Genomic DNA, 121896 nt, shown 5'->3' on the forward strand with positions numbered 1-121896 from the left:
AAATATGTTTGCACTTTAAAGACGGAGAGTGACTGTGTTTTTTAATGTGCATTGTTTTCTTATGTTGGCTTTTGGAGTCACAGGTTATTTTGTAGCATTATTACTGTAACAAATCGGTGTTGAAACAAGATTTGTTACAAGTGATGTAAGCTTTTTTTATGCACACATAAGCTCTGGTAAGATCAGCTATCTCTGTTGATAAAATATTCTACACGGTCTGTACCTCCAACCATTTACATTGTTGCACATGTAAAGTTTTGCACAGTTTTGTCAAGTAAATATTTTGCCCAAAGAGTCTTATTTATTTTAATTTTGTTGGCACTTTATAAAGTGACTGTTTTAGAATAAGGATTTTCTTTTGTATGTAACCTACTTTGGGAATTTACAAATTATTTTGGCATTATTTAACAGTTCACTTTACAATGTTAAAACAGGATTTGCTGGTATGTGAGGAGGGATGTGACTTTTGTTTATACCTGGGAGTTCAGGTTTCTCTGTTGCTGAGAATACTACAGTAACTTACTACACTGTGGCACATGTGACAAGTTTTGTCAAGTAAATGATTTGCCCAAACAGGCTTATTTATTGTAATTTTGTTGGCACTTTAGACAGTGCACTTTATACAGAAAGTGCATTGTCTTTTTTTTATGTACTGTATATCATACCTTGGAAGGTTGTTTTGAGGTTAGAATAAAGTATGGTAGTTTTCAATCACATTTGTATGTTGCCTTTTCCTGAATGTTGTGACTAGTAGGTCTGTTCTTGCTTGCAGTGTTAGTAAGTGAAGTAGATATGGGTTGTGGAGACAAAAATGGTAAATTAATGCTATGCCGACACCTGGGTGTGGGTGTGTATTTTCTTGTGTGTGTGTGTGTGTGCGTGCGTGCATACGTGAGTGTATATGTCTGTGCGCAGGCGCTCCTGCTCACACTTCATGCCACCCCTGCATAAGTCAGTGCCCCACTGGTGCCACCCCTATCAAAAATGTCTGGACACGCCCCTGTTCCGCAGGTAACCACGGGTTCAGCATCTTCTTTTGGAAACGAGACTCAGTGTCTTGAGTCAGTATATTTTTGGCATCATTGGGCAAAAATTCCATAATAACCTTTCAGCATATTGTAATTCAAGTGTTCTGAGAGAAAACTAGACTTCTTCACCTCCTCATGGTTCTGTTTTCAGGCTTTAAAATATCTAGCCCGTGACGGGAGACTTTGACCAATCACAGGTCATTTCATTGAGAGAGCGTTCCTATTGGCCGTGCTACGGTCATGTGACCGGAACTTATCGTTCCTTCACCAGATTTCACAATGGTGGCGGCGGCTCACAAACTTTCTCATTTTACAGCTAAACCGTGCACTACAAGATGATTCTGAGAACATCTGAGGAGAGAAATAGGCATTAACGTAACAGAATATTGATTCATATTTGATCAGCGCTGCCTAGTTTGACCGTTTGGTCGGAGTTCGCGAGTGATTGACAGCCGGCTCTCATAGACGGCAGCTGGACAGCAGACCTCAGATCAGCTCTTACTGCTTGTTTTCCTCTGGTCTGTGAAATCTTGCAGATGCCGTTAGGAGCACCGGAGGACACAGAGGAACATGATTTTTTTCAGGTTACCTGTCTCATGCACTACTGTCACGATATAGCGACCGTTTTATAAAAATAACTTTTTTAATCATATTTGCTCCAATCTGCCTACTTCAGCTTTAAAAGTAGTGTGTAGGATTTGGCGGCATCTAGTGGTGAGTACCCCTCCTCTCACTCCTCCCTTTCCAAGACTGCGGTAACGTGAGCCTCCAAGTGCAAAACCGTGGTATCGCTGTTCGTCTCGCTCAGAGGTCATCCATACCATAATGAAAAACTTTAGGAGCAACGGAAGCCAGACGGCGGCTGGCAGTACCACGGTTTAGCACTCTGCGGCTCACGTTACTGCAGTTTCACAAGCATGTCGGAGAACTACGGTGGCCCTCAGGTAACGAAAAACGCAAAAGGCTCTCACAAGAGCCAGAGTTTGGTTTGTTCGTTCTGGGCTACTGTAGAAACCTGGCGGAGCAACATGGCGGACTCTGTGAAGAGGACCCGCTCCCTGTGTAGATATAAAGGGCTCATTCTAAGCTGACGAAAACACAACAGTTCTTACTTTCAGGTGATTATACACTAAAGAAAACATAGTTCTGAATATTATATTCCATTTCTGCTAATAGATCCCCCAAAAGTTCTACTGATATATGATACACGGTCTAGAGTGCAGATGGCTAATCTGTAATAAATTGCTTTCTATTTCTGTATTTAACACAATTTGAAACAATCTAGTGAGTTTGATTTTTCAGTTGTTTCCCGTTTCCAGCCTTTATGCTAAGCTAAGCTAACTGGCTGCTGGCTATCGCTTCATATTGAACGGACAGACGAGAGTAGCATCGACCTTCTCATCTAACTCTTGGTAAAAAAAGTAAATAGGTGTATTTCCCAAAATGTTGAATATATTAATATACTGGAAAAACAAAGTTCGGAAACTTGTGTTTGGTGGATTATTTCTCTGTTGTTACAATGCTAATGGTCATTGTATTTTACATCGCTGGAAAGCCTGTTTATTTACCTTCGCAATGATGTCCAACTTGTAAGGATCAGGCATTTGTGGGATGAGTAGCACAGCTGATCATGTGGGTAGCGCCCAAGAAAAATTCGCCAAAATGCTCTGCCAATGGTAAACAGTGTATTCTCATAAGGCTACCAGGAAGCCTGCAATGACTGCCCTTCACCGTCAGGCCCGTTTGCGCTGGTGTCGACAACACAGACAATGGAACCTGAACATGTGGGGGAATGTCATGTTCAGTGATGAGTCCAGGTTCTGCCTGCCAAAGTTGGATGGCAGGGTCAAAGTATGGAGACGACACGGAGAACGCTATGCTGATTGTTGCACCGATGGAGTAACAGCTTTTGGTGGGGGCAGTGTCATGGTGTGGGGCGGCATCTCCCTCACTGGCAAAACAAGGCTTGTCATCATTGAAGGTCATCTCAATGCAGGGAAATATCGGGATGAGATTCTGCAGCCAGTGGCGATCCCATATCTCCACAATCTGGCACCTAACTTCATCCTCCAAGATGACAACGTTCACCACCACAGAGCCAGGGTTATCACAGACTACCTACACAATGTGGGAGTAGAGAGAATGGAACGGCCTGCCAAGAGTCCAGACCTCAAACCAATTCAACACTTGTAGGATCAGCTTGGGTGTGCTGTACGTGTTAGAGTGACCAACACAACCACGTTGGCTGACCTGCAACGAATCCTGGTTGAGGAATGGAACGCCATCCCACAGCAATGTGTGACCAGGTTGGTGACCAGCATGAGGAGGAGGTGCCAGGCTGTTGTGGCTGTGTATGGATCTTCCACCGCTACTGAGGCTCATGACGGTGTATTAAATTAATAAAGTGTAAAATAGCCAACATGTCTTGTTTGTTCCTTGTTACGGATAGAGAGTTCAATCATCCAATCCACCAAACAACTCAAAACAAGAGTCAATACCAACAGGAGAATACACTGTTTACCATTGATGGAGCATTTTGGCAAATCTTTCTTGGGCGCTCCCCACATAATCAGCTGTGCTGCTCATCCCACAAATGCATGATCCTTACAAGTTGGACATCATTGCGAAGGTCAATAAACAGGTTTTACAACCATGTAAAATACAATGACCATTAGCATTGTAACAACAGAGAAATAATCCACCAAACACAAGTTTCCAAACTTTGTTTTTCCAGTTTATATAATAATATCAGATATAATAGTTCATTGTGTACATATGTAGTGAAGTCCAAATTGCTGCTATGTTATACACATGAATGAAAGTGAATGAAAAAACAAATCTTTAGACGTGTACATTGAGTTTATTGTGTGCATAGAAAGTATGGCAGACTACTTGCAGATGGAGTTTTATGTAATATAACAGTAATGTATTGGAGAACATGTCATTATTAAAGTTTTGTTAATTTGAGTCTGGTGCCTTGTAAAGGATGCAAACAAACACTTCATATTATTAAAATATAATTTATTCAAGACATAATTTAGTCATTAATAAAATAGTAAACAAGAACGCGAGTTCTCATTCAAATATTGAGGTTCTCTGACGTAAACAAGGATTTCACAAAAAGTACAAAGCCATTTTTCAGACATTCATATTAACGTGTCCGTCACAAAGCCATGGGTTAGAACTAGGGCTGGTAAAGGTAACGCCATAACAAGTTAACAGAAATTCATTTTTTAATGCCACTCATTTCTTTAAACGCACTAACGATCGCACTAACGCAACTCGATCTTTCGGAGGTTGAGTTAAGATGCTGGTATCCATTGGAACCAACTTTGTCATACAAGCTTACCGTGAAGGAGGCTAAATAACGCTCCGAACTGGCATGGCCATTTTCAAAGAGGTCCTTTGACCTCTGACCTCCAGATATGAGAATGTAAATGGGTTCTATGGGTACCCACGAGTCTCCCCTTTACAGACATGCCCACTTTATGATAATCACATGCAGTTTGGGGCAAGTCATAGTCAAGTCAGCACACTGACAGCTGTTGTTGCCTGTTGGGCTGCAGTTTGCCATGTTATGATTTGAGTATATTTTTTATGCTAAATGCAGTACCTGTGAGGGTTTCTGGACAATATCTGTCATTGTTTTGTGTTGTTAATTGATTTACAATAATAAATATATACATACATTTACATAAAGCAGCATATTTGTCCACTCCCTTGTTGATAAGATGATTAAATACTTGATAAATCTCCCTTTAAGGTACATTTTGGACTGATGAAAAATGTGCGATTAACTATTATAATGGATTGGCAGCCCTAGTTAAAACCAGCCATGATCTAATGATTCAAAGAAGAGCTGTCAAAAGAAGAAGGCACCTCCCAGTCTCGGGGGGGCGTGGCGCTACGTCGTCAACCGCTCCCTCCTCGATGGTCGCTCCAAACATTTCAGCGTGTCCGATGTTCCCGGCCGCATCCAGGGATCCGTGGAGACGGTTTCTGCAGAGCTTCCGTGGTTGAGATTGTGAAGAGAAAACCGGGGAGGGGAGTAGTTGTCATCGGACAGATCCACTGGTTCTAAAGAACAGGAGCAGGGAGACGGAGAGTGAGAAGCGGAGATAACCTGCCTCGTCTTAAAACCAGCCGTTTGCATGAAAGAATCGCCCCTGCATGGACTGCTACACAACTCACTGTGTTTAATGTCTAAACACAACCATTCTTTATCCCACTACTCAATCAGTATAATGCAGTTCCCACATTATTTGAATACTGGCTGAATTTAATGACCCCTGGGCTTTAGAAACCCATTAAGGCCCTAATGTAGAATTTTAATTCAGACATTATGAAGAGCTCTCTACTGGTGGGGCAGTTAAGCATAACAATTGTGCATTTTGTGTTGAAAGCAACACATTTGGCACGGACGTAGGGTTATATGTAAGAAAAGATAGATATCGGGGCGCTGCAAATTTGGCCCCTGAGGGCCGTGGCAGGTTTGTCTCAAAATTGCCGCCAAATAGGCGCTTAATATTCCTAAATGTTGCAAAAAAAAATTATTTTATGAGTCTTGATGATTTCCAAAGTGTGTTCAAGCTGATCAGATCAGATGTCAGAAGATCACAGACATGGTTTTTCCCTCTCTATTTTTTAAGGGTGCTTTTAAAAGCTTTTAACCTGAGAAACACATGAAAACCAAATAAAAGGAGCGCGGTCAAACTTCACCCCCTTGCCTTCATGGTAGAATGACAACAAATAGTCATAGTTAAAGGCAGGGTTGGGGATGTCCTCCAGTCTCCACTATCTGTTATATTGGTTGAAATGGTCTTTACACCCCGACAGCGTTCCATTACTGATGAGCTCTGAAAAAGGACCGGAAGAGAGCCGTCATCTGTAGCTGCTGTAATCCTGTAAAAACGTCTACCAATCACTGCCTCGCGGTCCGCTTGGAAAGATACGGAGCTCCTGAGGCCATGCTACTTTCAGATTATGCTAGATTTCCAACATCGTCGACCCAATCTATAAAGTATTTAAAAATAAATAAAAAAGAGACTGATGTTAGTTTCCTTATAGGTTCAACCAGTCAGCTTGGTCACAGGTTAGAGAGCAGACAGATATCAGCTCCTTTGCTCAGATTTGAAGGCCATCACAAAAATAAAACATTGTCGTATGAACCTGAAGTGCCGACTCAAACTAAAAAGTTCTCATGCGACCTGTGACTAGAGGTTACCAGCAATCCTTCATCCAGCGATATCTCTGTTACTTTTATTGCTAATGAAAAGAGAAATGCAGCGATGGAAAGCTGAAGATCTTGCCGTTCTATAAGTTTGTTGGTTGTCATTCTATCATGAAGGCAAGGGGGTGAAGTTTGACCCTGATGTGACCATGCTCCTTTTAATTGGTTTTCATGCGTTTCTCAGGTGAAAAGCTTTTAAAAAGCACCCTTCAAAAATAAAGAGGGAAATAAACCTGTCTGTGATCTTCTGACATCTGATCTAATCAGCTTGAACACACCTTGGAAAATCATCAAAACTCCCAAAAAAAGTTTTCTGCAACATATAAAGTGCCTATTTGGCGGCCATTTTTAGAAATGGCTGCCATGGCCCCCAGGGCATTTGCAGCGCCCCATATCTATATCTTTTCATAACATATAAACCCACGTTTGTGCCAAATGTGTTGCTTTTATCGCAAAATGCACATTTGTTGTGAATATTTCAGCTTAGCCGCCCCACTAAACCTGCTCTGCTGATATTTGCATCAAATACGAGAACCAGCAGAACTGAATCTTTCAAGTCGTACCGGCTGTGTTGCCACGACGACCGAGAGACATCAGACGACCTGTCCTGTGCCGGCTCCCCCCCTCATCCCTGGGCTCTGCTTCCTGCTGCAGTCTGTTACCCGAGTGGGCAGAGTAGTCCTCCTGTTGTCTGGAAGCAGCTCCATCCTGAAACGAGCAGAGGAGGTGAACACAAGAGAGAAACAATTCAAGTTGTAGCTTACTTCATTCATTGTAGTGTTTGAGCTCACGGGCCACATGGTTGTTGTTTAAGCTACACCACACATCAGAAACCTGTGCAATGTGTGTGTGTGTGTGTGTGTGTGTGTGTGTGTGTGTGTGTGTGTGTGTGTGTGTAAAGCAGAGTACCTGGGGGCGCTGTGGCTGTTTGGCCAGCCTCCTCCTCTCCCTGGCTGACAGCAGAGGAGCTTTTTCAAGCTCTGGGGTGCGAGGGACTGGAAAAGCATCACCTAGGGGGTCTCAACACACAGCCAAAAGCTAAATTAGCCCCAGGAATCTCAACTACACAACCTTTGAGAGGATACACTGTGCTACTGTTTTTTGTCCCCACATCTTCCCACTTGGTTCCACTCCTCTATATTTGCACTAACCAGTTTAATTATCTCTCCTCTACTAAGCAAGATGTACTCAATAGATGCAGATTCCAGTTAACCTTAAATTATTTCAAGCTGTGAAGATTCATTATTAAGTATCCAGCTTTAGCTCTTAAAAGGAGCAGTGTGTAGGATTTAGTGTCATCTAGTGGTGAGGTTGCAGATTGCAACCAACTGAATTAGGGATGATCATTTTGAAACATTTTCTTAACCGATAACCGACAAGATTTGTGCCTCTCATGCAGCGGTGTACCAGCTGCAGGAGCACAACAGATATTCGTTGACAGGAGTCTCCAGTTCACCGTCCGGGAGCGTTAAATTAGCAGCTACGATGCTGCGTTCACTGTCTCAAGCTCACCGTCCGGGAGCGTTAAATTAGCAGCTACGATGCTGCGTTCACTGTCTCAAGCTCACCGTCCGGGAGCGTTAAATTAGCAGCTACGATGCTGCGTTCACTGTCTCAAGCTCACCGTCCGGGAGCGTTAAATTAGCAGCTACGATGCTGCGTTCACTGTCTCAAGCTCACCGTCCGGGAGCGTTAAATTAGCAGCTACGATGCTGCGTTCACTGTCTCCAGCTCATCGTCCGGGAGCGTTAACTTAGCAGCTACGATGCTGCGTTCACTGTCTCCAGCTCACCGTCCGGGAGCGTTAACTTAGCAGCTACGATGCTGCGTGTAGTGTCGCGGACATGCAGCCACTTTCCCAGTAAAAGTCTCCACCGCACATTTAGTTTAGTTTAGCAGGTTGTCAGCTGTGTGTCTGCCCGGCATAACTTTAGCGAGTGGCCAATTAACAGTGTGTATTTGCCACACACGTAGTCTGGGTAACTTTAGCGAGTTTTCTGACAGACGTGTGTGTGTGTGTGTGTTGGTGGTGAGTGTGAGGTTGTTGGTGGCGTTATAGATGTGAACGTAGGTGTAGCAGTGTGTGTACAGTTTATTTGTCGGTGAATAAATGATACGAAACTACAGCTGAAGAGACCGGAGCCAACTTCCTGTATACTGCAAGTCCAGCTCCGCCTCTTAAGGTGGGCTGTTAAGGTGGACAAGCTTTCTTCCTTAAAGGGACAAGTCGCTCCTCTGAGCCGCTCAGCTTTTGAATTAATTAATAACATTTATTTTAACCGTTTTAACCGATAGCGCTAATCGGTGGTTAACGGTTAATTATTGACATCCCTAGACTGAATACCCCTCCGCTCACCCCTCCCTTTCCAAGCATGTAGGACAACTACGGTGGCCTTCAGGCAAGGTAAAAACGTGAAAGCCCCTCTCTAGAGCCAGTGTTTGGTTTGAGTGTTCTGGGCTACTATAGAAACATGGCGGATTCTGTGATGGACCCGCTCCCTATGTAGATAAGGGCTCATTCAAAAACACAACGATTCTTAGTTTCAGGTGATTATACACCAATGGAAACAGTTATGAATATCATATTCCATTTTTGCTAATAAATCCCTTAAAAATAAATACGACCCCACGTTGTGTAAATCGTGTTAACACACAGACTCCAAAACTGTTGTCTGTCATTAAAGTTTTCGTAACATGTTTGATTTTCTGCATTTTTCCGTCTCCGTCAAAAAGCACCAGAAAACGCAAAGTTCTATCTAGTGAAGCCCGTCTGTTAAACAGTGTTGGCCACGGTCGGAGGACGCGGGGGAGACCGTAGCTTTGGTCTCCAGAGCCGGAGTCTCCAGGTGCAGGTGTCTCCCCTGTTCCCTCCGGTCGGGAGGCTGAGGCAGGAAAAGCCAACACTAGGATCAGCATTGATTCATGGAGAGACCTTCGTCTGGTCAGCTAACATTACTGCCAAGCAGCTGAAATATAGAGTGATATTGTGCTTTTAGCTGACGTGTGTCGCCTCACTGTTTTGAGCGATGCTCGTTCATGTCTATGTAGAGCGAGCACAAGCGCGAGCAACAGGACGCTGACTTTCGTTGACTTAACGGCCACAGGTGTCGCTGTTAACAAGACATTTCTGATTCTTACAAACAGTCCCTTTAAGTTGTAGAAACATTGCACTCATTTCAAATGAAACCCAAGCAGTTGAACTCATTGTGTTTAAAGGATCAGAATATTTACTTTCTGTCTCTAGTCTAGACCACAAGCCATATTTTTTATGTTTGATATGTCAAAACTTGGTCACAAAGGTCCTTCAGTAACACAAGTTGGTCAATCACTCATATCTGAAACAAGATGGTGACAGTAAAGTGATAATAATAAATAATTCATCAGTACTGTAGTAGCTCCAAGAGATTTCTCTTAACAATGTTTTGAAACCGAGAGAACCCCAACTCCAAACATTTGTCAAATGTCTGCACCTATATGAAGATACATGTTGCATGTCTTGATTCAAATAATGACAGTAAAAAATGCCTTTATGACATGATCTGCATCGTGGTGGTCTTACCAATGAAAGCACTCTCAGACTCCAGCAGAGAACCCCTTGCAGACCCCCCCATCACACTCCTCTGTAACAGAAACACAACTCTTTTCACAGTTCCACCCTGATAGAATGGTTGTTACGGTACATATAAAGCAGATGGAATAAGGTTGCTGAAGCTCGGGTGTTTGATTAAAACACGGCAATTATTTCTTTTCAACTCACCAGATAATCATTTTGCTGTGGTGGCGACAGGTCAAAATAATCTGCAATGCAAGGACAGAACATTTACTTTATTTTTTTTTACTACTGCTGACATATCAAAAGCCATAGACCCCATTTACAACTGGCATAATTAACATGTGATCTGCATCTGGATATCCATCCGTCAATATCAGGTTTAACTGGGGCAATATAGAAGCTATAGTCATCCGCATTAGAAACTCAGATTTATTGTACAATATTTCTATTAACGGTGGACCTAGCATAATATACAGTAAGTGAACGGAACTTAACTGTTCTACCACAGATAAATCTCTATTTGAAACTACTGCAAAGGGATGAATAGGTCTTGAAAAAACAGCATTGAGCTCTGACCGTCCTGAACTGTAGACATCTGCCTGCTGAACTGGTGATATGGATCCCTGTAGTCCTGCCTCCTCCTGCTGAACACACCCACTTCCTGCACCTTAGGAACATCACTGAAGCCCAGTCTGGACTCACCGTCTGACTCACAAACACACATACAAACCATTCACAGCTAATCATGTTGTTTGCAGTAGAGTACAATTAAAGTTGAAGTAGATGAGATTGGAGCAAATATGATTAAAACAAGTTATTTTTATAAAACGGTCGCTATAGCATGCCAGTAGAACATGAAACAGGTAATCTGAAAAAAATCATGTTCCTCTGTGTCCTCCGGTGCTCTTAACGGCATCTGCAAGATTTCACAGAACTGAGGAAAACAAGCAGTAAGAGCTGATCTGAGGTCTGCTGTCCAGCTGCCGTCTATGAGAGCCGACTGTCAATCACTCGTGAACTCCGACCAAACGGTCAAACTAGGCAGCGCAGATCAAATATGAATCAATATTCCGTTACGTTAATGCCTATTTCTCTCCTCAGATGTTTTCAGAATCATCTTGTAGTGCACGGTTTAGCTGTAAAATGAGAGTTTGTGACGCTGCCGCCATTGTGAAATCTGGTGAAGGAATGCCAAGTTCCGGTCACATGACCGGAGCACAGCCAATAGGAAGGCTCTCTTAATGAAATGACCTGTGATTGGTCAAAGTCTCCTGTCGCGGGTTCGATTTTTTAAAGCCTGAAAACAGAGCCATGATGAGGAGCAGAAGTCTAGTTTTCTCTCAGAACTTTTAAATAACAATATGCTGAAAGGTTAATATGGAATTTTAGCCCAATGAAGCAAAAAATATACTGCCTACTGCTACTTTAAGACTAGTGTATCACCTGTGTATTTGAGCTGAAGGGAGTCATGGATCCGCTGCAGGTTTCTGGGCTCCGTGTTTCTGGAGTTGGGCCTTCGGACCGGAGCCTGGAGCCGCAGCCTGGCCATATCAAACACGTCCACCAGGGGACGCTCCTGATGTCTGCACGAAAATAAAGACAAGAACACTCACATGGCTCAGCAGAATCCTTCCTCTCATTATTAACCATTAAGTCTGACAATTATTGCCTCCCGGTTTTACGCCTCCGCCAACCAGTCAAGTTGCAGATTACATCCATGTCTGTCCAAAATGTCCTCACTTCATCATTTTGTCCTATTAGCACATTTCTGTGAAATTGTCATAATTAGCGTAGGAATTATTAAATTATGGCCAAAAACTTAAACCTTTCACCATCACATTCTAATCTGTTCATCCTTGAGTCCAAGAGGACGTTTGTGCCAAATCTGAAGAAATTCCCTGGTGTGGTATTGAACAGTACGGACAACCCGAAAACATAATGCCTCCGGCCACAGCTATCGCCGAGTCCACATGTATAACGGGATAAAACGGTGGTTCCCAAACTTTTTGGCAGTTGCACCCCCACAGCCCGGTCAGATTACCTCAAGTACCCCTTAAATGACACTATCACTTATTTCTACCATTTATCAATCACCCTTAGCTCACTGTTTTAACTGTTTTCCACTACAGCTTTTATGCAGAGTTACCAGGTTGGTGTGTTTTCTGCAAAAAGTGTGCTACCTAATGATCAACCCGCTGTACTACGCGTTTTCGGCCAGCTGCAGTATTGACAGCAGAGTCTGCAAACTGACTGAAACGTTTTAACCCAGATAAGAGCTGAAAGTTAACCACCGTTCAAACATTGCAGAATTAAAAACATCTTCACGGGACAAAACTAACATCATTCAGCTGGCATTATATTTACATTTTAGGCATAACGTGTTACACATGTATACATAAATCCACCAAATGCTGCACTGAGTGATAAATATTATAATCTAACAGTAAGAGTGAAGCATGTGCCTGGGTCTGACCTGTCACTCAGAGGAGAGTCTAACTCGTCCCAGTCCACCTGCTGCAGACGACCCTCCAGACGCTTTTCTTCGCTGCGAAGATGTCGACGCAACGCCGACAGCTCGCTAAACACTTCGCGCTGGTCACCTAAAAACACACACACAGTCTACATCTGAAACAGTGATTTAACTACCAATACCAAATGTCAGTACTAAACTTCAACTACTGGATGATACTATAATCACAGATGTGAAACATTTAGTAAATGGTTCAGGAACATAGAGAAGAATCATTTTAACACTGTCCATGGGACGGACTGACTAATCTGCAGTGTCTTCGGGTCAAACTACTTCTTGGCTCAGATGACATGTTTAAGGGGAGATACATAGGGTAAAACATTTAATGAACAGATATCACCATGAAACTTCCCCAGCTGATTACTTAAATTAAAGGGATAGTTGGGTGTTTTTGAAGTGGGGTTGTATGAGGTACTTATCCAAAGTCAGTGTATCACCCACAGTATATGGCGGATGGCACGCCCCCGGCTTGGAGAAACAGACAGGAGTACCAACACAGGAGCAAAGCAATACAGTGCTGTGGACGGGGACGGCACCTAAAAGAAAGGTTTACCTAACTAAATAAATATCCGTTTAGTGTACGCTATATTTAGAATATTTTCACCGCTTTATCTTGCCGTCAGACAGCCCTTTCCTTCTCCTTTCCGACGAGGAACTGAACTGAAAGTGAAACTTATCTATGCTCTCTCCAAAGCCAGCAGGCTCAGATGACAAAATCATTATAGATACATTTCACTTTCAGTTCAGTTCAGTGTCGGGAAATATTCTAAATATAGCGTACACTATATAGCAATTTTTTTAGGTTAGTCTTTATTTTAGGTGGCTAAAATATGTTTTTCTGTCATCTACAGCACTTTATTGCTTTGCTCCGGTGCTCCTGTCTGTTTCTACCTCATACAACCCCACATCAAAACACACAAACTATCCCTTTATGACAATTTTCTGAATTTTTTGTTTAAATATGAGGTATTATCTTATCCTAACTTTTGGTGAATTTAGTAGAAATGTACAGGCGTAAATAGACAAAGCAGTAAAATAAACAGCTAAATGTGTATTTTGGATGTTTTCGTTCCACAAGTCCGAGAGAAGACATGTCTATGGAAGCAAAAAAAAAGCCCAGAATTGACCAGTGCATGAAAAACATTTTTTGCCTGGGGTGTTTCCCCTTAACAGGCAAGCTGATCCAGTACCTGCAGCCCGGAGCTGATTCCTCCGAGCGGGGACAGGAGGGGACTGGAGACCAGACAAAGAGCGCTCCTGAAAGATACAAAGATATGAAAGCATCCAACGGGGGAGAGAACACATCCAGGGTAGAAGTTGCTGAGAACACATCCTCTTTTATACAGAGTCAAAAAGTTTGGGCAAAGTGTGTGTGTGTGTGTGTGTGTGTGTGTGTGTGTGTGTGCGTGCATGTGTGACTCACAGACAGGGGGGCAGTTGAATGCCGGCTGTCAACAGTGGGGGGCCTGGGGGTGTACTGGTGTAGCCCATGTTTCCTCTGCAGAGCGGGGATGGGAGGTGAGGGCTCCCTGCAGACCTGACAACACACAGATGCCCCACAAAAAATGTCAAAAACTATGGTTACATTAAATGTAACTTGATGGTTGTCTCCCACGGTCTGTTGGTGTAATTCAAGACTGACAAACAGAAAATACTCTTTACTTTAACCCCACTTATTTAGCATTTATAATCAGTATAAAAACATGTAATACATTGTTGATAACACACTTTAATGTCGTTGTAAGCAGATATGACATTTCAAGTGTTTATTAATGAATAGTTTTGAACAAATAAGAACTTCTATATATATTTTTCGTTATCAAAACTGTTACTATATTGTCATTATCTGTTTAGCAGCCTCCAATTATAGGCAGTTATAAGTCGTGTTTCCATTCAACTTGACAGAGAGTTTTAAGCGAACTTTTGTTGCGCAAATGGCGCAAAAAAAAGAAATGCAAATTGACTGACCAGGTTTGTTTTCTCACTCATATGCAGAACATACATGGCAGTTGGTAGTCAGTTGACCTTCAGCTTTAGTCTTTGTCTTAATAAAACTGACTATTAAATAACTTATATTTTCTCCAAAACGGCGCAAAGTTACAGGGCCTTCTTGTTGGCGACGTAAAACCATCATGCCTCACGTGTGTAAATTAGACCGGCAAAATATCGGATATGAGACCGATCGTAGCGGCCCATCAGACGGTTTCGACCGGCGGCCGATCAATCGGTGCGTCTCTACATCGTAGTGTGTACTAACCTCCTCCAGCCGAGCCTGCCTCTCCATCTCATACTGCCTCCTCAGTGTTGCACTCTCCTTCTCTTCTGCCTCATTCTTCTTCCTCTCCACTTCCTTCTTCCTCTGTTCAGCCAGCTCAACCAGCTCTTCATTCTTGGCCTTTTGCTGAGAGACAGAGAGGAAAGAGAGCAAGGCAGCGACAGATGAGAGAGGTAAAAGAGGGGAGAATGGGAGAGTCAATTTTAACTTCTTGCTATATTTAATGAAATGCAAATGTTATCACATTTCCCTGTAGCCTAGTATTTTCACATAATGAAAGGATAAAGTGCAGTTATTTTATGGTTTTTTTTAGCTCCTCACCTCCATTTCCTTCCGTTTCTTCCTCTCTTGCTCTTCATCGAACTCCCTCTGGATGCGAGCCCTCTGCTCCGCCAGCCTCTTCTCCTCTTTCTCCTCCTCCAGCCTCGTCTGTTCCCTCTCCTCTGCCTTTTTTAGCATTTTCTCGTCAATCTGTGAACAAACCCAGATTAATGACAACATAAATCCATTAACACAACCACAAAAAACAACTTTCACTTAATTTACACATTATTTTATCTAGCGAGGCACAAAACAGAACGTCCAAAAGATGGTCGGCTGGCAGCAGAAGTGATGCTCTCGACGTGCGTACCATAAGACACAGCCAGTCGAAGTTGCACCAGTAGTTTAACCCTCTTAGACCCACAATAGACCCGTTTTAGTTTTTTTTAGGGGGGTCTTTAGGGGGAGATAGCAGATCAACAGTAGATGTCACATAGAAGTGGTGTACATCATCTGAAAGCTGGGAACCTGAAGATTAATTTGAGATGCTGCTCGGCACAAATGTGTGTGTCCAATTGTTCTAGTTATGAATCAGACATAAAAAATAATTCATTAATTAATTAAAATTAATTGTGAAAGTGTGAAAGGGCTTAGAACATTATGATAGAAGTATATGATGGTCATCCTCATGCTCTATTATGTCTCATAAGTTGTTGCTACGGATTGTTCTACAGATTTGGTACTAAATTTAACAATTCTTTTACCTCTCGAGAATTGATGAAAATGATCAATAATCCCTCCAAAATACCACATTAAGACACCAAGACCTTGAGGAACACCATAGAAAAAGCCATGCTGTGATTTGGGATCAAAAACTTTTGACATTTGGAGATTTCTGGAAGAGTTTCATTTTTTTGGCAATTGGATGGCGAGCACTTGTTGTCTGGAAACTGCTCAGAAACCCCCTTACTGTCAATCTAGCTAGGAAAACAATCCATCCTCTGAATGCTCTAGGTCTCTAGTTTGATCCATCCATCCTCTGAATGCTCTAGGTCTCTAGTCTGATCCATCCATCCTCTGAATGCTCTACGTCTCCAGTTTGTGGTTGTACATTTTCATGAGGCTGTGATTATCCTAGAGGTCACCACAGGTAATTTTATACAGTGAGATCAAGTTTCAAAAAATGGTCTCACCATATGAAATGCCTCCTATGGGGACTAACATTATCACACATGAATACAGTTGGGCTCATTGGATCCACAAGAGTCTCAGCTTTACAGTAATACCCAATTTATGTAATTCATAGACTGTTTAGGGACCCCAGTATGCAGACATATTCAAATACACCATTTTAGAAAAGGCAAAAATAACACATTTATACTGCATTCAAAAAACTGCATGTGATTATCATAAAGTGGGCATGTCTGTTAAGGGGAGACTCGTGGGTAACCATAGAACCCATTTTCATTCACATATTTTGAGGTCAGATTTCAAGGGAAATTGGCCATTTTTCCTCGTCAAAATTTAACCCAACTTTGGAGCGTCAATGGATTCTTTAGGTTTTTCTAGATATGATATCTGTACATTCACTCTAGCTCTAAAACTGAACCTGCTTTAGCCTCTCAAAGACATCCTGCGTGTCTCAGGGGGTTAAAGCCGTACCTGCTGTTTGAGGTAAGCTTTGTACTTGTCCTGCTCATGGAGCTGTTGTTGGGTGGGCTGGTTGGAAAACACATTGCCTCTGGCAAACTGGGAGGTTGGGACATGGGTGAAACCTACAAAAGATGGAAATATGAAGAAATACTACGTGAGTAGGACCAAAGAACCTTCTTATCTAAATAAAACCTTGCTTGAGGACATCAGTATATTACAAGACGGAGCACAAATCTTCACTGCCATGCTGAAGTGTTAGTGTTCATTTCTCAGTTGAAAATGTGACGTTATTGTATAAAAACCTGAATGAGCTCTAGGCGTTTATGAAGTCAGCAGTGTAGTTAGTGCCCACTCTGTTTTTACAGTGCTTTATGAATGTGTGGAAAGTATGATTAAATTATCCCTGTTACTTTCAAATGTGTCATGTTCTAGTGCAGGCTGTGATGCTAAAAATGTTCCAACGTTCACGGCTATAATACAATGAGAAGAAAAGATGGTTACGGTACCGGAGAGCCTGTCACTAGTGTCATGGCTACTGCACTCTGCTACAGTACCAGAGACCCTGTTGTTGGGGTCGGGGAGCTCTGCCCGGCGGGCCGTCATGGTGGCTGTGGCTCTTCTCTGCCACTGCTCCGGGTTGCTGTAGGCCTCCTCGTTCAGCTTGTGCATCTGGTTGAGGTCAGCTGGCCACAAAGGATAGAAGGTAAGAAGTTATCATTCGTGGACTAAAGAGTGTGATCAATTACCATCCAGAAAAGAAAAAAAAAAAAGCTATGAAAACAAGAAAATACCAACAAAACATCACAGTATCGTATAAAACGGTCAAAGTTAACGTAATAATGCAAATTTGTTTTAACGCCAGTAATTTCTTTAACGCATTAACGCAACTTGTAATTTTTAGGTTGTAGCGGGTCAGTTTTAACGCTAGAGAGAAGATACTGATATATGAAACTAGAAAACCCAATCCATGGGTACCATTTATGGCATACTAGCTTGTCGGAAAGGAGCCTGAATGATGCTCCAAACTTGCGCTACATTTTGGCGAGGAAAAACTGTCATGGCCATTTTCAAAGGGGTCCGTTGACCTCTGACCTCCAGATATGTGAATGTAAACGGGTTCTATGGGTACCCACGAGTCTCCCCTTTACAGACATGCCCACTTCATGATTATCACATGCAGTTTTTGGCAAGTCATAGTCAAGTCAGCTCACTGACACACTGACAGCTGTTGTTGCCTGTTGGGCTGCAGTTTGCCATGTTATGATTTGAGCATATTTTTTATGTTAAATGCAGTACCTGTGAGGGTTTCTGGACAATATCTCTCATTGTTTTGTGTTGATAATTGATTTCCAATAATAAATATATACATACATTTGCAGAAGGAACATATTTGCCCACTCATGTTGATAAGAGTATTAAATACTTCTCCCTTTAAGGTACATTTTGAACAGATAAAAAATAACTATGAATGATCATGCGATTAATCGCGATTAATTATTTCAATCGATTGACAGCCCTATATAAGACAGACACTATACTCATACACATACCGATGAGGTTTCCAGTGCTGTCTCTGAGCGGGGCTCCTCCTCCACCTCGACCCCAGGGCTGGTGGTTCTTCATGTCGGCCTCCAGCCGGGCCTCGTAGCGCTCCTTGTCCTCCCTCTCCAGACGCCTCTGTTCCTGTTGCTCCTGGATCTACAGTACAGCATTCTCTAAGTAACATCCAAATCCTCAAATGACAATCGTTATTCTTCTAGTGTATAGTGTTTCCCTTTTTCTAGGGAACGTTCCGGACCATTTTTTACTACCATTTCCACATCACTTCATTATCTTGAATAGGTGAACCAGCCATTTGGAAAACATATCAGTTTCATAAATCACAACTTTATTCCATGCATGTGTTATTGAAAACATATACACAAGTTAAATACTTTATAAATGAAGCCAAATAAATGCATTTAGGTGGGGTTAACAGGCTCTCGTGTTTTTCCTCTCATCAGTAAAACAAACAGAATGTACGCTAGCCTTTCATATTAGATTCAACGTTATAAGTAAGCAACAAGTATCAGAACAATACGAACATTCAGGCTCCCTCATGTGGCTAAAAGCTGTACTGCAGACATAAATGTTAAATAAAAGAATATTGAAGAATTTCTGCAAATTTAATTGATGACCCTAATAAAATCTCCTGCGACCCCCCTGTGGGTCCCGACCCAGTCTTTGGGAGTGACTGCTCTAAAGAACAAAAAAATATTCCTTACCAGCAGCTAATCTTCTTCACAACAGCATCTTTAACTGCTTTGTATAAGTATAATTATCTCCAACTGAACCAGTGATGCATTGGTGATCAAAATAATTACATTGCTTTTTAGTGAACCATATTACTCTCAGATTAATTTATCAAGACGCTTATTGTATAAAAAAAATATATATATATAAAAAAAAAAAAACTCCGGCCAACACTCAGAACATTTCTATAACAGTATAATCTTGATACCAAAACTACTGGTAATTGGTGAATTTTGAGATTTAATGAGTAGCAAGTTCATTTAGTTCAACTTGTCACATGTTGTCAAATGTAGGTTCCAGGTGCAACTGGTGAGCTAACAGTACTAAAACACATGCATGTATCCCACAAGGCACAGAGCATCAGACACCACAATCCCTAAATATGGAGCTCCATTGGTACCTTAGACTCTATAATAGAGGGGCCATGCAAAAGTAAGTGGCACATGTGTTGGTATATAGTAACCGGGTTTTTCCTGCATAGAGAATTACGAGGCGGCCGCCTCAGTTAAATTTCATCCCACCTCCAGCTCTCAACAGAACGGTGATGGGTGTCTTCATGGAAAACAATATTTTCTATTTCTAACATGCGTTGGCCGCCATGCCACGGCAACGCCGTTCAACAAAAACTCACAGTCTTCACAATAATGCATCATCAAGGTCTTAAGGCTTTTCTGACCACATTTGAGGTGGATCTGGTCAACCAGCTAGGAGGAGTACATTAAAATAGAAAACATGTCATTTCCTGTTGCCAGTAGGGGGCACTATGAGTGTGACTCAATATGGACATGTAAATGTCCTCAGGACTGGACCCTTATCATGCCTGAGAAATTTGGGGCAGATCGGACTATGTACAGTGGAGTTACAACAACTTCCTGTTTCATGGCGAATGGCTAAAAATGGCCGCCACGCCACGGTCAGGCCGTTCAGTGAAAACTCACCATTTGAAAAAAATTTCATCCTGAAGGTCTTAAGATGTTCCTGACCAAATTTAAAGTCGATCTGATTAAATATTATATATAATATATTAAGTATTATCAAACTTTGTGGCCATGTTCTCAGTCTCAAACAGCTTAACCATGTCATGTGAGATGCTTCTCCAGTACACATTAGGAACAAATATTACTGGGACCACTACAGAAACTTGCAGAGGAACATTTAATATCCAGGGATTCGCATTATAGACTATCACCTGTAACACTTTGGCCACAATCTAGCACATTGATCATACACGGTCCAGGACAGTTCATGTGCACGTGTGTACATGATCATGGTGGCCACCTCCACCTCATTTTGAGCCAGGACAAACCCTGAGTAAGCATGATATTACACTCTGAGATTTCCCAATATAGAAAAATTGGTACTTCGACCACAGTGACTTATTGTAGAACCGTAATGTTAAAAACATTAAGTTCCAACATCAGCCCGACAAACAACCCGAGTAGCGAGTAAAGCTCTGTGTGAGCCTGCAGTGATCACGTGGCACAAAAATGCAAGCTAAGGGGGTAGTAGAAGGGATTTTTGTAGCTTCAGTAACGTAGAGCAACTAGAGGAGATGGATGAAGGACTGGGATGGGATTGAGGTGGGATATGAAGTAACAGCTGAACACGGGGAGATCTCACAACACTTCTACAGCCGACTATCAACACATTAATGAGGATCTATGGGCGTCGCTTAACTTACACTATAGCTTTTAGTCTTTACCTTGCTGTAAAGCTCGCTGTTCCCTCTCCCGGAAGCTTCCTGCCAACATATCACAGACTAGACTGAAGTCAAAGTTCAAAGTTAGCTGCAACCACAGTATTTACTCCCTAAAATGCGGTTTCCAATCCAATAGAACCTGAGCCAAGGGGATGCTGGTCATACGCAGCCATTATTGTGGGTTTACCCCATTATAAACATAAATGTGCATATCCTTTACCATCTTCAATTACCGACATTCAAAAGCTTAATCTTTAAATGTATATTGTCTACATTTAAATTAACTATTAACAGTATCCTCTGAAAATATTTAAAGGTACAGTGTGTAGGATTTGGGGGGCATCTAGCAGTGTGGTTGCAGATTGCAACCAACCGAGCACCCCTCCGCTCACTCCTCCCTTTCCAAGACTGCCGTAACGTGAGCCGTTGAGTTAAAAACCGTGGTAACGCCGTTCGCCTCGCTCAGAGGCCATCCATACCATAAGAACACTACTTTAGTCTCACGTTACCGCAGTTTCACAAGTGTGTCGGAGAACTACGGCGGCCTTCAGGTAATGTAAAAACATGAAAGACCTTCTCTAGAGTGTTTAGAGTGCTTGTCTAGAGTAGTGTTTGGTTTGTCTGTTCTGGGCTACTGTAGAAACATGGAGGTGCAATATGGCGGACTCTGAAGAGGACCCGCTCCCATGCATCGTTGAGGTTCATTACTTGTTTTACGTGTTTTATGTGTATTAAGTGTTTTTATAATGCAGAAAAGTTGTGGACAGTATTCACTGCGTTCACAGGACTCATTTGCGTTCTCTGTCCCAAAAGCTCGGGCAAAAATTGGGGAAAGGGCTTTTGCATATTCTGCACCCCTCAGCCTGGAATTTGCTCCAAAATAAGTTGAATATCAAGGAGCTGGTATCATTAAACATGTTTAAATCTAAAATGAAGGCTTTAGAAGCAGGCTCTATGGCATGCCACTGTTTTTAGCTTCCCTTGTTGTACAGCTGACTCCCAGAAAAGTTCCTTTTTGTCCCCCCATTTGTCTTTAGATACTGCTGACTGTCTTGGCCAGGTCTCCCATGGAAAAGAGGTTCTTAATCTCTTTGGGACTAACCTGGTTAAATAAAGCTTTTAATTAATTAATTAATTAATGTACTGTAGATATAAAGGGCTCATTCTAAGCTAAAGAAAACACAACGATTCTTAGTTTCAGGTCATTATACACTAATGAAAACATAGTTATGAATATTATATTTCATTCATGCTAATAGATCCCCCGAAATGTTACACACTGTTCCTTTAAATGTCTATTGTCTAGATTGAAATAAACGTCATTAACAGAATCCTCTGAAAATGTTAATACATGACAGAAGGGTTAGTGTTATAAAAAGGTGCTAACTCAGCTTTCATGCAGTAATCAATTCAGATTCAATCCACAGACATCAACGCCTTGCTGTGCTTCTAACAAAGTCTCTAACTCTCACCCTGCCAATCATTGTTTGGATTTATTATAAGAAAAGAATTAATTGGAAATGTCATCCACAGACTTATTGGATATGTTCTTATAATACAGACATTATAGATCTACACATCAGGACTAGAGTTCCTTGTGTTTTAGAGGATAATTATGATTCTAATGGATGATGGCAGAAGGGAGGTTTAACCTACCTGCCGGTTCAAAGCCTCCCTGTAGCTCAGAACCCTCTCCCTGGTTGATCTGGATCGGTCTGAAGGGAAAACCCCGACTTGCGAGTCCACAGTAGCAGCCTCATTGCACGGACTGTCAGGAGGAAGCAGAATCACGCCATGATTTTGTTCTTTCATCCTGTTACAGCTCACTAAAATGTTTTACTAGACATGAGCAATTCCATTCCCCAATATCATGGGACATAAAAAGTTTACACAAGCAGGTGTTAATACCACGTCCGTTCTGTTATATGGCAGATTACAAGAGTTTGCGCAATTGTCTTTGTACACAAACAGTAAGTTTCATTGAAATTAGCGCAATCAAAGTTAACGCGATACTAACGTGTTAGCGCAAATTCGTTTTAACGCCATTCATTTCTTTAACGCATTAACGCAACTTGTGATTTTTAGGGTGTATCGGGCTCTGTTTTAACGCTAGAGTGAAGATACTGGCATCGTATGCAACTAGAACACCTAAAGAATCCATTGGTACCAACCATGTCACGCTAGCAAAACTTCGGCATGGCCATTTTCAAAGGGGTCCCTTGACCTCTGATCTCCAGATATGTGAACGTAAATGGGTTCTATGGGTACCCAGGAGTCTCCCCTTTACAGACATGCCCACTTTATGATAATCACATGCAGTTTGGGGCAAGTCATAGTCAAGTCAGCACACTGACACACTGACAGCTGTTGTTGCCTGTTGGGCTGCAGTTTGCCATGTTATGATTTGAGCATATTGTTTTATGCTAAATGCAGTACCTGTGAGGGTTTCTGGACAATATCTGTCATTGATTTGTGTTGCCAATTGATTTCCAATAATAAATATATACATACATTTACATAAAGCAGCATATTTGTCCACTCATGTTGATAAGAGTATTAAATACTTGACAAATCTCCCTTTAAGGTACATTTTGAACAGAAAAAAAATGTGTTAATTGCGATTAAATATTTCAATCGAATGACAGCCCTAATTGAAATGAGTTGAGTTGACAGGACCATCAAATGATGATTAATAAGATGCCTGTGTGTTGGTAAAGCAGATACATTTACTGACACTTTGATAATTACTTAAATTATTAAAGTTTCTGCCCCTGCTTTCTAAAACGTGAAGGGGAGATATTTACTGTCTTGGAGGCTCAGGGAAGCTGCTTCCACTGTGCTGGCTGTGAGGGCTGTGGTGGCCAAACTGGCTGGGCAGAGCTCCCCCCGGTGGAACGTTCCAGTAGGACACGGGCGGGCCGGCACCAGGAACAGGCAAGTGACCATCTGGACAGAAAACAAAATATTAAAAACACATTCAAATCATGATGATAATGCTGGATATAGCTTGTATAGCTTATCACCAATATGTTGACCGAGTGTGACATATACCATATACAAAAAAACTTGTATTTAACAGGAGACTGGTGCTTACAGTAGGCCATGTTTGGATCCAGCAGGTTTCTGGTGCCATAGTAGTGATGGGGCTCTCCGTACGGGCTCCTGTAGGCTTCACTGAGAGCTGATGGAGGATGAGGAGGAAACGAGGGGATTCTGGAGATACACAGTAGGAAAACAAATAATCAATGATGTTATATAACACAGGAACGCATTTGTAAATCTAAAACCTTCTGCAGGTCTTACTTTTCTGGCTGTATCTGAAGATCTAAGCGTTGTACATTATGTATTACAATAACAAACACAAATACTAAATAATAAAAGGACATGTCAAATGTTCCCAGCAACTTGGCAAAAACAATCATCTGTCAAAACTGCCTAAAGACCACAGAATTTAAAGCTCCCGTCAGTAATTTAGAGCAAATGTGATAAAAAAAAAGTTATTTTTATAAACCTGTCACTATATCCTGACGGTAGTGCATGAGACAGGTAACCTGTGAAAGAATCCTGTTCCTCTGTTTCCTCCTAGTGCTCAGCCTCCTAATGGCATCTGCAAGTTTCTACCGCGCCAAAACAAAAAACAACCAATCAGAGCTGAGCTGTCTCTGGGCAGCTGTCGATCACTGCTGGCAAAACTCGCCAACTCCGATCAAACTGTCAACAAGGCAGCGCTGATTAACTATGAGTCAAGATTCTGTGACTGTAATGCCTATTTCTCTCCAACTTCAGCTTTAAAAGTTCTAATCTTTAAAATGTTCATGAAACACTGTTTTTAGAATTTGCCATCGTTAGTGGCAGAGTCCACCATTCACGCGCTGGATTCAAATTGCCTCCACATGCACGGGAGATGAACAGGAAATGATGCATGCCTGCAATCCATGTCTACTTTTATGTTCTTGATATCACCCTCATTGTTCAGTATTCACTCTCCCACAGCAAAATGTTAAATTAGCAAAACACAGGGTGGCTAATATCGTGAAACAGTCCCAGCAAACGCACTGAAATAAAATCTCAGTCAACTAACACGATTTTGGGAACTTAATCAATTAGTTGATTTAATCAACAGATCTGTAAAACTGAATTTCTCCACAAAGAATCCCACAAAAGCACCACTTTAAACCTTCGTATGTTTCTTGGAAATTAGTCATTTTTTAATGCTTTTTCATGTTGAATGACTTATCGACTAAAGAAATCTTAGTCGACCGAGACTAAAACGACCATTAGTCGACTAAAGGCCCCGACACACTGAGCCGATGGTCAACTGTCGCACAGTTTGGGACAGTCGGTGAGCGTCTGTCGTCCTAGTTTTTGCGGTGTGTCCTGTACCGTTGACTCTAGTCTGCCCGTGTCGGAGTTTTTTTGGCCGATTCAGCATGTTGAATTGGCGGCGGAGCCCATCAGGGAGAGAAATCATTCTGATTGGCTGTTGAGCTCCAACGAATCAGTACACGAGAAGAGAAACGGAAGTGAGGACAGCAAGACAACGAGTAAAATCAAGAGTAAAAACACAGAAGGCTCTTCTCATTATTCATCTTCATCTCATCTGATCATTCCAACACACGGATATTTTAACAGCGACATGAACATCTGGAATGAAACTAAGTGGTGAGGGAGAGTGGAGTGAAAATGGTCGCCAAACGCCGCTTTGTTTCATATACGTATCATAACAACGGCTTGTATATCTGCTGTCCTCGGTCTTCCGTTTTCGCTTTTTTGAATGATAAATACAGACTACTGCCGCCTGCTGGTGTGGAGAGTTATTTCATCTCACGCAGGCGCAGAGCGTACGTGCTAACTGGCCGTCGGCTGTAGTGTTTGCGGTGTGTTCAAATGCAACTTTTCGGCCAAGACAAAGGCGACGTGAGGCGACGCAACTGGTGGCCTTCATCGCCGCTTGTTCTTTGATGTTGGCTAGGTGTGTAGTTGCTTTATTATTGACTTCTTTATCAAAACAACGTGAGTTTGTTTAGCTCTTCTACTGTATTTCTGACCAAGTAGCTGCTAAATGAGGGTTTATGTAGTATTAAACTGCACTTTCTGTTACCACAGTGACCAGAGGGGGTCGTGTCGCCAAATCAACCAAGACTGAAATATTAAGAATTACAGCTTAACGTGAAGTTTAAGTTGAGGGCTACCTGGGAGTGTCCATGGCTCTGGGGAAGGCAGGGGCAGCAGGCTGGCTGTTGGGAGACAGGCTCAGGGCAGAGCTGAACTGCAGCAGAGGGGACTGGAAGGCAACGTGAGGCTGCTCAGGAGGAGGCGTCTCTCTGTCTCCAACAACTATCCTCACATTGTTAGGGAGGGCTCGGGATGACGTTTCACTCTCTGCCGTCGCTGAAGGCTCCGAAACCTGATGAGTTTCTCTTCTGCACAGTCCAAACTGTCTGATTCGGTCTGGCTGGTTTGTGGATTGAGACAAAATTGAGAGATCAATGTATGTGGAATATACTGAAAACCCCTTTGATCTTTTATTCTCTGCGTGATCCTTTTTTTTTGTCCGCTTTTGGTGATCAAAGTTAAATGAATAAAAAGATTATACTACACTTGCAATCACAGAATTTGCTATCTGAGACACAACCATCATTCTTAGATTATTACTAATTTGTCTAATCTTCACAGGTCTTTAGACCGCGGTGGAAACACAGACAACAGTGGGCTGAAGGAATCTTTTTAGTTCCTTGAAAAGTAGTTCCGGGGACTAAAATTACCAGGAACTTCTTGGTAGAAACACAGCTTTAGTCAGCGAATTTGCATCCACCCACTGTGACCTCAAAAATAATCAACGATCTTCTTCCCCCAAACTAAATGAGAGTTGGTTGTCGGGTGCTTGCTGACCTGTTTCTCAGGATCATTTGCTCCCGTTGCAGCAACTCTCAGCTCCAAATCTTTCTCCCTGCAACAAGGACACACGTAAACATTTATTTTACAGATTTACACACTAAAGAAGCATTTAATGACACATTAGGGCTGTTTCTCATTTCTCGATTTTGTGCCTCCTCGTCTCCTTGCTCCTCTGGCTTGTGACCCAGAAATGGATCTCAGCGCTCCATCTTGAAGGACATCCCAGTTCCTTAAATGCATCTCGAGGATCGGGGATGCTTGCCGGAGGAGCCATATCAAGGGCACACAGGTGTATCCTTTGAGGAAGTGTTTTTGGCACCCGTGACACACAGCTGGAATAATCTCAAACCGTGGCAGGACTCTACTGTAACTGTTCTTTTGTTTTCACCAGTTGTAGTTATTTACGATGATCAAACTTTCTGCCCTTCAGCCGTTTGTGTAGCGCCTCGTAAGGCGCTATTCTGCCCACATTCCTTAATGATATTTCACCTTCATGTTACTGATGTTTTTCAATGTTTGAATTTGTACTACTGCCACCTGGAATGGCAGAAGCTGGATGTTTCAACTGTTTATCCATTCATTTTATCTAACTATTTATCCATTAGGGCTGTAAGAAAATATCGAAAAAAAATAAATATTGCGATATTATGTTTTGTGATATTGTATTGATTCTCTTTATTTCATTTGCAAAGAGATGTGCTCTCTGAAAGTAGTGCTATGATGTTGGATGGGACAAGGACTGTAATAAATACAAATGCAGATCCCACTGTTCTGATTGCATAAAAAGAGTAAACTTTTTAACTCAGATTTTATGCATATGGTGATGTGTTCTTTATACTATGACAGTTTTCCTAGAATTAGATAAAAAAACAAAGCAATTTATCGCCTTACTTACAGTATCGCAATATATTGAATCATAACCTCTGTATCGTGATACGTATCCTATTGCCAGATAGACAGCCCTATTATCCATCCTTTCTACTTCCAACTACTTAATTCATTTAAGCATTTATTAATCTATTCCAGCCATTTATGCATTACTTTTAGCCAACTGCTTTGCTCGCTTCATAACAAATTTTTATTATGTGACACATTAGTCACATAGTGCTCAGGTGTTATAGAATGTGAATAATATTCTTTTAATCAAATCATAATATCTTTTTTTGTCAAGTGAGTTACGCTACTCCACCATCTTTCCATGTACCCACTGGAAACTGCAGATGTTCCCCCTGGTGTACAAGTACCACTGGTTGGGTACGGTCACTGCTCTATTTACCTTAACTGTGTTTCGTATATGTTTTGGGAGACAAAGCACCCCCCGAATCATCTATTTAATCTTTATCCATACAGAATGAGTGAGAAAGTTAGCGTTTGGTTTCTGTATCACTTATTCCTGTGACGTTAGTCTGCTCTTCCATCACAGAGTTTCACAGATAAGTTCTGTTATTTTCTTTCATTAAAAAGGTGGCTAGTAAAAACAGTCAAAGTTCCTACTTAAATTTGTGATATGCCAGCAACTGAGTCAGATTTTTGTAAAAACATAATTACCCTGTCCAGTCAGACATGATTTTCAAATCAATTCACATGATTGAGTCATTAAAGAGACATTTACCTTGATAAATCTTGTTATTGAGGTGAATTAATGGTCCTTGTGAGGCGCTGTTCTAACCGCATTCCTTAATGACATTTCACCGTGATATTATTTATGTTTTATCTTGATATATAAAATAAGTCACTCTTTACTTATAGTATAGTACTTTGCAAACAAACATCTATAGTGCTTCACACAATAAAACATATAAAGGCTGTAATGTCTGTGTGTTAAGATCCGACTGTTCATTCTTGTCACAATATGACACGTTGTGAATTGAATTAGTAGCCTAAGAGTAAATATAGCCTATAAGTTGTCATGAGCACTGTTCTGCTCATCTGACAGATCAGATGGTAAAATACAGCGATATAACAGAACAATGGACAGCTGATGCAGCTGTGCCACGTGTCATATTTATTTGACATCTCTTTAAAATGACGACTGAGGCCAGGATGTCTCATTTTGTTAAATGCCTGTTGCCTCGACTCCTTTCTCTCCTCGCATCTCTTCCTCGCCTCCTCCGCTCGCATCTCCCACGGACGGGACTAAGACGCGAGGAGAGGAGTTGAGGAAAGGAACCAAGGATGTACAAACTGGAAAATGGGAACGGCCTCATGTGTTGCCAGGATGGCAGCTAAGTTCCCCATATGTTATAACGGACACTCAGCCTTTCAGAGGCTTATCTATCATACATGATGAGTCAAACACAAGATAACTGCTTGTAGTACTAGAACGTTGTTGCAGCAATTTGCACATCTGTGTATTTGTGTCATCAACCTGTCTAAAATGTTCTTATTCAGGTGTTACATTCAGCCCCCCGACATTCAGGTGTGTCATTGAAAAGACAAGGGATCGCACCTCTTCTTGTTCCTGTGCTGCTCAGCGATTTGCTCCTGCAGCTCTTGTCTGTAGCGCTCCTTCCTCCTCTGTAAGGCATCTTTTGTATCGGCAGCTCCTGGAAACACGGAAAACCAATTAAAAAAATGTCATTTGCATTTCTTTATAGTAGTTTAGTGTCAGTCTGTTTGGTAATCCATCACTACGGAAATGTGTACATGTTCAAATGTGTTTTGTGCATTTTGAGTATTTTTTTTCTTTTAGGTAATTGGGCTGCACAATACGAGGAAAATATGCAACAAGCTATACCGTTGTTGAATATCGCAATAACAATATTACTTAAAATAAACAGGTATGAAAGTGCACTCAGTTCTGCTTTTCTGCTGCAAAATTAAAAGGAAATTATTTCCAACATTTTATTGAACACTAAAAAATAAAAAGAAGAGTGACAAAGTGCAGTTTTGTACGAATACTCTCTTTCAACTAACTCAAAAAATCCCTGAGAGCAAGATCGCAGTCTTTTGCGATGTGTTTGTCACGCAAGTTGACATTGCAATGACAATAGAAAAGCGATATATTGTGCAGCCCTTACAAGTAAATGTTCATCAAAAGCTGGTTCTAAAAACAAACTGTTGCAAAATACAAAAAGTCTTTTAACCTATATTAAGGCCAGTGGTAAACTCAGTGTCCTTATTTTGGGTCAATGCTCTTGATCCTCTGCCTCCTAGATTCTCCTTCTTCTCCCTGGGAAAAGACAAACAACAGATTGACAGGAAATAATAAATAAGGACAAACAAGTCAGCTATTTTATAACATGATTTTAACATGCATGCATACATAAACGTACCTGCCATCAGTCTTATTGGATTGTCTCTTCTCATAGCTGGCCTCAACCCCTACATGTCTGCGCCTTCTTCCTTCCATCAGCTCCAGCTCCTTCAAGTATTCCTCTGAGTCCTCCGAGCCCTCCTCCTCCGAGTCATGGTCCACTGGCTTCCCCAGCCTGTCATAATCCCTGGGAAGTACTGATGACTGCTCCTCATCCTCCTCAGGGCGGAGGGTCTTAACCTCAGTGAGCCGCAAAGCCCTGTGCAACCCCCGACTGTCCTCTGTTAGAGTGGCTGCATCCCTCCGTGAGGGGGGGCGCTGTTTGGGAAAAACAACTGCCTGGTTTTCAAGCAGGTGTTGCTAAAGGAAACATGATTGTTAGAGCAAAGTTATCAGCTGTCATCAGATCCTCATTGACCATTTCAAGTAAAGTTGGGTGCAATCGAGGGCAAAAAAATTACATTTGAATATTCGTCCTAAAAAAACAATTTCACTTCGAACCAGTGGACAACCTCTGGGTCTGAAAAGTAAAGCCAATGAGGAAGTGCCTTAAACTTCTAACAGCCAGCAGGGGGCGACTCCTCTGGTTGCAAAAAGAAGTCTGATTGTATAGAAGTCTATGAGAAAATGACTCTACTTCTCACTTGATTTACTACCTCAGTAAACATTGTAAACACGAGTTTATGGTCTCAATCTCTAGTTTCAAGTCTTCTTCAATACAGCATGATGTTCATTTAGTAGATTATGGTTCCATTTAGAGTCAAATAGACCATAAAGCAGGGGATGCTTTAGGGCGTGGCTACCTTGTGATTGACAGATCGCTACCACGGCGTTGTCCGGTCTGAGAGTTGTCTGTATTTTCGTCTTACAACTTTAACCCTTTCAGTGTGTTTTTTCTCCACATAAAACTTCATTTTCACATTTTGGTCACCTAAAAATGTCTTATTCAGCGTTCGGTTGTACTTAGCTCCACCCTCTCGTGTCACTTCTGGTTGCCAAGATGGCTATGCCCAAAATGCCAAACTCGAGGTTTCAAAATGGCAGTTCACAAGTCATAGTGACTACGTCCTCTTCTTACAGTCTATGATTCAAACTATCCAAATATCTATTTCTACACATTATGACCATGACACCATGTCCTAACTGGCCACGAGCGAAGCATCACTATGCAGCCCTACGCAGCTCTACGCAGCCATTTTAGCTGAACTTTTGTCAGACGCCCTGTTCCTATTTATTCCAGAGCGTGTGAGGCAGACAGCTGTGGTAGTGCTGCTTTTTTTTTTCACTATAGGCTATTCATTTTCATATTCGAATATCTGTTTGTTTTTACTAATTAAATACACACACACACACACATATATATATATATATACAATTTTTTTTTATAGAATTCTAATATCCATTGACAGCCATAGTGCAATCCAAACTACAATTTATTTTGTTTGATCTAAATCAGTGGTTCCCAACCTTCATCGACACTACCTGTGATGTTGACTGATTTGAAATTGGATTTTATTTAAAAGATGTGGTTGTACAGTAACAGTGGTTACAATGTTACATTATTCTTCTCATACAATTGGACTATCAATGTTTGACACTGTATTACTGCCACTTGGAATGGCAGAAGCTGATGTTTAAACCGTTTATTCATTCATTTTGAGCTTATTATTTATCCACTACTTTTGACTACTTAATTAATTTAATCATTTATTAATCTATTTCAGCCATTTATGCATTACTTTTAGCTAAATGTTCCATCTTCTCTGCTCGCTTCATAACTAGTTTTCATTATGTGACAGTTTTAGTCGGTGTTCAGGTGTTCTAGCTGTGCATATATTCTTTTAATCAACTCGTAATTTCTATTTTGTCAAGTGAGTTACGCTACTCCACTATCTTTCCATGTACCAATTGGAAACTGCAGAAGTACCCCCTGTACCGCTGGTCTCCTAGTTAAATTTGTGATACGCCAGCAACTGAGTCAGATATTTGTAAAAACATGATTATTCTGTCCAGTCAAAGACCTGATTTTGAAAACATCAATAAATCATTAAAGAGAAACATTTACCTTGATAGATCTCCTGTTATCAAGGTGAATTAATGGTCCCGGCTCTGCATGGCCAAAGTGTTTTTTCTGGAACATAAAATGTTACTATCATGATTCCAACATTATGACTTTTACTTTTCCTACAACACACATTCAACAATAAAACCGTGTTGACCTAAGGACCGAGCTAAAGCTGAAATCTAAAGCTGAAAGGAGCCAATCACTGGGCCCCAACCCAAATAGTGGATCCTCATGTACCCACCTGTGTAATATAAGTGGAAATGATGCCTAAGTTTACAGTGCAATTTGTGATATTGAGCACCTGGTTAATGGTAAATATAGTTTATTTATATACTGTACACTTTGTGATTAATAACATGTCCAGAACAAAGAGTGGAGTTTATGTCAGGCTGTAGATACTACAGGTGGAGGGGAGAGTCGATACAGCTGTATCGCGATATTTTTACATCATTGTATCAATACACGGATGTCAAGTATCGATCTTTTATTATATAAACTATTAAGCTCTTATCAATCCGACAACCCAGCTGCTAGTCTGTCTTTCAGATGTTGTAGAGGGCTCAGTTTTAAAGCTAGAGTGAAGATACTGGTATCCTATGAAATTAGAAAAACCTAAGGAATCCATTGGTACCAACCATGTCATACTAGCTTGTCTGGAAGAACGCTAAATAGCAAAGTTACACAATATTTGGGCAAATCGATAATTATGGTTTTAAAACCCTCTGAGACCCACGATCCCGACCAACCTGTCTTTAAAACAGGCTGTAGTGGGCTCCGTCTGAAGATATTAGTATTATATGAAACTAGAAAAACCAAAAGAATCAATTGGTATACTGTATGTCGTGTTAGCTTGTCAGGAAGACGTGAGAGGTGGAGCGACTGAGAACGAGCGCGGTGTGTGAGTGAAGGCAAGCAGGCAGACAGAGGAGCAGAGCAGCATCGGCTCTGGCCCTGGAGCCCAAAGCTACGGTCTCCCCTGTGCTGCGGTCGGGGGGCTGGAGCAGGATTAGTTGACACTGTTTTGCAAGACGGGCTTCACTAGATAGAACTTTGCGATTTTGGTGCTTCTGTGTAGTTTGTGTTGGAACAGCGTAGCCACACGCGAGCATGCATGGGACACCGACCCGATTTATAAGTGTAAGAAGTTACAAACAGTACCTTTAAGTATTATTAGAATATTGTATCATGGGGCCTCTGATGAGTCCCACACCTAATAGATACCCGCATATTCAAATGCCTGGCAAACACAACTTGTGATCACGTGATATTTCCAGACTGTAAACATTGCTGAGGATACCTGAACACTATATGGATCATGGGATACTGGGAGCTGCAAAGGAAACACCCATTGTGTCCTACAATATTGACACAATGCTTCAGCATTTCATGACCTCACCTGGATGGGTCTTTGAAATGGGACTAGATACAACACATTAAGTCTAGAAATGCTGACTTCAGTGGCTCCAGCCCTGGATTACAGCTTTTGTCTGGGTTTCAGCTCTCTTAACACTTGTGTTTTCAGTGGACCTCTGGAGAGTGATATCTACATTATAGTACAATTAAGCGCAATGTAAAACTATAACTAAATATTGACAGATCTATGTCTGCTACAGCAAAACACAGGAGTAAACAGGTAAGTCTGCGACAGTCACCTGAGCCATGTAGCGTCTGTAGTCCATACGGAGCTCATGCTGCAGCCTCTGCTTCTTCCTCTCGTACTCCACACCGAGGGGCAGACCCACAGTGACACTCTCCTCTGACAAAACACACCCATCAATTATTAATAGAGACACAAGGTGAAGAATTCTGTGCCAAAATATGACAGCTGACACTTGAAAGAAATAAGAAACATTGCTCACATAAGACACAACATGGGGCAACATTTGCTCCTTTTTCTATGAGAATAATCATTAAGAGTTTAAAGGAGTGAAATGTGGTCATGAACTGTACCTTTCTCCTGGGCTATAGACTTGGGTGGGATGTTCTCCTTAACCGTGGACTCATAGGCTCTGTGGGGTCTTGCCTGTCAGTCACAAATCATAGAGTATCGTACATAAAAAGATATCCACAATATGATCACTGTAAAAGGGTCATTCCTATGCTCTGCTCATAATTTTACATTTAAAAAAAAAAAAAAAATACTAAAGAAAAGAAAAATAAAAAGGGGCCAAATACTCAATACTTTCTATCAGTTACAATAAAAACATTTTGTATGCCATCCGTTTCTACTTGTGTCTCCATAAAATTAAGTGATTGAACCTATATATATTTTTTGTTTACCTTCATCATATTTTATTCATCACTGGATGCACCTTGTTAAACAAAAGGTCCCATGCATCACAATTTAACAAAATGAATGTATATATTAGGGCTGTCAAAGTTAACACGATAATGCGTTAACGCAAATTCATTTTAACGCCACTGATTTCTTAAACGCAATCGATCTTTTGAAGGTTGTTGCTCAGTTTTAAAGCTAGAAGGAAGATACTGGTATCATATGAAACTAGAAAACCTAACCTAAATCCATCTGTACCAACCATGTCATACTAGCTTGTCGAGGAAAAAGGGTAAGGCTATATAACGCTCCAAACTTGGCGAGTAAAACTGCCAAGGCCATTTTCAAAAGGGTCCCTTGACCTCTGACCTCCAGATATGTGAACGTAAATGGGTTCTATGGGTACTCACGAGTCTCCCCTTTACAGACATGCCCACTTTATGATAATCACATGCAGTTTGGGGCAAGTCATAGTCAAGTCAGCTCACTGACACACTGACAGCTGTTGTTGCCTGTTGGGCTGCAGTTTGCCATGTTATGATTTGAGCATATTTTTTATGCTAAATGCAGTACCTGTGAGGGTTTCTGGACAATATCTCTCATTGTTTTGTGTTGCTAATTGATTTCCATAAATAAATATATACATATATTTGCATGAAGCAGCATATTTGTCCACTCCCATGTTGATAGAGGATTAAATACTTGACAAATCTGCTTTGAAAGTACATTTTGAACAGATAAAAAATGTGCGATTAATCACGATTAAATAATTTTATCAATTGACAACCACTTATTTTATATATCTATATAGATAGATATAGATATATAAAATAAGTGGTTATTTATCCAGAACCCTGACCTAGTTCTGATCCAGTTTCTATCTTATAATAACCTAACAGCCATCAGTCCAACACACCTTTATCTCCATGTAAGGAGGGTCTTGTTGTTCCAGACTGGCTTTATCCTCAGCCATTCTCGCCCTCCGCTCCCTGATGAAGTTCTCCAGCTCGTCATCCATCTCCCAACTGAGACCAGGCTGCAAAATTGACACTTTTAATTAGCTAGTGAAGATAAGAACTAATATTTATTTTACGATTTGAAAAAGGGGGTTCAACTGTGTGCCGTGGAGGGTCAAATGTATACAGGTTTTATCACAACCAAAGACCTCAGCAGGTGATTTCTCTAATGAGTTCCTCCTTTCACTAATCAATTCAATCAACTGCCAGCTGGCATGGAAACTCGTGTGTGCAGTTCACTTCACTGCTGCATTATCTGTGGAGCTGATGAATCCAAGTCTGTACTGGGCCTTTCAACGCTGTCTTTGGTGCCTTTAAATTCTTTAAAGTAGTCTGCAAAACAGTGATCACATGCACCAGAATAGCTAAAATGAGCTTACAGTGGACAGTTACCACAGCAACTCGTCCTGACACACATTCATTAACGGCTCAGTCAGTACCGTTACTGTCGCTTTAACGTTCCGTTGCCAGGCAACCATCATGAACACGATAGCGTCAAACTCCCTACAGCTAGCTTAACGTTGTTAGCTTAACGGCTAGCATTAGATTAGAACAACACAAGTATTACTAGCATGAAACATAATAACACACTGTATAGAATAATGACTGGTTGATTAGTTGAAGGTAACCTGTAGCTGACGTTAGCTAGCTTGTTAGCTTTAACTGAAATAAAGGTAAGCACATAATGAACGACACTAATAAGAGCAAAGCTAACCTTAGCTAATAACTAGCATCTCGTCCAGCTAGATTCAGCTTTCTGAGCTAACGTTAACTATTAGTATTATTCTCGTTCTCACTAAACACAACCTACCATTGAGCGCTGTTTGAATGTGACGGTACCGGATAAGGTAATGATGGCTAGCTTGCAAATGTTGGCGGCAAGGCCTATAGAAGGAGGCTAGGACACGGGTCTTTGGGTGAGGGGTATAACGCATGCGCAGTATAACTCACGCTGCGTTGCGATTGGCTCAATTTCAGCGAGTGCAGGCCAGATTTTACTGCGCATGTGCAATACCCCCGGAGATTTGCCGTGTTGATGACGCGTGATCTAACCTCCTTTCCATAGGCCTTGATCGGCGGCGACTTGATTGTCCACTTGTTTGAGCGCAACATCACTAGCATGTCTGCACTACTTCCGGTTTGAAGTGTCAGAATAAAACCCAAACCGGAAAACCCGGCCCATCGGTGTTCCGTTGTTATATACAGTATATCTCAGCTGGTTCTACAATAAAGCAACGCTGAACAGTTTTCACCTAGGTACATCGTTTCAGGTATTTCCAGTGCATTATTCCCTTTATATTTCCCTCTTAATCTAAGCATATATTGTGATCCATCATTTTAGATGACTGTGAGATATGTGGCTTATTGCGTTACACCTTCATTGTGACATGCACATGGGCTACACTGTGCTATGATAAAATCATATGGCAATTTACCCAATGATTTCATTTCCTGCCCTGCTACTGTGCTGGACGTTTATGTGGTCCCATTGCTGAGTTAATGACTTTGTGGCAAATTAAGTACACATCTATGTAGGCAAGGATATAATTTCCACTGGTCCATGATATGGCCCCCTGATATTAGAACAACTCAATATCAACATGAACACATCTATCACTCAATATGCCCTTTCAGGATAAGGATTAGAGTATTCTCAGCACTGCATGTCAGATATTCTTTTTTTTACATTGATATGGTCCCATTTTGAAGTATTTTACACACTTGGCTCATGCAATTTCCATTTCCTACCTGCTGGAATAGACAAGAATAGGTCTCAAGAACAAGATGTGAGAGCAGCTCAGTTGTATTTGAAAATTACATTATAATTTGAAAGTTATAAATAATCTGGCGCATCTACACTTCCTGTCTTTTAGACTCTACCTTGACATGTGGTAGCTCAGCTGTGTTGCATTGCTCATTACTGACATGGTTACTGAGCGGTACCATACCTACCATTGCTCCCGCCCACTACCCCTTTAAGAGAAACACATGTAGCATTCAAGTCCCTGGGAAAAAACAGTTAAAGCCTAAATCCTTTTGCAATCACACTATTCTGTTGTTTTAATATACAAAAAATAAAATGGTGCCTCAAACACTTTCAGATGAAGTTTTAAAAAATCTTATCCACAAGTAGTTGAAGACTTTGAGCAAGCACTACTTGTCTTAAGCTATTTAAATTTGAAGACTAAGTTCATCCCATGTTATATGAATGAAGCAGAATACTACTGAAAATACTTACTTCTTTTTGCTCATTGTTTTGGAAGAGAATTCATGATTTGGTCCATAGACTGTATATAAAGATGGACGACGCGTCTCCACTTCCTCCCACTATACAGAAGTGAAGCTAAAATATCCTGGATACGGTAGATGCCATCTTGAGAATTTGACGTCATTTGGAGCCAGAGTCTTGCACAGTAGTGATCAGGGGGCTGGAGCCACTTTATCGAGGTCACCCGCCTGAACCAATTGTGAGCCGAGCACGGCCGCAGCTTGTCAGCAAGGGAGACTCACAGCTGTCAATCATGACGTCTCAAACCCTTTATAGCATCAAATAACTAATTAAAACCAAACTTATCAGAAAAAAATAACACTTGAACATACATCAGCGTGATAAGAACTACCTGAAATGACAGAAACCATCTTTGGGAAAATGTATTTGACGTGTACTTTGACTTTTTAGTTTGGCCCATGTCCCATCCACTAACATGGAGGAGGCGGGACTTATGACCTATACTGCAGCCAGCCACCAGGGGGCCATCCAGATGTTTTGGCTTCAGTTTTGGGGAGCGGTCATGTCGTCCATCTTTATATACAGTCTATGTTCCGGACGCTGGGTCATTGGACAATCTGTGTCAATACTATTATATAATAGTTATGGATAATATTTAATTTGGGCAAATCTTGTAGTTTCAAAGACCATTTAAAAAAAATCAAAAATACCACATCCACATCTTGTTTGCAATTTATTGCTTATATAAACGCTCTCTAAACAATTTTTGGTAAAAATAAAATCTATCAATAATAATCATAAATAAAATCATCACAATGACTTTTACATGACATTATATTGCACAATTATAAGCCTTAACAAGAATCACAGAACACAAGTGTTGTTGCTCAGGTTGTGTGTAGAAGGAATGTTCAGAGGTCCGTGGGCAATGACGCATTGGTTGCCTTTAGAGGGCGACAGAGAATCTGAACTTCAACTGTCTTTGCTGCATTTAATCAGGGTCTTTAGATTATCAGCTCTACAAACTGATGACCAAACGATCACGTTGTTTACTTTCACACATTGTTACTGTCTGTATTCTATAGACCGCCACAATTTACACAGGAACAAAAGATTTGCTGTGGTACAGATCTAATGGTTTGGTGCTGTTGAAATAATAAAAAAAAAAAACTGCAGACGTGGCTCACATGATGTCAAAAATACTATTTGTTCTTGTGTGAATGTGGACTTTCAGGTACAAATGTGATCCGTCTAGTGTAGACAGCTGTCTAAATAGGAGACTCCATGTGGTTTCTCCCCATTCACACAGACGAGGTTAGATCTGTACCACAACAAAGTGAAACATCAGCCCCGGTCAGTCTGATGTCAGCTCAGCTTTTCATCATTTCACAGCAACAGAATCACACGTGTCTCGGTTAGGACCGACGCAGCTGCTTTCTGTCTGAGGTTGAACCCGAAGGCCGTCTCCCTGTCTAGCTTGGCAGTTTATGATTGGTCAGCTACAGAAAGGCCTAAAAGATCCAAAGACTCCATTTGTATTAAGTGTATGTGTGTGTTAAAGTTCAGATGTTGTCCACTTCCGCGCTGAGTTCAGGGCACACTTCCTTCAGTAACATTTCCATCAACACCTAACGGAGACAGTGAGACAAAGTGATTAGCTTTGCGGCAGTTTGTCCATATTATATATTCAATTGTATGAAATCTGCTTTTATGGCAGACATTGGTAACACTTTATAATAACCATCATTTATAAATGGTAAATTGATAGTCAAGTAAGGGATAATGTACAGCAAGGCAGTCATTGTTGTGAAATAAACCCACGACACGATGCCTTCCATCGCCCTGAAGGGGTTTACTTCACATCAGCGACCCGCTAGCTGTACATTATCCTGGTTATTACACGGCTACTTACTTAAGAAATCAATAATTTGACACAAAAATGGTCCGCCAGAGTCCGACATCAGAACTGCTCCCATAGCAACGGTCTGTTATACATAGTAACGGTCTGCTATAAAGAAACGCTGTGATTGACCAATCAAAATCGAGTATTCAACAAAGCCGTGTAATAATTAAACTTAGTTAAGTTATTTTACTGTTAACAAACAACAAAATTAATGATATTTCCTAATTATTAGTGAGGATATAATTTATATATTAATTTTATTCCAACAATTTATTGTTGCACACAATATAACATTTTACATACTATATATATATATATATATAAGTATTTGTTAACTAGAATGGCACTCGGAGAGCACAGACCTCCACCAAGTTGCCCGAGTATGACAAACCAACAAACAAACCAACAAACCAATGCCAGTGAAAACATAACCTCCCTGCTAGGCCTTCGGCCTTGGTGGAGGTAATGATTAAGATATTATTTGTAAACCTTAAAGGAATTGTTTGTAAACCATCTCTAAACATTATTTGAATGCTATTATAAAGTTGCAACCGGTGATTATAATATCTTGTTAAATGGTTAATAAATACTTTGTAAACCATCTATAAACAATATTTAGATCGATAGTTAATACTTTGTCAATGGTTCATATTTGGTTTCTGGTCCATCTATCTATGTAATGTTTATAGATGTTTTTACATGATTTCTAAAAGGTTTACAAATCATTTCGTAATCACTAACAAATACTTAATATAGTATATAACATGTTATAATATGTGCAACAATAAACTGATAATAAATACCTTACTAATGTAATCAGAATGATACAATATAGAATTTATAAACTAATTATTTCATATTATACAAACTAATTATAAAAAAACATTAAATATAGCATTACTAATAATTAGTAAACATTATTAATTATCATTTAATTGTTTAACAGTAAAATAACTAGTTTAATTAACTATCAATTTACCATTTCTAAATGATGGTTATTATAAAGTGTTACCCAGACATTGTTTGACATAATATTCTTACATAGAGGAGATGTTTGTTGGCACTAGCCTCCTGCAGGGCATTGAAGATCTTGATGATTCCATAGCGGGCATTCTGCTGGCCAACTAGATTTGCTAGTGCATCTGACAGAAAAGATCATATGGAAACAAGGTAAAGAGGTCAGGCGTGTTCATACGTTTAACATCTATAGGTCATGTTTCCATGTGTTTCAGTTGCTACCTGGGATATTGTCAAGTAGTTTCTGTTGAGCCCGGTCCTTAGTTTCACTGCGCTCAGTGTCAGTTCGGACGTTGAGGTGTGGCGCCAGCTTCCCATTGGGCCAGAAGTTGTCCCTGAACACACTGATGTAACACACCATCATCTGTTCACAGAAAATCCAGTTCACTGTGTCCCGGATCTGTCTGGAATACAGCAGAGAAGATGTTAGCCTCACAGCTGTTCTCAGAGAGCATAGAAAAAATACCGGCCTCATGCAGGAAACAATATATTAAACAAATTTCCTCTTATTTTTGTTCGTATCCACAATTTGTTCTGATTTTGTTATTGCCCATTGATTTCTGGGATTCGCCGATGTTTTCTTATTTTTGCTTTTCTCTTAAGTAAGAGAACATTTTACGAGTGGTTGAGAGCACTCTTGCCAAGAAAAGAAAAAAGCATCTTGTTTCCACAGTCCACAAATTGTTTGATCAACGCAAGGAAACAGAAGTTTTACATTTGAGGAACATTAAAAAAAACATGAATATCATAAAATCAAATTTGGATTATTATTTGTTTGTGAGTAATTTAAAATGATTGGATTATTACATTTGTGAGTAATTATAATGATTGGATTATTAAATTTGTGAGTAATTATAATGATTGGATTATTAAATTTGTGAGTAATTATAATGATTGGATTATTAAATTTGTGAGTAATTATAATGATTGGATTATTAAATTTGTGGGCTAAAGAAATACTTTTGATCCCATTGATCCCAATTAAGACTATAAAACCCTTGGATGATATTGCGTGGCTTATATACTGCTCTTTGACTTTCCTGTAACACCAGTACTGACGTTCTGGAAAATCACATGTTTACTTTGTTTAAATTTATTTAACAGTACCTCAATTTCACTACGGTTGAAGTTCTTCTTCTTACAGCCTTTTTTGGTGGATACTCTGTAATTCTTGGGCATGTGCCAGAGTATTTGCACACGGCACAACACCTACCCTAATATAGTGGTTAGGGGGCGTTGCCTACACTAATACCTGCCTTTATGTTGTGTTTGGGGGACGTTACCTATGCTAATAATAAAAAAATCTTCCAGACGCCTTCAATTTATTATCAAGTTAACCAATTTATGATTCATCATTCAGCACAACCTGGGTAAGAGCAGATTTGGATGGTTACGAGTGTTTGGTGCATCTGGAGTTGACTTCTCTTGTTTTTTCTCTGAACAGAAAATTAAGAGAAAATATAAGAGAAATTTAAAGGACCAGTGTGTAGGATATGGTGCTATCTAGCATGGAGGTTAAAGACTACAACTTCTCCTGCGTGCCAAGCGTGTACAATTGCTACGGTGGCCGATGCAAAAACGCGAATGGACCTCTAGGGCCAGTTGTTGTAAGAGTAGAGTGGTTAGAGAGTGTGTGTGTGTGTGTGTGTGTGTGTGTGTGTGTGTGTGTGTGTGTGTGTGTGTGTGTGTGTGTGTGTGTGTGTGTGCGTGTGCGTAAGTGGGAAGTGAGTGGTGAAGCGAGAGCGAGAGCGCGAGAGCGCGAGAGCGCGAGAGCGCGAGAGCGCGAGAGCGAGAGAGCGAGAGAGCGAGAGAGAGAGAGAGAGAGAGCGAGAGAGAGGCGGTGACAGGAGCGAGTAACGTTATCAACTCCGGCCCAAGCAGGAAAAGTAACTACTACTGTAGAAACATGGCGGTGCAACGTGGCGGAGACCCGCTCACTATGTAGATATAAACGTCTCATTCTGAGGTAACTAAAACACAATGATTCTTATTATGAGGTAATTAGACACTAAAGAAAACATACTGATTCATATTATATTCCATTTCTGCTAATAGATCCCTCATATTGTTACACACTGGTCCTTTAAGAGAATGTTGCTGCAAGAGGCCCAATATTTGTTACACAAATAAGGTACTTGAACAGAGACACTGTGATTGAATGGAACAAAGTCAGTTCTGCAACGTATTTTATGATTAAACTTCATGAGTTACATTCAAATTAATTGGAAACTAATTATGTGTTATTTATTATTTATTAGGACTTTTTTTTGTTTAAATGTGACAGCCCAGGAATAGTTAATCAACAGGCCAACTTGCTAGAACTTACTTGTTAATAGTTCGTCCAAATGTCACCTGGACTAGTGCAATTAGAGTCTTCCTCACCCACTTAAACACTGAGGAGACAGACAGACAACGAGAGAAGGAAACAGTTTGGATATATTCACTCATATGCAGTCAGAATTCATCATTTGATCCATAGACTGTAGATAAAGATGGACGACGCGTCTCCACCTCCTCCCACTGTACAGAAGAAGTGAAGCAAAAATATTCCAGGAGCTGCCATCTTGAGAATTTGACGTCACTTGGAGCCAGAGTCTGCGCGGTAGTGATCGGGCGGTGGAGTCTCGGTCTCTTTCACGTCAGACTTTTTTGTTTGCATATTGATATTAAAATGCAAAATGCAACAGTGATTAAAAAGACAACTGTACTCTACTCACTTCCTCTGAGTTCAAAGATCTCTCCTATGAGCATGAAGCAGGGTTCAGCCAGGGCGTCTCTCCTCCCGTCGGCCTCATCACCGTAGTCTGACAAGTCGCTGTCATCGTCAGCCTCCTCCTACAAACAGCACACACACTCCAAATGAGGATGCAGGACAGTCCACGAGTTTCCTGTTGCTTTAACAGTGGTGAATGAATGAGTACCTCAGTATGGGAGAAGAAGTCTCCAGGTAGCCTCTCCAGGAAGGAGGCCAGAGAGAAAGAGGATTTCTTCTGGATTGACATCACCTTCAAGCATTGAACAAGATATCATCACATGTACTGTATGGAATCATACCAATGCTCTAATAGGCCGGAGAGCAATGGATGACCTCATCTGGACAAATCCTTTTGTATTTTTCCAGATGAGGCCTGTTAACATATTTCCCAATTTCCCTTGGCTGCTGCTTTACATACAGATATCTTTCAATCACTCTGGAACACATTGGAAGGAATAAAGGTCCCATATTGTAAAAGTGAGATTTTCATGTCTTTTATATTATAAATCAAGTTTAAGTGCTATATAAATACTGGTAAACTATCAAAACGCTCAATATACGGACAAATACACACGGCCCGTATTCAGAAATTGTGCGTTTGAAGCAAGCTGTTAAGATTTCTGTCCATTTGTGATGTCACAAATATACAATATTTAGACCATTACAGGGTTTTAAACATAAACATTCTAAATGTGTCCCAGTTTGTTTCCTGTTGCAGTGTATGTGAATGACATCAGCTGACAGGAAGTAAACATGGACCCAAGCTGTTGCATAGCAACGCAATTCCGTTGCAATGCACTAAAACGGAGCATTTCAGACAGAGGGTAAATACAGGTATATTCAGACAGACAATATGAGGAAAATAAAGTTGTTTTTTTTAACATAACAGCATGTAAACATGTTCTAGTAGAAACACAAAATACAAGTAAGAACCTGAAAATGAGCACGATAAGGGACCTTTAAAGCCTCAACTACTAAAACCTGAATGAACAAACAAAGCTTGTTATTGCAGTAGTTCATTGTAATGAATGTACTGTAATATATTATACATGTTTGTAAGGCATATTTTCAGGACACACAATCATGTGCTTCTAATGGGGATCCTAAAATAAACAATAAACATGATGTTTCTAATAATGTATTAGTAGCCCCGATGTATTTGAAATGTAAGTATGATAAATTGGTTACCTTGAGGTGCTCTGGGGATGGGCTGAGGAACGCGTAAAGAGCCTCTGACTGGCACAGTCGCTCATCTGTCAGCAGACGCTACAAACACACACACACACACACACACACACACACACACACACACACAGAGCTGAAGTCATCATCAACATTATTTTAGCTGGTATTATAAACTAGAAAGAAGCCCAGAGCTGGGTGTTGTTCTCCGGTGCAGTGGTTCCAAACCTTTTTGTCAGACTTATTTCAACCATTTTTCCATTTCTTTTAGCTATTTCAACTTCTCTGCTCAGTTAGTTTTCATGCACTCTCAGGCTGCATTCACACCAAATCAGGCATTGCGGCGATTAGCGCAGGGCTGCCCAGCAGTGTAGGAGTGTCACTTAACGGCCCGATAACGCCAAGCGACCGCACAGCGATCAACGTCGTTTGTTCCCTCATTGCTGAGTTGCACATCTGTGGATCGCCAGTTACGTGACTGGCCACCGCAGCGTGACGTCAGGTTGCGTTACTCCAAAAGTAGATTTTTGTTTAAACTTTTCACCGCAGGGCGCTGCATTATTTTCCTGGCACCCCCCACGATCCCTGCCGTCACAGCTTAAACGCACTACCCCCATTCAAATGAATACCTGCTTTGGTGTGAATGCAGCCTTAATCGCAACACATGGTGTTCACCTGACTCAATATGTATTATATTAATCAAACTGTCATTTCTACTTTCCCAAACCAGTTGAACTACTTCACAACCTTTCCATGTACCCCCTAGCAACTACAGAAATACCCCCTGGAGTACAGGTAGCCTTGAATATCTGCTGTAGTGTATCGTTGAAGTTTACTTGTAACTATAAAGAGAGCACTTTTATGGTTTAACTATTACAGCAGATATAATACTAAGCACCAAATTATCCTCTTGTTGAGTTAGTAGTAGTAACATAGCTTAGCAGTACTGTTTCCATGTTTACCTGGAGAAAGGCATTGAGCTGAGTTTTGCTCTTGTCTAAGAATTTCTGGTCGATGGATTTGAAGGGAAGTTTACTGAGTGATGGTAACTGAAGTTTCTTCAACGATGGAAAACACTGAGGAAGAAGACACACAGACATTCAGGGGGGCAACAGTTAAGACATTCTCAAACAGTGGTAATGCAGTATAAACATAAAGCAGAGTGATAACTGCTCACTGACGCACAGAAAGGTCTGGTGGTGTTGTGTTACCTCGGTGAGTTTGCGGTGCAACATCTGGAATTCAGTGAGTTTCCTCTGGACGCTCCAGCGACTGTTGGCTGTTTCCTCTCCTTCTACCAGGCTAACACACACACTGTAACAAGCTGCTGTCTCACCCCCCTCTTCTGTAGCCTGGAACACACACACACACACACACACATGTCTAAATGACTACGCAATTAACATTAGCTTGGCATAAAAATTTGATCCATATACAAGAACATATTTCTATTTCTATAGTTGTTCCAGTGGACTGGAGACGCACTATGCATTAAAGGGTAACTTAGGTAGTTTTCAACATGGACACTATTTTCCCACACTGTTTGAAATTGGTCCAGTATTGAGGGAGAACGCTGTAACCGGCAGCCGCTATACAAGCTTTTAGGGTGAGCAGCGTTCATGTAACATTACGTCCACTAAAGTGCTTGTTTTTGCCACTGACAGGCTCAGATTGTTATAATAAGTGTCTGACAACATTATGGAAAGGACCCTACAGAGATATAAAACATTTTTCTTACCTTTGCTATTGTGTCCAAGTCCCGCTCAAGGAGAAGTCTCGTTGTGAAATGTGAATATCCGTATACTCAGGCTCAAATAAGTACCGTCGGCCATCGAATTCAAATACCTCATCCACATTGTGGAAATCATCTAAATATTCAGCCATGGCATTAAAAATCTTTAAGATAACACTAAGCTACGCTTTCTGTACTCCAACACAACAAACTCTGCCTGCCGTTGTCTTCCGGGCAACACGTCACCTCGCCAGATTTCAGAGCGAGACTTCTTCTTGAGCGAGACTCTTTCCATAATGTCAGACACTTATAATAACAATCAGAGCCTGTCATGGCGAAAACAAACACTATTAGTGGACGTTAATGACGCTGCCAGCTTGCCCCTATACCAACATATTGCAGCCCGTGAGCAGCTGCTGTCTACAGCGTTCTCCCTCAATACTGGACCAATTTAAAGAAATTGTTTTCCTTTTTAGTCAGTGAGACACATTAACATGGGGAAAGAGGGTCCAGGTTGAATTGATTTGGGTGACTGCATCTTAAATGTTTGAAGGCTTCAACACTGGAAATCAGCCTGTTAGTTATGGCTAGCTTGTATTTTCAGCAGCCATTTGTTGTTTGTGATAAAAGAAAAACACGGTTAAAAAAACAAGAAATAGCCCTACCTCAGCTGTAGTGATAGTAGCTCTCCAGTGGCCCAGGTTTTCACACCACCAGTCAGTCCTGGTGATATGCTGCTGAAGTTCACCGTGTTCTTTCTCCATGGCTCCGATCTCTTCCTTTAGTTTGCTCACAATCTACACAACACAACAATACAGATACATAAGAAGACTTTTTCACCTTTTTCACACTACATACAAGTTCATAGCATCATGCTGGAGGGGCCTCTATGTGCACATTCACCAACTTGAATCCTGTGTGTATTTGATGCTACCCTGCTGTGAACTTTTAAACTGAACACTGTCTTTTTTTGTCACAGTGGCTCATATTTTATTACCTTTTTGTCTGGTTTGGGTGCATTCTGGATGGAGCCCAGGGCCTGTCGCTTATACTCCAGTTTGTCGTAGAGTAGGCGGAGTTTTGTAGCAGCATAGCTGGCCTGCTCATTGATTCTTTTACTGCCTTCATCACCTACCTCCTCTACTGCGTCTAGACCCTGGCACTACAGAACAAATATATACATTTATTAAAATGTGTAATAACAGAGGTATACACATTTAAAAATTATCAATTTGAGTATTTTAACAGATTAAAGGGATGGTTCAGGTGTTTTGAAGTGGGGTTGTATGAGGTACGTATCCATAGTCAGTGTATTACCTATGGTAGATGACGGTCACCACGTCCCCAGTTAGGAGAAGCAGAAAGGAGTTACAGCACGGAAGCAAAGCAATGTACTGCTGTGGACGGGGCAGCAGCAAAACATATTTAGACACCTAAATAAATCAATATCAGTGTAAGTTTATGCTATATTTAAAATATTTTTGCCGGTTTACCTTGCCGTGAGACAGCTATACTGACTATATTTCGGATGGTACTGTGAACTGAAGCCGTTATCTATGCTCTCGCCAAAGCAACCAGACTCCTGTGAAAAAAACTGTAATTTGACCTCACAACACGGGAGTTGCTGATCTACCGCTGCCTCGATCGGTTAGTTGGTTTGTGCTGTTATGTGATTCTTTGGTTAGTTCTGATTCCCCAAAGTCACACTTTAGCACAAACCAACTAACCGATCGAGGCAGTGGAAGACCAGCAACCTCCATGTTCTCTGAGGTAAAATTATAGATATTTTCAATGGAGTCTGGTGGCTTTGGTGAGAGCACAGATGGATACAACGGCTTCAAGTTTCCCGTCGGTAAGGGCTGTCTGACGGCAAGGTTACCTGGCAAAAATATTTTAAATATAGCATACACTTAAACTGATATTGAGTTGTATTAGGTGGGTCTTTCTTTTAGGTGGTTAAAATATGTTTTGCTGCCGGCTCCGTCCACAGCTGTACATTGCTTTGCTTCGGTGCGGTAACTCCTGTCTGGGAGCGTCCCGACCATCATCTACTGTAGGTAATACACTGACTATGGATAAGTACCTCATACAACCCCACTTCAAAAACACCCAAACTATCCCTTCAACATTTCTGACAACATTATGCATGTCTGACCCCTTCTTCCTCCTTTTCCTCAGTGCTACACTGTGATTGGCTGTGCTGCTCGTCTCGTCTGATCAGCCTATCGTAGTGGTCAGAAACCAGGAACGAGGGGTAGTATCGCTCTCTCATCGTCTCAGCCACCTGGAGGATGAATGAGAGCAGCATTATTGTCGTTTTAGAACATTTTGACACCGTGGAACGGAAGCACACCATTGTTACTTGTACCTCTGAGGACCTCTAATAAGGAAAGTTATGGCAATTAGTTACAGTTAGTTAGTTAGTAGCAAAAGCAGCAGCAGTAGTACCTGTTCTTGTAGTCTAACAAAGACTTGTGTTCCTCTGTTCCCCACCAGACTCTGTTGGATCTCCTTAAGGAGAAACTTCTCCACGGGGATCTCCCTGCTCTCCACAAAGAACTTTTGGTAGATTTCCCCTACGATTTGGGGCACTTCATTCTGTCACACACACACACATAAAAGAACAAATAAGCAGTTACTCACGTACATTTTCCGCCACATTAATGTGGTTTACTATACCACTGATGTCCCACTACAGAAATATCCACTTTGCATTTCACTGGCAATACTGCAATTGCAAATGACAACTGCTGACACAATGTGTATTGTGATGTAGAGGAACAACAGGAGCAATATTTTGCAATATTGTGTGAAAGCAACACCCAGGCCCAGCACTGGTACAGCACACAGCAGAAAAACGTTACTATATCACTGTACTATTAGCAGCGTTGGGCTGAACCCTCTGGAATCACCTTGTTGGCAGTTTTCAGTGTTTCCACCAGTTCCCAGAAGCTAATCAGAGCTCTCTTATCAACTCTCTCCATATAAACTCTGAAATGCTCCCTGTAACCTGGATTACACAGGATGTCATCAAACTGGAGAATCTGAATGTGGGGAGGAGAGAGAAAATGACAAAACTTCAGCCATGTGGAGCATGCTTTCATCCAAAGCACAAAAAGAGACAGTTCACCCCAAAATTAAAAATACACATTTCAGGTGTAAAAAGGTATTTCTTGGCGCTTTGAGCACCACAAGCAGAGTGCCATCTAGTTCCATTATATTGGAGAGAAGGCAGACATACCTACGGCCGATATCTCCAACAGTCGGCAACTCACACCAAAACAATCTAGACTGATAAATAGCGCTACAGGTAAGAGGGAAAATGTGTTTTTGATTTTGGAGTAAACTGTCCCTTTAATGCCATGCTCCTCACAAGAAATATATCATTCATCACTTACTTAATATCTGAGATAATGTTCTAAAACTAAAATATTCAGATCAACCAAGACCACACCAGCTGTATCACAGACAATCCACCTTGTCTGAGTCTTACCTTCTGACTTTGAGGCTCATCGCTGTCATCAGTCCCTCCTTCCTCATTGTTCTCATAGTTTGGTCCACCGAGGAGGCGGATCCGTTTCTCACATTGTTTCTTAGCAACAGTCAGCTGATTGATATATCGTTTCATATCTCTGGCCCTCAGCAGGTCTGCCTTCATGGCTGCTGACTCTTTACCTTTTCGCTCTAACAGAGAGGGACGGCAGGGGTTGGAAGACAAGTGTGAAGCAGCTTTGGTCACACAATAACACACGATAGCACAGTTCCCTGGTGTGGAGCCACTGAACAATCAACAATCACAGTTGCTAGACATTGCTAACCTTGTGTTACAAATCGGTTCTCTCAGGCAAGCAAAGTTGCTAGTGAAAGCAAAGTTCCATACAGAACATGTAGTTGGTTTTTATCAGGGCTGTCAAAGTTAACGACATAATAAGGCTTTTACGCAAATTCGTTTTAACGCCACTAATTTCTTTAACGCATTAATGAAACTTGCAATTTTAAGGGTGTAGCGGGCTCAGTTAGCTAAAGTGAAGATACTGGCATCATATGAAACTAGAAACCTAATGAATCCATCGGTACCAACCATGTCATACTAGCTTGTCGCGAAGGAGGCTAAATAACACTCCAAAATTGCACTAAATTTTGGCAAGGAAAAACTGTCATGGTCATTTGAAAGGGGTCCCTTGACCTCTGACCTCCAGATATGTGAATGTAAATGGGTTCTATGGGTACCCACGAGTCTCCCCTTTACAGACATGCCCACTTTATGATAATCACATGCAGTTTGGGGCAAGTCATAGTCAAGTCAGCACACTGACACACTGACAGCTGTTGTTGCCTGTTCGGCTGCAGTTTGACATGTTATGATTTGAGCATATTGTTTTATGCTATATGCAGTACCTGTGAGGGTTTCTGGACAATATCTGTCATTGTTTTGTGTTGTTAATTGATTTCCAATAATAAATATATACATACATTTGCACAAAGCAGCATATTTGTCCACTCCCATGTTGATAAGATGATTAGATACTTGACAAATCTCCCATTAAGGTACATATTGAACAAATAAAAAATGTTAACTATGGACAATCATGCAATTAATTGCGATTCAATATTTGAATGGTTTGACAGTCTTAGTGCTAATATAAGATGGATAACATTGTAAACATTATACCTGCTAAACGTCAGCATGTTAACATTGTCATTGTATTGGCATTAGCATTTAGCTCAAAGCACCGCTGTGCCTAAGTACAGCCTCACAGAGCCGCCAGCATGGCTGTAGACTTAGTCTGGTTACATGTCACTTGAACCCTAACTCTCAGGTTCAGTTTTCATTGTCCGGTCTTGGTCTTTAACCCACTTTGACATGAGGGTGAACTCAGTGTTTACAGGCCAACTAGGAAGTGACTGACACAGCTCAAAGGTCACGTCTGACCTGACCATCTAGCTCTCTACATGGGACCTTCAGAGTTGTTGCAGCAACAAGAGAAGTGGAGCGTTGTACAACTGTGGTTACACCTACATGGTGTATTAATAGCAGATCAGCTGACTGTTGAGCATAAATAGATTTGAAATTGTTTTTGGATAACTCCACAGTGCTTAAAGCTGGAGGGAGGGAGTCTTTTTCGGGTCATTGGGCAAAAAATTCAGCACATTGTAATTCAAGTGTTCTGAGAGATAACTAGACTCTAGACTAGCTCTGTTTACAGACTTTAGAAAATCTAGTCTGTGACGGGAGACTTTGGCCAATCACAGGTCATTTCAGAGGGAGAGCGTTCCTATTGGCTGTTCTGAAAATGCGGATGCGAACGTATGTCCCTTCAAATAGTGAAAGCCTGATTCAATGGCAGAAAATCCTGCAGAAAAAGTTGCCTATAGCATTGTCATCTCAAAGGACTTTACAGGCCAACAAGTTTGCAAAGAAAACAGGACGGTAGTTCTCATAGAAATTGACGATATATAACTGCATCGGGTTCACAATCACGATTGGGATGATGTTTGAAATGAATGACTAGTACTCCTACAGGTTACTATAGACCCCTTTAACAGCCGACGTCATGATTACGTCACGGTGTTAGCTGGAGGCAAAACAAAGGAAAGACTGGAGGCAAACACGAAGCACCTCAGAGTAGAGGGCCAAAGTTACACATCTAAAATGTCATCTTGCTGTGTGGTTAGGTGCCAGAATCAATACCGCATACATCTGAGATCTAGCGAGCTAGTTTGCTAATGGTTTAGCCTTTATTGTACGACTTTCTTTTTGGCTGACTTTTACGGAAAGATAGTTAACTATAGTCATCCAAAGATTTATACGCCCTGACTTTGTCTTCACAGTGCTACTTAGCTAGCTTGTTAATTCCGGCATGCTTTCATGCAACACTGGTTACAGAAAAGGAGCCCAGCAGCAGCGCTGGGTCTCTCTGTCGCACTCCTCACCGCTCGTCATGTTTAAAGGGGTCTATAAAAAGTGTCTGCATATACTGGGAGGAGGTGGGAGGGGCTTAGGACAAAGAGGGGAGACAGGTGCGAGATGAGGGTTGTATTTTTTAAATTCTGCCGTTTCCAGAAAACTGCCTACCATAGCTTTAAATTCACCCATTTTTTGTTTTGTATAATCATTTTTCAAACATATTTTCTGTCATGTGGTGAAGTGTAGTGTTTCTGTACCTTTCTGCTTCTTGAGCTGAGGGAGGCTGCTGATGGTGGTGGCATGAATAATCTCCACCACTATCTGATACCTACAAAAACACAGAGATGTCAAATTTCAATCAATTGTTAAACTCAATCGATAAAAATCTAAATGGGTTGTCTTTGGATAAATAAACTGAAAACTAGTGAAATAAACAAGAGGTATAAATACGGTATGACGTGGCACAATGGTCAAATCTTACATGGATGGTAATTTTAAAACACGCACAACATATATAGTACAGTATGTTAACAGATTCGATCAAATCTACCAGTAACAATTCAGTATTGAGTCATTATTTCTCAAGCTAACAAGACAGTATAACAGTATCATGTCCAGCCTGCTTTTAGATCTAATATAGAGAGACACTGTCTGTTCCCATGGTAACCCCACAGCAGCAAATGGACTGGTGGTTAACACCGTCTGCTTAACATGTTTGTGTTATATATACACAGTATGGTTGATTTAAGGAAGGCTACTCCAGACTCAGTTTAATAAGGCAGTGCAGGTGTTTATGTATGACAGTGTGTGCTGTTTGTGTCGTGCCTGAGTTGTTTGAGGAAATTGACATCGGCAGAAGTTGATATCAGTTTGACGAAGTCTTCATAGGAGGCAGCGTAGGTGTAGGCTTTCTTCTGCTGCTCAGCCTGCTGCTCCCTCTGCTCCAGCTGAGACAACAGCATCCTGTTTATGGAGTCTGGATCGCTGAGCACTTCTACTAAAGGCTTCAACACTGGGGCACACACGCACACACGCACACACGCACACACGCACACACGCACACACGCACAGATATAAATGTATATGTAAATCCAGAAATCAAATGAATACTGTTAATTGAGTCTGAATCACTGACCATGCTGTTACAAAATGAAAAAAACATACATGGACATAGAATATACAGTACGGTCTTTTTTTACCTGCCGAAACAGAAAGCAGTAACGGTGACTTCAATCACCCCAAGTCTCCCTAATAAAGTGACTGTCAATGTGATTCACAAATTCAAAAAAGTGTGAAGTTACTCTTCAGGCTTTCAGAGGGCCAAATGTGTGGGAATGCAGTTCTAGAGACAGGACAGCAGCTAGAAATCAAAATAATACATTTCCACTCTCATATAATGTAATACATAATACTGCTGAGAAGTCCTTTTATTCCATCTATTACTATTAATAACAGAAAAATGCTTTCCAAATCAAAACCAAAAAAAAACAGATGAACAGACGCACAGACAGCATTAGTGATTGATAAAGTCTGATAAAAGTATGCCGTATCATACATATTCTGATGCATTCATTCAATACACTTATTCTCATCTAGAAAACAGAGATGTTTCTTTTGTAGAATGTGAGATCATTAGCAATGGCCTCAGTTGTTACAATAGACATTTACCTTCATCACAAAATACCTGAAGAAACCACAAGCTTTATGATGTTATCTACCGTAATGTCCAGTTTTACATCTGTCATGGACCTTTTTTCACGGCAGACATCTTCACTTGTCGTAGCAGGTGCAATTAATAACATTAACAATGGCTCCATTCCATTTAGGTATCCACAAAAGCCACACTAGAAAGCAAGCATGCACAGCATCTGGACCTTGTAACTGGAACACCTAAATGGAATGCAGCCATCATTATTGCTATTAAAGGTCCCATATTGTAAAAAGTGCGATTTTCATGTCTTTTATATTATTAAGCAGGTTTAAGTGCTGTATAAATACTGTTAAATCAAAAATCAAAACACTCAATATATGGAGAAATACACACAGACCGTATTCAGAAATTGTACGTTTGAAACAAGCCGTTAGGATTTCTGTCCATTTGTGATGTCACAAATATACAATATTTAGACCATTACACGGTTTTAAACATAAACATTCTAAATGTGTCCCGGTTTATTTCCTGTTGCAGTGAAAGGTCTATGGAAAGGAGGCTGGGTCACGGGCGGTCATGGGTCTTGGGGTATAGGGTATAACACATGCGCAGTGTAACTGAAGCTGCGGTCGTGCGTTGCGATTGGCTCAATTTCGGCGAGTGCAGGCGAGATTTTACTGCGCATGTGTTATACCCCCGGAGATATGACGCGTGACCCAGCCTCCTTTCCATAAGTCTTGTTTCAGTGTATGTAAATAACATCAGCTGACAGGAAGTAAACATGGACCCAAGCTGTTGCCTAGCAATGCAATTCCGTTGAAATGCACTTAAACGGAGCGTTTGAGACAGAGGGTGAATACAGGTATATTCAGGCAGACAGTATGAGGAAAATAAAGGTTATTTTTAACATTACAGCATGTAAACATGTTCTAGTAGAAAAACATATATGAACCTGAAAATGAGCATGATATGGGACCTTTAATCTCCTGATATCATTTCAAAATGTCTTCTGTGAAAAAGGTTTACTAACTTGTAATTCTGGGTGTCTTGAGCAAATTCTGATTTCAAATCAAGTTCAGTCCATTTCTTTATTTTCCCCATTTCTTGTATCCATTTAGAGTCGAGATTAAATTAAAAAATGCCTTTTAACCCTTTTATATCACCTCCCTAGTCATATTGTGAACCTAATTAACATTATATGCAAAAAATCTACAAAAAATTAATTTCATCGTATTTCTTAAAATCAAAGTCCAATCATCTTTTCCTCCTGTAAACCAAAATATGTCGCGTGTTAATGCTCGCTAGTACCGACCAATAATATGACATCCATCAATCTGCAACTTTGAGCAACAAGGGAGGTGTGTTTGGAGGCTCCGTATCACGCTACATTCTAAGCCTGCACACTTTTTAGTGGTCCAATCAAATGCAAAGGATTTGATTAAAATCTCTCTTGTAACTGTACACCGCTGAAATATTCCGATTCACTGGGGAATGTCTCACAGTACAGAAGCTGAAGACGCTTTAACTTCCGTTTCACTGGGACTTTAAGTTCTGATGACTATAGTGGGGCAATAATAATACAAAAGATGTCTGAATTTAGAGTTTGTGTTCACTAGCTGACCCAAATACAGGTACAGTATAGTGTCATATGTAGTACTTGTACACACCCACACACTCACAGTACCTTTAGTAGTGATGACTTCTGTGAGGCAGCAGCGTAGTGTATGTGACTTGGCATCCTTTTGTGGCAGCAGACATAGCAGCAGTATTCTGGCTACACAGCGGAGGAAGGCCAGCTCAGAGTCTGGACCCACCAGACAGGGATGGAGAGGAAACGGTCGAGTGCACTCCTCCGGTCTGGATACACACATGAAAGAGATGCAGATTAAAGTGAAGATAGAAACAGAAAGAGACAGAGTGATATTCTGGCAGAGCTAGATGTCAGATGATATATATGAGATCCGACTACACTGACATTATTCATACTTCAGCTGCGTCGCATCTCGCTGTCTTCGCTTCTAAAACCTGACTGAACGAGACACGCTGCTGCTACATTGTTCCTAAAGTACTGAAGACGAGGGAGGCCAGACATCTCTGTGGTGTGATAAAATCATAAGTCTCGCCTGACTTGCCAGGATAATGAAAGCAGATGGTGTGTGAGTGACTCATCCCTCTGTCTGTGAGTGTACCTGGCAGATGCTGCAGACAGAAGAAGGAAGTGAATGTAGAGGATTTTATTGTTATTTACGCTGTACTGAATTGCCATAATTTCCCCCCACCTACATAAAATGATAGTACCGAGTATGAACACTGGTGCGACGGGAAATCTTTCCATTAAAAAGGTACTGTTTGTAACTTCTTACACGTATAAATCGGGTCGGTGTCTCATGCGCGCTCGCGAGCGGCTATGCTGTTCCAACACAAACTACACGGAAGCACCAAAACCGCAAAGTTATATCTAGTGAAGCCCGGCTTGCAAACAGTGTCAACTCTTCCTGTTCCGGCCCCCCGACCGCGACCAGAAGACACAGGGGAGCTTTGGTCTCCAGGGCCGGAGTCTCTGCTCCTCTGCCTGCCTTCACTCACACACCGCGCTCGTTCTTACTCGCCCCACCTCTCACGTGCATGCGCGCACACTACACACTGTAGAAGACGGGAGGCTGAAGCAGGACAACACAGTATCAGCATTGATTCATGGAGAGACCTTCGTCTGGTCAGCTAACATTACTGCCAAGCAGCTGAAATATAGAGTGATATTGTGCTTTTAGCTGACGTGTGTCTCCTCACTGTTTTGACCGATGCTCGTTCATGTCTATGTAGAGCGAGCACGAGTGCGAGCAACAGGACGCTGACTTTCGTTGACTTAACGGCCACAGGTGTCGCTGTTAACAAGACATTTCTGATTCTTACATAGAGTCCCTTTAACAAATCAAAGATGACATATTTTTTCTGTTGAACAACAGACCATATTCACACGGCAGACATTTTGCTCTTACGTCACGCTCAGGGTGGGAAGGATCTCTTGAAACTAGTCAGACAGCTTTATAGCTATGGTGAAGTGGTCCAGACATTCGACTTGTGTACCCCGGCTAAGGGTTGAAACAATCAAATGTGGACAGATAAGTCTGTAAAGATCCCCAAAAGAACCCAAACAAAGAGATACAGAAACTGGATTGAGGGTTAGATCCATGAAAGAGAGACAACAGCCTGTAGGCCTATAGAGAGCTCCAGGGATGATGTGCAGTATTTTTGTAGGTCAACCAGGAAGTTAGCATCTCCTAAGTTCCCTAGACAAAAAGCCTACAGGATTTTTTCATTGGGTTTTGGATTATTGCAGAAAATGAGCTCTGTGGCAAACACACGTTTATGATATTTACACGTTTTGTTCAGCAAGAGGATCTCCACAAATGAACACCGCTTTTATGACTTTTGAAGCAATCGGCAGAAGTGAAACGCCAACGTTAGGCTATAAACAAACTACACCACGGTCACATGAGCGCGACTATACACAATGAGGCTGTAATGGTGGACGAGTCGGCGTAATGAAGTTTTGTAGACTCATTTAGCCATTTGTTAGAAACCGCCTTTTTAAAGACACAAAAAGGCTTCAAAATTCCTGAGTGGGATATATTAATTGATGTATTTTATGTTGTAGAACTATGGCTGTCAATCGATTCAAATATTTAATCGTGATTAATCGCAACTAATCACAAATTAATCACACATTTTTTATCTGTTCAAATTGTACCTTAAAGGCAGATTTGTCATGTATTTAATCCTCTTATCAACATGAGAGTGGGCAAATATGCTGCTTTATGCAAATGTATGTATATATTTATTATTGGAAATCAATTGCCAACACAAAACAATGACAAATATTGTCCAGAAACCCTCACAGGTACTGCATTTAACATAAAACAATTTGCTCAAATCATAGCATGGCAAACTGCAGCCCAACAGGCAACAACACATCCTGCATTGTTCCGGTTCCTAAGAAGAACGACTTCAAGCCACGAGGGAACCGGATGTGCTAAAATGCTAACTCAATCCCAGGTTTTAGGACTCAGTCCTGTAGCACTCTACATACAGCTGTCAGCAGTTTCCAGAGATCCTTCCCACCCTGAGCATGACGTAAGAGCAAAATGGCCGCCGTGTGAAAATGGTCCATGGAAGCTCAGGAGTGAGGAACACATTATTTTACTGTGATGAACACCTTGGAACACCCAAGCATCAACTAAGCTAATGCAACATAAACTATGTACAATTACATGTGTGTGTGTGTTTGTGTACCTTGCAGATGCAGCCTTGAGGTCAGTGAAGTGTGTGTGTAAGATTCGGATGGTGTCATAACACACCACGTTGACAAGGTCAATGTCAGCGAGCCTGGATCTCAACTGCCCAATCATCTGCCACCAGTCCTCCGACAGCATGGAGTACAACTGGCCCTCATCGTGACTCAGAGGGATGTACCAGGACAGGATGTAGTCTCTGTAGGCATAGTCAAACACTGGGGAAACACACAGAGAGACAAGATGAATACTAAAGAGTCAGACAGCAGTTCTTTACATTAGAATTTTAAATCCGTTGAAGACAGAGAAAAGAATTCTGAAGTGTTTAAAGTGCAGTCAGTAATATTCTACCGTTTCTTTGCAAACTAGAATTACCTCCTCACGGGTTGTATATCTCCGCCAACCAGTCAAGTTGCAGTTTACATTCATGTCTGTCCAAAATGTCATCACTTCATCATTTTATACTATTAGACATTTCTGTTAAATTGTCATAATCAGCATATGAATTCTTGAGTTATGGCACAAACGGTATTTTGTGAGGTCAAAGTGATCTTTGACCACTAAATTCTAATCAGTTCATCTTTGAGTCCAAGTGGACGTTTGTGCCAAATTTGTAGAAATTCGCTCAAGGCGTTCCCGAGATATCAGAAGTATGATACAGACGTGAGGTCACGTTGATCTTGACCTTTGACCACCAAATTCGAATCAGGCACCACTATGCTCTGACAACCATTATTTACAATGGCTTGCAGCCACGCCACAACGAGTTTTTGCTGCATCGAGCAAAGCTCAACCTTGGGCGCTGCACGCTGTGTTGTGTCGCGAATTATAGTTGCGAACAGCTCTCTTATGCCGAGAAAAGACAGCTCTATTGTTGTTCGGGTGGAAACAGTAGGGCTTATACACGCTGTACAGTGCCAGAAACAGGTTGAGATAAGGAAAAGGGGGAGAAAAAAACAGGAGAATTGTGACCCTGGGAGGAAACCGGGTGAGGGCAATGAAAAAACGGGACTCTCCCGGGAAATTATGAGGGTTGGCAATTATGTCGGCGCAGAGGCATTAATCGATTCTGTTGTGCACTAACAAGTGTTGCGGATCAATGCCAGTCCTCTGTTACCAAATGGCTGCTGAGATTTCAAGCTTTCTAAACAAGAGGAGCTATTTTCATTGTAAATGCTCTAATCTCCCAGGACCCCTGAACTACCCACAGTGTGCATCGCAATAGATTTAATTTCCCCGAAAACCCAGGTGAACACTGGTGCAGCATTTGAAAGGCGGAGGAAGTATCATCCATCCATCTATTTTCTACAAGCACTGCTTATCCTGTGCAGGGTCGCGGCGACAGGAGCCGATCCCAGCAGCACACATTGTGCGGGAGGCAGAGTACACCCTGAGCAGAGCGCTAGTCTATCACAGAGCTGACACATAAAGACACTAAGACAGACAAACGGACAGATGACCTCTCACACTCCCGTTAAAAGTTGGCAAGGTTAGGTAGCCAAATTAAACATTGTTATAATATACAGCCTTGGGTTTTATCTCTTACACAAAATCTCAACATTTCTCAGTCAACATGTTGTTGGAGTTTTCCACGGCTGCAAGCAAAATCACTGCAAAAAGAGATTACTACTAGTATGAGAAGCAACTGTTGAAGTATTCTACACAGCGCTATTTATGCATTAAAGAGGATTTCAACAGTGAAACTTCAATCAACACTAATGCTGGCATAACGCCGTACTGATGGAACTAATTCAGGTTTGCTTTGAAGGATATTGCGGTACTTCCCCCTCTTTGAATCAATACTTAAGTAAAACTCCGTAAAATATGTGAGTCAAATCAATCGTTCCTTTTTTTGATCTGTTAAGTAAATGAAATGCCTTTCAACTCTATGCTTTGGAAGGGATCTTAACATCTTTACAAGGATAACAGAAGAGCGGACATGGTGGACGTGATATCGCACGTGACGGCAGGGTTATAGCAAGTCTGGGGAGTTTTAATGATCTGATCCATAAATGTGATCTGAGCTGAGACAGTTACCTGTTTACTGTGTATATACACACTGTCACTAGGTGAAGTAGAAGAAACACCGTCACATATGGGGAGAAACGCGGAAATGCAGAAAAGCTGTTGTGCAGTGGGTTAACCGAGGCTTTCACACTAAGATTTAAGGCACGTAAGATACGTGAAGTAAATATCTAAATGATGTTGTGACAGTTCCTACTGATGGATAAGTTAGCTTAGCTAGCTTGAGTGAGAGGCTGCTGCAGTACAGTCATACAGTACAGCAGCATCAGACCGTCGTCTCCAGCTAAAGCTCAGCCATTTACACTAGATCAGGCAATGCAGAAAATACACAAGTCTTCCCATTCATTCTGAATGGGGGGTAGTGCATTTGGGCTGCGACGGCCGCAGAGGGTGCCAACGAAAAACGCAGAGGCGCACGGCGGGAAAAGTAGAAGCAAAATCAACTTTTGGAGAAACGACGTCACGCTGCGATGGCCAATCACGTAACCGCCGATCCAGAGCTGTTCAACCCAGCCGCGGAGAAACAAAAGACGTTCATCGTTGCAGTCAATGGGCCATTAAGGTGATTCTCCCATACCGCCACACAGACCTATGGAAAATCGCCGCAACGCCTGATCTGGTGTGAATGCAACCTAAAGATCAAACAGTTGGTTATTAACAGGCTGATTATTTACAGACAACACTAAGCTAAACAATACCTGGTGATTCAATCGAATATGTAATGTTATAGATGTCCGGATGAGCAATATCCGGCCGCTGTGTTGGGTCATTCCTCCACTTAGATGGGGGAAGACTGAAGGGACATGATGGCAATAAACCTTAATCCATAAAGGTATCGTGAACGCTCAGGTTCAGACAAGGTTGCAAAATAATTATTAGACATGTGTATAAAACCGACGTTTGTTTAACAAGAGATGAATGCATACAAACTTGTCAAAATTACAATCCAAACACAAGTCAAATTGCATTGAAGTCTATGGGATCTTCTGTTTTCTATCCTTCAAAAAGGGGCCGTGGCCTTGGCGATGACGCAATGCCGGTCTGGTCTATAGACCAAAGATATGCAGGTTAGGTGAACTGGTGACTCTACTGCCTGTAGGTGAGAATGCATTGATTTGTCTGTATGTATTAGTCCTGTGATCTGTCCGGCGTGTAGCCTCCATCCACCGTGACCCTGAAAAGGATCAGTGGTTTAGAAATAAGGTGGATAGATGAGTGGATGGATGGAAAGGCTAGTGCTTTGATAGGAGTTCAATTTGACTGAAATACCACAGAGAGTACCGCATTATATCACCATCAAGCAACATTTTCTCTTACTTTGGAAAACAATTCTAAAACTATTAACTTGGAAGTCATTGGTAAAATAGGAAAGTATCATAAAAATGTTTTTTATGAGCAATTTTATGCATTTTCTTATGTGCTATTCTTAATCATAAATATAAACTAATAATGATAAGTCCCCTGAGAAGCTAATGCCCTGAACTAGAGCACTTGATTTAAATCCAAGAATTGAGCAGCAACAAAAACTGATGCAGAAACACTGTTTATCAAAATAACTGACACAGCAGGTTTTGACCGTGAACCTAATAATGTAATCATAAAGTCGTACCACACTACGCCCAAGAAACCTTTTCAAAACACACATGGGAGCATATGCAAATACACACCCTCGCTGTAAATCCTGGAGCCATCTGTTACTTGGCAGCCAGACATAGTGCGTGTGTGTGCGTGTGTGCGTGTGTGCGTGTGTGTGTTTGTATGGGACGTTATGACCAGGACGTTGTACTGTCTTAGTCCACTATGAGTGGGAGGGATCACTGACGGGGTCGTGGTGACTGACAGAACCAGAGCTCCATCAGTCAGCACTTTTCTCAAAAACAGAAGTTGAAAGTTTTTTTCCAACGGTGTCACAAACATTTCATGATGGTCTACGAGTGATACAAACCAGCCAGCTGCCTGAGACACTCACTGAAATGGAGACTGATTGATTTTTGAGGAACATGTAAACTCCACTTTGAATTTTTTAAGTGAAGAAAACAATGTTGAGATTTTGGACACGTAATTGTTAGGGCTGGTACGATAACACCTATCTCCCAATTCAATACTATACTTGAGTGCCGATTCAATATGTATTGTGATTTAATTTTTTTTTCCAGCAACCCAAAAATCAAAGAATAAAGACATTTCCCTCACAAATTAGTGGTATTTTCTTTTTAATTTATAAAGGACATGTTATGTTGTATACTTCTGATGAACATAATGCAATTAATCTTATTTCTATATGTATTTTGTATATACAGTTCCCTTTGTTAACACCTTATTTTGAAAACCAGATGTAATAACACGTGTATACTTCCTCAAGTCCATCGCTAGCTCTCTGTAGCCCTCCCATCAGCTCCGTTCTCTTTATACATCCATGGTCAGCTCCATCGGGGCCGTTTGAATGCAGAGAACATAAATGTCAGTATATGGGTGCTCTACAGTTGTAGCGTCAGCTGATTTGACCAAAGGAGATGAGAGTGACGGCTGGCTTGACCACACGTTACTGCGATATGATAACGTTTCCTGTCCATGACAGAGTTAGCATGCAGCTTTAGCCGTGATGTCTAGCTCTGCTTTTCCTGTCAATGTGTGAAACCCAAAGTGTTTCCATCCTTTACTGGATGTGTAGTGTTTACCACGCTGGATTTAACACGTGACGGACGTTTCCTTCTTTCTCGTTTTGGCACGCTGCGGTTTGTTTTGTTTTTTGACGGATACAGAACGGATATGACGTTGCGTTACTCACACTACAACAATAAAAGTGGTATCTTCCTTCTACTTCCGCATAGATTCAAATGAAGCAAATATATAGATCCTGGCATTAAAAAAATCTATTTAAAAATCGTAAAAAAAAAAAAAAAAGCAATATTAGGTGAATCTATTTTTTCCCCACCCCTATAAGATGGTCATAAAACACCTTAGAAAATCTCTTAGGCAGAGGTGATCCATTACCTTCCTTCAGAGCTTTGTCCACATTGTGTGACACCACCACCCTCCTACTCTGGTTTGACTCCTGAACTGGCACCAAAAAACGGGCCTGAAAAAACAACAACAAGAGTATCAGATCACATCTCTTCACTTCACATCACAGATGGTAACAACAGCATAAGATCAGGAAATATTGGGCAACAGGAAGAGAAGGAGGAGAAGATTGAGAGCTGAGCATCTTATAATCCTAAAATCCTAACAAACAAGGCAGCCCGAATTTGTCATAGCTTATACAACATGTCGCCCAGACAAATGCTTGTGACAATACTCCTCCACTGTCAACATCAATAAGTCATCAGTGCACAGCAGCGTGCAAACACTGCTGAAAGGCAGCCGCTGGTTTGTGGCTGCCTATTAAGGCGAGCCACCAGCCGGCTGCAAGGACACAATCGCTTTCCTTGCAGAATAAATCACCCTATATATCTGTGTGTGCATGTTTGTGTGTGTGTTTAAGTGTGTCTAAATCCAGCAGACTTACTCCGCCTCATCTATCATAGAACAACACAGTGAGGATCCAGAGAGAGAGAGAGAGAGAAGATGAGAGAGGGGAGGAAGATGGGCAGGGGAGGGGAAGAACTGAGGGGGATGGAAAAGCTAAAGAGGAGAGTTAGAAAAAATTAATGAAATCAAACTCAGATGTGTAATAATAATAATAATAATAATAATAATAATAATAATAATAAGGAAAAGAAGAACACGACGAAGAATAATTATATTTTTTTATCATGCTGTATCGAATCGGTACTCTGTATCGGGAAAGAAAAAATGGTATCGGAACATCTCTAATTTACGTGTGCTCCAATCTGTTGAAGTAAAGGTAGTTGTGGCAGCAGTTAGGGAGGCAATACCAGTCTCTAATTAATAAACTGTGTCCCTCACTGTGTGGAAGTGGCATGAATCCTTCTTTTATGTGTAAGGAAACAATCAGGCTTGAGTTAAACATCACTTTCCTAATTTTGTAAAGCAAAATGTGTCAAATAAATACATAGATAACATAGCATAAATTTAGTGAATTGTTATTTATTATTGAAATAATAAATCGTACACTAACAACAAAATTAACAGGAATTACAATTCAGATGTAAACCTTTTTAATGCAGCAACAAAGTGGTCAAAACTTCAACAGGAATTCCAGTATATAATGTAGATAGTATATAAACATAGAATTTAATTTAAAAGATCAGTCCCATTGTCACCGATATCCGATCCAGCTATTTGAATCAGTATCTGTATCGGTGCATCCCTAACAGCAGTGCTCTTAGATAACAGGAGAATTTGACACTTTTTCTCTCCATCAATGGTTTCCAGCAGTGTGTTATAATTCAAAGTGTAATGCTAATGTAATATGAAAGGGGGCTGGCAGAGAGTGTGTGTGTTGCCAACAGTGTACTACATGTGATGGATGAGTGTAAACTAGGAGACACCAGTATATCTTACCATCAGCTTGTTGAAGAAGTCCAGCCGTACAGCTGACTGCCTTCTGTTTCTGTCAAAGCTGCTGACTTTGAGAGGACTCTTCCTGACCAGCAGAACAAAACTCCCAGCCAGGAAACACAGCAGGGCGAAGGACACATAGATGAACAACTTCAAGAAGAAGGAGGTGAGAGTCAGGCCTCCCCAGGCCAGCTGGAACACTACTGCTGCCACCACGCCCAGGCAGAACGCCGGGACGAACCGGAAAGAGGAGCTGGAGGTGGAGGTGGAGGACATGGGCCCCTCTCCTCCTCCTCCTCCTCCGGTGCTGCTGCTACTCCCTCCAGCCGGTGGTGAGGTGGTCGTTGAGGGGGGGGGCATACTGCGAGTCCACCATCCAGATATGTGTCACTGCTAGTGAGGCTGGAAAGTTGCTCCGCTGGTCTAGAGAGGCAGGTAGACTGTGGACACCCGGGTAGACCCTCCACTACAACACGGTCTCCAAGACCAGGAGGAGGCATCCCCGCTCGGACATCTCCTCTCAGACCCTCTCACACACGATCCTAGCATCGGCCCGCCCGGTGGACACACGCACGGAGCCCCGTCGGCTTAGTCATCCACAACACGATCCTCCAGACGACAGGACAGGACAGGACAGGACAGGACAGGACAGGACACAGGGCTGGTCTTCAAATAGAAGACAGGAGCTGCCAGACGGAGAGAGACCCGGGCTGATGGCTGATGGGATGGATGGAGCAGCATCCACCGTCACCTTGGAGACAAACAGGTAGAAGGGTCGCTTAGTGACTGTTGCTAACCAACCGGGCTAGCAGGAGGCTACACTAAGAAGCTAATAGAAGTTACTGATTATCTGCTTTAAAATTAAAAATACATCAAATACAAGTGAGAGCCAGTAAATCAACTTGATCTGGCTGCACTACTAAGACTACTAAGACTACTGAGCCAACTGCAACACCGACAGACAGCTAGCTAGCTAGCTTATTTGCTAAGTAACCGATTGAACAGCAGCTAGCTAATGTTAGCTCACTCACCTAGCGTTAATAGAGGTGTGCGACAACAACAACACTACATCCTCGCTTTCCTCCCGGTAAAATGATGTATCGGAGACGTTGCGGTGGTGAATAAAAGGTGTTATAAACGCAACGGGAGAATCTATATATGAGGTGGTCTGAAATCCGCCAACAGATCACAACAAGCTGCTGCTCTGCTCTTCTCTTCTCTTCTCTTCTCCTCCAGCTGGTTCACCAGCTCTCTCTGAATGGGAGAGGCTGTCAGCCAATCAGCGCCTGTGTTAACCACGGAGGGTGCGCCGGTTTTAATAAACGAGACAGTCCGAGTGGGCGGGGTAGTTTTGTTTGAATGTCGTTGTGGCTGCACTTGGGAAAATACCGACCAAACGGGCGGCTATGTGTTGTAATCAAGCGAACAACTAGATAAAGGATCATGTCCCGTTTTTCTGACGCTTGATTTTTCTTTCAGACATGGCTGAAATTACTGTTTGACATTATAAAAATAACTGTTTTTTGTTTTGTGCTAACGTTACAAATGGGTCATAAAGTATAAATACAAAATAATGTTGTTTTTTTACAGTAATGACAAATGATATTTCAGCCAGTTTCACACATACTTATCTCTATGTTGTAAAACAAATACATAATTAAAGTGCATACCTTCTGCAACCCTTTTTTGTGTAATATTTGTAATGACTGACACAAAAATTATAGGCTATTATTAATTCCTAAAGGCTTGTTATTCATGAAGGAAACTATATGAAAAAAACTCCTCTTGAACTCCGAGAGAGAAATAAATCCATTTTAATCTATTTATGTTTATATTCAAATACATAAATGGCAGCAGATCACTTTTCACTTGATACAATATGACAGATAAATTAGATTTTTAGATATTATATTAGATATTTTTTTATGTTCATTTTGACCTACTGACATGAATGGAGTTGCTTTCACAACTGGGCGATATTAAAGTCCAACTGTGATTATAATTAAGACGCTTGTGCAAGTATTGCCACTTGGCAGGTGGTGATTATTTATGTCACATTTCTTTGTGACATAAATCAACCCTTCACAATATGTGGCAAATGAGACTCTTGTTTTTGCAGGCACTCTGTTCTAAAAACAAATCGAGAACGGTATAGTGATGCTCTTCATTTTAGTACTCTCAGATCCTAAATGACTAGAGCATTATATCCTGCCTCTTTCTGACCTTTCAGAAATGGTAACACATGATCAGAAGTGTGCAAAAGGTTATGGTTAAAGGGGACCTATTATTCTTTTGTACTTTTCCCCTTTCCTTCAGTGTGTTATATAGGTTTTTTGTGCATGTAAAAGGTCTGCAAAGTTACAAAGCCCAAAGTCCACGCCAAAGGGAGTTACTCTTCCCCACAGAAACACTGCTCCTGAACTGCCTGAAACGCCTTGCTTGAAGTCCTGCCTTTTCTTTCAATGACGTTGTGATGTCACCAAGTAATGCATTTGCATAATACCTGACTAGCGGCTAGTTTGGCACGGCCTCAAACAAAGGAGCTGAAGCATAGTCCGAAGAGTTTGGTTTGGTTGACCAATCACAACAGAGTGAGCTAGCTGACCAATCAAAGCAGACTGGGCTTTTCATGAGGGATAGGAGCTCAAACAGAGCATTTTAGACAGAGGTGCTGCAGCACATCCAGTATAAAAAAAGTAAAGTGTTTTTTGAACATTAAAGCATGTAAACATGTTTTAGTAGAAACCCAAAATACAAGTACACCACCTGATACTCTGCACCTGAAAATAAGCATAATAGGTCCTCTTTAAGGTTAAGGCATTGGTATCCTTGACTGTGTAAAATCTATCTTAAAGGTGCTCACTCAAGAATGTGAAAAAAATCAGTGGACAAGAGGAAATTATTCCTTGTTTTATTTGGTGAATCATGGTTATAATGCAAATTGCACAGAGATAAAGTTGAATGTATGTTCACAAGCTGAGATAATAATTATAATATTAATAACCTGTAGGTGTTAGATGAAGTACTAATCAAGGAATCCTTTATATTTGTGATGTTCTTCTAACCTTATGTCACTTGTAACATCTTAAGAAATAACTATTGTTGTGTAGTGTTCTTTGTTTTCTTTCATGTAATAGCATTCTTTTATTTCAACTGTTTGTGATACATAGGTAATTTATGTTAATGCATGAATCAATGAATCAATGAATCAAGTGCTCTGACAAAAAAAGAACAAAAATCTGGTATCTGTGGATGTCGCAGGACTGTACTAAGCCCATCCGATCATTCGGCCTGAATGAAATAATTGGCCGGGCTGCCTGGAGTGGCTTTGGAGGGAGGCCTGAAACGATAGGCTGTCAGTGTTAACGACTTGGTGACTTTCTCACTAGATTTAGGAAGGTTTGGAGCTAGTGCTACTAACTACTTTCATTGGAAAATAGTTGGCAACATTGAGCTGGGTTTTTTAGTTGCATCATTTTAAAAAATCTAGCGTACTCTTGCTATAGTTTCTTAAGATTACCAACCCTAGCTTTAATCTTTATAACATTTGGGCAAATCCCAGACAGTACTGAGCTCAGCTGCTCCATGTATCATATGTTATTGTATAAAAAGAACACTTCCAGTTCTTGTTACAGCCATTTTCAGTGACACAATAATGGCTCTTTCAGTCCAATATTTCTGCCTGTGTCTGGGACACATGCTGACATCAGATTTCCCTTTTCTCCACCAAAACAGACAGCTGTGTGTGCAAGTTACTTCCCCTTACAACATCCATGTCTCTAAAACAGGCAACATGTTTCACAAGTCCTCTAACAAGCAGGCTATGTTGTTATATAAGCTGCTAAAGTCTTTAAAGATTTCACTATATTGTAACTGTAGTTTTATTCTAAATTTGGATCTTTCATTCCAAGATTGGATCTTTGGTCCATCCTGGCTATATTTACTCTACTGCTACTTTGCTCCATCCAGATACAATCTGATAGCACAGGAAGCATATTAGTTACCAATGGGGTTGATTAGTGCTTAGTGTGCAAACAAGTTCACCTGGGATTTGAGAGGATTATGAGACGAGATTTATGTTTCAGTGTGTTTTTGAATTTGAATTATGATTTCACACCAATTAATATCTTTTTACCCAACTGTTTCTGCACAAAATAAAACGAGCCAAGAAGACTTGATATCTCGTCATGTCTGATCTAGGAAGGTGGTCTGCGATGAACTGCATTGGGGTCGTCAATGGGAATGATTTTGAAGTCGACAGGTCGCAGCTTCATGACGGTTGTCTTCAGAGAGTACCACCATCCTCTCCAAGGGTACCAAACTACACCATCATCTGTCAACGCATTGTAGGGCCCATTGGGGTAGTACATGCCATTAAGATGGGCTGAGTGACACCTGGAGGATGACAGAATGAAGAGGACATTTTTTTTTACTGTAATGAATGACTGTGAGCATCTCGCTGCACGAAAATATCACAAAACTCGTACTTGTTGAACCACCAGCCTCCTTTGTCTTCCTGTGCACAGTTTCCTTTGTAGTTATCGTTGTCCTGGTCATATGTGCTGAATTTCATACCCTGGTGACTGGCCCACTCTGACACACCAACCTGAACACTTCTAGACAGAGCATCTCCAGCTGTACCTACATAGGTTCCAAAGGTAAGTCGGTAGTGATCCTGCAGAGAGAGATATGCGGAGAGCCCAACTTGTTTAAAAATTAAAGGAATAGTTTGACATTTTGAAAATATTTGCTTTCTAGTGGGGTGTTAGATGAAAAAGTCAACACCACTCTCATGTGTATACGCTAAATATGAACCTCCAGAAAGAAAGAGTATTAGTTCTCATCTCCCAGTAAATCGCAATGTGTTTTACACTTTGGTTTTTGCAGGGGGAAAAAAGTATAACGTCTTAACCACTGAGCTTTAGAGGTGCTAGGCGGAATTATTAAAGGAACAGTGTGTAACATTCAAGGGAATATATTGGTAGAAATGGAATATCATATTAATAGTCTTATTTAGTGTATAATCACCTGAAAATAAGAAATGTGTTTTCATTACCATGGAATGAGCCATTTATATCTACATACGGAGCGGGTCCTCTTCATGGAGCCGGCTGCCATGTTTCTACAGTGGCCCAGAACAGACAAACCAAACACTGGCTCTAGATAGGGCCATTCGTGTTTTCGCGTTGGCTATCGTAGTTCTCCTATGCACTTGGCAAACGGGAGAAGTTTCCCCGCTAGATGCCGCCAGATCCTACACACTGCTCCTTTAACTTTGGACAGAGCCAGGCTAGCTGCTTTCCCCTGTTTCCAGTCTTTATGCTAAGCTAAGCTAACCAGCTGATGGTTGTAGCTTTATATTTAGAGTACAGACATGAAACTAGCATCAATCTTTTCATTGAACTCTCTGCAAGAAAGCAAATCATTTTCCAGAATGTTAATGATTCCTTTAAGCCTGTAAGGGAGAAAGAGGGAAATTACTTTATATAGGCTAAACACGTGAAAACAAGATAATTAGATGCACCAAGTAGTTACTATACCTGGGATTTATGAATACTTTTGTCAGTATTATAAAATATTTGTGTATTTTTACCCCAAAAAATATTTAGTGTAATATCAAATTTTTCTCAACATTTTAGCGGCCGGTCAGCATCAACACCTCTTCATCGGCCACTTTGAAGTTCTTGTATTCGGCATAGCCCATGTAACCATCAAAGTCTTCCAGGATGAACCTCAGAGAATAATTCCCTGTAAGAGACAAACAATAAAAGCCTTCTGAAAATAATAAAAGAACCCATATCCCACATATCATCACAAAAAGAATTATTTAGGTTAGGTATTGATCTTGAATAGTTAAGGTTAGGGATTGACCCTCAATAGTTAAGGTTATGATAAGTCATCGGACAGCAAGTCTCGCAAGAGTTTTTACAGGTTTTTGCAGATTTCAGATCAGATTTGGCAATTTGCGGCTTGCCTTCTAGACATGACCGGGGTTGGCCACTGGGGTCGCAGAACTGCTGATGTTAGCGAACAGTTGACTATTTACACACCAAACAGACATGAAGCAACATTAGCATTCATTTGGAGTCGTGTTTCTGGTGACATGAAAAATGTAAGTCCAATATTCACTCTTCTCCTCGCTCTGGTTTTGGTCTCCACCAACTCCTGAGGGAAATATCTGATTCTAGTTTCTAAATGCTCCACTGTTCATCAGCTAGTCGCTAACTTTGTCTGCCTGCTGTTTGGTGCTGAGCAGTTAGCATAACTGGTTAATCCAGTTCTTTATGTTGAAAACAACTTCCTGATGTTGCTGGAAATGAGGTTGATAAGAGTGGTGAGAGTGACACAAAACAGTGAACGTGCGGGTTTGAAAACCAAAACAATGAGCTGAAAGATGCTAAAATACTTTGTAGAGCTGAGGGAAGCTGCAGAGTTGGGGGATGATTATCTGTGGGTCTGTCACTATGAGTGCCATCATTCACATTACACAAAGTAATTTGATCCATTGACAATATGTGAATATCGATTAGTGCTGCTTTAAATTACAAAATTTGGAAAATGTTTTTCTAGAAGTGGTATTGACCTTGTGTCGTGATGTAATGCAGGTTGTCATTTCCGAGCCAAAATTCTGCATCCATGTCTCCAAAACCATCCTTATACTCTGCCCATGACCTGAGATAGATAGATAGATAGATAGATAGATAGATAGATAGATAGATAGATAGATAGATAGATAGATTTATATGATTTTATTATTTTACAGTGATAGATATCAGACATCACAGACCCACCTGTTAAACCTCTCTGTTCCATTGATCCGTCTCTGAATGACGAGCCAGCCACCTCCATCACTCATATCACAGTAGACTCTGACTGGGCCAGGGCTGCTCTGAGGGTTGATTGTGTAGACACCACTGGATCTGGAGCCAGAACTGAAGAGCTGGGAGCAGTCTGACACACACACACACACACACACACACACACACACACAATACACATTCTGTTGGTACATTATCTGGTTGCTGTTTCTGCGATATGAGACACTGAAACAAGATATTTGAAACTTTGAAATGTAGTGTTGCAGTCCCGAGGCCGTGGCCCTGACCTGCGTACTTGGCGTCCTGGCTCTGGTCGGGTCTGGCTTCGTCCTCGTTGCCAGGTTGGTTCAGCTGTTTTAATCTGTGTAGGAGGAGTTCTTGTTTCTGAAGCTGGCCCTTCAGAAGCTTCTCCTGTTCCCGCAGACGAGCCACCTCCTCACTGCAACTGTCTGACGCCTACACACACATTTGGATTGTAACATTTGCAAGAATCACTTCTATTCCCTAACTCTGAGATAAAATATGCATAAAGTGAACCAATATGTAAAAATGTGAGGTTGTGGTTTCATGGGGGGGATTATGCGCCAGACTATTTCTTTGCTGGGAGCAGTGACTTTCTTACAGTGACGACACAAACAAACAAGATATAACATGTCAATTAGTACGCTTTTTTTTACCTTCGGACAAAGACACGCTAGCTGTTCCCCCCTGTTGCCAGTCTTTATGCTAAGCTAAGCTAACCAGCTGCTGGTTCAGGCTTCATAGTGTACATTATGAGAGTGGTATCAATCTTGTCCTGTTAACTTAGATATTCCTTTTAAGAGACAAGAACCAGACAAAGTTACTTCACTTTTCACTTTGGCGACATCTAGCCGTACCCCTCCTCTCAATTCTCCCTCTCCAAGACTGCGGTTAATGTGAGCCGCTGAGTGCAAAACCGTGGTAACGCCGTTCGCCTCGCTCAGAGGTCGTCCTTACCATAATAACACTACTTTAGGAGAAGTCAGACGGCGGCTGATGGTACCACGGTTTTGCACTTTGCGGCTCACGTTACCGCAGTTTCACAAGCGTGTCAGAGAACTACGGTGGCCTTCAGGTAACGTAAAAACGTGGAAGTCTAGAGCCAGAGTCTGGTTTGTCCGTTCTGGGCTACTGTAGAAACATGGTGGAGCAACATGGCGGACTCTGTGAAGAGGACCCGCTCCCTATGAAAGGCTCCCCTGAAATGTTACACACGGTTCCTTTAAAGTTTTTTTTTTATTATTTGTAATGTGGTGTTCACAGATACAGAAGTACAAGAACACTCTGACAAACACAGAGAAATCACACCTCCCATTGTGAGGACAGGGTTAACTATCCCTGTTGATGTATTTAAATAGAAACTGAGCTTGGACGTTAAATAGTGTGAAAAGTAACATCACTCTGTTTATCACTTTCACTGGAATTAGTCCTGCAACTCTGAAAAGACTAAATTCATAAAGTAAGTCAAGTAAATTCATGTATCTGACCACCTCTTTCAAAATGTAGCCTACTCTTTATTAGACTTTCCTATACACAATGTTTAGTCAACAGCAGTGACACAGCCATACATAAAGATAGTGAACAATAAACACATTTCCAGATATACAAATATATGATATGAGCACATTTGCATAAGCACACAAATAATGAAGTGAAGGAGAAGATCTGCGAGTACTTACACAGAGAGTTTGAGAGCAAGCTGCGATGACCATCAGTCCTGTGAACAGCAGCAGCAAGCCTCCCATCCTCTTCTTGTTTTAATAGCACAAAACTAAAAGATAAGAAGTGGAGAAAGAAGTAGACTTCTAATTCTCAGAGTTTAGACGAATCAAGAGAATGTTTTAAAATGTTCCCCACACACCTGGACCCAAGCAAAGCTGTGTCCAAGGAGAAGGAGAAACTGAAGAAATGCCTGATTCTCTACAGTCATAAACTATACAAAATATGCAGGGAGTGTCTAGAACAGACGCACACTTGCCAGAAGTACAGACGCACTTTCGGGGAATATCTCTTTTTTTTCTTTTATGCAACAAATAGAATAAAAACAGAACAGAGAATAGAGGTGTGGCATTGTTATATTAACAGGACGTAATGTGAAAAAATACTATAACCATATTCTTCTACACATTATTATTATTATTATTATCCTTTATTTAACCAGGTTAGTCCCATTGAGATCAAAGATCTCTTTTACAAGGGAGACCTGGCCAAGATAGCAACATGACAGTTATAATAAAAAAACAGACAACACATAAATGAACAACATTAAAACTTGTTCATAAAAAAACACTTGCACAAAGACAACCTGGACTGCAGCGATTTCACCAGAGCTTTGAACTCATTCAAGGTAACTAAGTTTTGAAGTTGAAGATCAGATTGTAAATTATACCAAGCAGTAGGTGCCGAAAACCTAAAAGCTTTCTTTCTCAATTCAGTTCGTACTTTGGGAACAACAAATTGCAAAATGTCCATAGAACGAAGATTATGACTTCCATTTTTCCTTTTAAAGGGACTGTTTGTAACTTCTCACAGGTATAAATCATTGCCGGTCAGTGTCCCATGCGCGCTCGCGTGTGGCTACGCTGTTCAGACAAGACTCCAACACAAACTACACGGAAGCACCAAAACCGCAAAGTTATACCTAGTGCAGCCCGTCTGTTAAACAGTGTTGGCCGCGGTCGGAGGACGCGGGGGAGACCGTAGCTTTGGTCTCCAGGACCGGAGTCTCTGCTGTACTCTGCTCCTCTGCTCCTCTGCCTGCCTTCACTCACACACCGCCCTCGTTCTCACTCGCTCAGCTCGCTCCATCTCTACACGTGCATGCGCGCACACTCCACACTGCAGAAGAGTTAGTTTAGCTCTGAGAATATCTAGTGAATATCTAGTGGACGTTTGTGCAGGAATAACTGCTGCAGCTCCTCCAGACCAACAGAGGTTTCCAGTGTCTTGTGAAGTGACGGGGCTCAGCAGAGAGAAATGACCAATTCACTTTAGAGCAGAGTACACAATGGTGAGTAAAAGAACGACAGTTTGTAATGAATCTCAGTGACCCGTGATACACGAAGACAATGAGCAGAAGCATTCATATACAACACATCTCCATAGTCAATAACAGGTAAAAGGTCGATTCCACCAGTTTCTGTTTCACACAAAAAGAAAAGCAAGACTTGTTTCTGTAGTAAAATCCTAATAAGAGCTTCAGCTTTTTTTACAACATACTGAATGTGCTCCTTAAAAGACAAGTGGTCATCAATTAACAATCCTAGATATTTTTAATTGATGACCACTTGTCTTTTAAGGAGCACATATGCATTTGATCTTAGGAAATAAGGCCAGAATGCAACATCAGCTGTTGCTCAACATCCCCAGATCCCTCTCCTAAATGTCAGTGATCTGCCATCTGTCCTCTCTTCTTCTCATTTCTCTCTTCTGTTCTCCTCCTGCCAGCTCTTTGATTTCCCTGCTCCTTCACGGCCACTTATCCGGCTCTGTGAGTGTCATTTAAAAGACTTGAGTAGTCACTTTGTTGATGAGCAGCATTGTGCCATTTCAAATAAACGTCGTGAGCTGCTAAATGCCACTGAAGGTCAGCTGTGAACGAGGCAGGAAGCGGCAGAGCAGAAGGAGACATTTCATCTCAAAAGGATCACAAAGAAGCTTGAGTGAATACGGTGACTGTTGCTGTTTTCAACTGATTCCTTTAAGATATCAGAAAATATCAATACTAACCTTGGTTTAAATTGTCAATCCAGATGTGTTAATACAATTATGCCAGGATAACATCCATTAGTCTACAATTAATAAAGACAAGAATCTAGAAAATCCTACTTAAGTAGTACACAGTTATAGTATATTGTACATGTGGAGGTCACTATCAGATCCTGCCTGTATTAATGAAAAAACAAAACCAGTTTGTATTAAAGTGAGGTTTTTATTAGCCATAAATGACTGAAGTTAAAGGAGACATGTCATGCTCATTTTCAGGTACATACTTCTTTTTGGGGTTTCTACCAGAACGTGTTTACATGCTTTAATATTTAAAAAAAAAAACATAATTTTTCTCATACTGTCTGTCTGAATATACCTGTATTCACCCTCTGTCCGAAATGCTCCGTTTTAGTGCCTGTCTCTTTAAGACCCGCTCCTGAAAAAACCCAGTCTGCTCTGATTGGCTTTCGAGAAAAATATAGCACAAATTTGCAAAAGTAGTTCTCGCAAGCCCCCAGGAAGAGTGCATGGCTTTGCAGCAAATTTTCGTAGCGACCAGACGGCAGTGCTACAACGTCCGTGTCCGTCACGTGATACCATTGGGCCCAAAAAGACTTTTTCCCATAGACTTACATTGGGAAAGAGACGTCTGTAACTCGGTGGATAATTTCTTTTTGAGGTAAATCTACCTCCCAGTATGAACACTTGATTAGCCCTTATTTAAATCATAAGGTCCTAAAAGTTGTAAAATGCACTAATAGCCGAATACGGAGTTATTTCCTTTCCTCCGTTCATGTGAATGAGACCCAGACCGAGGCTGGAGCGAGGGCTGGTAGGCGGAGTTAAAGGAAACGCTACTGCGCCTGCTCTATGGGCCCAATGGATGCTGAAGATCGCCGGATGATCTGGATACTTTAGCACTCAGCAGTCGAGCTATTTTGGCTTCAGGCGCCACTGAGCAACTCTCATAGGAATGAACGGGAGCCCCCCTACAACTCTGTATCCAGTTCTCTTTATACATCCATGCTCTCAAGACGTGGGCGGTATAGTGAATGAGCTAATGAGTCTTCATGTGACATAGGAAGGGGAGCCAAATCTGAATGGCTTGTTGAATCACATGTTTTCTGATCTAAGCAGCCCACAAAAAACTGACTGGGTCATCTCATTTCACGGTTTGTGGGTTGGTAGACACTCCAGATACCCAAATGTATGAACACAAACTCTGAAAAAGTGAGTTTTTCACGATATGTCCCTTTAATATTTCTATCTGCCAGGTGGTGGCACTAGTTTCAAACACAGCCAAATGACAGACCTGAGATGATGAGACGATTCATTATTTAACCCCTGATGCTCTACACTTAGAAAAGATGAGGCATTCTAATCCTTTATTCCAACTCCAAATGTCATACTCTTAGAGGTAGAGGCCAGCCAACGTTTCATATTTTTTGGCAGTGTGCGCGCACTAAAAATAATACATTCAGATATAATAATAACAATAATTACAACAACAATAACTACAATAACCACAATAATAATAATAATGATAATAAAGTATTAATAAAATGTGTAATTCATATGTATAAATAATTATAAATTGGCTATTCTGACATTAAGCAAAATCATATTACTGTCAGTAAGTCAGTCCTCAGACATTATTGTGTTCTCACTGTGTATCCAGTCATCAATTCAACTGGCCAAAGATGTGATTTCCCATCATCCTCTTGGTGTGTTGGTGGTGCTTTCCTCTCCTTAGGTTGTTGCACTGATCAATGATCCTACACAAACGCACACACAAACGTACACAATTACTTTTTGTTACCCACAGTTTCAGTGACAAGAGTGGACTCTTTTCCGAGTCCATTAAATGAGTTGTGGCAATGAAATCAGCACTGTCATAAAAGGTTACAGCAGACAGTTTTATATGCTAATTTTGCAATAAGTAAAATGTACGTAAATAAAAAAGGCCTACAAAATAATATCTAGAAACTTAAAGAGGTAATGATTAAAGGACTGGTGTTGCAGATATTTCAGCTAAAAATGCCCCCCAAAAACCTCTACCAAATAGAGCATATGTTACAAATCAGTGATATTAGCGCTCTAGTATTTTGCAAGATGGTGCATGACCCCTTTACCAGACATTTGGGTTGGAGCTGGGCTCTGACTGTGCCTGGATTCCGCAGTGTTTTGGTTGTTTTGCTCGATAGCACAGTGCCAGTACATTTCCCAAAATGTGGTCATGGGTTTTTCACAAAATGAGCTGCCCTTTTTTAAACCCTCTCACTTTAGTCGTACACTGCGTTTATTGAGCACATTATGATTAGAAACTAGCTAACACATATTATCCACTCCATCATACAAATGAAATCTCATTTGATGGATGGATGGATGTCAGGTAGACTCTATGTCATAACATCAATACTTTCATATGTGCTTTTTCACCTTCAGAATCAACATTATCTCATAATGACACAATCAGTCATTTTCAGCTCCACCTCGTCTGTTGAATCTCACCTTCAGGTCTAAGTCAGACTTCCTCTGGTTACCAGGAGTTTCTCTCCTTCTTCTTCCAGCTCTGTCAGCCTTTCCTATACGGAGAAAAGAAGACATTACTACCATTACTACTACCACCCGGAGTACTACAACTACAACATGCCCCCATGTTCTAAAAAAAAATTTGCAAAAGTGGCCTCTTGGATGCCCAAAACATGATGCAGTGTCCTCTAGGGTGACCTTCCAATAGAAAAATGTGATGAAGTGTCCTCTAGGGTGCCCTTCCAGTAGAGAAAACATGATGCAGTGTCCTGTAGGGTGCCCTTCCAGTAGAGAAAACGTGATGCAGTGTCCTCAAGGGTGCCCTTCCAGTAGAGAAAACGTGATGCAGTGTCCTCTAGGGTGCCCTTCCAGTAGAGAAAATGTGACGAAGTGCCCTCTAGGTTGACCTTCCAGTGGAGAAATTGTGACGCAGTGCCCTCTAGGTTGACCTTCCAGTGGAGAAAACATGATGCAGTGTCTTCTAGGGTGCCTTGTAGGTAGAGAAAACGTGACAAAGTGCCGTCTAGGCAAGGCAAGGCAAGGCAGCTTTATTTGTATAGCACATTTCAACAACAGGGTAATTCAAAGTGCTTTACAGAAACATTCAAGAACATTGCGACAAAATGCAAAAACAATTAAAACAGTTATAAAAACATAAAAACCTTAAAACATTAAAGATTAGAAAATAAAAACAAGCTAAAAATAAAAGCTAGGATAGAAGCTAAAATTGCATAAAACTCAAAAGAGTAAAAGTTATAGTGCAGTGTCAGAATAAAAGGCACCCGCAAACAGGAACGTTTTAAGCTTTGTTTTAAAAGAAGTGAGCGTTGGAGCGGTCCTGCAGGTTTCTGGGAGCTTGTTCCATATAGTTGGTGCATAAAAACTGAATGCTGCTTCTGCATGTTTAGTTCTGACTCTGGGGACACTAAGCAGACCTGATCCAGATGACCTGAGGTCTGGATGGTTCATAACACAGCAGAAGATCAGAAATGTATTTTGGCCTTAAACCATTTAGTGCTTTGTAAACCAGCAGCAGTATTTTGAAATCAATTCTCTGAGAGACAGGCAGCCAGTGTAGAGACTTCAGAACTGGACTGATGTGATCCACTTTCTTGGTCTTAGTGAGGACTCTAGCAGCAGCGTTCTGAATCAGCTGCAGCTGTCTGATCGATTTTTTAGGAAGACCGGTAAAGACGCCGTTACAGTAGTCAAGTCGGCTGAAGATAAATGCATGGATTAGTTTTTCCAAATCCTGCTGAGACATCAGTCCTCTAATTCTTCTTATATTCTTCAGGTGATAGAAGGCTGTCTTTGTAATTGTCTTAATATGGCTGTTAAAGCTCAGGTCTGAGTCCATGACTACACCAAGGTTTCTGGCTTGGTCTGAGCTTTTTAACATCACAGATTGTAGGTGAGCACTAACCTTTAATCTTTCTTTTTTGGCTCCAAAAACTACGACCTCAGTTTTGTCTTTGTTCAGCTGAAGAAAATTCTGGCACATCCAATTATTGACTTGTTCAATGCACTCACTCAGTGCTTGTATTGGACTGTAGTCTCCTGGTGATAGAGTTATGTAAATTTGTGTGTCGTCTGCATAGTTATGGTAATTTATTTTGTTGTTCTCAAAAATCTGACCCAGTGGGAGCATGTAGATGTTAAACAAAAGAGGCCCCAAGATGGAGCCTTGGGGAACTCCGCATGTGATTTTGTTCAGCTCAGATTTGCAATTACCTATAGACACAAAGAAGTCCCTGTCTTTTAGGTAGGATTTAAACCAGCTGAGTGCTATGCCAGAAATACCCACCCAGTTTTCCAGTCGGTCTACTAATATATTATGGTCAACCGTGTCGAATGCAGCACTGAGATCCAGTAAAACTAAAACCGTAGTTCTACCACTGTCTGTGTTCAATCGGATGTCATTGAAGACCTTAACAAGAGCAGTCTCAGTGCTGTGGTTTCGTCGAAAACCTGACTGGAAGACATCAAAAGAGTTGTTTAGTGCCAGAAAGCTATTTAATTTTTGAAAAACTGTTTTTTCAATTATTTTAGACAAGAATGGAAGATTTGATATCGGTCTGTAATTATTTACTACTGATGAGTCCAGATTGTTCTTTTTGAGGAGTGGTTTGATGACAGCAGTTTTCAGGGCCTGTGGGAAGACTCCTGAAACAAGAGATGCATTAACAATCTGTAAAAGCTCTGAGACCATACAATCTGATACTTTTTTGAAAAGGCCTGTTGGCAGAATGTCAAGGCAGCATGAGGATGATTTTAGATGTTGTATGATTTCCTCCAGGTATGTCTGATTTATTGGATAAAACTGTGTCATGGTATTTGCGCCAGGTTTAAGTGGACGCAGGGAAAACAAACATCCTGTACCTGCTATGGAGGAAGTGACTGCTTGTCTGATTTTGTGAATTTTTTCTGTAAAAAAGGAAGCAAATTCATTGCAGGCCCTGGAGGATAAAAGTTCAGAGGCTACTGACACAGGAGGGTTTGTTAGCCTGTCGACAGTAGCAAACAGGGCACGTGCATTGTTATTGTTTTTGGTGATGATGTCAGAGAAGAAGGACCGCCTTGCATTTTTCAGTTCTGAATTATAAATGCAAAGTCTCTCTTTATAGATGTCATAATGAACTTGTAGATTTGTTTTCCGCCACTGGCGTTCAGCTTTTCGACACTCTCTTTTTTCATTTCTTACCAACATGGTATTTCTCCATGGAGATTTTTTCTTACCAGAGACAATCTTCACCGTGGTGGGTGCAATGGTATCAATAACATTTGTAATTTTAGAATTGAAATTATCTACAAGCTTATTGACAGACATCCAGGGGAGGGTGGGTGTGGAAGAGAAAGCCTGAACAAATTGATCACTGGTATTTTCAGTGATATACCTTTTTGTGATTACCTCTGTCTTATCATTTCTGTGCACAGGAAGAGTACTCTCAAAGAATACACATGAATGATCAGACAGAGCAACATCCATCACTACAACCTTGGAAATGTTCAGGCCCTTTGATATGATTAAGTCCAAAGTGTGTCCCCTATTGTGTGTGGGCTCCGTCACATGCTGACTCATTCCATAGTTATCAAGAACCTGACACAGTTCTTTGGCCCCTCTGTCCTGTTGGTTGTCAACATGGATGTTAAAATCACCAACAATGACTACACAGTCAAAGTCAACACAAATTACAGACAGCAGTTCAGTAAAATCATCAAAAAAGTTTGCACAGTATTTAGGTGGCCTGTAGATATTGAGAAACAAAGTTCGAGAAGAGGAGTTCAGCTGAAGAGCGACATATTCAAAAGAAGCAAAATGTCCATAAGATATCTGTTTGCATTGGAGAGAATCATTAAACAGTATGGCAACTCCACCTCCTTTCTTATGCATTCTAGCTTCGCTCATAAAACTAAAGTTGGGAGGAGTTGACTCGATAAGAACAGCTGCACTGTTATTTTGGTCTAACCAAGTTTCAGTTAAAAACATAAAATCAAGCTTGTGCTCAATAATAAAATCATTGATTAAAAAACTTTTTCCTGCCAAAGACCTGACGTTTAACAGGGCTAGCTTTAATGTGCTAGAAGCATTATTATTATTTTTTGGGACATGGTTTGGCTGGCAAGGAATCAATGCTAAATTTGATAAATTAGCACAATCAGTAAAAATCTTCCTGTTTCTTTGCAGATTCACCATTCTTTTTCTACTACTTATTAGAACTGAGATAGAAGAAGCTCTCATCACACAGGGTCCCAGCTTATCCTGGAAACAGTCACGTGTATCATTAGCCTTGAAGCCTGGACCCAGCACATATCAATCTGTGCTTGCAACATTTTGTAAAGGAACATCCTTATCAGGCTGCGGAGACAGAGGCTGATTCCATTGTGGAGGGGATGGAGGTTGTGGGTGTCGTGCTTGTGGAGATAGTGCCAAAGTTGTTCGAGGTCGACCTCGTGGGGGGATCATGGGAGAGAAAATGGGTGTAGGGCGGGGAGTAAGTTTAGTTCCAGCATTGACCAGCTCCTTCATGTGGTCAGTGAACTCCAAGAGGGGGGAGGAGGGAGAAAGGGTGATAAGCGAGGATGAGGACGCCTCCTCTTGTCTCTGCTGTATCCCAGGGCTGGCTTGTGGTGGGGGGTGAAATGATTCTCCTTGAGGTCCCCTGGCACATTGTGTTGTGTCTTCCTCCAGTGGTGATTCCTCTTGTCTCGCGTCCTTGGCAGAGGGAACAGATGAATGACGCAGGAAGTAGAATAGGTTGGAGTTGAACAATTTTACTCCTGACTTGTTTAGGCAGAGTCCATCTGCCTTGAAGAGATGTCTGTGGTCCCAAAAAAAGTTAAAATTGTCAATAAAATGCACTGAGTCTAGGATTCCCTTCCAGTAGAGAAAATGTGATGCAGTGCCCTCTAGGGTGCCCTTCTAGTGAAGAAAACGTGATGAAGTGCCCTCTATGGTGCCCTTCTAGTGGAGAAAATGTGATAAAGTGTCCTTTAGGGTGCCCTTCCAGCAGAAAAAATGTGATACGGTTCCCTCTAGGGTGCCCTTCCAGTAGAGAAAATGTGACGCGGTGCCCTCTAGGGTGCCCTTCCAGTGAAGAAAACAAGATGCCCCATTACATGCAGCTGGTACCCTTTTTTTCCACCAATGTCTCTCAGACAGCCTAAGTCCGCCACTGACAACTACTGCTAGAGCACCTCTACTACTGGTACTTGTAATAATCTATAAATAAAACATTACCTTTGATATCCACTGCCTGTGTCCGCTGTGAGAACTCAGGATCATCTGGTTGAGCATCATCAGACTTCTTATAGTAATACTGTTGATCAGGGGGCCCGAATCTCTACATGTAAACACACACACACACACACACACACACATGATGGAACTTCTTGTGCTGCACTACTTTGTTTAAAGGACCAATCCACAGTCACACATCACTTCTCATAGTTCTAATGCTGGACAATAACGCACACAAATCCACACACGCATAAGCAGGCATACTCTACCTTGTCAGGCCACATGAAGCTAACGAAGAGAATGGCAGGAAGTCCAACAGCAAAGACGTAGACACCCCAGAGCCAGGGACGCTGGTGGGTGGCCAATAGGAGGCTCTCTATGATACCCGGCTAGAATACACAAATACAGATACTGTATGTCACCTGCTATATGATGATTTCTACAGTATAGCCAACCTACTGTGTATAAACATCGGCTACATAATTGTTAACAGGCAACAGATGGTATGAAAGCGCGAAACCGCAGTGCCTGGATAATAACAGTATGACCACAAAATGATCATGTGAAAGAAAAACCTATAGGAAAGGATTAGTATACAAGATAAAGAGAGAATAAACAGGATTTAAAAAACAAGTGGAAAAGGGACATTATTTAGGAGGAAGAACATACAAGCTACTGACTGTAGCAGCAATTTCATCTGTAATTTATTTATATGCATTAATATATCTGAGCAGCAGGTGGTGGAAGAGCCTGATTAAAACCAGAAACAGGTGTTCCTGCTTGGGGAAGCATATGTGTTGACACTACTCATGCTTGCAGTGTATCTGACAAAAAATTAACTGCTATCACGTTTTGGTTTGTTTGATATCGTAGAAACCTGATCTATGAATTATGGAACAATAAAATCAATTTAATTGAGTTTTTAACTTTAATGGACATTGTTTATTTTAAAGTGTGTCCGAAAGATAGCATAAGCAACGGTCACTACACCTGAGGTGGATCAGGATTTCATCCAGCCCATTACCTTGTTGAGCGAACAGTTAATAATTGGAATTAGCAAGCAAGCACATATTTGTTTCGAGATAATTTAAGAAATATATATTTTAGTTCTATTGATTACTTACAGAACCATAAAGCTAAAAAAAACCTAAACCTTAAAAAAAGATATATTGTTTTATAATACTCTTGCCAAATGTCTCTACATTGATTTTTCGGGATTTATTTTATCTACTTTTTTGTATTGTTAGTAGGGCTGACGGTTGATTAAAATATTTAATCGCGATTAATTGAATGATTGTCCATAGTTAATCGCGATTAATAGCATTATTAATAGCACATTTTTTTATCTATTCAAATTATTCCTTAAAGGGAGATTTGTCAAGTATTTAATACTCTTATCAACATGGGAGTGGACAAATATTTGCTGCTCTATGCAAATGTATGTATATATTTATTATTGGAAATCATTTAACAACGCAAAACAATGACAAAATGTTGTCCAGAAATCCTCACAGGTACTGCATTTAGCATAAAACATACGCTCAAATCATAACATGGCAAACTCAAGACCAACCTGGGTACCCATAGAACCCATTTTTATTCACATATCTAGAGGTCAGAGGTCAAGGGACCCCTTTGAAAATGGCCATGCCAGTTTTTCCTCCCCAAAATTTAGCATAAGTTTGCAGCATTATTTAGCCTCCTTCCTGACAAGCTAGTATGACATGGTTGGTACCGATGGATTCCTTAGGTTTCGTAGTTTCATATGATGCCAGTATCTTCACGCTAGCTTTTTTTTTTTTTAGCCTAAACAACTGCAAGTTGCATTAATGCGTTAAAGAAATTAATGCCATTTGCGTTAACGCTTTATTATGGCGTTAACTTTGCCAGCCCTACTTGTTTGTTATGTTTTGTAAGTGATTGTATGTCTATGTGTACCTGTTACCTTGGCATCAATAAAGATTAAAAAGGGAAAGAAAACTCTCTAACAATGATTAATAGACCGTTCATTCAAAATGAAAATTGCAATAAAACGTACCTGTTCTGCAGCAGACACAGGTGTCACACTGGCTACCAGCAACATGCACAGCAACACAAAGCTCATCTCCACGTCTGAAACACACACCTACAAAGATGTATGCACATGCACACACACACACACACACACACAGTAATAGTCAATATACTACACGTGCACACATGCACACACAATATGAAGCACACTCAGATAAGATCACACTCAAAGACTCTTAATGAGGAGCAGAAAATAACCTATCAATGTTTCTAGAGCTGTCATATGACTGCAGAGATCAGACAGGAACAGAAAGATAGAGAGGACAAAAACTGAGAGACAGAAGATGATAAAGACAAAGACTTCTGAGGAAGGAAGATAAAACTAGATGCAAGGAAAGACACGTGCACAGAGTGCAAGGGGAAGCAAAATGGGACAAAAAACAAAGCACATTAAAAAAGAAAGAGAAAGAAGTGAGAGTAAAAGTAAGAGAAGCACAGAGGACCAAACAGAATGTTTCTACCTTTTTAACAGTGATTTCTCACACTCTCCACGAGGTCCTTAAAAGTCACTTCCTGATATCTTGCAGTCATGTGATGTTGGACTTTGGTCCCATGGCACTTGTTGACATGGCTGCAGAGCATGCAGTGGCCACATTAGAGGGGACGACAACATGGTAATAACACACACACACACACAAACATGACTTTGTTATGAAGTATGTCATTGATCATGCTAAAAATAAATGGTCAGTGTAAGAGTAGTATTTAATAGTATTTTAATAATAAAGCTGCAGATATAAAGAATGAATGGGTTTAACAAGAAGTAAAAGTATTTAAAAACACAGAAACAGATTGAAAGCAAGGAGGGTTTTTCAGAAGAAAAGGGAAAGGTATCCATTTTTAGGTTATGAGGAAAAATATTACTGTAATCTAATTAAATTGCTTGTGTTGTTTCATCTGCAGTCATTACGGATATAAGACATAAAATCATCAGTTGTCAGTACTCTGGCCAACAAAAAAAATATTTTCAATTAGAGTTGTGAAAAGAAAGGGCACACCTTCAGAGAACTAACAAATAACTATTAGAGTAGGGCTGTCAATCGTTAAAATATTTAATCGCGATTAATCGCATGATTGTCCAAAGTTAATCACAATTAATCAAAAATTAATTGCCCATTTTTTATCTGTTCGAATTGTACCTTAAAGAGAGATTTGTCAAGTATTTAATCCTCTATCAACATGGGAGTGGACAAATATGCTGCTTTATGCAAATGTATGTATATATTTGTTATTGGAAGTCAATTAACAACACAAACAATGACAAATATTGTCCAGAAACCCTCACAGGTACTGCATTTAGCATAAAAAAATATGCTCAAATGATAACATGTCAAACTGCAGCCCAACAGGCAACAACAGCAGTCAGTGTGTCATTGTGCTGACTTGACTATGACTTGCCCCAAACTGCATGTGATTATCATAAAGTGGGCATGTCTGTAAAGGGGAGACTCGTGGGTACCCATAGAACCCATTTACATTCACATATCTGGAGGTCAGAGGTCAAGGGACCCCTTTGAAAATGGACATGCCAGTTTTTCCTCGACAAAATTTAGCGTAAGTTTGGAGCGTTATTTAACCTCCTTCATGACAAGCTAGTGTGACATGGTTGGTACCAATGGATTCCTTAGGTTCTAGTTTCATATGATGCCAGTATCTTTACCCTAGCTTTAAAGGACTGAGCCCGCTGCAACCTCCGAAAGATCTATTGCATTAAAGCTGAAGTAGGTGAGATTGGAGCAAATATGATTAAAAAAAGTTATTTTTATAAAACGGTCGCTATATCGTGACAGTAGTGCATGAGACAGGTAACAAAAGGTAAAAAACATCGTGTTCCTGTGTGTCCTCCGGTGTCCTCCGGTGCTCCTAACGGCATCTGCAAGATTTCACAGACTGGAGGAAAACAAGCAGTCAGAGCTGATCTGAGGTCTGCTGTCCATCTGCCGTCTATGAGAGCCGGCTGTCAATCACTCGTGAACTCCGATCAAACAGTCAAACTAGGCAGCGCTGATCAAATATGAATCAATATTCTGTTACGTTAATGCCTATTTCTCTCCTCAAATGTTTTCAGAATCATCTTGTAGTGCACGGTTTAGCTGTGAAATGAGAAAGTTTGTGACACCGCCGCCATTGTGAAATCTGGTGAAGGAACGCCAAGTTCCGGTCACATGACCGGAGCACAGCCAATAGGAACGCTCTCTCAATGAAATTACCTGTGATTGGTCAAAGTCTCCCGTCATAGGCTTTTAGATTGTCTAAAGCCTGAAAACAGAGCCATGAGGAGGTGCAGAAGTCTAGTTATCTCTCAGAACACTTGAATTACAATATGCTGAAAGGTTATTATGGGATTTTTGCCCAATAATGCCAAAGATATACTGCCTACTGAAGCTTTAATGCGTTAAAGAAATGAATGGCATTTAAAAATTTTAAATTAAAACAAATTTGCGTTAACGCGTTAACTTCGACAACCCTACTTTATAGACAACACTACACCTTAAACAGAAAATGTGCTTAAAGCAATAGTTTGAAATTTGGGGAGTTAGACATTCCGAAAATGTTGAATTATTCCTTAAAATAAAAAACTTTGTATGCTCTTTGATAGCTTGAAGTGGTTATGAGTGACGACAAGTGTATTAGCACCTTTTCAGGTAGCGTGAGACGTTCCCGTAGATAAATAAAACAATCCACAGGACTTGTGTTGTGACATGCCATATTCCGAATTAGCAGGAAGATAATCACTATGCGCTCCCTAGTGGAAAAAGACACATTGAAGACACCTGTTAGACACCAGTCAAGTGGACAGTTTCATGACCTAATAATGTTCCATAGTAGTGTATTGGTTAAGATCTGTTTTAGTCGTTGAAATATTAGTAGGCTAATTGATTCATTGTGTTATTGTTTTAATGTATTCTAAATTGTGTGTGGCCGGTTTCAATGTTTTTTTTCTAAGCAAATTTATATAAAGTACTTTGAGCTGCATTTAAGGTGACACCCAGATCAGACAAGAGACCCTTCGCTAGAAACGCAAGGCACACTGCTCGTCAATGTCACACCATAGACTGTATATAAGAAGTGGACGTAGTCACCGTGACGTCCCCCATTGGTTGGTGGACTGCCGTTTTGAAGCCTTGAGTTCGGCATTTTGGCTGTCGCCATTTCGGTTTTTTTGCAACCAGAAGTGAAACTAGAGGGTGAAGCTAAACACAACCAAAGGCTGCATAAGACATCTTCAGGTGATCAAAAAGGGTATAATTAACTTTCATGAAGTGAAAACACACTGTGAAAGGGTTAAAGTTCTAAGACGACAACACGGACAACTCCCAGACAGGACAACGCCGTGAGAGCGACCTGTCAATCACAAGGTAGCCACGCCCTAAAGCATCCCCTGCTTTATGGTCTATTTCACTCTAAATGGGACCACAATTTACTAAATGAACATCATGCTGTATAGAAGAAGACTTGAAGCCAGCGATTGAGACCATAAACTCGTGTTTACAATGTTTACTGAGGTATTAAATCAAGTGAGAAGTAGGCTCATTTTCTCATAGACGTCTATACAATCAGACTTATTTTAGCAAGCACAGGAGTCGCCCCCTGCTGGCTGTTAGAAAGAATGACAGTTTAAGGCACTTCAGCACTGACTTCACTTAACTTTTCAAACTCAGAGGTTGCTCGCTGGTTAGACACAAGTCAAGTGGACAGTTTTTTTGACCCAATAATGTTCCATAGAAGTGTCTTGGTTAAGATCTGTGTTAGCCATTCCATTATTAGCGATTGGTTCATTGTGTTATTGTTCTTTATTATAAATCGTGTCTGACTGTTTAAATATTTTTTTTCTATGCAATTTTATATAAAGCACTGCATTTAAGGTGACACCTAGGGTCCCAATCAGACAGAGACGTGTCGCTAGAAACGCATCGCCAGCAAAACTAATATTTTCCTATGATACGGCGTGTTCGGCATGCACTCCTCTCTTGCTCACTCTCTCTCTCTTTTCTAGCTGTTTTTAGGCATGCATAAAAGTTAAAATATTCTCAACTTTTAATCACAAGGCACACAGTCGCACCGCTCGTCAATGTCACGCTTGGCCCAGGCAGCCAATCAAATCAAGCAAGCTTTACTACTTCACCTGTTCCTTCCTGTTTTGATGACAGTAGATGTGGTAGGAACAGTGGGACAATGGCAAAGGCAAATATTTAACAGTGTGTAGGATTTGGCGGCATCTAGTGGTGTGGATGCAGATTGCAACCAACTGAGTACCCCTCCGCTCACTCCTCCAAGACTTCGGTAATGTGAGCCGCTGAGTGCAAAACCGTGGTAACACCGTTCGCCTTGCTCAGAGGTCATCCTTACCATAATAACATTACTTTGGGAGCAACGGAAGTCAGACGGCGGCTGGTGGTACCACGGTTCTGCACTCAGTCTCACAAGCGTGTCGGAGAACTACGGTGTCCTTCAGGTAACTTAAAACGTGAAAGGCTCTCTCTAGAGCCAGAGTTTGGTTTGTCCGTTCTGGGCTACTGTAGAAACATGGCGGAGCAACATGGTGGACTCCGTGAAGAGAACCTGCTCCCTGTACATATAAAGGGCTCATTCTAAGCTAACGAAAACACAACGATTCTTACTTTAGTGTGATTATACTCTAATGAAAACATTAGCATAACAACAGTTATAAATATTATATTCCATTTCTACCAATAGATCCCTGAAATAGCACACTGTTCCTTTAATTAACTATGTAGTTCAAGGTAACTGTAACTATATAATTTGTCTGCTTGAATACATTTTTTTTCTCCATAAATCACATTTGATCACCCGGTTGTGCACACAGCCCCCTCCACAGGCCCACCACGCTGTTTTGCCCTTACGGCGCGTTTCAGCGACAGCTCTCTGTCTGTCTGACTCAGCTGCTATACACATACAGTTTATTAGTATTATAATGAAATCACTTTACACCAATAAGTTCTCATTCTGCTTTAAAATCTGTGTAAAATTGTACGAGGCAGAAAGTTTAAAAAAGTTAAGAAACAAACAAACATTAAGACACCTTCAAAATAAAACACATTTTACAGAATTGTGTCAAAGGTCAGTTAACATCAAACAAAATGAGAAGTTTAGAATGTTTTCTTGTGTATTTACATTCTTTAGAGCCGGATGTTGATTTCACTGCACACGCCGTCACCAACACTCTCGTTGCCGTCGGCGTCTGACAGAAAGCCGCTGCCTGTGGTCACGGTGGTGACGTTGTGTTCGAGGTTTGTGATTCGCTGTTTCAGTCGAAGCTGGGAAGAGTTGAACTCGCTCTGCAGACGGGCCAAACACGTCTGAAAACAAGGCTCTCATTAGTTATTATTGTCACGGTACCGACAGCAGCTGCAGTAGTGGACTGATAGTACCGACCTGTAGCCGATCCAGACTGCTTTCCAGCCTCTCCACCTTCTCCTCGAGCTCCTCCCCCGCTGACACGCTTACTTCCTCCAGAAGCCCCTCCTTCTGCAGGATGTCCCGCCCCCTCTGCTCTAGCTGGGCCCTGGCATGCGGGAACTCCTGCAGCGCGTCCATCAGGTCTTGTTTGGAAAGGCAGAACAGGTCTGAGTATCCCAGACTGCGAATATTAGCCGTACGCCTGTTCCCCATCTTGCTGCCGCTGATGTTCAGGATGCTGATTTCTCCGAAGCAGCTTCCTGATGTCAGAACAGCAAACTGGGTGACTCCATCCTCGCCCACCACGGCCAGCTGGCCATCTTTAATTATGTACATCTCCTTTCCCACATCTCCCTAGGAAACAAAACACACATAGAATATAAATCAGTACTTTTAACAGCAATAACAAAAACAAACAAAAAGGCAGAAGAACTGAAAACTAGCCTAGTAGCCTACTGTTACTACTAGTGCCACACCTAGCGCTGCTGTAGGTATAGCACTAGTAGTCACGTAGGCTATACCTACATGACTACTAGTGCTACACCTAGCGCTGCTGTAGGTATAGCACTAGAAGTCACGTAGGCTATACCTACGTGACTACTAGTGCTAAACCTAGCGCTGCTGTAGGTATAGCACTAGTAGTCACGTAGGATATACCTACGTGACTACTAGTGCTAAACCTAGCGCTGCTGTAGGTATAGCACTAGTAGTCACGTAGGATATACCTACGTGACTACTAGTGCTAAACCTAGCGCTGCTGTAGCTATAGCACTAGTAGTCACGTAGGATATACCTACGTGACTACTAGTGCTAAACCTAGCGCTGCTGTAGCTATAGCACTAGTAGTCACGTAGGATATACCTACATGACTACTAGTGCTAAATCTAGCGCTGCTGTAGGTATAGCACTAGTAGTCACGTAGGCTATACCTACATGACTACTAGTGCTACACCTAGCGCTGCTGTAGGTATAGCACTAGTAGTCATGTAGGATATACCTACATGACTACTAGTGCTACACCTAGCACTGCTGTAGGTATAGCACTAGTAGTCATGTAGGCTATACCTACAGCAGTAAATGTAATGTTATCAATTCTAAACCTGCCTTGGAAGGTGGCCTGTGAAGTTTTTGACCACTAGCAGAGCTATGGAGCGATGTTTTTACATGTGGGTCTATGTTTTGGTTGCAATGTACATGTATTATGGGCTGGGTGACCAGCTTTTATTGGAATAAATTGACTGCTGTGTTTGGACATACCATTCATAGTTTCATACATCCATTACAATACTACATGAATATAATTTATAAACATTTCATAAACAGCTATTCGTGACACTTTGTCAATCGTAATAATTGGTTTGTAAACATATAATACAATAATACATGAATAAAATGAATACTCACCTTTCTACAGATGTAGTCTCCTGGACTGAACACCTGCGGTCGAAGTTTTAATACCAATTCTACAAGGAGACCCGCCTCGCAGTCCTGGAAGATACGCACCTGTGTTCAAATACATACACACACACACACACACACACACACACACACACACACACACAACAATAATGTTTGAGGAGCTTGCATGTAATGGTGGTTAAAAAAAAAGGGAAACGAGAAAATCTTCAGAACACAATCACACATGACATTGTTACAGAAGCCCCTGATGCCTCGTTTCCACATAGCTCTGTGTACGTATGCAAATCAACCGGAAGTTCATTCATTGCTATGGAAACCTCCGTAATTTGCCTTGAATACGCATACAATTTTTTTTTTTTAAATAGAACTTTTACAGCAGATAATGAACAGAACGTATGCACTGTGGAATTAGCAAATTAATAAAATGATTGATGAACTGCACGTTTTTCACTGAGAAGCACTCGTTGACGTGGTGCAGTTATTCCAACAGTGCTGGAATATTATGAGAGCTCTATTTCTACCTTTTTTTCGAACTGAAAAGTTTGACGGCATATTTTGCAGTTTTTGTAACTAATTTTTAAAAAGAATTATGAACCACTATGCATGCACAGTCTATGTTACACAGCTAGCATGCTACCAATGTTAGCTAAATATGCTGTTGAACTTTTTTCACTTTGAAAAAATGTAACGTTATAAATGTGATGGCAAAACTAGACGGTGGAAAACAGACAGTAACTCATAGATATAAAAACAATGTTTTATATTGTAACTTCTCTCCCATATCTGCTTTGGTGTTTCTATCCGTAAAGAGATGCATTTCGTGATCTATTTTTTAAGTCTGATCTAAATTGTTTTCTCTCCTGTGTTTGACTGACTTAAGAACAGCTGAAAAAAACTTTTTCTAGGATAATCTTTTTTAAGTTCCTTAAAAAATTTATATATTTAACAAGTGGGAAAAAAAAAAAATGTTATCTGTGAAAACAGATGAAAAGAAAACATTTTGGCAGGTGAAGAAGTTTTTTTGTCAGGATAATTTTTCCCATTTGTTGTTGTAATATTCATTTCAGCCACATGAGGCTGTAATGCAACATTACGCCATGTTCTTAATAGGACTAAAAGCATTCATGTTGAGTTAAAAAAATAATAATTAACAAACTAAAAAAGATTATCCTGGCAAAACCATTGGTTCTTAAGTCATAAACACAGACATACTGTATGAGAGTAGTGTTATAACTGGTTCAACACGTGGATGAGAAAAGAGGCTTCGAGATGTAAATGGAATTGGGTCACATTGTTTACGCGTCGTTACCTTCTTCAGTGTGTCCAGGTGAACATTAATAGCAATCTCTGCTCTCAGTTTATTGGGCAGGCTCCTCAGCACTTCCTGTTCATCTATTGTCTTCTGATTGGTCCAGAGGTAGTCGAACCAGCGGATGACGCGCTGCTCCAGCACCTTGCTTACATGCCTGAATTGCATGTAGTGTTTCAGGGTGTCTACGCGGCTCTGAAAGCCTGCTCTCGTGGCATTCATATTGGAGATCATGGATCCGACGTTGCCCACAATGGAGGCAAAAATCAGAACACCAACCTAGGACAGAAACACCAGTATTAGCCATTGTGATAGACCGGAACAACTGGGATCCACACGGTAAGACTTTTATGGATCATTCAAGGTAAGATAATATCAGCTAAGATTACACCAGTGGTTCTCAACCTATTTTCCTTGAAAGCCTCCTACTTGTATCTAGGAAAAGCTGAGCCCCCCCCCCATACCCATATTTCTGACATCAACACCCTAAAAAGAATTACAAATCCTTGAACAAAATCCTCTGTTTGATTAAAGTGATTCAGTGTATTAAATGAGTTAGTCTTTTTTATTAAATCAGCTTTCTTTAATGAAAAAAACTCAGTTTCGTCAACATAAATAAAATTATGAAGTCTTAGTGGACTCGCCAAGCGAATGCAGATACCTAATATGTTCTTTATAGTGTTAGAACCTAAATGGACTTTTTGTTATTGTGGTTATATACATGTTATTTCTGCTGTTGTTAGATTACTGTTAGACTGCCCTGTTAATAAAGGTGCTGCCTCCCTTTGTGTGAGCAAAATGTCATTTTTGAAAGACTAAACTCCAATATGGATTGAAGCAGAACATTTCATTAGATAAAAACACGTTGTGAATATAGGAAATCACTACATCTATCTTTTTTTAAATAAATGTTGACTTTTGGATTTTACAATGCTCTGGAGTTGTTGGAAATGTTTGGATCACTTGAGTCAGAATCAATCCTAAGTAGCCAACAATCTAATTGTACAAATAGTATAATACTAATAATATTAGTGTTGCTTAATCTTTATCTGCAACTGTGCTTAAATACAGAGTTTAAACAGAATGTGGCCTACTAAGTCTGGGTTTCTTTCACAATAATGACCCGCTAGCTGTACATTATCCTGGTTATTACACGGCTACTTACCTAAGAAATCAATAATTTGACACAAAAACGGTCCGCCAAAGTCTGACATCAGAACTGCGCCCATAGCAACAATCTTTTATACATAGCAACGGTCTGCTATAAAGAAATAACAGACCATAGAATGCTGTGATTGACAAATCAAAATCGAGTATTCACAAAGCCGTGTAATAGGTAGCAACAAAATATATCTTTTTAAACAGTTTTAAACATTTGTATAAATTATCCAATAAGTGTGTTATTATAATTTTGTGTTATACATGTGCAAATCTAATTTTTACAACCTCAGAGCTGACAAATCCTGGCACCCCCTGTGATCTTTGGCGCCCCCTAAGGGGGGCCCAAACCCCAGGTTGGGAACCACTGGGTTACACCTTTGCTATTGACTTACCAGAAAGTCAAATATCAGGAACAAATATTCCTCATCTCTGACAGGAGGAGGCGTCTCTCCAATGGTGGTCAGTGTCAGAGTGGACCAGTACAGACAGTATATGTAACTTCTGGTCAGGGAGCCAAACTCAGGATCCGATGCATTGGGATAAACCCAAGAATCGGAGCCCAGTCCGAGGACCTTGGAGAAGCTGTAGTACCCACAGGCGTTCCAGTGGATGATCACCAGGATGTACAGAACCAGTTTACAGATGCGGAAAGCGTTGGGGTAGCCCGTTCGCGTCTCTGTACGTTCAAACCACTCAAACAGGCGCGGCAGACGCAGCAGCCGGTTGAATCGGAGGAGGGGAGTGTAGCCGATTCCAACGGCCAGGTACAGGAGGTCAGTTGGAAGGATGGAGCAGATGTCCATTTTACACTGCAAGGTTCGAACGTAGGTTTCTCTCAGACGCCGCACTTCTTTCACCATCAAGCCTTGATCCAAGAAACCTTCCCATACATGATAAACATAAATAAATGAATGAATGAATGTAGATGTCTCTCAGATGACAAACGTATTAGTTCAAACCAAGTTACTGTTTTGTATTATCGAACATTTTCATGTGGAAATTTGAGTCTTGTGTTTTTTCAGTACCTGTGTGGAGACGAACAGCTATATCCAGGATATAGACTCCATCACAGACGTAGTCCAGTACCAGCCACACCAACACATTCCTCATCTGGAGCTCATCGAAACAGGCCCTACAGAAACACATACTAGCAAATGAATAAAATCACAGCAACAAGTACAATATTCACTCTCCTTTCAGCTTTGTTTGAACAACCTTCTGTTAACACGGACACCAAAATAAAAAAACAACAGGTAACGCAGCTGCCACGCGTAGTGATTTTCACTATTCACAAATATTTTCAGGAACATTGCAGGCGAAGAGCTGTTTTTGTCTGGTGCCAATGTTCTTGTAATGTATTTAATTAATATTAAATATTCAAATAACCCAGAAAAATATTGTAGTAAATGCTTAACCGCAAACAAGTCGCGGATTCAAATACGTCATCAGCATTAGAGTCTCGTGATTGGTTCGCTCGCTCCACGTCAGACAGATGTAATCCTTTACGTGCTTGACCCTGCAATGTTACTGCTTTCATTCCAACACAGCCGTACCAGCATTTACCCTGAAATGCTACAAGGTCTTGAGGTGGGAAATTGACCAAATGCAGGGATATACTGCATGTGTGAAAGGGACTCTAGTCAGTAGCATGCCTTAAGCCTCTTCCACGCTGGGAACGTCAGGAGCGTGTGGTGGCTGCCTTACCTGTTGTTTTTTATTTCTGCCTCCGTGTTAACAGGCTAACAGGTTAGGGCAGCCACACTCCCGCGTGAGACGCGTGTGAGTCTCACGTGCATCTCAGCTGCGTCTCTTCTAGAGATTCGAGGTCTCACCTATTTTTGCCGTGTGCCACACGGCCTCACAGCAACAACACACAGTGAAGGTGATCTATTGACAGTACATTGACATCATATCAGCAACATTACTACAGTTTCGATGTCTATCTGTAGAATATGTCACAGAGATGAAAAAAATACTTATTTTTAAATCAACACTTCTGTCATTTCAAAATAAAAGTCCTCAAGCATTTTTTTTTCTGTGGACAGAATTCCTTCAATTGTTAACACGAGGCTTTTATTCTGAAATATGTGCAGGACAGTGTTGTAGAACATGCAGTGACTTGCAGAGCTCCATGAATGTAGTATGTATAGTATGGGGTTTTGATTGTGGATTATTACTATTATTTACAAATTACCTCACGTTTCTTAACCTTTCTCTGTTTAAAATAAATATAAATTACATTTATGATTAAATGAAATGGCCATTAAAAGGCAAACCCTATGTAGAAAGAAAGGGCTGACAGCATCAGCTGCAGCAGCAGAAACACAGCTGGTGTGAACACCCGACTCATGAATCACATAGCCGCCATGCGACGCAGCCGACGCAGCCGACGTAGCCGACGCAGCTGCCACGCGACGCAGCCGCCACGCGACGCAGCCATGCGCTCCTGACTATCCCAGTGTGGATGAGGCGTAAGAAATAGGATACATAGTAGTACAATAAGTAGCACTAGAACTGACACTAGTATTGTTGTATTGACACAGTAATAGTTCCCAACCTGACAACCAGTAGGGTCCAGTTATAAAAAACGGCAGCACCAATCACCATCAGCCAGTGGTAGTAGGCATTATCAGATGGTGATAAAACCTCTACTTTGCACTTCCTCCTCCTGACAGAGAGGGGCAGAAAAACACAAAGGTAGAGATTTATATGTGAGTGTCAGTTGATGTTTTAATGTGTACGAATTTTGTTGTCTTACGTGCGTCGGGGGCGTCTGATTTCATGATCTGCATCAGAGCCACCGTGGCTGTGGCTGAACCTGCTGGGCGGGGCTTGCATGTCCGTGTTGGCGGGGCCTCTGAAACGCTCCAAGAAGGAATCCGGTCGCTCCGTCTCCTCATTCAAACTCTTCTGCGCCCATTCTCTCAGAGTCATCACCATACTGACTATCCTGAAGACAGGTAGACAGACAAACGTAAAAAAAAGTTTATAATACAGGGCACCAACAATTAACTTTTTTTCCCCCAATAATTATTTATATTAATATAATAATATTGAAAAGTCAACATGTGTATTGGTTCATTTATCAGCTGTCATACCTGGACAGAGCACCTCGCCCACGCAGGGAATTCTGGGAATTAATATCTCTTCTGTCAATGGCAGCCATTCTCTGAAGTTCTGAGGAAGTGTCATCACACATCGACTGTGCTCTACACACATAACCCCCCCCCACACACACACAAACACACACACACACACACACACACACACGCACACACACATCACAAATACATAAAACAAATAAGTTATTTTATGTATTTACGGCACCTCACATGTGGCAATAACATTTTTCATTAGATTATAGGCTATAGAGTGAAACTTTGATTTAACAGAATTGTCACATGAGCAGACAGTGGGAACAATTGTCAAGACAACTGCAATTCTGAAGATATAAATAAAAGAAATGTACATCTATACATTATTATTACACAGTTTTGTTGAATACTCGATTCTGATTGGTCAATCACAGCGTTCTACTGTCTGTTATTTCTTTATAGCAGACCGTTACTATGTATAACTGACCATTGCTATGGATGTAGTTCTGAACTCGGATTCTGGCGGATCATTTTTGTGTCAAATTATTGATTTCTTCACTAAGTAGCCGTGTAATCAGCGGGATGATATGCAGCTCGCCGGTCATTATGCCGCATCCCCCTGTCAGGGTTTATTTCACAACAATTACCGGCTCGCTGTGTATTATCCCTTACTTAATGTACATTCTGGCCACTTTGGGGCGGTGCAACTAGCTGTAAACGCAACTGATATTGTCTTTTAAAGTTAAGGTGGTGAAGGTGTTAGCAAACAGCTGCATAGCCATTTGACACATCCAGCAGACACTGAGCAACATTAGCATTCATTTGGAGTCATGTTTCAGGCCACCTCATGAATGTAAGTCCAATATTGACTCTACTTTTAGCTCAGCTTTGGTCTCCACCGACTCCTTAGAGAAATGTCCGGCTCTTTAGCGGCTAAATGCGACGCTATGTTCATTAGCTAGAGGCTAACTTTGTCTGTCTGCCATTTGGTTTAATTTAAAATTTAAACTAAATTGTCATTCCAAATATGTATGAAAAATAATTGCACATAAATTACATATATTTTCTTTAGGGTTGTCGCAGTTAACGCGTTAACGCATAATTTGTTTTAACAGCACTAATTTCTTTAACGCATTAACGCAAATTGTGATTTTTAGATTGTAGCGGGCTCAGTTTTAAAGCCAGAGTGAAGATAGAAACATAGAAAGAATAGATATGAAACTAGAAAACTCCATTGTTTTCATTTTAACGCCACTAATTTCTTTAACCCATTAACGCAATCGTTCTTTCAGAGGTTGTAGCGGGTTCAGCTTTAGAGCTAGAATGAAGATACTGGCATCATATTGAAACTAAAAAACCTAAGAAATTCATCTGTACAAACCAAGTCATGCTAGCTTGTTGAAGCAGGCTAAATAACGCTCCAAACATATGCTACATTTTGGTGAGGAAAAGGGGTCCGTTGACCTCTGACCTCCAGATATGTGAATGTAAATGGGTTCTATGGGTACCCACGAGTCTCCCCTTTACAGACATGCCTACTTTATGATAATCACATGCAGTTTGGGGCAAGTCATAGTCAAGTCAGCACACTGACAGCTGTTGTTGCCTGTTGGGCTGCAGTTTGCCATGTTATGATTTGAGCATATTGTTTTATGCTAAATGCAGTACCTGTGAGGGTTTCTGGACAATATCTGTCATTGTTTTGTGTTGTTAATTGATTTCCAATAATAAATATATACATTTGCATAGAACAGCATATTTGAGTATTAAATACTTTACAAATCATCCTTTAAGGTACATTTGAACAGAAAAAAATGTGCAATTAATTTGCGATTAACTATGGACAATCATGCGATTAATCACAATTCATTTATTACCAGCACCACACATACGATCATGAAAGTGTGTGTGTGTGTGTGTGTGTGTGTGTGTGTGTGTGTGTGTACCTGCTAGGTGTGCTGTCAGCTCGGTCACTCTCCTCTTCTGTCCACGTTTTCACCGACAGCCTGTGTGAATCCTGCACTGGACCGGTCATACTGCACACACCACAGCAACACTCAGTTCATTGTCACCATACAGTCAGACAGATGGACACATACCAACATACCCAACTAACGATACACACAGTCCTGACATAAAGACACATACACACATTAAAGAGGCTCACGCAGACTGCCAAACACCAGACACACAACTCACTAACTAGCACACACATGCAATGATGGACCCACAGTCAGAAAAGGAAGGTCATCCAGTACGAGGTCATCCTGAATCAGGCATCACCACGGAAACCAGGCGGCATAGCAACAAGCTGTATCGTAGTTGTGACAACGCATCATAAGAGGGAGAGACAGACAGATGTTCAAAGTCAACAAACCTGATAAATTTCCAGATATCCCAACGTTAGCTCGTCAATCCATCAGTTCAGCTCACGTCTTCAGCTCAGACAAGACGTTAATCACGAAGGACAGATATGAGGGGTTGGATGGATGGATGGATGCAGTGAACAACCGATCAAAGGAATGATCACATGGCACTCGACAAAAGCTTCCTTTAAATTGCAAATTGTGTGAGTGCTTGTTCCTTTTCACTAGCGAGCTCATCTGAATTCAAGAACCTTGTTTGAAGTGGCCTCTGAACTACAAGTGTGTCTGTGTGCATATATTCTCCTGATTACTGAAAGAGAAGTGTTATTATGCACACACCTGCACACGCAGAATAGAGATGTATTCACAAACTGGACTTTAATCAAAAAATGGCGTTCAGATTTGCCATCATCTTGAGCCGAGGAATAAATAGTCGGAATGTGAATTCTGTGAATTCAGAATTTCACTGAAATGAAACCAGGTAGAGGAGGAGTCAGGTAAGGGGCTGCTTTCAAATACTGCACACACTATTAGGGGAACCAAAAATGCACTTTACCACAGTAGGAAGATGCACGAAAAATACGTTGTTGAGTAAAAAAAATAATAATTTGTGTCTATGTACATGAATCAAATAGATTACATTTTGTGACTATTTCACAAAGTGCTGTGAGACTGTGTTGCATATCAACCACACTGTTGACATCCCTATTGCTGCCAAAGTTAGCGACTAGCTAGTGAACATAGTGGAGCATTTAGCAGCTAGATATTTCCCTCAATAGTTGTGGAGAGCAGGAGAGTGAACATTGATTTTACATTTCAAAAATATGATATTATTCTGGGGGCTATAGAGTGCTACAGGAGTGAGTCCTACGACCCAGAAATGGATTAGCAGTTTAGCATTTCAGGCTCCCTCGTCTGGACGTCACTGGGTTTTTAGTTAGATGCCTGAAATAAGGTTTATGTGTCTTAAAAAAGGCGGTTGCTAACAGGTGGCTTTATAAGACTACTAAACGTCATCACGCCGACTCGTCCTCCTTTACAGCCTCGTTGTGTATACTCGCACTCATGCGACCGTGGTGCAGTTTGTTTATAGCCTAACGTTAGCTTCTTGCTTCTGCCGATTGCATTCACGCTTCAAAAATTATAAAAGTGGTGTTTATTTGTGGAGATTATTTTACAGAACAAAACATGTAGATATCATAAACATTTGTTTGCCTTAGAGCTTATTTTCTGCAATAATCCAAAACCCAATGGAAAAATCCCATTGGCTTTTTGTCGAGGGAACCCAGGGTGATGCTAACTTCCTGGTTGGCCTACAAAAATACATCATCCCTGTTTTCACTTTATGCGCGTACATGAGCAGGTTGCAGTTCTTTTTCCATCATATTATATAGCCTCCAGAATAATATACATTTTTTAAAAATGTCCGTTGTTCCCCTTTAAGTATGAAGGTGAAATTCAGGATATGGTTAGCCTAGCTTAGCATAACCTCTGGAAGCAGGGGGTACAGCTAGCTTGACTTTAAACTAGAGTGAAACATTTTGCATGCCAGCAACTCTAAAGCTAGAGTTAGCAACTATCTAGTGAACATAGTGGGGCATTTAACAACCAGATATTTCCCTCAATAGTTGATGGAGAGTAAAACCGCTAAAAGGAGAATGAACATTGATTTTACATTTCAAAAATCTGTTGATTTAGGTTAAAGGAGTCTAATTATAATGGTCCAAAATGTATGAGATACTGTGTTCACAGAAGAATATACACAGAATTGCAGTCTTGTAATGATGAGGATTATTGAAATATTGTAAATGTGGTCTGTTAAAGGAATAGTTCAACCTTTTGGGAATCCTGCTTCTTTGGTGTCCTTTCTATAGGGAGATGAGAAGATCAGTGGGGAACACCAGCATTTAAAAAAAAAAAATTATATTATTCTGGAGGCTATATGACATGATGGAAAAAATACTGCAATCTGCTCATGTACGTGCATATTACAAGTGCGCACCCGGAAACCACGAGTTGGCAGCGTCATCACGGTAAACAGTTTTCTATTCTCATTAAAGACAAAATACGTAAATCAAATTATTAATTGGCAAATGTAGATTTGTTTTTTAATTTTTACTTTGAGTTTTTAAATGTATAATTCGAGTGCACATTTAACTAATTTATAGTTTTGTTTTGTTTTTGTATTATTCATTAATTCCCAATTCAATTCCAGTCCATTAATTGATTATAATTAAATACTGACAGAATCTTTGAAATGCCCTGGTGGCACACTCCAGATTCCATACGGGACAGACAAAGAACAAAAACAAACAATATATGGAAAAATGCTTTTATTGAACATTATTGATCTGATTGTACATACTGACTTTGTGGAAGTATTGCTATCATGTAAAGCAATTATTTGGCCCAGAGGGTCAATCCAAAGGGGCCAATAAAGAAACATTTTGGATAAAAGAAAAAGAAAAAAGAACAATAGTGGAATGTTAACATCAGCAGCAACAAACCTGGATATCCACATAATCAAATGCAGCATTAAGGCAAACAAATATTAATATTTTAGACTAATACAGAATTAGAAATCTGTCTTAGAATGTTGGTTTTTTTTACACCTGAAGTCATATTTCAGTCATGGCTGTTTGCAAGCAACTGAACAATCTGAATTCATGACATTGTTTACATGGATCAAATCCACATGTTCTGTTCCTGTATGAATAATGTGGGAATCATCTCCAGACAGTATTTTGATTATGAAGGGGAACACATACACTGCAGGTATACACCATCTTCTGTTTTATTGAGTTTATATGAAAGCAGTAGCAGCTTTGACATGTTACAATTCAGATGTACACAATTTAGAAAAGAAACTGCTGCATAGACGGAATAAACAAAATAAACTCTGCTTCTATTTTTCTAAAATGGGAGCTGTGACTACTTATATCATTTCAAGGTTTTTAAGGTTGGCTTTTGACTTAGGGGTCTGAAATATTTTCAGGTGCAAATAAATGCCATTATATGGGATTCTTATGCAGTATTCAGGTATTTAATACACCAGATCTTTTTGGTTTCATAATGGACAAATGAATGGATTATAATATATGATGGGATTTTTAATGGGTTTTCTGCATAAATTAGTTTGGGGTCAATTAATTGATAGATGTATTGATATATTTCATATCAATGGGTTTTTAATGGATTATCTGCAAGTTACCAAAACGCATGAAACCTTCATTGAAAAATTAAGACCTGTGTTGAAATTTAAAATAAGGTAAGGCATTCATGGTATTTGGTCAGTTTGACCAAATAAAAAAAAAGTTCTTAAAATGTCCTTAGCCTCTAGAACCCGTGAGCCCCCAGTACCGGGGGCAACCCGTGATGTAGTTAGAAAACACCTTCATTTCATCATCTATTTATAGAACATATGAATGTTACACCATTTTGAAAACCTGAGGCCTTCAGTTTTCAGAATCCGTAAACCAACTGCATGTTGTCCAAACTATGTCTTATTACGAAGGATTTTAACAATAAAGTTGTACAGAAATGTACTTCGTAAATATAAGAACAAGTTGCGATCAAAAGATCTGTGATCATTTTTTCTTAAGGCTACAATGTCATGCGTAGTTTCTCTGGAAACTAGAAATTCCAAGCTTTCCAATGCACTTGAACGCACCTCTACTTGGATCACACACACAGGGAACGGAGCAACCAAACAGTCAAACTTCACATTTTACAGTCAGACTGACATAAATCTTTATTCTTGTCAAAGTATTTCACCAAAGAGGAGAATTACAATCCAGATGATGAAATTCGTATTTTTTTTTCCTATACTGCATCTCCATCGTAATCTCCATGGTGAAATAGTTTAGTTTACTTACAATTTATTCATATTCCTTAGCTTCTTACCTTTCAAAAGAGACCACATATATGCATATAAGCCTTATGGTTGAGGGGCTATTCCTGATTCATTTTGGGTAGTTATTTTAGGTCGTTTTTTCCTGAGGGATAGGGTTAGGGCTCAGGAGGTTAGAGATAATCCACTAAAAATACCTGAATGTGTTCCTCATGAAAGTTACAGATATATTACATCCATCAATCTATCTGATAAAATCCCCTTAAAATCCCATTAAAACTACCTTAATGACATCAGTATTGATGGGTGAGTTAATGGACTTAAACGTTTTACAGTTTCTAGTGTGATGACATGAACTACCTATAGTCTAGCACAGCTTTGGTCATATATAAAAAAGGCCAAAAGTTATTCAGTAAAGAATACCGTATTATGGCTTAAGTACAATAAATGCTCAAACTGTGAATTGGCTGGCACATTGGAAGATACAGCAGAACGGAGTCGGTATATCATGAGGCAGTGGCACATGGGAAACTTGGAGGCAATGCAACAAGATTGAAGAGGTACAGTAAAGTCTCATTAGGGATCAAAAAAACAACAAAACCCTGAAATGCTGAGGAAGAACCGGCACCTATCTACCATCTATCATCTCATGGTCATTGTCTCTAAATGGTCCCCATGTATCACAGTCTTCACATTTAAAGAAACAAAACCTTTTATTCATGTATTAGGAGTCTATCCCAGCATGCACTGGGCAGACCCAGAACTTGGCTTATGCAGAATAACTGAAGACAGTCGGTCAGCATGTGTGTGTGTGTGTGTGTGTGTGTGTGTGTCTCCTTTAAGCCTTCTTCATGCCTCTCCCCATCAGGCAGGCGAAGACGGTCATCACCATTTTAGGGTTGAGCTCTACCAGGTCCTCAGCCAGGGCGTAGACTTTCGCCCCAATCTTCCTCGCCATGGAGACGGCATACCTGGTTCAGGAAAGGGTCAACGTATTAGATGTGTATTTTTCAGTTACTTGATTACTAGCGCTGTCAAAGTTAACGTGATAACACAAATTATTTTTAACGCATTAACAAAAATTGAGAATTTCAGGTTTTAGCGGCTCAGTTTTAAAGCTAGAGTGAAGATACTCACACTCACTAGAAAACCTAAGGAATCCATTGATACCAACCACGTCATACTAAATAACGCTCCAAACTGACGCTAAATTTTGGCGAGGAAAAACTGGCATGGCCATTTTCAAAGGGGTCCCTTGACCTCCGACCTCAAGATATGTGAATGTAAATGGGTTCTGTGGGTACCCACGAGTCTCCCCTTTACAGACATGCCCACTTTATGATAATCACATGCAGTTTGGGGCAAGTCATAGTCAAGTCAGCACACTGACACACTGACAGCTGTTGTTGTCTGTTGGGCTGCAGTTTGCCATGTTATGATTTGAGCATATTGTTTTATGGTAAATGCAGTACCTGTGAGGGTTTCTGGACATTATCTGTCATTGTTTTGTGTTAATTGATTTCCAATAATAAATATATACATACATTTACATAAAGCAATCCTATTTGCCCACTCCCATGTTGATAAGAGTATTAAATACTTAACAAATCTTCCTTTAAGGTACATTTTGAACGGATAAAAAATTAAATTAATTTGCGAATAACCGCAATTAACTATAGACAATCATGCGATTAATCGCGATTAAATATTTTAATCGATTGACAGCCCTATTAATTATGCATAAAATGCATCTATTTCTGTTTGATGTTTTCTTTTATCATAATTTTTTTTTACCATCTACAATATGGAGTATTATTTGTGTAAAAATCCTGAGTTTGCAATGAGACATTTTGAACACAAAAAAATATTTTTGGCAAGCACATAAATCATATTTTGTGGAGAAATTGTGTCTATTATCCACATACAGGAAGTGAACATTAATAACCTCCATAATAACCAAAATAGTAACTTCTCTAGTTACCGATAATCCTACTGCCGATCGGATTGGAGACAAAACAGTACATATTCAAATTAGTCTTTGAATGATAATTTCTCTACAAATTATAATTCATGTACGTTCAAAACATTTATTTCCGTCCTGTTGCACGCCCAGAATTTAGTCACAAATATAATGCCATGCCAAAACCAGCAACTAGGAATAATAATAACAGAATCAGAGAAAAGCAGGTCGGTGATTACTTGGCATTGTTTAGTTTGTCTTCGTCTGACAGATCTCCTGTCTGGACCAGTTCAAAGTTCACACTCTTTGGCTGAATGGCATCAATCAGGTCCAGAACTGGCATACTGGTAGCGATCGATTTGTCCTGAACAGAGGGATACACACACACATCACACATAACATATATGAACATACAGAATGCAGGCTTTCTCTTACAACAAGGATACCGCCCACAGGCTGGTCGTGTAAAACTATACTATTTAAAACACTAATCTTAAATATAATTGAGGTAAAACTCACCTTAAAGCTCTTGATAGAGGAAGTCTTGCCAGCGTCAGCCAAAGTCTTGTTGACCCACGTAATGATCAACTCATCTCCTGCAGCTTCTCCACTTCCGAGGTCTTCAAGAACATTTAACGTGTACCTGCGTATAGATCATAAGACCACGTGTAAGAATATCAACAATTAAATCAAATCATATTCTATGTCCACTGTGGAGCATGGGGTGCAATCAGTGAATTAAATAGTTAGGGAGATTATTTTAAAGGTATGTAAGTTTTTACACGTATAAACGTTTTTTATTGCCAATGTGTGAACAGGTTGTAACCTAACCTAAAAAATGAGACCCTCCGCGACTTCCTGGGTTTCCTCTATCAGCCTGTAGACTGCTTTTAATGTGAAGAACCCGGGCCTGTTTTTCCGGGAGTAATCCAACGGATGTGACGTCATCCACGCTCGCGAGTGCACAACCATAGCTAACGCTCGGTTAGAAATGGAGTCCCCTAACGCCAACAAACGGCCAGCCCCCACCACAACTCAGACTCCAACACGAAACTCCACGGAAGCACAACAAAAACAAAGTTATATCTAGTGAAGCCGTCTTGCAAAACAGAAATGTGACCGACGTCGGAGGTCAGTTTCTCCCCTGTTCCTTCTGACCAACATTACTGCCAAGCATGTGAATTATATAGTGATATTGTGGTTTTAGCTGTCAATCACGTTCAGTCTCGTGTGTCGCCTTACTGCACGCGTCTACGTAGTGCGAGGACAAGCACGAGCAACAGGACGCTGACTATCGTTAACTTAACGGCCACAGGTGTCGCTGTTAACAAGCACATTTTGATTCTTACATTGAGCCCCTTTAAGGTACGACATGCTACAATAACTACACTACACTGTAAAATTTATCACAATACCTTCCTATAAGTACAGTAAATGAATGAAACCATGTGGGTTGACTGGTATCCTCCCAATACTGCAAGTTCATGTTGTCCAAAATAAAAGATGATACTCAATACTACATTTCCCATAAACCCCATTGTTTTCAGGGGTAATTCTTCTCGCGTTGCCTTCCCAGGTGTATTTCTGAGTGTTTTTTCACTTTTCACTCATTCTAATATGTAACATTGACAAAACCTGAGAAACTTAACTGTATACTGAGAGAGCAGCGCCCTCTACCTGCTTTGGGTTATATAGCAATTCAAACATCCAGAGGCTGGAGGCCAATACATGCTGTCTTACTTCTCAGTGATGTTCATGGTCATTTTCTCAACATGTCAGAATTACCACATCATGAGGTTAAGTTTCACTATTAAGGGTAACCTCCATTAACAGATTCTGTATTCACATGTGTTCACAAGCGTTCTGGTTTACGTTTGTAGTCCGAGTAGTATTGACCAATCCCATTCAAGCAGGCTTTGGTTGAATGCAGGTAAACAGTCTGTGTGTATATAAACATGGACGACGCATCTCCACAGAAGTGAAGCCAAAATATCTCGGATACGGGAGCAGCCATCTTGAGATTTTGACGTCATTTGGAGCCAGAGTGATCAGGCAGTGGGACCACGGTATCGAGGTCACCTGCCCGAACCAATCGTGAGCCGAGCACGGTCGCAGCTTATCAGTGAGAGACTCACAGCTGTCAATCATGATGTCTCACCCCCTTTATAGCATCAAATAACTAATTGAAAACAAACTTATTAGAAAAATGAACACTTGAACATACAGTACATCACTGTGACAAGAACTACCTCAAATGACAGAAACCATCTTTGGGAAAATATGTTTGAAGTGTACTTTGACGCTTTAATTTGGCCCATGTCTATCAGCTGACATGAAAGAGGTGGGATTTATGAGCTATACTGCAGCCAGCCACCAGTGGGCAATCAAGATGTTTTGGCTTCACTTTTGAGGAGCTGTCATGTCATCCATCTTTATATACAGTCCATGGGCGGAACACATTGGTCGAAATGCAATCTCAGAACCCATCAGCTATCGTCTGACGATGTTTTAGCTTTTTATTGGTTTAAAATGAGCTTGTAAACTGGCTACTTGTGAACAATCCGGTCGTACAAGTCGTCTCTCAACTCTAACTCCAGTCTCGTGTTTCAAGTTACTAATCGGACTGTAAACAACGAGCATCGCACGGAAGAGGAAGTCTTGGCCCGGATATCCGCTGGCTACACCGGAACCCGAGACATATGGCTTATCCGTCATCAGACCAATAGCCAATGGGTTCTGAGATTGTATTAAGGGTAAATCACCTCCTCATCAGCTGCCACACCACGGCCAGAGTTAGTGTTGGATTCCCGTCGTAGAGGTCCTGTCCACCAATTCCCACCAGGGAGAAACCAGCTTTCTTCTTACCCAGATCCACGGCATAGTTACAGTTTTCCCTCTGTTGTACACACACACACACACACACACACACACACACACACACACACACACACACACACACACAATGTAAGTATATTTTACAGTAAACTCAGTTGTTCACAATGAGACTGAGTTCTACAGGTATGTGTGTCGTTATTCATGTTATCCATACCAGTAGTTCCAAACCTATTTTCCTTGAAGCCCCCACTACTTGTATCTAAGAAAAGCTGAGCCTCCCCCCCATATTTTCTGACATCATCACCCTAAAAGAAATTACAAATCCTCTAACAAAATCCTCAATGTGAGTAAAGTGATTCAGTGTATTAAATTAGTTTGTCTCTGTTTAATAAATCAACTTTTTTTAATGAATATAACTGAAAATGGCCATGCAAGTTTTTCCTCGCCAAAATTGTGCGTAAGTTTGGAGCGTCATTTAACCTCCTTCACGACAAGCTAGTATGACATGGTTGGTACCGACGGATTCCTTCACTCTAGCTTTAAAACTTAGCCCGCTACAACCTCTGAAAAATTGATTGTGTGAATGCGTTAAAGAAATTAGTGGCATTAAAACGGATTTGTGTTAACGCGTTATCGCGTTAACTTTGACAGCCCTAGTTTAAACACAATGTGGCCTACTAAGTAGCAAAAATAATTTTGTAGAAATGATCCAGTAAGTGTGTTAATATGATTTTAGTTATACATGTACAAATCCTGGCGCACCCCCTGTGATCTTTGGGGCCCCCGGACCCTAGGTTGGGAACCACTGATCTATACAGTGTAAAAAGGTATAGAATTAAGACAACTACTGTCTAGTCATGAATATAACTATAGTAAGTGTACCTCCTGCGTGATATAGAAACTTCTTTACATACATACTGTAGCAGTTTAGAAAGTAGCATGTGCATGTACCTTTTTTAAATGCCCTGCTCCTCCCTTGTATGGAGGGTAGTTGACTCTGTCCCAGTCCACTGGCACTTTAATCTTTTCATAAAGCTGGAGAATCACCATGGCTGTCTGCAGATCACTGCATTAACACACACACGCATGCATTTAAACAGTGTGGCAATTAACATTAAACATGACACAGCAAGTCCTTCCAGACAGAGGGATACTGACCCGTAGATATGGTGGACATGTGGATTGACTCCGAGAGAGTTCATCCAGTTCCTGAAAGTTCTCTCCTCTCTGGTCTCGCCTTGAGAGGGACAGTAAGAGAGAGGTTAGCCGCACAGACAGGACTACCAGAAGGTCAGCTGCTTCCTCCGTGTATGTGAGAGAAGGATTATTCATCCATGCTTACTCTCCAGGTTCCAGTCTTGGTCCTCTGGTTTGGTGAGAGCCGGGTGTTTGTTGAAGAGCGTGGCTACGAAGGCCATGTTGAGCTTTGCGTTTCCAGACACGACATCAGTGGCGGTCACAAACTGTCTGCAGCCGAGGCGGTCGGCCTGTTTGAGCATATACTCTGCTCTCTTTGTTGGATCCTTCTCCTGGTGACACACACACACACACATACAGATACAGATTTACATTTTGTTGGGGGAAACAAGCTCTGTCATGTGTTAGATGCAGAACATCCTTTAAGATGACCCATACACTAAATTACATTCAACTTCTTTATTGTCATATGCACAACAGTTAGAGTGAAGCAGGCGTTGGTAATGAAATTCGTAGTTCTCAGGCTCCCTTCAACAATGCTCATACAGATATGTAGAAAAAGAAAATCACGTATGTAAAAATTAAAATCTAAGACATAAAATAGTTGTTGCGATCGTCATAAGTGCACCGCAGAGTATTCGATTTGAGACGTCCATTCCTCCTTCAAATTCAAGCACTACTCAAGTAAGTACAGAGGGCACACAGTGCACTACATTGAAGTGTACTTGCAGAAGTACTCGGATTGGAACACACAGATAGTCTGAGCTTCACACAAGGATGTAACTGTAATGAAAAGGCTTAATTTCCTCAAAGACAAAGATGATGTTTGGCAAGAGAGCCAAGATGATGATTATGACATGTAAAACTATGATGTATAATAATAATAATACGTAGATTTAATAACCTGAAAGATCATGTCATATTGTAAAGACAAAGCTGTGACACTTTTGTCCATTTTATGAAGAACGCTAGAGGGAGAAAGAGAAGAACCCTGCTTACAAAAAGTACTGACATCACGATCCTAATATAGTCCTACAGGAAGCAGGAAGCAGGTCAACAGGAAGTCGGCTTCCATTCAGCCTCTGATAGCCAAATGAAAAGCATCAACTGAATTTAGACTGACCGCTGCTCAGTTTCAATGACATACCAATGTGTGTGTGTGTGTGTGTATGTGTGTGTTTAAATCTTTGATTCTCAGTGTGATTTTGTAATGTGTGAATTCTGTAGTAATTCTGAGTAAAATAATACTACATAAATAGAATCTAAAAGGTAAACAACATACATACTGCATTACTCTTTGCTGCCTTATGAAGATAAAAAAAGGTTGCATACTACATATAACTATTGCCTTATCAACTTACAAAAGAACCAGACATGTCGATTTCAATCCGTGGAACGTCCTCTTTGGTGCCGTCTGGAGCAATCTGCTCAAGCAGGTGAAAGTACGCCTTGGAGTCCTGCACAGATACAGATAGACACTTACTTAGTTACACCCAACCACAAATGTCAGTTCTTTTTCTCCTGTGTGTTGATTTCACGAGCATCGTGTTGTGTTTTTTTGTGGGACTCAAACTGTCACATGAATATGTAACTGTACAATATGTAACTTTAGACATATATTAGACATTTTGAGTATAAGCAGATGGCAGCTGGCTACCCTAGAATAAATAATTACAGAACAAAGATGTCTGACACTGGTAAGACCCGGAGACTAAGGCCCTGTTCAGACCTGGCATTAACATGTGTCTTGGTTGATCCGATCACAAGTGGACAGATCTGGTCAGAGCACCAGAACAAAAACACAGGCACATCAGCGATAAGCTCTTAAGCTATAGAACGATATATTAAGTTATTTTGTTGAGTTGCCTCTGGGTGCAGTGTATATGTCTATGTCTATGGAGTGAAGCTGTTATGCACTGCTGTTGATAATGTGGGAATAATAAAGTGTTAAAGCTGTTATTCTCAATGCGTCCTCAATGCATCTTGGGTGCATTCACTCCTGTACCTAGAGCTGTCCACTTGTGATCGGATCACCGAAGACATGTTAATGCCAGGTCTGAACAGGGTCTAAGGTTTCAGTGGTCTACTACAGTAAGAGGTTTAGGCATCACACAGACATTTCCTTACCTTAATATCTCCAGAAAAGTTTGATATGGACATGCCAACTTTCTTTAAATGGAAATTGGCCCAGCGCAGCAGCAGCTCCTCAGGACTGAGTTTCATCAGCTCTTCCAGACTCTCTCCTTCCTCCAGCAGCGCTGCTATGGCTGTACACACAAACACAAGCATGACTCTCATACTTCTTTGTTAGAATTCAATTTTTATTTTTTTGCTGAATTAATAATCTGTCTTATATTGTCATGTGAAGTCTGTGTGGGTACGTTACATTTAGTTTCATATCTACAGAAAAGTCTGACTGTGTGTGTGTGTGTGTGTGTGTGTGTGTTTGTACATACCTTCATTGCGGCTCAGCTCTATGTCAGCGAACAGTCCTATCTTGATAATCTGCCAGAGGAGTCCAAGCACCAGGTGAGGTTTTCCCTCCTTCAGATCCTGAGCTCCGATGTTGACGACCTGGCAGCCGATGGCCGAGGCGGAATTAAGAGCCAAATTCAGATTCTCCTGTTAGGGAAAGAATAAAAGTTGGATGATGGAGGCCAAAACAGAAGTCAGATTCATGCAATATAATGTACATATGTATAATCACTGACGTAGTTTTAGATATGAAGGTGGTATCACCGTCAAATAGAAGCAAACTGTATAAATGGCTTTCATTTTGTGTATCTTTTAAAAACTGTAAATTAAATCCATTTGATATTGTATTCTATGATGTATGCAGTTAAGTTAAATCACACTAAACATACAACTGATTAACTAATTAACCCTAGTGCCTCACTAGGGATATTTTTGGCCATTTAATTATTAATTTTCCAATCATTCTGTCTGTGTATACCATATATAGCATATGGCATACATTTCAGTAAGGTTGTGAGTTTTTATTTTTTTATTTTGGAAGTTCAATCTCAGCTCCTATAATAAGCCTGTAATAAACTGTGTAGCCAAAATACAGACACTCAGACCCTTAAGGACAAAAATGTCACCAATGAAACCCATTAAAACCACACTTTTTGATCAGCATACAATCATACATTCTATTATATCAGGCTTTCGGTCTAGAGCCCTGGCTTCAACATTGTGCTTTTCACTATTTTCCACCAGATTGAGCCATTTTCTTATGTTTGCCCTATGGGACATTGCTGCTGTATTATGTGTATTATATGTTATATGTATTATGTGTTAACATAATGAATGCTATTGCTAATCATTGACATATCTCAGACTGTGAAAAAAATCTCTCTAGCATTTACTATATATAGATTTTTTTTATTTTATCTTATTTTTTGGCATTATATAAACAAACTAGCATTCAAAGGGTTAAAACTCTGAAAATAAAGGAATATTTAATATTTTTTTTGTTTTTTGTCGTGGATATTTCCGTCCTCTACTTTTTTAAAGTGAGGCACAAGGATTAAGCAGCTAACTGACCTGCGTGGTGAATGCTGTGAGTTTCTTTTTATTGATGGTTCTCTCATCGATGGTGTCGGCAACAGACAGGTTGATGAGTTTACTGCAAAAACACACGTGAGAAAAACATATTAGCAAACGTAATACATGGCCTTAAAAACAGACTGGTTAATGTTAACAGATAAGGACCAGTGGAGTTGAAGGTCAAATTAAGGAAAAATTTAAGTTATGGATAGATAAGAACAGATAATTACAAAGTGAGAGATAACTATGTTTCAATGTTATTTATAGGATTTTTGTCAGATCTGTTAATGTTTACCAAAGTATGATGCCGTCTGCCACGGCTTTAAACAGAGCCTCTGTCTCGGGGTTGATGGGCAGGACGTGTTTACAGTCTGGATCCTTCTCCAGAGCAGAGTTGATGTAGTTGGCAAAGGCGTAGCGCTCCTGCTCTGAAATACAGGTGAGTCAGGTGTCAGGTCCTGTCCTGGCTTGATGACATTGATGGACAGTGGACCCTTACATATCATTCTATAGGTCAGTGGTTCCCAACCTATTTTCCTTGAAGCCCCCCCCACAATTTGTATCAAAGAAAAGCTGAGAGCAAATAGGTTTTTGACCGCAGTTAAAATGTCGTTTTTGAAAGGCTAAATGCCAACAAATATGAATTGAAGCAGAATATTTTGTTAGATAAAAACAAAAATTTTTTTCAATAAATGTTGACTTTTGGACTTTTTAACACTTTGAAGTTATTAGAAATGTTTGGATCACACAAATCGGAAACAATCGCATCCACCACTGGAATCTAATTCTACAAATAGTATAATACTAATAATACTAGTGGAGCCTGATCTTCACCTGCAACTGTGCAGAAATATCAGGTTTAAACATAAATGTGGCCTAAGTAGCGAAACATATCTATTCTTAAAAAGTTACACAGTATATACAGACTTTTGTATAAATGATCCAGTAAGTGTGTTATCATGATTTTAGATATACATGTGCAAATCTAATTTTGACAACCTCAGAGCAGACAAATCGTGGCGCACCCTCTGATCTTTGTCGTCCGGACACCAGGTTGGGAACCACTGTTATAGGTATTAGTGTTACTTTACTAACCAGAGATTGAATGCTGAGTTCCTTCACTGGAGATCTCGCTGGTGCCCCCGATGGCTAAGATGCCTTCTTTCTTGTTCAGAGCTTTCCTGAAGCCCTGGGCCAAGCGGTCGTCCTTCATATCCTGGAAAATCTGAAAAATGCACGACGACGCTTAGAGTCAATCAAACTGTGGCTTTATTTATTAAGATACTGATTAATATAGTTAGTCAGTCACTCGCCTCTTGAGTTAGTTTCAAAATCAACAAGTATCACAGACAGTACATTCATTTTAATCAATTGTAATCAATTTTAATATAATCTAGTCAGTCAACCAGTCAGCCTTCAAGTTAGGACTTTATTTAGTCAACATTTAGTTGATAAACTGTTGGTAAAGTTGTGAATCAGTTTATTTATTTAGTTAGTTAGTTAGTTAGTTAGTTAGTTAGTTAGTGTTACCTACAGCCGTGAACTCTTCAAGGTTGATACGGCTGTCGTTGTCTCTGTCCAGCTTTTGAAGGAGTTCTCTGATCTGGTATCCGGGCAAAGGACAGCCCACCTCGCGGAAGAGATCACCAAGTTCGGAGGCACAGATGTAGCCATTACCATCCACATCTGGAGAAGTGAGGTGGAGGCAAGAGGGGTGGGGTCGGAAGGAGGGAAAACAGCAAGCAACATTTTAGTTGGAGCCCACCACGCTGCTCTTCTCTATTATCGATTGATACGACAATATCAGGATTCAGTCAGTTCCTTCATGACAAGAATTACATTTACTACTCTAAAGAAGGGGGTGATCCTAGGATCAGACCTTTAGGGGGGCTCAGCCTCTAATGAGAATGTGACACGTGTACAGTCAAGGACGCAGGTTTCGATTCAACATTGGAGGGGACACATATGAGGCGGGGGTCTGGGGGTCTTCCCCCAGAAAGATTTGACACATTGACACATTTCTACTGCATGCAAACAAATACATGATGTTGCCCCAAACTGCATGTGATTATCATAAAGTGGGCATGTCTGTAAAGGGGAGACTCGTGGGTACCCATAGAACCCATTTACATTCACATATCTTGAGGTCAGAGGTCAAGGGACCCCTTTGAAAATGCCAGTTTGCCCTCGCCAAAATGTTGCCTAACTTTGGAGAGTAGCTTTGAGATTGAGCCCGCTACAGCCTCTTAAGGGCAGTAATGTCTGCCGGGATCGCCGGCAATCCTGCAGGTCTCAGAGGGTTTTATAATTATTTTTTAGGGTGCTGAGATAAAATGTAGGTATGTTTGAGCACCCGAAAGAGAGTCTAAAATCACCACTGTTCTAAACACCAAGAGTCTGCTAGGACTAGATTCAACGTTTGCCTCTCTGCTTGTCAAAAATAATTTTGGACAGAGTCAAGCTAGCTGTTTATGCTAAGCTAAGTTTACAATAAGTGTATTTTCCAAAATGTCACACTATTCATTTAAGCCATAAATTAAATGTGAGTGTATCAAAGGTTTAATTTCTTTCAATGAACCCCGAGATAAACATCTGTCTGTCAGATGGAGCTCACACAATGTATAAGGACATGTGTTTGTCAGCTGCTTTATCCCACTTCAAACATGAATGACAATATCCACACACACACATTCTTACTCACCCACTTTCTGGAAGCCCTCCCTGATCTCCTCCACCTCCTCAGCGCTGACACTAGTCGACATGCTGACACCTATAAGATAATACAGCAGCAGCATTTAGGTACTGTAATACAATCTGAACCTTTACACATCATACACATAATGTCTCCTTAGCTGTGTAGGTTCATGTCAGTCATCAGGATCAAATGGTGTGATGTTATGAGCACATGTGTATTATAAAATCATTTCATCCTATTGTCCTAGTGATGGTTTCTTGGGTATCTGTTTTTTGAAGATTCAGCACGCAGCTCAACATAGTCTCAGTATCTTAGAGTACAACAGACACAGATCTGTTCAATGAGATGGCTTGAGGCTCTTTTATCTAGGTCTATGAGATACGACAGCAAGGCGTGTTGGTTATTCCTCTGTTTACTGTTGGATGCTTGAGTCAGCCTGGAGCTGGATGCTTGAGTCAGCCTGGAGCTAGATACTCTCTAACAGCACAGCTCTGTTAACTCAGTCAGTAGCTTCATCTACTATACAAAGAGCCATTTAGCATTACAGTTACATCAGCCTAGAGACCCTTAACATCTAATACATGTATGTAGATTGCCTTTGGTGTAATATGATTCTGTAATGGAGGGTGTAGAAGGTTTGCATTATAGCTTATGTAGCTATTTATATTACAGCTACTGTATATAAATGCTGGTCGCTCTCGAACAAAAACAGATATGATATGATCCACATAAGCTTGTGGTATATAGTCATAGACCTATTTACATCTACTATGGCTGAAAGGTCAAATGAGTAGTTCAGCCAAATTACAAAAAAAGAACACTTTTCCACTTGCAAATGTCAATCACAATGATTTGATCCGTTTGGTTTACGCTTTGAGACCTCTGCCGTTGCCGTCTCCCTAACACCTAAATACAATGGAGGCAAATGACATTTGGTAAAGTATCCGAAAACATCAAAAGCAATGTGTCTTTCCAGCAACAACATCCTGGGTACTCCACAGTAATCCACAGACCGCACTGTGAACAGTTTCTGCCAAAGTATGAACACCAAGCATCTATCTCTGTCCATACTCAGGTTCACCTCATTTGTAGTCGGGTACAAACTTCCCCAAATCAAACCAGAGGTGGGACCATGTCATTGTTTAACAAGTCACAAGTAGGCTAAGTCTCAAGTCTTTGAACTCAAGTCCTGAGTCAAGTGTCAAGTCCCAGGTCAAGTCCTAAGTCCCAGGTCAAGTCCCAAGCAATACTGACAAGTTCCAAGACAAGTTCCTAGTCTTTAACTTTGAGTTTCGAGTCCTAATCCAGTCATAATGTGCTCTTCACCAAACGTAATGCCATTTGCGTCTCCGTCTAATTTTCGACCTGCACATTTTGCATACTGCAATTAGTTTTTTGTTGACTACCGCATTGTCTTTGTATGCAAATTAAATTATCTTTGGTACCATCTTTTCCAACTGGCGCTCAGTAACGTTACGTTAGGTCTTCATGGTTTTTTGTCCTGCAACTTGACCGGATGCTGTCGGATTGGTTCAAACAAAGTGGATCTGGGGACTTAAGAGTCTACTTGCTGGGAATGAATAGCGTTAACGTTAGTTGATTCGAGGAAATGAAGGGAATGAAGTGATTCGTGGCACACTTTTTTAATAACATACTTTTTAATTTTTTGTGCTGGGGAGGGAGGGGAGGTATCAATTATTTTCAAGTCAATAGGCTCAAGTCAAGTCCAAGTCAAGTTTCGAGTCATTGGTGTTAAAGTCCAAGTCAAGTCTTTTTTGATTTTGTCGAGTTGAGTCTAAATTCATCAAATTTGTGCCTCAAGACACATGACTTAGTCTCAAATCCACACCTTCGCTATCTACTAAAGGTTATTGGTTATGCTGTATGAAAAAAATATTTTTGTAATTTGGGAGAGCTGACTGTTTAATACCACCACATAGGTTAATGAATATATATATACATATATATATATATCTGTTTTAGCATGCAGATCCTTTCAGTAACAGATAAATCCTAAAGCTAGGATGACGCTTTCTGTAGCAAAAAGCAGAGCTCTGTAGTATCATGGCTGCTGAATGTATCACATATCACATCAGATAATGTTATAGAAAATATTGTCCTAGATATACAGTCCCAGTAATAATAGATAATGAGATTAGCCTGCCCTGTACCATACATGATTTAATCTGAGAGAGAGCTTTCTGCTGCAGAGAGCAGAGCCCTGCTAGCGGAGACTAGAAGATATTGCAACTTGATGTATTACATCCTCAGACATCAATACCAGCCTGGGAAGCCAACGCCATCCAGACGAATCAGGCATTATTACCCTGAGATATCAATGGCATCTAACTCCAAACATCGTATAGAAAAAGAGACCTGATCCTCTAATTTAAATACAATTTTCCCTATTTAAACGTCGATTAAGAGATTTGATTTGATGAGAGATCCAACTTAAAGAGGTGAATGATGTGTTTCCTCCCATTTTTCAGTCTTTCACCTGTGACTTTAAAGAGACATTAGCTAGACATTGGCTAGAAAATCATCTGAAATTGTTGCTTTTGCCTGCTTGTTTTATCCCAAATCACCTTTCCATGTCAAAATTTCACTCAAGAACAGTCAAGATTCCTCTCTGAGTGTCTTGAAAATGTCATATGTGCCACGCTCGCGTTACATCAGCATTGGCAAATAAACAAATAGGCATGCAAACATAGTAGTTGCATAGTCACGCAGACTCAAACGGATATAGGCAGGCAAATTACAGGGGCACTAATGTCTACAAAAATACTCTCCTAGGAAAACAATATCATATAATAGTGGTCAGATTGCACATTGCTTCATGTCAGTTATCTATTGACAAAGTTATTTGAATAATGGATGGAGATGCATTCTCCTAAATGCAAAACAGGCCTGTATACACAATACAGACAGTATCCTCCTCACGACAATAAGACCCTAAAACAATAGTTACTGATTTACTAAACTGGAGACAACAGCGTGGAGGCATTTTATCTTCATTTTGAGTGTATTAACAGATCATAGAAAATGCAATAAACTCAAGATATGTTTGTAATTCAAAGACATGATTGTTTGGTGTTTTGCAAATATTATAATTATAACTTTTTCAGTGTGAAATAACTGCTCAAGCAGAATTGTTGGATTACAGAAAAAAATATTTTACTGCCACAAGATGTCACTGCTTCAGGAAGAACAGCTTTTAAGGTTTGTCCTTGCTGTTTTCTGGGAAAGTTTCCTTAAATAGAAGGAGATTAGAGGACTGTTTCTGCCAATATTTATCAGAAAATCATTTTATGAAATTAAAAGTCATGATCACACACAGCATGTTTCGGAAATAGGCTATTGATCAGATATCTGTGTCTACGAGGTGGAAAAATGCCAGCTAATAAAGTTAACAAATGAAATCTTCTCTCTCCTTAATCAAACATATTTACAGCACCAAACTGTACTGATGAAAAACATAAATCAGTCATTCCTGGTGGATCCAACATTGACTCAATGGCACTTCAGATCCTGAGGATTCATTCATTCATTCATCCAGTCACACTATATGATGTACATGATGACTAAAGCAGTACATACAGGAATCCTGATGGGTCACCACACACACACACACACACACACACACACACACTTAGAATGACGATGCAGTCCATGACACCATTCATCATCCAGACACATGGCTGCTGCTGCTGTCTGCCAGTCACACAGTCCACTATTATAATTATGAATATTCATTAAGAAAAATGCAACCTTCAGCTATATGTATTTAGAAACAACTATAAAACGTGTAAGTGATAGCAATAACTACAGGAAAAGCCTATTGTCTTAACATATAGCTACTGTACAAAATAAATCACATGTTTAGAAACTCAATTTGCAGCTACATGGGCTTCTCCATTAATAAATCAGCTAGCATATAGGCTGGTACATTTTTTAAATGTTAAACAGTATTCATAAAATATTCATAAATATTCATAAAATGGTAATAACAAATAAATAAAACATACACTAATGCATTTGTGCACGTGCCTAACATTAAATCCAAGCCCTTTATTGTCATTGTGTAGTACAACGAAATTAGATTGTGACAATCCCATAGGTGCTAAAAAAGGTAATACAATCAAAAAGAGATGCAATATAGATATAAATATTAAATATATATATATATATATAAAATATAAAAATACAATATGTATATTGATGAGATGACGGTTTTGCCAGATAAATAAATAAATAACATTCACTGGACATTTTGTGAGGAGAGAAAATTGTATTTCAAAGCTCTAAACTATCTTTGATCATCTGCTACATAACTCACAAATTACTGCATATTTTGAGGTGCTGTCAGCCTATTAGTTCACATATCTCCTGAGCTAACATTGAAATGTATTATCTGCTGAATGGAAGAACAGCAGCTGTGCCGCAGTGAGTAATAAATCCTCTACACAACACTTCCCTCCTCAGTCATGAGAAAACGCCCTAAAACGCTCCGTCCTCTTACCTGAAGTCCGCTGGTGTGATTCAGTACAACAGTCACCTCCCTGTGTCTCCCTGTGTCTCCCTGTGTGTCGGCCTCTCTCTGCTCCTGTGTCTCCGTTTTCTTCAGCTGACACCGCCCGGTGAGGAGAACCGCTCCGCCCCTCCGCCGCACCACCCCTTCCCTTTAACCAGCCTTCCTCCGCCTTCCTGCCGGATCATCTGCAGGCATGTCTGACCACTTAGCAAGCAAACAGAAACACCTTTAGAGGAGAGGAGACTGGAGAACAATAGCTTCTGTTGCAACCAAACAGTTCCCTGAACATGTCCACTAATAAAACGGAAAGAGAAAGATGGAAACAGTTTTATAAAATGACTACTTGATAGCCAACTGTTATGCTAATACTAAACAATTATAATGCAAAAACACACGTGCACTAGCTTAATTAGCTAAATGGCTAGGAGTAGGACTATTTTATTGGTTAAAAAGTGCACTTCTGGTGATGGTTTAAAGGTGCTATACACTATATCCAGAGCATTAAAGCTTCAGTAGGCAGTATATTTTTGGCATCATTTGGCAACATCCCATAATAACCTTTCATCATATTGTAATTCAAGTGTTCTGAGAGATAACTAGACTTCTGCTCCTCCTCATGGTTCTGTTTTCAGACTTTAGAACATCTAGCCCGTGACGGGAGACTTTGACCAATCACAGGTCATTTCATTGAGAGAGCGTTCCTATTGGCTGTGCTCCGGTCATGTGACCGGAACTTGGCGTTCCTTCACCAGATTTCACAATGGCAGCAGCGTCACAAACTTTCTCATTTTACAGCTAAACAGTACACTACAAGATGATTCTGAAAACATCTGAGGAGAGAAATAGGCATTAATGTATCCAGTCTGTGAAATCTTGCAGATGCCATTAGGAGCACCAGAGAATTTTTTTATTTTTTTTCATGTACTACTGTCACAATATTGCTCCAATCTCGCCTACTTCAGCTTTAACTAGCTAAATGGCTAGGTGTAGGATTATTTTATTTGTTAAAAAGTGCACTTCTGGAGGGTGCTAGTTTAAAGGTGCTATACATTATATCCAGAGCATTAATATAGCAACAAACAACTATTTGCTATGTAATGATATAGAGGAGTAATGTCTACCTGAGCAGAGAATGAAGTCACTCTCCCTCTGTGTGTGTTGTAATTCAAGCTTCTCCACACTTTGTTGACATAGCTAGGCTGGCCACGCGTGCTTGTGAGCGTGCCCCACTGGCTAGCTCATGGCTGTCAGTCTGCACTGCGCTCATACTGCGGTAACAGCTGATAACGCTGGTTCCCCCTCAGGTTAACACTGTTAGCTCTGTCAGCAGTGTTGCCTTTGTTTTCACCGTTAGCTACGAGCCGCCGCTGTCACCATGTTGAGAGCCGTGCGGAGGCAATAAAAATGCTCCCAATCTGGCATTTAGCACTTTTAACAAGAAGGCTCAAGTCACAAATAAAATACATCATTTGAAAGGTGATATAATGATCTAACCTAATTGTTTTTTTGTGCAAAGTATATGACGTTTAACCAAGTGACTAATGACACCATTTTCCCTGGGAAATTATTGAGGAAAAAAATAATTTTCCTTCTGTTGTTAATACATTTATGCAAAAGGGGAATACCAAAAACATCTATAGGAAGTTTTTATTATTTTTTATTTTTTATATTTTTTTTACATTTACAGGCATCCATATGTTTATAAATGATAGCACTCACTGTAGCCAAGATGGTACTAAGCTTTGCACTGCACTGATATGGCGGTTACAGCTGATAATGCTGGTTCCCCCTTTGTTTTCACTGTTAGCGCTGTTAGCACCGTTAGCTATGAGCCGCCGGTGTCGCCATGTTGAGAGCCGTGCGGAGGCAACAGAAAGGCTCCAAACCTCGCATTTAGCTACTTTAACAAGTTAAGTCACAAATCAAATACATCTGAAAGGTGATATAATGATCTGATCTAATTGTTTTTTTATAGTATATGACATTTAACCAATGTTTCCAATTCTAGTAATGACTAATGACAACATTTTTGAAAATACATTTTCCTCAAAGTATTGAGGAGAAAAATTTATTTTGCTTCTGTTGTTAATACATTTAAGCAAAAGGGGAACACTTATGTCAAAACCCCAAAAAGCTACAAGAAGTTTTATTATTTTTTGTTACTTTATTGTTCATTTCCATGCAGAAAGCATATAGGCTATGTTTATAAATGATAGCACTCACTGTAGCCAAGATGGCACCAAGCTTTGCAGCAAGCGTTTGCCTTATTGTGAATGGGCTGCTTGATGTAAGTGTTGACCTTCAATCTTTTTTTTTTGTAATAAAGGAGTTCCTCACAATAGCACTCCAATTCTAGGCTACAGCTATATTAGCAACTCTTTGAACAATGTTTCAGTGAGTACAGTATGTGTCCCTCAGAGCAGCCTCACCT

The 121896-nt window shown here is 40.6% G+C and overlaps 5 protein-coding genes across 9 annotated transcripts; all 5 read right to left on the bottom strand.

The window, feature by feature from the left end:
• Positions 1 to 4032: 4032 nt before the first annotated feature.
• On the bottom strand, positions 4033 to 36025 carry LOC141774916 (centrosome and spindle pole associated protein 1-like). 5 transcript variants are annotated; one of them, XM_074647732.1, is made up of 28 exons: positions 35843 to 36020; positions 34932 to 35051; positions 33691 to 33763; positions 33393 to 33496; positions 31741 to 31806; positions 29695 to 30035; positions 29506 to 29591; positions 28869 to 28965; positions 26414 to 26471; positions 25714 to 25976; positions 23616 to 23734; positions 23326 to 23467; positions 22178 to 22289; positions 18081 to 18228; positions 17085 to 17213; positions 16540 to 16652; positions 14938 to 15087; positions 14599 to 14742; positions 13765 to 13878; positions 13532 to 13598; positions 12285 to 12411; positions 11255 to 11394; positions 10388 to 10516; positions 10016 to 10056; positions 9818 to 9878; positions 7168 to 7277; positions 6822 to 6966; positions 4033 to 5105 (listed from the first exon to the last, which is right to left on the bottom strand). In XM_074647732.1, exons 1-28 carry the CDS (start codon positions 35843 to 35845, stop codon positions 4933 to 4935), a joined length of 3375 nt encoding a protein of 1124 aa, XP_074503833.1. In that variant the 5' UTR covers positions 35846 to 36020; the 3' UTR covers positions 4033 to 4932. The 5 variants fall into 5 exon arrangements, with proteins under 5 accessions (XP_074503833.1, XP_074503831.1, XP_074503830.1 ...); XM_074647730.1 differs by having other exon boundaries at positions 17037 to 17213; positions 29506 to 29584; positions 29691 to 30035; positions 35843 to 36019; XM_074647729.1 differs by having other exon boundaries at positions 17037 to 17213; positions 35843 to 36017.
• Positions 36026 to 37981: 1956 nt separating this feature from the next.
• Positions 37982 to 65449, bottom strand: snx25 (sorting nexin 25). Its single transcript, XM_074647734.1, has 22 exons — positions 65219 to 65449; positions 64191 to 64938; positions 62718 to 62802; positions 57700 to 57916; positions 55094 to 55266; positions 52584 to 52770; positions 52016 to 52086; positions 49344 to 49534; positions 48763 to 48894; positions 48299 to 48448; positions 48006 to 48134; positions 46848 to 47012; positions 46516 to 46647; positions 45330 to 45470; positions 45081 to 45194; positions 44125 to 44202; positions 43103 to 43186; positions 42899 to 43016; positions 42508 to 42574; positions 40404 to 40585; positions 40206 to 40306; positions 37982 to 38889 (listed from the first exon to the last, which is right to left on the bottom strand). Exons 2-22 carry the CDS (start codon positions 64545 to 64547, stop codon positions 38824 to 38826), a joined length of 2940 nt encoding a protein of 979 aa, XP_074503835.1. The 5' UTR covers positions 64548 to 64938; positions 65219 to 65449; the 3' UTR covers positions 37982 to 38823.
• Positions 65450 to 68237: 2788 nt separating this feature from the next.
• On the bottom strand, positions 68238 to 72917 carry fgl1 (fibrinogen-like 1). The gene is made up of 7 exons (XM_074647736.1): positions 72706 to 72917; positions 71293 to 71461; positions 70979 to 71138; positions 70771 to 70859; positions 69847 to 69935; positions 68675 to 68862; positions 68238 to 68582 (listed from the first exon to the last, which is right to left on the bottom strand). The coding sequence occupies exons 1-7, from the start codon at positions 72769 to 72771 to the stop codon at positions 68384 to 68386; spliced, it is 960 nt and encodes a 319-aa protein (XP_074503837.1). The 5' UTR covers positions 72772 to 72917; the 3' UTR covers positions 68238 to 68383.
• A 16301-nt stretch (positions 72918 to 89218) lies between these two features.
• Positions 89219 to 101041, bottom strand: LOC141774919 (cyclic nucleotide-gated cation channel-like). Its single transcript, XM_074647737.1, has 11 exons — positions 98860 to 101041; positions 98429 to 98518; positions 96486 to 96596; positions 96146 to 96337; positions 95945 to 96055; positions 94413 to 94519; positions 93780 to 94267; positions 92227 to 92505; positions 90903 to 91001; positions 89475 to 89852; positions 89219 to 89398 (listed from the first exon to the last, which is right to left on the bottom strand). The coding sequence occupies exons 2-11, from the start codon at positions 98515 to 98517 to the stop codon at positions 89219 to 89221; spliced, it is 2034 nt and encodes a 677-aa protein (XP_074503838.1). The 5' UTR covers position 98518; positions 98860 to 101041.
• Positions 101042 to 101166: 125 nt separating this feature from the next.
• LOC141774920 (plastin-3-like) lies at positions 101167 to 119605 on the bottom strand. Its single transcript, XM_074647738.1, has 16 exons — positions 119454 to 119605; positions 114941 to 115009; positions 113774 to 113925; positions 113335 to 113464; positions 112535 to 112667; positions 112237 to 112318; positions 111147 to 111312; positions 110818 to 110957; positions 110052 to 110147; positions 108836 to 109022; positions 108652 to 108730; positions 108445 to 108559; positions 107421 to 107554; positions 105178 to 105301; positions 104898 to 105022; positions 101167 to 103669 (listed from the first exon to the last, which is right to left on the bottom strand). The coding sequence occupies exons 2-16, from the start codon at positions 114999 to 115001 to the stop codon at positions 103537 to 103539; spliced, it is 1857 nt and encodes a 618-aa protein (XP_074503839.1). The 5' UTR covers positions 115002 to 115009; positions 119454 to 119605; the 3' UTR covers positions 101167 to 103536.
• Between the last annotated feature and the right edge of the window lie 2291 nt (positions 119606 to 121896).

This window comes from Sebastes fasciatus, chromosome 10, assembly GCF_043250625.1.
Source record: "Sebastes fasciatus isolate fSebFas1 chromosome 10, fSebFas1.pri, whole genome shotgun sequence".
Lineage (NCBI taxonomy): Eukaryota > Metazoa > Chordata > Actinopteri > Perciformes > Sebastidae > Sebastes > Sebastes fasciatus.

Bases quoted from the DNA above. Each gene is read 5' to 3' on its own strand.
- LOC141774916 (XM_074647729.1), bottom strand. The intron at 33,497-33,690 runs GTACAGTTCATG...GTGTTTTGTCAG, and splicing joins GTCTATAGCCCAGGAGAAAG to AGGAGAGTGTCACTGTGGGT. The intron at 15,088-16,539 runs GTACGGCTTTAA...GTTTGTTCACAG, and splicing joins AAGCTTACCTCAAACAGCAG to ATTGACGAGAAAATGCTAAA.
- snx25 (XM_074647734.1), bottom strand. From the start codon at position 64,547: ATGCCCCCCCCCTCAACGACCACCTCACCACCGGCTGGAGGGAGTAGC. The intron at 47,013-48,005 runs GTCAGACATGCA...TTTGTTCTGTAG, and splicing joins AGGAAAAGGAGGAAGAAGGG to TGCCAGGGTCTAGACGCAGT. The intron at 43,187-44,124 runs GTAACCAATTTA...CAATGCTTGAAG, and splicing joins CATCCCCAGAGCACCTCAAG to GTGATGTCAATCCAGAAGAA.
- fgl1 (XM_074647736.1), bottom strand. From the start codon at position 72,771: ATGGGAGGCTTGCTGCTGCTGTTCACAGGACTGATGGTCATCGCAGCT. The intron at 69,936-70,770 runs GTCAATACCACT...TGTCTCTTACAG, and splicing joins GCATTACATCACGACACAAG to GGAATTATTCTCTGAGGTTC. The intron at 68,863-69,846 runs GTGTTGATGCTG...CTCTCTCTGCAG, and splicing joins TCAAAGTGGCCGATGAAGAG to GATCACTACCGACTTACCTT.
- LOC141774919 (XM_074647737.1), bottom strand. From the start codon at position 98,517: ATGACCGGTCCAGTGCAGGATTCACACAGGCTGTCGGTGAAAACGTGG. The intron at 91,002-92,226 runs GTAACGACGCGT...ATTTGAACACAG, and splicing joins ACCTGGACACACTGAAGAAG to GTGCGTATCTTCCAGGACTG. The intron at 89,853-90,902 runs GTGAGTATTCAT...TTTGTTTCCTAG, and splicing joins GAGACTACATCTGTAGAAAG to GGAGATGTGGGAAAGGAGAT.
- LOC141774920 (XM_074647738.1), bottom strand. From the start codon at position 115,001: ATGTCGACTAGTGTCAGCGCTGAGGAGGTGGAGGAGATCAGGGAGGGC. The intron at 112,319-112,534 runs GTAAACATTAAC...GTGTTTTTGCAG, and splicing joins GCAGACGGCATCATACTTTG to TAAACTCATCAACCTGTCTG. The intron at 105,302-107,420 runs GTGATTTACCCT...ATCTATACGCAG, and splicing joins GTGTGGCAGCTGATGAGGAG to GTACACGTTAAATGTTCTTG.